The sequence below is a fragment of the Carassius auratus genome, chromosome 36 (assembly GCF_003368295.1).
Source record: "Carassius auratus strain Wakin chromosome 36, ASM336829v1, whole genome shotgun sequence".
Classification (NCBI taxonomy): domain Eukaryota; kingdom Metazoa; phylum Chordata; class Actinopteri; order Cypriniformes; family Cyprinidae; genus Carassius; species Carassius auratus.
In genome coordinates, this window is record NC_039278.1 from 7,494,798 (window position 1) to 7,628,775 (window position 133,978).

The 133,978-nt window shown below is 38.5% G+C and overlaps 6 protein-coding genes, 1 non-coding gene and 1 pseudogene across 16 annotated transcripts; 4 read left to right on the top strand and 4 right to left on the bottom strand.

The window, feature by feature from the left end:
- Nucleotides 1-12,791: 12,791 nt before the first annotated feature.
- On the bottom strand, nucleotides 12,792-27,694 carry LOC113055111 (GATA-binding factor 2-like). Of its 4 annotated transcripts, none has more exons than XM_026221102.1 (6): nucleotides 27,368-27,694; nucleotides 22,017-22,440; nucleotides 20,207-20,779; nucleotides 17,468-17,625; nucleotides 14,708-14,833; nucleotides 12,792-13,889 (listed from the first exon to the last, which is right to left on the bottom strand). In XM_026221102.1, exons 2-6 carry the CDS (start codon nucleotides 22,240-22,242, stop codon nucleotides 13,590-13,592), a joined length of 1,383 nt encoding a protein of 460 aa, XP_026076887.1. In that variant the 5' UTR covers nucleotides 22,243-22,440; nucleotides 27,368-27,694; the 3' UTR covers nucleotides 12,792-13,589. The 4 variants fall into 4 exon arrangements, with proteins under 4 accessions (XP_026076887.1, XP_026076888.1, XP_026076886.1 ...); XM_026221103.1 differs by lacking the exon at nucleotides 27,368-27,694 and adding an exon at nucleotides 22,712-22,925 and having other exon boundaries at nucleotides 17,468-17,613; XM_026221101.1 differs by lacking the exon at nucleotides 27,368-27,694 and adding an exon at nucleotides 22,712-22,925.
- An 11,029-nt stretch (nucleotides 27,695-38,723) lies between these two features.
- LOC113055112 (dolichyl-diphosphooligosaccharide--protein glycosyltransferase subunit 1-like) lies at nucleotides 38,724-45,834 on the bottom strand. The gene is made up of 10 exons (XM_026221106.1): nucleotides 45,460-45,834; nucleotides 44,692-44,756; nucleotides 43,737-44,043; nucleotides 42,002-42,211; nucleotides 41,587-41,779; nucleotides 41,405-41,504; nucleotides 41,173-41,311; nucleotides 40,036-40,155; nucleotides 39,712-39,957; nucleotides 38,724-39,634 (listed from the first exon to the last, which is right to left on the bottom strand). The coding sequence occupies exons 1-10, from the start codon at nucleotides 45,691-45,693 to the stop codon at nucleotides 39,452-39,454; spliced, it is 1,797 nt and encodes a 598-aa protein (XP_026076891.1). The 5' UTR covers nucleotides 45,694-45,834; the 3' UTR covers nucleotides 38,724-39,451.
- A 4,013-nt stretch (nucleotides 45,835-49,847) lies between these two features.
- LOC113055114 (guanine nucleotide-binding protein-like 3) lies at nucleotides 49,848-53,704 on the top strand (annotated as a pseudogene).
- On the top strand, nucleotides 51,187-51,263 carry LOC113055734 (small nucleolar RNA SNORD69). The gene has a single exon (XR_003277573.1). It is a non-coding gene; the product is annotated as a small nucleolar RNA SNORD69 (small nucleolar RNA).
- A 26-nt stretch (nucleotides 53,705-53,730) lies between the features above and the next one.
- Nucleotides 53,731-58,251, bottom strand: LOC113055113 (glycosyltransferase 8 domain-containing protein 1-like). 2 transcript variants are annotated; one of them, XM_026221107.1, is made up of 10 exons: nucleotides 58,161-58,251; nucleotides 57,852-57,899; nucleotides 57,620-57,718; nucleotides 57,322-57,532; nucleotides 57,135-57,243; nucleotides 56,953-57,037; nucleotides 56,111-56,223; nucleotides 55,600-55,766; nucleotides 55,303-55,415; nucleotides 53,731-55,208 (listed from the first exon to the last, which is right to left on the bottom strand). In XM_026221107.1, exons 2-10 carry the CDS (start codon nucleotides 57,865-57,867, stop codon nucleotides 55,024-55,026), a joined length of 1,098 nt encoding a protein of 365 aa, XP_026076892.1. In that variant the 5' UTR covers nucleotides 57,868-57,899; nucleotides 58,161-58,251; the 3' UTR covers nucleotides 53,731-55,023. The 2 variants fall into 2 exon arrangements, with proteins under 2 accessions (XP_026076892.1, XP_026076893.1); XM_026221108.1 differs by having other exon boundaries at nucleotides 58,071-58,184.
- A 725-nt stretch (nucleotides 58,252-58,976) lies between these two features.
- On the top strand, nucleotides 58,977-60,139 carry LOC113055116 (signal peptidase complex subunit 1). Its single transcript, XM_026221112.1, has 4 exons — nucleotides 58,977-59,131; nucleotides 59,565-59,624; nucleotides 59,702-59,788; nucleotides 59,882-60,139. Exons 1-4 carry the CDS (start codon nucleotides 59,096-59,098, stop codon nucleotides 60,005-60,007), a joined length of 309 nt encoding a protein of 102 aa, XP_026076897.1. The 5' UTR covers nucleotides 58,977-59,095; the 3' UTR covers nucleotides 60,008-60,139.
- A 93-nt stretch (nucleotides 60,140-60,232) lies between these two features.
- On the bottom strand, nucleotides 60,233-69,537 carry LOC113055115 (serine/threonine-protein kinase Nek4-like). 3 transcript variants are annotated; one of them, XM_026221110.1, is made up of 16 exons: nucleotides 69,287-69,537; nucleotides 67,660-67,926; nucleotides 67,388-67,585; nucleotides 65,796-65,903; nucleotides 65,516-65,670; nucleotides 65,307-65,430; nucleotides 64,619-65,218; nucleotides 64,187-64,240; nucleotides 63,378-63,527; nucleotides 63,132-63,254; nucleotides 62,885-62,951; nucleotides 61,803-61,891; nucleotides 61,342-61,433; nucleotides 61,019-61,218; nucleotides 60,785-60,918; nucleotides 60,233-60,669 (listed from the first exon to the last, which is right to left on the bottom strand). In XM_026221110.1, exons 1-16 carry the CDS (start codon nucleotides 69,371-69,373, stop codon nucleotides 60,571-60,573), a joined length of 2,547 nt encoding a protein of 848 aa, XP_026076895.1. In that variant the 5' UTR covers nucleotides 69,374-69,537; the 3' UTR covers nucleotides 60,233-60,570. The 3 variants fall into 3 exon arrangements, with proteins under 3 accessions (XP_026076895.1, XP_026076894.1, XP_026076896.1); XM_026221109.1 differs by having other exon boundaries at nucleotides 62,885-62,969; XM_026221111.1 differs by lacking the exon at nucleotides 64,187-64,240 and having other exon boundaries at nucleotides 62,885-62,969.
- Nucleotides 69,538-70,512: 975 nt separating this feature from the next.
- Nucleotides 70,513-120,070, top strand: LOC113055118 (calcium/calmodulin-dependent protein kinase type 1-like). 4 transcript variants are annotated; one of them, XM_026221113.1, is made up of 13 exons: nucleotides 70,568-70,629; nucleotides 73,695-73,707; nucleotides 77,521-77,631; nucleotides 104,342-104,473; nucleotides 109,638-109,712; nucleotides 112,383-112,521; nucleotides 113,738-113,864; nucleotides 116,321-116,396; nucleotides 116,550-116,662; nucleotides 116,967-117,045; nucleotides 117,424-117,511; nucleotides 117,627-117,768; nucleotides 118,806-120,070. In XM_026221113.1, the coding sequence occupies exons 2-13, from the start codon at nucleotides 73,697-73,699 to the stop codon at nucleotides 118,901-118,903; spliced, it is 1,191 nt and encodes a 396-aa protein (XP_026076898.1). In that variant the 5' UTR covers nucleotides 70,568-70,629; nucleotides 73,695-73,696; the 3' UTR covers nucleotides 118,904-120,070. The 4 variants fall into 4 exon arrangements, with proteins under 4 accessions (XP_026076899.1, XP_026076900.1, XP_026076898.1 ...); XM_026221114.1 differs by lacking the exon at nucleotides 73,695-73,707 and having other exon boundaries at nucleotides 70,513-70,629; XM_026221115.1 differs by lacking the exons at nucleotides 73,695-73,707; nucleotides 77,521-77,631 and having other exon boundaries at nucleotides 70,554-70,629.
- The last annotated feature ends 13,908 nt before the right edge of the window (nucleotides 120,071-133,978 follow it).

Genomic DNA, 133,978 nt, shown 5'->3' on the forward strand with positions numbered 1-133,978 from the left:
ACGTAGAAGCTTATAGGCAGTGGTGTTGGAGCAGGTTGAAGCTAAACTTTACAGGAAGATGTCCCTCCATGAGCAAGACTGGACACTCCTGTAGTGCAATGAATGGTTGGTAAGATTGTTTCCAAAATAATCAATAATTAAGTCCAGTGAAGAACTTGAGTTGAGCCCTATGCTTGAGCTCCTCCAAAAAGGGGTTCATTCTAAAAACAGAGAATCTACGGAGAATGAAAAGTTGGTCTACTGCTAAGCATCCCTGTTGTGCCCAACTGTATTAGACAGCATATCACATGAACTTTGCTGTCTCTCATTGGTAGTAGTCACATCACTCTTTTTAAAAGAGTTCCATCAGCAGCGGTCTTTGTTGCTAATGTCACCTCAACAGTCCAACAAAGGAATGACTTCCAGTTGCTCGAATTTCACACTCAAACTCTTTGGCAGCGTGAACATCCCTTAATGCAGACAGCTCTGTGTGCCTTACCAAATATGTCTACCTTACCTTAGAATTACATCAATGTTGAATCATGAAACATGGGCTACTAGTCGGCTTCATTGAACCAGGGAGTTATTGAAGGTCTTCTATAGTGGTCATGGGGTAGGAACAGTTGACTAGTATTGTATGTTCTCTCATTGCGTAAATGAACAGTTTTATACTCCACTTGAAGAAAATCAATCAACAAGAGACCGGTCTTACTCAGCAAGTCCTGTAGCTTTCACTATTCTTCTCTTTCTTTATGTCCCTCTCTTCTCTCGGTCACTTCTTTCTCCCCTCTTGCCTGCATTCCTTACAGTTTTGTTCTCCTGCCAAGGAAACTAATCAAAAGGCCCTCTGCTTTTTTCTTTGTAGTTCTGTCTGTCTGTCCGTCTCTCTCCCTTTCTCTTTCCATAGTGGACCTCTAAGCTGCATATCCACTGTGAAACCCAGGGCATTATGCACGCTCCTCAGCAATCTCTGTAATGCCATGGCTGAAGTAGGTGCAGTCGGGAGTTGACCCCGGGGCAGCTTTGCTCGTGGCTGTGGGAGCTTGTGCAGTGGGAGTAGTAAAATGATCTTGTTTCACCTTGGAGAGCATATCTCCCTCTATTGTTGTGCACAGATTTTTTGCTGTAGAGCAATTTAAAACTGTCGGCGCATCTCTCTTTCTACACTGCCCTTGCTACATGATGACATATTCTAATGGCCTTAATGTGTTACCTTTCAACTTGGCTCTTGGCACTTTGATATGCATGCTCAGGTTGGTCTAATGGTGGTGCATGGGTGACTGTTAACTTCCTGGGCTATAAACTCAAAAACGGCCTGTATATGTTAAGGAGAGTATCATCTAATATGCATGCAATGAATGTGCAGTTTTAGGTATTTTGTGGTTAAGACACCATCACGCTTACAGACACCCATTTCTATCTCCAAATATCACAACCCAAATGCACACTTCGTATCATAACCCCAACCATCTGATTGCTTATCATTTCAGATAGGACTTTGATAGAGTCCCAAGAACACCTTATAACACACTCCCAACCTGCGATAAAGCCTTGTGCTGCTGCTAGAGTGTCGTGCTGTCGAGGACAAACTCTTATCAGTGACGATGTTCATGTTGGAGAAAAAGATGGCATCTAACCGATGCCAATCTTCATGTGTTTTACAAGTCATTTTAATGCACAAACACATGTTTCCAGGGACACACTGCGCATCGACTGACTGTCGGTATTTGCCTTCATTTGTGCACACTCCTTTACTAGGGAAAATGATCTGCTTGGTGTATATTTCTCTCCTGAATCAAAGATTAGATGTTGAATGTGATCAGAACGAGAGAGCGAGAGTGAAAGGATGAGCAAGAAAAGGAAAAAGAGAGGTGATGTTGAGACACACCATTTGACTCATCATGTAGTTTTTTCGGAGACTGTCATTTCCGACCATTTCACAGATGCATATCAAATTCTGCAATCTGCTTTGTGGAGATAAGGCCCACTAGATGCTGGAGTTGCAACATCCCACTGAGCGAATGAGAGAGCAGACAGGTTTTCATAGTGATTTCTCTGTGAGATAGAGCCTTTCCAGCACCCTCAGCATCACTGATTAGTGCTGTAATCTCACAGAGACTGGCGTCTGCCAGCCCAGCAAGCATATGCACATGGCCCTAGAGTATGTAAGAGTCATAACCATGCTCTTGCTCTGGAGGGAGATGAAGCCATGAATGTCGCATCGCTGAAAGCCAAAAGTGAAGACTTCCATCTGGAAACTTTTTGTAAAAGTGCTCCATTATTAAGCGACTGCAGTGTTTACTTGGTGGGGCCATTGCAGGTCAGGCTCATTAAAGGTCTGGGAGTTAGATGAGAAACTTTTAAGAACGGTTTCTATGTTGTTTTGTTTGTTTGTTTTTGGAAGCTGAATGCTTAGACTGAATTCTATAGTGGTACTGCTACTAAACACAAAGGGAGTCTTGAGAACAACACAGATACTAGACACAACAAAAGCAGAAGTGTGGAAAAACAACGTGATGTGTTTTGTCTGGAGAGGTTTTTACCTGTGCTGCCTTGCTCTTCTGCATGGCTGAATAGCCAAAGATGGTTTAAACGAGGGATGGCTAGAAAGCTTCTAAGATCTAAGACAAGCCCATTTTGTCAGTTCTCCGTGAACTTACACAGCAATAATCCAAATCGATGTACCTTGCCAAATTATCCTATTCCAAGAAACAGTTCTTTAAAGGTGCTATAGGGGACTTTTGTAAAAAAATATAAATTTTACATATTTATTAAACCTGTCATTATGTCCTGACAGTAGAATATGAGACAGATAATCTGTGAAAAAATCAAGCTTCTCTGACTCCTCCCAGTGCTCCTATTGCCATTTGCAGAAAGTCATGCGCTCCCGGTAAAAAACAACCAATCAGAGCTGCGGTCCGTAACTTTGTTTGTGTTCAAAATGTAGAAAAATGAACATAATAAGCGAGTACACCATGAATCCATTTTCCAAACTGTGTTTTTAGCTTGTCCTGAATCACTAGGGTATCTATAATAAGTGTTTATATTCTGACTATTTTAGATTGCTTCGGGGGTACCACGGCGGAGTAACCCAGTACCTTTGTGATTCTTCATAGACATAAACAGAGAGAAGTAGTTCCGGCTACGATGTTCTTCCGCAAGACGCAAGCAGTTCTGTTTATTAACCGCTAGAGTGTCAAAAGTTCCCTACTGCAGCTTTAAAGAAAAAAAGCTTTCCTCCCCACCTTCTGAATTTGTGAAAAAATAGGCCTCTGAAAATTGCTTTCCCTTTTCAAGCTGGTCCCACTAAACTCTCTTGGGGACAAACACCAGGTCCTGTACCCCTCTATCCCCTCACTCCTAACTTCGGCAATGTGCCAGGCTGGCCTAGATTCACCCTCTCCAGTTACCTGATGGTGAAAGCACATGGGGTGTGGATGGGGCTGGGCCGTCCAGACTAACATTCCCCTGAGTCGGTTCTGGCATTAGCACTTGCCCCCTTTGCTCTGTCAATTGAAGGCCAGATGAATGTGCCTGTTTGTGCATAGACAGTGGGGATGAATTTGTCTGACTTTGAAAAGAACAGGAAGGCCTGAATGTTGTCTGTCCCACAAGGATGCATTGAATGCAGAAGGGTCTCAAGTGGGTAATGTGAATACTGCTGAAGCTGCTAAATGTTACCTCTCACAGGTGAGAGTGGCCTCAATGCTAGCCTCGATATTGGTTCATTCAGGAGAAATGCAAATGAGTAGTTGCTTTGCTACATAAGGTTGCTTTAAACTCATAGCTTCATTTGTTGAGAATATGTAAACATTTTACTATATGCCTTGTTGACTATATGTAAACATTAATAGCTGCAATGCTAACACTGACAAGACAAGCAGTAATGTTAACACTAAAATAAAGGCTGGAAATAGATGAAATTGTGCCATCCAGAGTTGACAAGCTTCAGTGATTAGCTATATTGCTCCTACATGAATTTGTGTACATATTGATATTTTTAGCTGATTTATCAACATTGGGAATAATCTTACACAATCAATGTATTCTATCCTCTGCGGATCTCTTTACTGACATTTGGAAAATTGCTAAGCTAATGTAATGCTAACATCTGACTTTAACTGAATCACATCATTAACCTTACGATCAGTTTCATGTTCCATACAATTCATTATTTTATAACCAGATTGCACTCTGATGAACAAATGATGTTCTTTAATAGATACATGAGATGTTGAGCATAAACATAATAGAAAATGTTACTAATTTCTTCTTTGTCAGCCTAAGAACACAAATGCTAACTCAATAGCAAAAAAAAAGCTCCAGGAAATCGCCAGTGAAACAGATAGTTGTGTTGACTTTTGTTTGACAGTGAGTTCAACTGATTATGAACACATAAATCAAACATGACAAACAAATCATGTGGTTTTACTGTATCACAATAACATTCAAGAATCCACAAAACAAAATTTTAGATGTGTAATTTGTTGCAAAGCTGTTTATGCAACATCCCAAGACCATCCCAATGTCAAATTTCAGATGCATGCCGTAATTAAAGTCTGAATTTCTTGTTTTTGGAAAATGTTGAGCTACAGGATTATCACAACACAATGATTGACTCAACTGTTAATAGCTGTTTTCCAAAGTTAAAAAAGAAAGAAATGTGATGCTAGCTGTCTCACAGCTTCTGTATGAGCCTCCTCCAAAGAAAGATTCCAGTTCTGGCTTTCTCTGTGTAGAGAAAGGATACAATACTCCTGTCCCAGGTGGGCATGCCGACCCATTTTCTCAAAGAGCACAGTCAGGACCAGGACCACACCTTCTCACTTTAGACTTTTTTATCCAGTCAAGCACAGCCCTCTTCTGTAGGGGGGTTTCACTTAAAACTGGCAGAAACAAAAAAAACGTTTGGATAGTATCTGAGTTTATTAAATTTTAGGGTGTTAAGAGTACTACTCAGAATCTCAACATATTTCACATAATTCACCCCAATATAAAAACCACAGAAGGTAATAAAGGTGGCCCTTAACCACGAGTAATCATGTGAAACCCTTACTCTCTATTCCTTTTTAATCTTTTTCACTTCTCTCTATATGACATGTTTCTCTTTCATCCTTTGTATCTCTGAGTCATACAGATGTGCTGTCTTTGCAAAACAGGCTCACACAACCAATTGTGACAGTCAGTATATATATATATATATATATATATATATATATATATATATATATATATATATATATATACAAACCTGATTCCAAAAAAGTTGGGACACAATTTGTGAGTAAAAGATGTAACAAAGAAGACCTCCTCAGTCCCCAGAGACGTTTAAAGACTGTTATAAAAAGAAGAGGGGATGGCACACAGTGGTAAACATGGCCTTGTCCCCACTTTTTTGAGATGTGTGGATGCCATGAAATTTAAAATCAACTTATTTTACCCTTAAAATGATACATTTTCTCAGTTTAAACATTTGATATGTCATCTATGTTGTAGTCTGTAAAATATTGAAATTCACCAATTGTACAGTGTCCCAACATTTTTGGAATTTGGCTTGTATGTATAAATATACACTCACCTAAAGGATTATTAGGAACACCTGTTTAATTTCTCATTAATGCAATTATCTAATCAACCAATCACTTGGCAGTTTCTTCAATGTATTTAGGGGTGTGGTCTTGGTCAAGACAATCTCCTGAACTCCAAACTGAATGTCAGAATGGGAAAGAAAGGTGATTTAAGCAATTTTGAGCGTGGCATGGTTGTTGGTGCCAGACGGGCCGGTCTGAGTATTTCACAATGTGCTCAGTTACTGGGATTTTCACGCACAACCATTTCTAGGGTTTACAAAGAATGGTGTGAAAAGAGAAAAACATCCAGTATGCGGCAGTCCTGTGGGAGAAAATGCCTTGTTGATGCTAGAGGTCAGAGGAGAATGGGCCGACTGATTCAAGATGATAGAAGAGCAACTTTGACTGAAATAACCCCTTGTTACAACCGAGGTATGCAGCAAAGCATTTGTGAAGCCACAACACACACAACCTTGAGGCGGATGGGCTACAACAGCACAAGACCCCACCGGGTACCACTCATCTCCACTACAAATAGGAAAAAGAGGCTACAATTTGCACGAGCTCACCAAAATTGAACAGTTGAAGACTGGAAGAATGTTGCCTGGTCTGATGAGTCTCGGTTTCTGTTGAGACATTCAGATGGTAGAGTCAGAATTTGGCGTAAACAGAATGAGAACATGGATCCATCATGCCTTGTGACCATTGTGCAGGCTGGTGGTGGTGGTGTAATGGTGTGGGTGATGTTTTCTTGGCACACTTTAGGCCACTTAGTGCCAGTTGGGCATCGTTTAAATGCCACGGGCTTCCTGAGCATTGTTTCTGACCATGTCCATCCCTTTATGACCACCATGTACCCATCCTCTGATGGCTACTTCCAGCAGGATAATGCACCATGTCACAAAGCTTGAATCATTTCAAATTGGTTTCTTGAACATGACAATGAGTTGACACTGTACTAAAATGGCCCCACAGTCACCAGATCTCAACCCTATAGAGCATCTTTGGGATGTGGTGGAACGGGGGCTTCGTGCCTTGGATGTGCATCCCACAAATCTCCATCAACTGCAAGATGATATCCTATCAATATGGGCCAACATTTCTAAAGAACGCTTTCAGCACCTTGTTGAATCAATGCCACGTAGAATTAAGGCAGTTCTGAAGGCGAAAGGGGGTCAAACACAGTATTAGTATGGTGTTCCTAATAATTATTTAGTTGAGTGTGTGTATATATATATATATGTATGTATGTATATATGTGTGTGTGTGTGTGTGTGTGTGTGTGTGTGTGTGTGTGTTTATTTCTCTCTGTATTTTACACCATTTTGACAATTTCTGGGGCTTATTTGGATCTAATAATACAATTCAAGTATTTCCTGCTTAATGTTTTCACTTCCAGTTTTGTGATTTTGTGTGTGCACACGTGTGCGGAGTGTGGAGTGTGCTCTGCGGGGCTGAAGACCAGCAGTATCGAGGTGGGGTTTGTTGGTTGGTATAGTGGTTTGGTTTAAGCATATTGTAAGTACAGTATGAATCAGAGAAAAGAAAGTGAGAAAGAAAGGGTGCGAGAACGGGAGAAGAACGGAAAGAAAGTGACATCCTGATACCTGCATCTGGTTTGTTCCTGAAATACACTTCTTAGAAGCAATCACAGATTATCTGATCTCTACTGGTGGTCTTTGTTTTTGGGAATTTTATTTTTGCATGTAAATGAATCATTTATTGCTGTTTTTAGAGGTGTCTGTTAAGTCAAGCGTCACTGTTGCTCATGAATGGATTTACATAAACCCCTAATCGTACTATGTTTGTTTTACAAGTATGAATACTATCTTTAATCATGCTGAGAAATCTTCTAAATAAGCAATCAGAGTTACAAAGTTTGCTTGGAAGATGATAAAACATGTAGAGAGAAAAATAATAAGAAGAAGAAAACATATGTATACCATCCAGAACACTTTAGCAAACACCCAACATTTCTTAGAAACCACAAACCAATGCCTTGGCAACCATCCACAACAACCTAGCATTGTGTCAGAAACTTCTTATATGAGCCAGCACCCCTCACATATACTTCTAATGCATTATCTCATCAGCCAGTCATCCTAAGTGAAACTAAAAGTGCTTTCCTGTATTCTTCCTGCAGTCAGATTAATAAATACTTTGGTAGATCTAGTTCTGTAACTTTCCCTTTCACCCATTCTGCAAGTTATAAACAATTGCCATACACGTGAGCAGGAAACGAGAGAGGAATAACAGTAAGGGCAATGAGAGAAGAGCTACAGTTATTACTTGGCTTTGTCCTGGCCTTTAGCATGAGTGACCAGCTTCCTCCAGTTTGCTATTCAGCAGGAAAGGTTCGTATATTATTCCAAAAATCCAATGCTAAAAATACCTCTATTTTGCTTTGTTTTAAATTACAGATCATAGTTACCGTTACTCCACCCCTTGCTTGGCATTTCATTACCAAGGGACTGCATTTCTATGAATTTATGTCAGACCTGAAAGAGGAAGTTTAGCTATTAATACCTAACTAATGCAATGTGTGATTTGCATGCCATGTGTGTGTTTGTGAGGCTGTAAGAGTGTGTGATCTGGGATGCCCCGCCATCATCACAAAGAGCCCTGTGACCTCTCCAGTGGTTCCAACAGAGAACCCAAGAGCCAAAAGGTTGTCCTCCCTCTTTCTTTCTCTAGTGTCTGTCTGTGATAAAACACAGTGGAGGCCGGGGTCACTTCAGTATTTGTGTTTCTAAATTTGGTTAGATCTAGTAACATAGTTTCAATCTAAAGCAAATATGCTTGGTGCAATTTATTCTGGAGACAATGAAAATGCCTTTAGGAATGAGCAAAAATCCTTTCTCTCCTCTAAGGATATGACTCTTTATTTTCTTAGCGGGCTGCAGAAATTGTGACCAAAAAAGAAAGACAGAGAAAATGAGAAAGAACAAAAGAGAAAGGGAGGGCTAAACGCGTTTCGTTTGTATGAGGTCAAGCGTCTGACCCCGTGCATTGCTAGAGACCTGCGGTTGAACCGCTCTCCTCGCTGCTTTACGCTTTCATCTTTAGCTCCATAACTCGGGTCTGTGTGCACACGGCCCAGCCACCTTTTGATTCCTTTAATTCAATTTAATACATAAACAAATACATGAAGGGAGTGAGGGAGGGAGGGCAGGAGAGCGAGATGAGAGGATGAAAAGAAGAGGAGACTTTTCTTGATTGTGGCTCATAAAGCTCTCATGACTCGGAGACGAGAGGCCACCATGCTGTTTCTGAAGCCTTAGTCATAAGTCTCCATGCTTTCATTCTGCTGTACTATATAATCGTGCTGTCTTTTTAGTCATAACTTAGGCATCTTAATTTGGAAGTAAAATATTGTTGTTATTGAGGAGCGCTCTTCATGTACATAGATCCAGAGGTGTAAAAAGTACTCAAAATTTGTACTTAAGTGAAAGTAAAAGAACTCCGTGAGAATTTTACTGAATTAAAAGTCAAAGTATCTGGTCAAGATCATACCTGAGTAAAAGTAAAAAAGCACAACTTTAAATTGTACTCAAGTATTAAAAGAGTAGAAGTATTTTTTTCTGACAGACATACAGAAGAATGGTTAAAGGGAGAGAACGAAACAAAAACTAAGAGTTTTAGGAAAAAAAATAAATACATAGCTAATGGATAATCAACTTTTTTGGGTGGGAAAACACAATTTTGCTATCCTCAGATTTGATGGTGAACTTTCGAAGCCAGACATTTACCTGAAGAAAGTCAGAATTGAAGTAGAAATGTGTGTGTTTGATGCATGAAAACAATGATCATTAGTTCTCACATCAGTCACACACGTTTGTGCTTCTGTTTGCCATATTTAATGTGCATAAGATAAAATAAAAGTATAATGTACTTTTCGAGATGAAATAAAATTGTAAGGAGTAAAAAGAACAGTTTTTTTCTCCAGTAAAAGTACAAGAAGTCAGTTTAAATTGTAGTTGAGTAAATTACAAATCCCCCAAAATAATACTTAAGTACAGTAATCAAGTAAAATTACTCAAGTATTTTACACCTCTGCATAGATCTTACCTAGCCTCCATGTGTCACGTTAATCATATTGTCCCATGATGCTTTGCAGCCATTTGTGTTCAAAAACGCTGTCTGCATATTTTTTTAAATCCATACTTCCTCTGTGAGATCATTAAAAAAAGTGTGCACAATGAATATAATTTGCATGTTCTACATCCGTCAAGTTGTCATTGTCATGTGACCCACAGCATGAGTTGTGTCTCTTCGCGATCATTTCCTAAATGAACATTTTAGAATCTTGTTGAGATGCTAACGTTACTAGCTGGCCTCTGTTACATATGCAAACGCAGACAGAGGATATGGTCAGAATAGCATGTTAGCATACTAGCATAACTATTTAAGCTACATATTTTCAGAGCAGACTAGGCAGACTTTCTATACGCCTAGAATACTTGCATGATGTATTATAGTTTTGGTGATGGAATACTGTCCTCGACCTGACCTTGTGTTTCCAGTGTGATGAATAAACTGTAATTACAGCAATGATTTTGAACTTTCAGTGATTGAATCATTTTACAAAACTGGATTGAAAATGCCGGATGATTACTATTAATATTCAAAAACTGTTTGGCCAAAAAAAACAATCTAAGTCATGTGGTGTGACCAATATACACCATATGAAACCAATATCAAAACAGAGAGTTAATTAGCACATTATTTTCGTTATTATGGACTATATTATACTTCATATATGCTGCATATCATATATACTGCATAATTCCTACTTATAGTCTATACTGTGCAGGATTTGTTGAGTAGGAAGCTAGTGCTTTGCTCTGAACATGGCCAAATATGAAAACACACATGTGCTGATGGAGAGGACAAGGACACACGTGGAGCCACGCGAACACGTGACGTAGCCTCAGCCTCTACACTGAATAAAGCTTCTCTTTTTCTTTCTCCCGACTCTCTGACGTGGCCCGATCCCATTATTATTTGGGGGAAGACAGCTAGTTCCCTCAGGAGTGCCCTGTTTGAGTCTGTTGGATGTTTCTTGCTCTGGGAGCCCGGCCAAAGAGAACAACAACAAACACACACACAAATGCCTCCACACACACACACACACACACACACACACAGAGAAAAGCCCAGTGGCATCTACAACTGGTAAACACACTGCAGGAATGCAGCTGCACAGTTACAGTCGTGGACTATTGCTACAGAGCTTAAAACACAGGTTTTTCATCCGTGAGGAGGAATAATGTGGAATTAATGAGAGATTATCTGCTCGCTATTTGAATATATCTTGTCAGGTTTCTAGATGACCAAAATGTGTCATTTTTAATTCGTATTTTATTTTATTTTATTTTTGAAAGCATATTGTGTTATATGCCATCTAAGTATTAACTTTCTGAGAATGCTTCGCATAAATTCCTAATGAGAAGTAAAAACTGAAACAAATTAGGCAGTTGTTGACACAGTAAAATTATGGAGCTATAAAAATAGTGTGTAAATTAAAGAAGTAATAGCTCAGATTTGGTCTTTCAATTATTTGATAATTGATAAGAAATGTTTGAGAAAACGTACATTTCTAAAAGTTACATTTAACGTTTTGAAATCCAGAATGTTTTGTTTAGACACAAAAACATTCTTAAAAATATATTTCTTTTTCTTTTTTTCTTCTTTTTTTTTTTGTATCTCCAAAGAAAGTCTCCAAAGAAAGAATGTCTCGTAGGTTTGGAAGAACATGAAGGTGAATAGATGACAAATTTGTGATATATATAAACCACAAATACATATATTAAAAAGTACTTATGGCTTCACGGTTTCCAGAAAAAGTGTTCAACAGAAGCACAAACGTGTTTGATTGATGCACATAAACCAGTGAGTTTTGTTCTCACGCATCAAGCAAGTCCAGCTGAGCTTCTGTTTACCACGTGTGCTGATCAGTGTTTATATATGAACCAAATACATTATTAAATCTGCTCATATTAAGTGATTGTTTCTCCTCAGGAGACTTGGTTTAATCTCTCAAATACATTGATTTTATGTAGTTTTTTTTTTTTTTTTTGTGTGTGTGTGTGTGTTTTGTCGATGAACAGAAATATTATTTTTGGAATAGAATTAGGGTGAGCAAATGATGACAGCAGTTTTATTTGGGGGTATACTAGACCTTTAAAGAAAACCTTTAGTGATTTCCTTTCAGCAAACACAAAAAGATTAATCAAGTCACTGATAGATGCATAACTCAATGAATGACAGAATAGAATAGAATAGAATAGAATAGAATAGAATAGAGGGGTGTGTGATCATTTGGATGGGGGATGGGCGTGTCTGCACTTGTGCAACAGTTGGTGTTGACCTGAAGTCGGCCCTCTTCAGCGTGGTCTGTGCTGTTGTTGGGTCTCTCTCATTAACTGTTGGCAGGGCTGATGGTTTCCTCGGAGTTAAATAGCTTGGAAATGAGACCGGGTTAAGAGCTGTTTCCTGCAAGCCTCAGCTGCGAGCACATCTGTGGGAGAAGGCTCCAAACTGCCCCCCACGTGTTTGTTCATGGACTGGACTGATTGCCTTTCCTTCCTCTTCTCCCTTTTGCGCTTTCTCTCGCTCTCTCTCTCTTTTTTTTTTTTGGTCTCAATTTCTCTCTCTCCTACCAAAAAACTCGCTGTCCTTTTGCTAGCTTTTCCTTCGGCTCCAGAAAGACATGCCAAAAGCAAAGCGGTTGAGTAAGTCCGATGAATAGGAGGACACGGGGAATACAAATGTGTCTATCTAAATGCATTCTGTACAGTATGGCTCTTCTCATTTGCATGTGATTGGAACCCCCATTCCACCCAGTGTTTGAAAACTGCTGTCTGGGTCAAACCGAAGCACCCCGGGGGCTTATATGCCACAGAGGTCTCCTTCTTCACCAGTTCAAGCACTTAGCGTGTGCATCTGATATCGCTTACCGTCTAGAGCTCAGCGATGCTTCGGTGAAATTCCCTCGGACACTTAGTAAACGGAACAGCAGCGTATCCGAGCACTTGGGTGTGTTTGTGTTGGGCCTCGTGCATGTTACGGCATTTGTGTGCATTTCTCATTTTAAATTACAGTAACTGCTTGGAAATACTGTACGATGCCACAGAATCAGACACATAAATGAGCAAACCCACCTGTAGCCACAGAAAGGTCTTCATTTAAGAAGAAGATTGACTGTACTTTGCTTTCACATGGCAAGGAAATACTCAGGGGAAAGATGAAGTATTAAAACTTTATTTCCTTTATTTGCGTAATGGAAAATGATAAAAACGTACAGCTCCGCAACATCGCCTTGGCTAGGATAGGTCAGTGTTTTTTATTTTATTTTTATTTTTTTATCAATAACAACCAAATAATATTTATAATATGACAATGTGTTCCGAGGAAAGCGAAATAAGAGATAAGGAGTGAAAATAAATTATCATAATAATAATAATAATAATAACGATAACAACAATTCAACTTTATAAACATTTCTTTGCCTGTATGTCGTATCCGTAGAGTCCGCTCAGAGGGAATCATGGTGTATTCCAGCATGTTGGGGGGGATAAACATAGCGGTCTTCTCTCGTTCTGTCTCTCTGTCTTTGACTTATCACGTACGCAGAGAGTCAGAACTAGTCCTTAACAAGAGAGTTTCTGAGAAGAGCGTTCTCGAAGGAACTGCCACAGTGAATCTGCAAACACACATCCTCTCTTTCAGGACAGTACCAAAGTGACTCAGTAAAATGTAACGAAAGCTAAAAGCGAAGAGCTCTCTCTCTCTCTCTCTCTCCCTCTGCTCTGTCTGTGAGGATCCTCAGAAAGGAGAGGTGCTTTTTAAATGCGTGAACCGTCCTCTATACAAGTTTACGTTGTTGTTGATGAGATGAAACCTTCACCGGCAGTGTCCAAGCAGGAACGAGCCCGACACGGACTCCTTGGCGTCCCTCACCTGATCTCTTTACGGGAGGGGGTTGTGTAGGAGCGAACGCAAGGCCCCTGTCGAGGGGATGCGAGCGAGCGTGGGTCTTCAGTGAGGTTCGGCCCAGACGGGAGAGCGGCTGGAATGGTGAGGGTGGCTGAATGTGGGGTGGATGGGAGTCGGTGTGGGCAGCATGTGTCCCGAATGGCTGAACGGTGGCAGGTGGCCCATGTGTGACATGTGGCTTGCCAGAGCACCGGCGCTGCCAAACGGAGAGGTCTTGTCCAGCATGCACTTGGAGAGCTCCTCGAAACCCTCGCCAGATCGCTTACTCCTCTTGGACTTGCTGGACATCTTTCGGTTGCGTGTTTGGATGCCCTCTTTTTTCATGGTCAGCGGCCTGTTGACCTGTAAGAAAACAGATCGCGTAGGTTAACGATGAGCAAAGGGATGCAGGTCTTGAAGTACAGAAAAGATGCCTCTTAAATGCAAAAGTTAATCAAATGGACGTTTGAGAAAATTAACCAGGAAAACAGATCAGCCATTTATGATTGATAGTTCTATTGAACTCTATTGGTAATGACTGAACTTACTACCATAGTTGCTTTTAAGATAAATCTGTACATGACATTACAATAAACACTTTCAGAATCTATAATTTTATTATATATTTTTACAAATATTTTTATAGGCTATGTATAACAAAGTATAACCTATAAATGTTCTCTAAAATTCATTGTATTAAGCATTTAACAGCCTACATGTATAAGTCTTTTATGCTTTCAGAGTTGAATTTCAAACGAAAACTAGATATGAAAAAAAAAGCAATTCAGGAGCTCAGCTGTCAAGCAATTCAGTTCTCTCTCTCTCTCTCTATCTCTCTCTCTCTCTCTCTTCGCTTGTTTCATTAAGGTGAAATGTATTTATTCGTCTGTTAAACAGATCGCAGCCAAGCTTAACATTAAAAAGGCTAGTTTCAGACAACTCCGAATTGATAGCCTATAACTGACGCCGTATCTTGAATAGCAGACCCGCCCTGCCGTCCCTCCTGGGAATAACGCCCTCCTCTGAAACAAAGCTGGATTCATCTGAACCGAAAACGGTCAACGGGTTCCGTCTGACAGGGAAAGCCGGCCTCAGTCGTCTCTCTCCTCAGTCCACACAAGCTGTCCGCCCACTTGAGCACATCGCTGTCACTTTCAGTGTTTGCGGCTCTTAATACTCACGTTGTGGAGTTTGTAGTAGAGCCCGCAGGCGTTGCACACCGGGTCACCGTTCCCGTTGCGCCGCCACAGAGTGGTCGTGGTTGTCTGGCAGTTCGCGCAGCAGGTGCCAGCTCGCCTCGCAGCAGACTGTAGACAAGAAAACCCCAAATATATTCAATGCTTTGCACTACATTAAAAAGGTATACATTATCCAAAACAACATTTTTAAACAATCCCGCGCGCATCTAAAAAAGGCTAAAAAAGTATAATCCCGAGCCTGTTTGCATGCAGTTGCTGGACAACCGTAGAAAAGCCTAAATAGACATATGCATTATATTAACTTGGCGGAAGCTTGTAATGATATGCAACTTTTTAAATCATATTGCTGTTGCTGCTGATTTAATTTTTTTTTATCCAATCGTCGAATTGACTACATAGCCTCATTCCTGGATTTCTGTTTTCCACACTGTAATATCAGTCAGGGGTTACAACTTACATGGCTTTGGGTTGAAGGAGATGCATTCCTGATAACAATCTGATGCGGTGACGAATATTATGACTCACTCGTAGCCTACTATGTATTCTGCACCAGACAGCATTTCAAAACTAGCCCCAAATAACATTAAAGCAAATGCGGCCTGGACATATGAAATCTCTTACCAGGGACTCGCCTCCGTGTTTGGGTTAATTAAATATAGCCCATTCTATGCATTTAAACACGCTAAATACAATTTTCCAATTTGTGCCTTGATTAGAAAAAAACTGTGCCTGGTGAAATTCGTTTGATTTGGACCTGTATCTAATGAAGTCTGCCATATTTGGGTAAATGCATTAGACAGATCATTAATTTATAACGTTTCGATACACTGCTCGGCTTTGATGCCACGAATCAAACGCTTCAGTGGGCGTGGCGACTGCACAGCCGGGTCATCAATCCTCTGTTCGCTTTTTGTCCATTACAGATTCATTTTTCACACATAATGAGAAACATTTAAGGGCATACAACGCAATTCCCCGGCAGTCTGACACATATCGCGTTTGCGGGTTCAAACGATTTACATTATTTCTATTGAGCTTTTGTAAGAAAAAAAAAAAACACACACACACTGTAGGCTAAATAGAATTAAAACGCAGACAACAACAAAAACACACATTCCGAAACTTTACTCAGTGCCAGTCGAGCATGACAAACAAGAGAGCAAAGAGTAGCCTATAAATCCATTTATTTTCCAATCCCTGCCCCAGCCGCTTCACACACAGTCTCTGATAATCGCTTTACAGTAGATGTCACCAGGGCCTGCCGGGCCCGGAGAAAATTCAGCCGGGTTTGTTGAAGACGGAAACACCCGGGAGCCTGGCTTCCTTATCGGGCCCGGGCAGATATCCGGATAGGAAACAACTGGATGGCCTTTGAACAGCGCTCTGAAAACACTTCAGCCCAAAATGCAAACGCATGGGCCAGCTCTCTGACTCCATGGAAAACCATGTGGCCTTTTTTTCACCATGAGAACATATAGAGAGAGATGGAAATAAACTAAAGGGAAATAACCCCCAAATGTTGGAAAATCGATGTTACATCTACCACCACTTATTTATTAAAAATAATAATGATCATCATAATTAGGAACTGAGGAGTGCTAAATTCATATTTTGATTTCTCTTTGAATATCTATTTGTAATTCAGTACAAGGCTCGTGGTTCTCCTGCTGAGTATGTCAGCTAAGTGTGGAAATCAGATTCCCTCTGAGACACTTGTGTTTTCACTCTGATGGTCACTTAGCCAAGTGAAAATTAAATTAGGACGCATGGCTGATAGAAAAAGACGGTCTCACTCAATTAAACTGCTTGTTGTGTCTCCAAAATGAATCTCTATATAACATTACATCATGTTTTGAAAGACTGCAAGAATGATTTAATAACAGAGTAATTAGAGAGGTAGAGATATACAGTTTCACCTGCTAAAGGATAAAATACGATTATGTGAAAAGGAAAATGGAGCTATTTTCTTAAAAAAAAAAAAAGTCATTTATTTCCATAGAATCCTGATGCTGAAAAAACTGCCACCTGTCCCAGGTATTTTATTCCAACAAAATATGATTTACATTTAAATAAATGCACAGGAACCTTTCTTTTAAAGCAGTCCAGGAACCGAAAAACAGGAGACTGATAACCAAAGCATAATCAATGTGTAATCTTAATGATTTCTCAAGAAAACAGCTAAATAATCTTGAAACTTAAGTTTTGTTCTTTATGGGTCATCTCAAATGCAAAAAGCCGTTAAGTTCAAAAATCAAACAAACAAAATCTGCTTTTAAACATCTCATCCAGATTAAACCAGATAATCGTGCTGGCAGCGATTCTGAAATGGAACCAGAATCATAAGAAAAAAAAACTAAACCAATGGCATGTGGCTTTCTAAACACCCCCAGAAAAAGAAGAACTAGATCAAACAGCTGGATCTAAACAGATGCACTCAGACAATAGTGTGGCAACAGGTTTCTCTCAGTGTGGAGTGGTGATAATTGTACAGGCATGGGCATTGGTATCAGTGACAGTATCAGAACTAGAAGCAATAATGATAGCGGGAACAATGGCAATAGTAGCAGTATTGTAACAGGCCAAGTAGGGGATCACCAGGGGGTGAGGGCGACAAACAATACCAGGAAGATTATAGGGAAAATATAACTTTCCTGGAATTGTGCTCAGGCTTTCTGCTCAGCGCTCCTATTTAGCCCTCTTTCTCACGTGTGTGGGGAACTGAAAGGATTCTGGAGGACTCACCAGTCTGCGCTTTGGCTTGATAAGGGGTCGGTTCTGGCCGTTCATCTTGTGGTACAGGCCGCACGCGTTACAGAGGTAGTGGCCCGTTCCGTCCCGCCGCCACAGCGGGGTGGAGGTGGCTCCGCAGTTCACACATTCACGCCCCTCTGTGCAGAATTCAAGTGGAGGAAAAGCAAGGGAAATTTATATAATTAAGAGGTTCGCACTACAATACAGGAACACAGGGTCATGCAAAGGCACAGTCTGGGCAAAGAAAAACAACTCCCAAGTTAATTAGACAACACCTGACATGACATCCACACTGGAATCTCTCATCTGAGAGGGATGGATTACTTAATGGATATCGGAATTTGTGAATGTGTTTGTGGTTGAAATAAAACATTTAACAGTGTGACTAAGTGAAAAATTAACAATACATCTAGGATCTACTCTTAAATTACCTATAAATACTAACTTTTTTACTTTTCCTCTATAGGAAGAACACTAAATATCGGTATTTTTTTATCGGTATATTTTTGTTTTGTTTTTTTGCAGCTACAACATTTTCAAGTCAAGACAGTGTTTATAATGTGAGTTAATTCAGATTAATGCCTGTTTATCAGCCATCTGTCACAGCTTGTTCTATTCTCAGAGGTCATATCACAGTGAACCACCCTAACCTGCTGGAAAGGGCCCTGCTTTAATTCATATGCTCTTCCTCCTCACTCCCCTGAGCACCTGTCTATTATTCACATTATAATGTGAGATAGTCGCTGTCCCACCCTGACCAGGGAAAAGAATCCACCCGGATAATGGATGCTCTTTTGAAGTGTATGTGATGTGTTGTAGCTAATTCAGTCATTTTCATTCCATTTTCTGTTTCAAGTATCACTTGCATTTTAAATGTACTGAAACTTGGTGCTGGAAGTGTGAGGCGAAAATGGGCCTGCGAATGGGTTGAGTATTTAAAGTTATTTTTGATTTATTTATGTTTTTCCTGTCAGCCTTTCAATCATGTTTGTGATACTGATATAATTGTGTGCATTGAATCTCTACAACTAAAGAATGGTCCAAAACAATTTACTATGAAGTTCAGAATGGTCCCATTCCAACAACAACAACATTTTCAGCACTATGCATTTTCCACATTCATAGCTTGGCTAACTAAATACATACATAAAAAGTTAAAACAATGATAAGGACATATTTTGTCATTCTGTGTTATTATGCTAATAATAAAAACAATATTTAAGATTCATTAATTTATGAAGCACCTTGTATTTAGACATTGTTACTTCTATTATCATATGCAATAATAATAATAATAATAGCCTAGTAATAGGAATTACACATAAGTTATATGAGTAATGTAATGCAACTGTAGTGTAATGTGTTATAAAAAATAGTTCAATATAAAGTTGGTTAGCAGTTCGTCAAGCTGAGGTCGTGCGTAAATAATCACACAAACAGCAGGGTCCTGTCGCCTGTGAAGGCCTGACCCGACGGGGTTTTGTCAGTATTGGGGTCGTGGAAGGTGGAGGCGGGAGTATGTCGTGATTTGTCCAGCTGAAGTTATACAGGATATGACTTGAGCCAGCGCGTCGTGACTCCTCAACGTTTAAAGTGCAATAAAGGCTAAATTCAAAGCTAAACATGAGGCAACACGCAGCCCGCCAAATAAAATCATTCATCCAAAGAGGCGTTAACCAGCAGAGAAAATAAAAACATAAATAGTTTAAATAAATAAAAATAAACCTTCTTTCTAGATATGGAGGTACCTGTGTTTTTAATAATTAAAGCCAACATTTCCGCAAAAGCTAATTTTTCCACTTTGTATTTTATTTGACATTTTACGCAAGCCATGTTCATTCCAGCACCTCTGACAGACTTGTATTTGTTCTGTCATTGGTTGACTGGATCCCTTGCGATATTTTATCATAATGTTAAAAATATATTTTATTTTTTTATCTTACTGTAGCTAAATGAAATGTATTCACCAGTTGGCTATTTAAATTTAGCATGGTCGAAAAATCTAATAAACTTATAAAATACATGTTATAATTTTGGTGCCTCTTTGAATTTATTTAATAATTTAATAAATTATATTAGTTTATATATATATATATATATATATTTATATATATATATATATATATATATATATATATATATATATATATATATATATATATATATATATATATTTATATTGGTTTTGTGTATGGAGCACCAGTGTATAGATTGTTTGTTTGTTTACAGTGTTTACATTGGTTAGCATGCTAGTTGATGCATGATAACCACTTTTTATGTCTTTTAAAGGGAATGACAGCTTTGAGTTGTGATGTATTTTGGTGTGGCATTTTGAAGAGCCACTAAAACTTGTCCTGTGTCATAATTTACAAATTGCGGTGTAGAGTTGCCTCGAGGGAGATTCCTAAAATGGCGGGCGAATTCATCTAATTAGACAAAAATAAGTAAACTCCACATAAAACTAAACCGTTGTCTCTGAGGGGAAAATAGGCCTATATGAGAAAAAAAAAATGTAAAGGACAGCAAACTTTTAAGGACGCCTGGTTTTCAGGATGCTTTGATTAAATGTAATTATTTTTAAACAATACACAAAATACACATATATCCTTCAGTTACATTTCGACAACTGATGTAAAAATGCTTTTTATAATGCTCCCTAAGCCAATGTGTCTCTAAATATGCCCATTATTTCTACTCATCGCTTCATGGTCGAGTCAGAACTTAACTCACCTGAACACGACCGTGTCTTGTTTTTACATTTAGGTGTGAAGCTCGAAGGGGATCCACTGAGGAGGGTACCGGGATGAAACAGACCGCCGCCGTACTCGTGTGGCGCGGGAAGAGAGTACGTCGGGTAAGTGGGGATGGGATGATGCGTGGACGCGGTTTGCGCGCTCATAGCCAGGCTTCCCCGAAGAGGACTACATCCTTCCATCTTCATTCCATCAGCGATGGACACTTGGTACTTGATGGACTCCTTTTCATCCATTCTTGCAGAAACGGAGGTCGGAGACGAAGGACCGAGGTCCGGTGAGATGTCTTTCGGTGGGGTTGGGGGGAAGTTGTAGAGGGGATGTGGACTGGAGTGGGCTGCGGATGTGAGGGAGGAGACGGGAGCGGTGCTGGAGCTGCTGCTGCACGGGTAACCGGCGCTGGCGGGGTGCAGGCCGGGCTTGCTGAAGTGACTGACCGCCCAGGCGTTGTGGTGAGCGGCGGAGAGCGCTGCCTTCCCGCTGTCCAGCCAAGGAATCCCGGGACTGTGTATGAGGTGTGGCCGGCAGACCTGACTTCCCGTGAGACGAGCTGAGAAACAGATATAAGACAGAACGAACATAAAGTTCGACTCGAAATGCAAATTACCAGAGAAATGTCTAGCCTATTTAACCGCGGTTTTTGCCAAAACACCAGATTGTTTCAACAAAATGTCTAATGTTCACTCTCACCTGTTGACTCCGTCCTCGAACAATTCAAATCTGACATTGAGATAAAACTAATATACTATTAAATATCAGTTAGCCTAAACAACACAAAACCGCAGCTGACGATTCATCTTTTAGTCCATACCTATATGTTTGTTCAAACTGCACGCTATCACTTAAATATGTATTTTCCTTCGTCTCGACGTGTTTTCTCAAAAACTTACCTAGACTAGGCTACTCCTAATAAACAGACGTAAAATCTCCTTACAAAAGCGACAGACTACTTTTTGAACGATTCCTTCTCACTAAAGCCTGTTGTTCGCACAAATAACACGCTTGAACTAAGAAGTTCATCAGGAATTTTCGTTTTGATTTGGCATCCGGGAAGTGCCTTGATCCCCCTCTCTCTCCCTCCCTGACACGAACTTCCCTTTCCTCATCAAGTCGTTCGCTGGACATTTTATTTTCCTTCTTATTCTTTACATTTCAACACGCATATCTTGGAGATGCCAGTTCAAGAAATCCTATAGGCCTAATTTGTAACTGTCATAGTCCTATAGTTTGTGCATGCAACAGCAAAAACATTTACATGACCATATCTTTATTCACTTTATTATTTTATTCACTACGTTTCACTTCATAAGAGCAAAAGTCACTGAAATCTTTCGGTTACACAAGCACAAAACAGTTGTAGGCTACTAAAAAAAATTATATGAAATGGGCATAAAAGATGTCAACAATGTCAGGTTTATTATAGATTTGTAAGCAAATCCTGGCTATTAAACCAAATAACCACGTAAACAAAATGGATCTTTCGCTATAGGCTTAACATGGAGATTTTACATTAAGATTTTACATTAATGTTACACATTTAAATATGAATAAAAATTAATCATTTCGCAGTAACAGTAACAATGGACTATTTCAAACAGCTTAATAAATAAGGTCACATTTAGCACTTAAATAGCATAATAAATAAACAAGTAGCCTAGGCTATTGTGTAATTTATAAGACATTTTGTTGCTTGATAAATGTTAAGTGTGGTTGAAATATGTCTATGAAATTGCATAATGATAAATATTCTGTCATCAAAATATCGTATGAGTAAAGAAGCATCTTACCGTGCGCTTGTCCGTATGATACTCTCGCCCGAGAATTGGAGTAGTACGGGTTCCCCTGCGAGTCCAAGTGATTCAAGAACACATCCACCTCGTCCGGGGGCAGAAGAGGGGCCATGGGCTCCATGTAATTGTGTGTAAGCCCGTGATGATGGGACTCTGGGTGCTGGCCGTTGAGTACCGCATGATGATGGGCCATCCATCGAGACTGATCGGTCGCGACCTCCATGTCTATACTGTCCGCACTTCGAAACTGTTTCGAAAAGTTTGATGCCTACTGAAAACCTTCTGTACACTAACAGACCAACTATGGTCCTTAAGATTACTAAAATATGTGTCCTGAGCTTAATGCTTCAGTCGGTGATGGCCTCACTTTTTGGATAAATAGAGATCCTGCTTCTTTGCTCTCAATAATGCTCAGGAACTCCTGGAAGAGAATAACAAACAGATGCATCTCATTTTTTAAAATACGTTCCAAGACATAAGATCTAAACATCTTTCTACGACATACTATCGTATTTAGTCATTGTCTTTTATATATATATATATAGCACAAGTCTTAAAATAAAAGTATAACCTATACACACACGTGTATGTATATATAAACCTTTTTGAAATATGGGATGCAACCTGTAAAGTCGCTGCATTACTCAACAGTACGCAGTTTTCAAAGAACTATCGTAAAGTAGGCTACTCACGGCGCAAACTAGCATTTCAGCACTCCAGTCTTGTTTATTTTCCCCGTGTTAATCATGTACAAAGAAGGATAATCCTCAAGATGTCTGCTGACATTCGTAATTTGCCACTGGTTCAAATTGTCCACAGTCCAATGTTAAACTCTTCTTTAAAACACTGCGGCTGTCCGAAGCGGAGAGAAGTCTCATTAATGAATTGCGCCTGTGTACTGTCGGATCTGGCGCCAGTAGATTCCATATCTTCCGAACATGGGCGGGGTCACGGGCTGGCAGTGATCGCGCTGTTAACCAATAGCAGATCGCGCTGACTGCCATTGGCTCGGACATCTGCTCTCCGAACTGCCACGGCGACTCTCGGCCTAGTGCTCCACATCCAGAGACCCATCATTCAGCGGAGCAATTTATTGAGACCTATTTACTTTTCTTAGAGCTTGATGATGGGTGATAATGTTGTCTTTTTACTAAAAGACTAATAGCTCAGATTGACCTGAAATTATGAATGTAAAGTTGGAGTCTTGTATAGTCTGGTTTCGCAGAACCTCAGAAAAAAATAATACTAATTATATATATATATATATATATATATATATATATATATATATATATATATATATATATATATATATATATATATATATATATATATATATATATATATATATATTTAAACGAATTGTGTTTTTTAATCTAATAGATAATAGCATAACAGACACAGGTTAGACTAGGCCTTATTTTATTTTTACAGACAGTGCCAACAAGCAATTATTTTAATTTTCAATTGATAAATAATAATACAAAGAAAATATTGCATTTATAAATGTGATTAGGACCTGTTGCCTGAACATTAACATTTGTTGAAAACAACAAAACCTGTATCAGTGAAGTGTCACATGCGATATATGCCAAATGCAAACAAACACAATTTCTAGCACCTCAGGCATTAATTGGGGAGGAGGATTTTATGGTCTCTAAATTGGGGGCTATTGTTCTTGCGCGTCTAATTGTTATAAATTACTTGTCACCGCATTCTTCTTGTGAAAACACTGTTTTGTATGCTGTTTCAAGCGATCAAACGTCACTTTACATATTAAAGCGGGCTCGTCTCTCGCTGGTGCCGACAGGTCGCATGGGCAGGTCCAAATAGAGCCAATTGGTGGCCATTAGGGCAGCTTCGTTGATTCTTGCTTGCAATTATCTCGTGGCAAAACAAGCAGCAGGCTCTCCCACCGCGGGCAGAAAGACAGAACGTCGCCAATCAGCTTGATAAGCAGTTAGATAAACTGTGGATTCAGGTTAGTCAGCTGAAGACCTTATTTGCATATAGAGTTTAATAAATTGTTTCAGCTTTCACCTCAACATTAAATTGACTTGTCTATCCTGTTATAGAAAAAATGTTATTTTCCTGTTCCACACCTTTTAAATTTTTTTTTCATGCAGTGGAAACTACGATTGAAATTAACATTAACATTAACTGAAAATACAAAATCCTCTCGATGGTTTCTAAAATGGATATGCTTACATGTAATTTAGTGGATTTTACAACGTGCTCTTTTGGATCACTGCTTCTCACCTTTGGTAGCTCTGTGGCCTCTAACTGCTTGTAGCAACACTTTGTGTATATGAATTATTTATTTAGCTTGTCTAGTTGGATCAATCAAAGAGAACACAAGACAGACCTGTCTACCAGGGAGCTCCAGCTCGTGCATCATTATCTTTCGAAAAACATTTGAGTGTCATTTCAGGTCTACATCAAGAACCAGTTTTACAGAAAAGTTGCGTTTTTAACTAATTTTGTACATTTTAATCTATCATTCGAAATAGTTATAGTGTGTCTAGATGATCATATGTACTTTAGTGTTTTTATTATTGCTTAAAGCAGGAGGTTGTGTCACTCCTCTGCAGCAATAATGATTGACAGGCAATAATTGGAGCGCGAGCAGAGCCCCTACCAGCCGCCACTCTGACGCCGTGTCCTGACGTCACAGTATCTAGGTAAAGGTGGAGAAAAATATAGATGGGCTACAAAGACTTTTCCAAAGCTATTTAAAAGTAAATTGTAGGCATTGTGTGTTTTCATTTGCATTAAAAAATAAAAAAATAAGAATAAAATCTGTGAAAGTTTTAGTCCGGCTGAAGAGTAAATAATCTATTTGGGCACCAATGCAACACTGAGCACTTTTTAAACCACAGAACTTCTGTCAGTGTTGATTGTATAAAGATGCTTAAACAGGCTATGTGGCCTTATTGTGACAATACCAGATGCTTAAATCCCTTTTAACACACTGGATTCTGGCCAGGGGCCCTACACAGCCCTTGCAGCCGAAGCCAACAAATTAGAATGTACATGATAATATGACGCTTAGTTTTGCAGTGCAATGATCAATTTTACACACAGTCTTACATCCAAAAGGTGCGATGCCAGATTATGCAGACATAAATGGAACGTGATAAACTTAAGGCGTCTAAAATGGCCTCTCACATTGTACCTTTATCCCAAACTGAAATGCTGTGCTATTGCATAATCACACATACTATCCCAAAAGAGCTTTTACAGAATAGTGACTTGATGCTGCTACAAAGTGCTATGTAGACTAAATACAGGTGTGACCCTACTCAGCCAATGGTATTAAAGTGAAATAAATAAAACATTAAACCTTTGGGAAATACTAAATATTAAAATACTAAAATAGTTGTATTATTTTTATTTTATTATTAATTGATAATAATCTATATATCCGAATATGTCTTCTATTGTAGGCAATATAATTATTATACTGTGCGTGTGTGTGTGTGTGTGTGTGTGTGCGTGCGTGCGTGTGCGTGTGTGTGTGTGTGTGTTTTAGCGTTAATAACGGCTCTTGGTTCAGCTCACCTAGGGCTAAACATTCTTTAGAGAATACTTGAACTAAATACCTATGGTAATCCAGTTGCTCTCAATGTTAACGCAAAAGAGACTGTCCTTTTAGGAACTAAGCATTTAAGGTTTGGGGTGTTACTAAAGCGATTCCCCCGACCGAGGACCCAAAAACCCACTCTTCTTTTAATGTTGTGTCTGCAGATTCAGATTTAGTTTCTTATGTAACACAAGTTGTGTCGTACACCGTGAGTGTGACTGTGACGACGACAATGACATCACGTTTGTGATGTCACATTAAGTCGCTTTCAAATAATTGTATAAAAATAATGGAGAGCGGTGGAAACAAGCTCCGCGAAATTGGAGGCAATCATTCCCTTAATTAACAGGTGCCGTGAAATGGCTTTGCCCGTTCGTTCCCTCGCCGTGCATTTATCATTCTCCGTGGGGTTAGAGAGGGCAGGAGGGGGCAGAGAGCCCCGCAGAAGGGTTTGTGAAGATAAGCAGGCACTGGATACAGGGGGAATGACACAGACCAGCTGAAGCGGTATTGTCCTTTACTCACGGGTAATTAGATTGTGACAGGGCACTCGGGGGCAGACACAAGCACAGGCAAAGTCACAAGCCTCCTGTCCTCTGCTGAAGCATGGATAACAGGGACTGAAAGCAAGCTTCTCAACCTCTCTTCGTTTCATCCAACAATCCGCATTATTTTGAAGCAAAGTCTCATATTTGTGCAGTATTAAACCGTGCATGCCTCTAGCCGCGTTTATTCTAACGTGCCGCTTTTGTCTTGTGCAACGTTTAATGTGTAAAGTTCTTATTCTGAGCGACAGCGTTAGTTTAGTCGGAAAGGATCCTGTGGTAGTCATAAATGTGAAGGGCGATGGCCGCGCGCCAGCCCTCCTCGTGTGATTGACAGCTCTTGGAGTCAATGATTTAAATAAACAGCACAGGTGGGCTAATGCTAGCGTCCAGGGGGCATTCCAGAGAAAGCTAATTCCTCAACTCACTCACATCACATTTGCTTTCACATTTATAATCATTCTGTTGGGGGGGGGGGGGGGGGGAATCGTCGTTACGCTCATTTGAAATATTGGCAGAAAATTACTTCATATGGTTTTCGTAACAGGTTATGCGTTCTTTCCATTGTTGAATATCAAAATCGTGTCCTCACAATCATAATTAATATATAAACCTATACATTCGTTTCACGAATAAAACATTTATTGTGTTATTGGATGCGGCTATATGCGTTGTAAAGTGGAATTTAATTTTGGGTTGTTTATTGGTCTGCATATTTAGGATTTGATGTCAACATGTTTACGAAGATAAATATGTGCTTAGTTCCTTATAATTCCTTATACACGTTCCTTATAATAATACAAAATCGAATACTTAAACAAATGTCACAATATTATATTAATAGCCTATTATTAGGCCTATCACATGTGAAAAATATGAAGACCAAAATCTACACGTAAAACATGTAACAATCTCTGTCGTTTTAGTCTTTTCTGGTATAACCCAAAACGCCTGCAGTCATACGAACGCAAATAACATAATGACCAATAATGATAACAAAATGTATAATTCATTCTATTGTCTTTTTGTTTTATTATAAACAATTATTATAAACAGCAATCCTATTAAAATCATTCTTTAAATGGAATAAAACGTATAGGCCCTAAAACATAATAATTTGCTCATTTAAGACAATTAATAATTTTTATTCCTCTCTAAAACGCGTGAATAATCTCTTCGTATTACTCGACTTCACACTCGCTGCACAAAACGCATCTTACCAGTGTTTACGATTGGGTTCTCTCCTCTTGACATTTCACAGAGATATGTGTCCTGGAGCCAATTCCGTGTGGCACCGTCTCTGAGGGAAGAGCAGCGGTGATTCGGTGTGTGCTTCGCCAAGCGCTGAGGCTCGGGGCACAGCTGGCGATGCCAAACTTTCCAGACAGTCAAGCGGCTTTCAGAATGCTTTTTCTTCAGTGGCTCACGGTGTGGAGTAGTGTCTGACACCTCGTACTCTATCTGGTCTCACTCACGCCCGTGGAAACAGCGAAACTTGAGGCACAAAGTAGGACTGCTGCAACGTAGCCGTGCGTCAGCCAATCTGGTCTTCCGGGGAGTGCTTTGATGGTTAAAAGCTGTTGTGTGCTGTTCTCACTCGTGTAATTATGAAACAAGACCCGGTCGCTGAAGGCTTTGCGCACAGCTCTTAGATTCTGACCTTCACACAGGCACACAATGCGGAGAGGATTTGCACTATTATGAATATTAATATTATTATTTTGTGATATTCGTAAGATATAGTTTAAAGAATACAGGGGAAATTATGAAATCTAAACCCGCCATAGACCGATTTGCACATTCTTTTGCCCTTCTCATTAAATCACTGATGGTGCAGATGTGTTTGCTTGAGTGTTGTGAATATATAAATCTTCACTTTTAATATGAGACGACGCCTTTAGGCTTCCCATCTTAATGGATTCTATTCCTCCTCGCTCTTGTCTGTTGGCACGTTGCGGTCGACCTTGCCTTCCCCCAACCCGGTCAGTTTTAACTCTCTCACACATGACAGCAACTTTTAAAAGATGCAAAGCCTCGGTAAATCTCCGGCACGAGACCGTGGGCTCGCGTGCAGAGGCTCAGGCAGGGCAGGTGCAGCTCCAGCCTCTCGCGCCCGGGTTCCCCCAAGAGTGCACGCGCACAATGAGAGCGCGAGAGGAGTGAACTCTGACAGAATGAATTGCATTATATAGAATGATCAAAATAACAATGTCTAATGCCAGCTATTGTTTTGTATACATTCAAGAGACCACGAGCGGTGAAGGATTCGAGTCAGTCAAATCAGAAACTCCTGCTCCTTTAGTTGCTACCATGGTCAAATAGCGGGCCTAGAATTAGCCTATGATAAAATCAAAATTCTACAAAATCCTTGGCTTTCCTTTTGTCGTGCACTTATCCGTAATAAGGGAAAAACAGATTTAAAAAAAGACAAGTATTTAGCTACTCGTTTTATCTGAGTTTCCGGCGAGTGCAAGGTTGAAAAGAAGAATGTTTATCGGTTGCCATTTAGTGCTTTTATCGGTCTTATCACTTTGGATAATGTCATGACATGAGTTGGCATGTCTTTTCATAGCCAACTTAATCATGTCTTATTAAGCAGCCTATGGCAAAATAATATTTATTTATTATTTCTAGATGTTAGCTATATAACGGAATAAATATCTCTAAATGCTCTGCAATAATCTGTGCTATGCAATGCTAAATGCAACTTTTGTGCAGAGACAAACATTGTCCTATTAGATGCACACTCTTTAATTATTAAAAGTCAAAATAGTAAACGACAAGGAAAGATAAGGAAGGCTGTGACATCGCTTCTTTCTACTTGACAATCTAAATCTCCCGTTCATTTTAAATCGAAAACCAAGAAAAATAATAATATCATTAACACTGGGAACATTATTTTGTCACCATTAACTTAAATAAATTCTAGGAAACCCTGACATTATTATTACAATTATAATAAGTCTATAATAATAATTATTATTACTTTTATAAAATGTAAAACAATTATTTGATTAGAAAGAAATATGGATTTAGCGTGTGCGGATTTATTAAACATCTAATTAATGCATCTATTGTCATGTTAAAACGTTAAGAGCAGTAGCTGCTGGGTTTACAGGAGCTTTGCAATCTGACCAGAAGAAGATGCTCACTCATGATGCGTGCGAGATAAGCGCTTATCAGTCTCGAGCTTGCATCTCCAGCGCATTAAAAAAAAAAAAAAAAACCTTCTGTAGACTAATAAAGGCGACTGTTAAGCTCGGCTGCTCCTTGCAGCAGCATGCTGTGGCAGACACGGTGACATTTCCATTTCACGTTGTCCATCAAAGGCGCAGTAGAGCCGTCTCGGAGTTCTCACTGCGTCAAAGTAAAGTGTGCTACTGAATAGTGAAAGGCAAAGACGTATAGCCTATTCTTATGCAATATATTTATTTTACACTCAGTTTTCTGGTAGACTTGCAAAATATGTTTTAACTTCTTTGATTATCAAATTATTTGTGCTGGTTTGTCTCTATTTTTCATATCATTTTTATATTAGCCTATTCTCTTCATTTTTATTACTTTTTTTTAAAGGGCTCTAAAGTTATTATTTATAAATGCATGCATCAGATGCCAGGGCCCTCTCCTTCCGATTATTACCGGGGGTAATATTTCATCGGCGTGAGGCAATCTTTGTTCTTTGTGAAGATAATAAATGGCCTAATCGTTATCAGTTTACCGCTGGAGGTGTCAGGACCGAGCGAGGCTGGAAACAGGGTCCAAAGTGGCGCTGAATAAATTGGTGTTTCTTATCTCTCTCCCCCAGATTATCACCGCCTTTCAAAGCGCCACAACAAATACATTCAATGCATCTAATGCATCATTTGAGGGGGGAGATCGCAGGGGTGATAGAGACAGATAGGCTACCCGAAGGAGAAATATTTACACATTTAACGTGCACAGGCCAGTTTTGAGCGAGTTTATTGTACACGCGCTTAACATATCAATGCAGCCAGTATCATTCATAATGTAGCGCTACTGTTGATAGGTATCTGCCTGATTATTCTGTCTTGTCATTAGATCTGTTACGTGTTGAATTAGTTGTGAAATTAGCTTGTTTCATCCAAACACTTGTTTTGCTTTCTTTATCCAGCGGATATCAGCAGCATCGTAACTCTCCCTTTCACGTCTTTCTTTTGGGAAATAAAATCAATAGTCCTATAAATTAATTGAAAGGCAGACAGCTGGAAACACTTGGCACTGGCTATATGGCTTTGCAATAGCCTACTGTGTAAATGACTAATAATGAAACCAATAATAGAATTAGATTAAAACCATTTTCATATAATTATAAAGAACATGTCACAAAGTGTAGGCTATGGTATAATTTGTTTGTGATGGTCACTTAAAGAAAATAAAAATATGAAACAAATATTTTTCTAAGCTTTTAGTCATAAATCTCTTTAGTTTCAATGGAAACTGCTCTCATCAGTAGATCTAGAGTTCGTTATCTACAGAAGCTGTCCTGTAACTGAATATCAGCTCGTCCATTAGGCTTTAAAACAGCGGTGATCTCGTTTCCTCACTAATGAACGAACGCCTGAGTTCATTCCATTAAACCGCGCGTCCCGAAAGCGTAGACGTCATAATGGTTGAGAAGAATTTGAAAAATCGCCAGTTCGAATTCATTTTAAAATTTCCCGCGTTGACAGAAAACATAAAAAACGCAACCAACTAAAAACAACGTCTGTCTTCATTTTTTATAGTTAATTGAAAGTGGTGACAAAGTGAATATATTTTCTAATAAAAAAAAAAACAAAAAAAAAAAACAATCTGAAAACAGCCCTACATAAACCAGCATTATAAAAAAAATAGCTAGAAATGAAAGACATCATCACGTTACGTTAAATGGAAACAGAAATATTTTAATTAACAAAACCATTTTTTACAGTGTTTCACGTTTTTATAAGAGATTAGGCTATTGTCGTTGTTTTAGTTGTTGAATTTTGAAATAGCCGTTTTTACAATTCAGAAATACTCTGTTATATTGTTTTATTAAATGAACAAGTGGGCAGTTCATTAACTTGAAGGCTGAACTGGTTATTTCTAGTTTGGAGAAGATGCTGGAGTTCAGCACTGATCTCTGAGAGGCCCATTCTGCACACAAGAATGGATTACTAGCTTAACCGTGCTCGAGGTGAATTTTGTTATTTTAGAGAAAAGAGACAGGTTTCCATTTCCACTCTAAAGGGGGACGCTGTGCACGTGAGTGACACTTGTGTCAAAAAGCGCCTTTTTCCAATATGTACAAACTCCCCTTTTAATAAAGCGGCATCTTCACCGGGCGCGCGCTCTCTGATGGTCTCCACAGCAACTCAGATAACGGAGCAGCCGTTTTCCATATCAGCCCAGAGTCTATTATACCCCAGGATTAGCTCGTTTTCCGAGAAAGGTCAAAGACAAAGTCACGAAACCTTGTATTTTCACCCTTCCTGCATATTCATTCTCATTACATTCGCTCCTCTGTCATTTCATTTAGGTAATTTCATCAGGATTATGCCTTCCTTTATTTGTTGTTGTTGTTGTTGTTGTGTGGGAACTGTCTACATCACCCGTTTTATATTGTAAAAATACAGCTCGCCCTGAACGGAATGAGTGATTATATGCATGAACCGTTTTGCTTTGTGATATAGTGACCTCTAGTGGTCAGAGAGCAATGTTTTCAGCTCCCACAATGCTCTTGGGACCAGAGGGACAGGATGCCAATTATAGGGGGTTGTTAGGGTGGAATGGTCAAAACAAAAGATTGAGAGCGTGTAAAGTATATGCAAAGTTTCAGTAGCTACTACAACAGTTAGAATACAAGTTACAAATCACAAAAGAAAGAAATCTTATTCATGTTTTTCGAGAGTAAAACCTTGTTAGCCGCATGTTAAAAGGGTGACAAATGATGACCTGGGCTGTGCTAAACCAACTTAAACCGCGAAAATTACTGACAGGAATTTACAAACTCATAGAATTATTCGCACACTGCAGAGGGAGTAATATGCAAAAGTAATAATAAATAAGTAGTTATGAATATAGTGGAAACCAGGAGTGAGCCACGCAAAGGGAAGAGTGGAAAATCACAATTAGCTGTAGTCTGCATTTTGTAAATCAAACACGAAATGAAAGAGAGAGAGAGGGAGAGCGTGAGGCACGATTCATGGATGGAATGTCCCAGGTGGGAATCCCGAAAGCTGCAGAGGAAGTGTGCTGAGTTTTGGCAGGAAGAGGGCGCTGGGAGGGGTGGTCCTGACTGTGGGAGGGTGGGGAGTTTCCTGATATTCCTCTTAACTGGCTCCAGCTCGCGGGTTTTCTTCACTTCCCTGACCGTCCACTAACACACGTCCAGCTCACTCTCAGCCCAGCATTCCTGTCAGCACTCATCCTTCCAAAACCCCTACAATCTACGTCCAGCTACGACTCCTTATTTTCTGTTATCATGACCTCTATATAGAACTTTAAGCACTGTATACTGATTGTGTCATGGTGTAACGAAAATAAAAATCATCGGCAATAACTGTTTAGTATTAATAACTGTTTGTAGGTCTTCATAATTTAGCCCTAAAGTTTGTGGTTGTGTGATTCTATGCAAATGTCCACTTTAGGGTTATAATTCGTTTTTTTATATTTTCTAATGAAACTATGTGTTATTTGAACAATTACACCTTATTGAGCCATCAATGTGGCAATATTTGGTTTTAACGAATTATACAGAATCCCAAGCACCACAAAACCGATCGTCCCCACAGCCGCGTACAGCCTGTGTTCTCAGGCTGGTGCAGGTGGAAGTGAACTTCAGATGTTAGAGGACAGCATGACCGGCGGTCTGGTGGAGGGTTAAATAAAGAGTGAGACGGGAAGCAGCCGGCACAGGAGGTCACTTCCTCTCTGTCAAACACTCCAAACCTCAGGCCTGATCACGTGACGGTGGGCAGCACACCTGGCCTCACCTCCACGCTCCGCTCTGACAGGTAGAGGGCAAATAGTTAATGCTGAAGCGCAGGAGAGAAAAAGTAGAGAGGGATAAGGAGAGAGAGAGGATGAAGAGAGGTCATGGAAAGATGTGGTGAAGTGTCTGGGGAGGTGAGAAGGAAAAATCCTTTTGTCTGTACTGAGCTCAGCAGACTATCTAAGTTTCCTATCAGCAGTCGAGTAGCGGAAAAAAGCTGCCCTGGAAAACAGAAGGTTAGACTTGCGGCCAATGGGAAGTGACCTTGCCCTACCAATAATCTGTCCAAGTTTGTGCAACTAGAAGTGTGTGTTATTGCATGCACACAGATGGTTATGGTTGTGAAGACATTCAGAAAGTGTCAAATATGTACCGTCATATATATATGTGTGTGTGTGTGTGCTCTTGTTTTGTGACATATCAGGACACAACTCTGTATAATGACACAGGTGTTACAAGGAGAAGGTGACTTATGAGGACATAACCCATGTCCCCATTTTTCAAAACGCTTATTAATCATACAGAATGAGTTTTTTTTTTTTGAGAAAGTAAAAATGCACAAAGTTTCCTGTTAGGGTTAGGGTTAGGGGTAGTGTTGGTGAAGGCAGATAGAATATAAAGTTTGTACAGAATAAAAACCATTACGCCTGTGGGATGAACACACTTTTCACAAAAACAAATGTGTGTGTGTGTGTGTGTGTGTGTGTCGTTGTGTCCTGATAGGGAGCTGGGTTGAAGCTATTTTTGGAGTCATGCTGAGACAAAGAATAACACTTACACACTCATGATAAAAACCTTAGACAGGGATCCAACACAGCCATACTTCTTCCAGAGATGAAACAGGGGGCTGACTCCTTCTCAGAGCCCAGGGCGGAGGTGCTTTGATGGGATGCCATGTGGCAGAGATCAGGGGGTCTTCGCTGGAGCTCTGGACAACAGTAACACAAATGAAGCGGAGCGCAAAAGGATTAGACTATGATTAACACATGTCTATTATGAAACCATACACACATGAAAGTAAAGAAAGTGTAAAGTAAAAAAAAAAAAACTGGTACTAGTGTCTTGATATTTTTTGAATGCTCTGGTATTCAGACACTTTAAATGTTGTTTTGAAGCCACTGTATAGATTATTCTCAGCTGAACATCTAGAGACACAGGCAGAATTACTCTTTTCTATCTTCCTCTTTCTTCCGCCTGCCCCCAACTTCTTTTGGAAAGAATGTGTCTCTCGTCACCCAGGACCCAGGATCACCGTCAGAGCTCTCCCTCTCTTCCCCTGTGGTGTCTGTCTATCTGTCAGCCGGACTCCTCTCCTCCCGCTGCAGCTGTGAGGAGGAAACAGACCGGTCCTTTGTGTCCCTCTGTTCCTGCCGTCCCTCGTCTTTTCCCGCCGTGATCACACCTGGCACCTGCGCAGCGCACCGCTCACCTTTCATCCTGCTCTCTCGAACTAAAGCTCGGTCAGTGTGCAGTGACCGCTGGACGGGCCAGTGCCTGTGTCTCTCACACAGGAACAAATCATATTATAAAACGTGTTCAAAATAGTAAATAGAAAATCTGGTTACACACTATTTTGAGGCGTCCTGGCTGTAGTGTATTTGCACAAACAAGTACTGAGTGATATTAATAAAAAAAATGTACTTACAGGTTTAGGGTTAGTTGCTTGTAGTTATGCATAAATTACTATTAATACTATAGTAAGAGCATGTATAACAAGGACACCTTAAAAACGAGTGAAACTGAAAATCCCATTTCTTTTCTGTTGATATCAAACACCGTCTTTCCAAACTCTAAGGTGTTTTGCCACAAATTCATATTTCTTTCTCATGACAGAAGCTTTCATCTTCAACAATGTGCAAAGTAAAACTTTGCAAAAGAAAACATGAGCCATTAATAAGAAACAGAATTGCATCGATGATGGTTTGAACCAACTGTTATATGCTTTGTATAGTGAACTATTGGTGCAAATAATAAATAATTTCCATGCTAGATTTGAAGGATTTTATGTAACCTTTTGTGCAATAAGTTGCTGGTTGACGTCAAATGTAAAAATCTGAATCTGGTGATAGGGGAAGAAAAAAAAACAAACAAGTGGTTGGTTTCAGGGGCAAATGATTACAATTTGATGAAAGGTTATGATTCATGTCATAGATGATTCAAGTAAACAGGTGTTTTCTGTTAGTAAATGGAGTGCTGTGTTAACCAATCAGCACCCAGGACCAGGATGCTTCAAATGCATTTAATTACAGAAATAACACATTTGTTCTGAGAAGACATGGTTAGTGAGCAGAATATTCCTGTTTGCCGGCCCAAGCCAGGTGCCACAATGTAACCTTTCAAAAACACTCCTTTCATGTAGTTGCTCAGCTTGAGGTTTTCTGACAGAGTTTGTGTGTGTGTGTGTGTGTGTGTGTGTGTGTGTGTGTGTGTGTGTGTGTGCGCGTGTCATGGAGTGCGGACAGTGAGGGTGGTGTCTCTGTCACCGTGGTGATTTATGAGCGTGCTCAGTTGCAAGCTGCACAGTGCAGGATATTGTTCTCTGACACTGACGGGTCTCTCTGCAGACTGTCAGGACGTGTGTGTGTGTGTGTGTGTGTGTGCAGGGGCTGCAGGTGAGCCCGGGCTGGCACAATCAATCAGCGGCGGGTCAGTACAGTCCTGGGGCCCGGGACCACCTCACACTCGCCTCTGTTGTGGGCACTCTATCACTGATGAACACCAGCCAAGCTGGGACTCTTTGTCTGGTGCAGGAGTCTTCTTGAGCATCTCGAGCTTTCTGCCTGGGCTTTGAGAAACTGTCATTGAACTCTTCAGCTTGGATCGCGTGTGCACCCCTCCTCCACCCTCCACCTCCCCCAACACCTCACATCCACCTCTCTTTCTCTGCATCTCAACTTTCATTGTGCACCACATCAGGATACAGTACTGCTGGTGGATTCCGGTTTCAAACAGAATTTAAGCTCCGGTCTGATCAACAGCTAAACCGCAGCCTTGGCAGGAGCTGTACTGTATGTTCTAGATGAAGCACTGATGGAGGGGCTTCACCTGTAACGACCCTCCAACTGGAAGTCAACGTGTGTGCGTGCACGGGCTTATGATGTCAAATACCTGACATTTGGCTCCAAATCAAGATGTGTGATGAAAAGTTGTTTCTTTGAGCTGTATGGTATGAGAGGCTGCGCTATATCAGTCTGTATGTATAATGCATTATGAAGGAAATCATAATGTACAATGTAACACAATGATAATGAAAGTTTCAAATGCATTATAATATTAGCAGATTCCTTGTAACACCTGAAATTGTTTGTTGTGTCCTTTAATGTATTTTAATACATGCATGTACATTCTAAAGGTGTAACAATTAATAGAAAATTGTTTTAATGTATTATGACTGTGGTTACAGTTATTCTCAAGATCATATGATCTATTGCAAGGCATAATTAATGCATTTAAAATACTTTTATAGTGCATTATTTAGAAAAGCTTCAAGTAAGGTGTTACCGTAATTTATTCCTGTGATGCAAAGCTGAATTTTCAGCATCATCGCTCCAGATTTCAGTGTCACATGATTCTTCAGGAATCATTCTGTGATGTTATACTGCTCATTTCTTATTATCAATGTTACAAATAGTTTGTGAAAACTGTGATCTGTCAAAAAAAAAAGAAAATCTTAAGAAAAAAATAAATAAAATAATAATAATAATAATAATAAATATATATATATACTGACCCCAAACTTTTAAATGTTAAAAAAAATAAATAAATAAATAATTACTAAATCAGGTCATGCACAGTAATGTCATTATTGCCCATGTGCAACAGAATACTCTCACTTCAGTATGACCCAAACTAATGTACTGACAGATGTTATCAAGTTCTGGAACTGTAAACTTAAAATCTATAGCAAGAGTATGTAATGTACATAAAAACACACACATGTATATAGCTATTCTTGAAATGTTTCTGTTTGTGTGCTCTGTTCGGCATTCACACATGCCCTTGACTTTCACAAAAGCCATTTCGACAGCATTTTGTCTGCGAATGTGTGAGAATGAGCGTTTGGCAGGGTTTCCCACCCTCCGCTGTGAAACACTAACCACAAACACAGAGTGCGTGCCATTGTAAGGGTCCGGTCGCTCTAAGCATCAGTGCTAACAGACATTGTCTTGGTTTCCCTCCAGTGTGTATTTTCAGAATGATTATTGTACAGCATGTACAATATGTCTACGTTATCATGGAGACATTGTTATTTCGGCACAGGAAATGGCCCTGCGCTGACCTGTGATGACCTCATGAAGGTGATGACCTCAGGTTGGCCTTTGCCAGCTTCTTGGGTTTGGCTGAGAACTGGATCCTGGACAAGATGGTCTAGTCCTGTATAGAAGCACTTAGTAGGACGCTCATTTTAATGACACAGAGCTATAAAATAGTGTGAAAATGGTCAACTCCAACCCTGTATGCAGTGGTCAAACCCAACGTATTGACATTGGTTTTTTCCCCTTACTTTGTACCTCAGAGGGGTTTTTTTTTTTGTCCACCCGTCTCTTAAGGACTGAGCACAGGTCTGGGGAGTTTTCCGCTGTTTTGTGCCCCGAGTCACTTAGTTATCACTTTTGCCTTATGGCAAGGTGCTCCAGTATGCTACAATAGGCATTGTTCCTTACCAAACTGTCTTTGGATGGTTGGGAAAAGATGTTTTTGTACCATTCTTTATTCATATCTGTGTTCTTAGGCAAAACTGTAAGTGCATCCACTGCCTTGGGTGAGAAGCAACCCATGAATGGTCTCGGCCTGACAGAGTGATCTGAGAGAAACACTGACATGATGTCTGCTGGTCCTTTTGTGGCAAGATGGCGGGGATGTTTTTGGGATTAAGTACATTTTCATGGTGAAGAGGGATCTGACGACTCTTCATAACATTCCGGAGTATATGCAAACTGCCATCATAAAAAACTGAGACGGCAGACTTTGTGAAAATTAATATTTGTGTCATTCTCAAAACTCCTGGCCTCGGCTGGACACGTGCTAATAGTGCCCTCCTGTGGTCATAACATGCAAACGCAGTTTCTGTCACCAGCACACCAAAACATGAGCTACAAACATATCAAAAAGCAAGAATAATAATTGGTTTTGGGAATATGCTAATTCTAAACAGACCTGATTGGTAACTGGGAGTTTTTTTGCTAAAAAGAGATTTATTACACAGTAATTATACAGCTTTATATAGAGAGAGAGAGAGAGAGAGGGATCTTCTGACACTGTGGCAGCAATATTTAACAAGTAATACAAATATTGTGGCTCATCTATTGCATGCATAAACAACCACTACTATAAAAGTACCAGATAAACTGTTATCTGTTGTGTTGCAATGTATTCAAGTGTCAATTTCTCACATCCCAAAACATCATCATGCTTGCAGTTTTGCTTCGGAACAAGACACAGCACAGATATTTTATGTTTAATGGGAAGATTATATTTATGGAAACAATGAGTGATTATAGAAGTTTTTTTTTTTTTTTTAGTTAGATGTAATGTCAGGTGTCTTATGGCCTGAAGTAGAAATGTTTTTTCTTCTTTTGCAAAAAATAAATTCACATCACAGGTCTGGTTTCCCACCTTATTTATTCATGGACTGAAAACGTTTCACCATCAAAATTGGTCACATTTACCCTTGGCGTACAAAAATCAATCTCATTCATGTCATTTTACAGTAGAAATTAAATGCATCATTTACAAAAAAAAGAAAAAAAAAAAAGAAAAAAAAAAAGAAAAATCACAAGAAAACATGAAATAAAACCCCAGTTGAAAATTTACAACCATGAGAACATCAGCGGCAACCATTTCAGCATCTGATGTCCATAATCATGTTTAGGACAGGGCAGATCATTTTCTATTCTCGCACTTTCTTTTTTTTTTTCGGGGGGAAAACAACAAGTGCAGATGTTTTTCAGGTGAGAGCCAATTTCAATTCACACCCAACTCCAAAACTGCAAATGAATATTAAAAGGAACCGGTCTGCTGGATTGTGTGAATGAAGACTGCATTAGACATTCAGAAACTTGAAACTAAAAAAAAAAAAAGATTCTCCATCCGAGTACACACATAAAACCCTCTCCCAGTCACACACATTCAGCAACACAAAACAACATGCACATCCTGCAAAAATCACTCTCACGTCCCACGAAGGCCCAAACATGATGTTCACAGAATGACACACATGGTCTGTGAGTGTACACTATTGGTCTGTCAGTCCAGTCTGAGTGCAGGAGACGGTTTCGGAGGGCAGGGACTGTTTCAAGGCCCCCTGGAGACTGGATTTCTGAGGTTTGATTTACAAGGCATCCAGAAGGCTGTCGATGCGGCTGACAAACTCTTGCCTCTTGCCCGACAGGGCTTTATCCGAGTCGATGTAGGCGTCCTTCTTCACCTTCCCGGCCACCAGGCGCTCGGCCTCCTGAGAGGATCTGCTCACCAGGTCCTTCAGCTGGCCGTCCAGCTTCTGGATCTCTCCAACCTGCAGACGGAGAGAACGGAAAACATTTAGAGCCCGCGGCGGCATTTTGGGAACACGTTATAAAAGCTATGCTTTACTTTTTCGGCCAGATCGGAGCCCTCTGCTTTGAGACGGGCTTGTAATGCACTGATGTCACTGGTGAGGGTGCGGTGCTCCGCCTCCAGGGTCTTGCGGCCGCTGTTCAGTGCTCCGGTATCGCGGGACTGCTTGTAGCGGTTCACAACCTCGTCCATGTGGCGGTACAGACCGAGACGCTTGTTCACCAGAGTCAGGACCTGCTCGGTGATGGAGGCCACCTTCATGCGCACCTCTGCTGCTGGATCCTGACGGAGAAACAGACAGCTCCGTTCACAACGGGACACCTTCGGTCACTTCAACAATACTGTGTGCTCCAGACGCACCTTTGTGATGGAGAAGTCGAGGCGCACGTAGATGATGACGGTGAAAAAGAGGATGTAGAACACTCCCACCACTAACAAAGGCTCCTGCAGCATCAGGATCTTGTTGAAGTTGTAGTGAACCTAACGAGAAAGACAGTTAATGCTCACTTTTGGGAACACTCAGTTGGTTCCCTTTTTGAACAAGCACACTTTCGCTGACTTTGCATGCACTTCAGATCCACTGGAAGAATCTGAGCTACTGAGCAAACGCACCAGTACTTCATGAAAACAGCATAGAGCGCCCTCTGGCGGCTGTAGACGGTAATGTTTTCTCTTGGTTCACGTCAAATACATTTTGATAAGTCGCAGGACCAGCCAAACTATGAAAAAAAGTGTGATTATAGTCTGGAAAATATGGTATTTTAAATAATGTACAGCCAACTACGTGCAAATGGTGTGTAAACATTGTTTTTGACAAACTAAGGCACTGCATTTTAATGCACATCCATAATAATATTTCATAAGTTCAACTTTGGATAAAATGCAGTGCTCATCACTTATTCCTTATTCATATTAATATTCAGTAATGCTCTTCAAAATGAGATGCTAGTAATACATAACTGCTGTGAATATTACAAATCATAGCAAAAAAAAAAAAAAAAAAAGCTTCTCGTCTGGAAAAACCCTGTGCCACCAACACATTCTCAAGTGCCACCAACTTGCAATTTTCAGAAGTGCATCTGGCACTTTTTCAGCTGGCTAAAAATGCATTAAAAGACAACCTCTAACTTTTTTATTTTTGCAATATACCGGAGCCAAACCGGAGAAGGGATTCCAGAAGCTTCCACAGCATTCCTGGACACATAACTTCAGTATTAAGTCACACTAATTGTGAGTTTGCACATGCTTCCGATTTAGGAAATTCTGTAATTCATTAACTATGAAATCTGGTGTTTTCCGAAGCATTTGTGATTCCGGAGAACAGTTTTCGGGAAGGAAAACTTCCTTGAACTTTTGCCATCTGGCCGGCGCTTCAGAGCCGCAAATACCAGGACAGTCAGGCACAAGAACAGCTTCTTCCCCCAGGCAATCTACCTCATGAACAGTTAAATGTTCCCCGCTTTCAGGTGCGAGGTTTCTGTTCAAGTCTTATCTTACCACTACATCCTGAATGTGCTGCTCCACCAGATTGTTCTTGGTGGCCACCAGCACAGGCCTGCCGAAGGTGTCCAGGTACGTGTAATGCAGCTCGTCCTGACTGCGGCTGATGGGGTAGGGAGTGTCCACCTGGATATTTCTGGGGAGAACAAGAGTCCCGTTAAATCATCACTTCAAACCTGATGAATCTGATTGTGAGATATGCTCATGCTGAAGCATAACAGATGCTGACCTGGCTCCTTCAGGAAGGATCAGTTTCACAGTCAGCTGGTCAATAACCTGGTCATCATAGATATGATCCACCAGACGCATTTTCAGGGCATACTGATCCCCTAAAGGACAAAAAGGATGCATGCCATTATTTAATTTAATAGGGAATGTTTTGAATCTGTTAACCTGATACCAGACACCCACCGAGATTGTAGAGATATTCATAGCTGGGAAGATTATAACCAATGATGTAATGCGTTTTCCAGCCGCCGAACAGCGGGAAACGGGGACGGATTTCAACCTCTACGGAATCGTCTAGAACTTGGAGGTGAGAGGTGGAGATGTTCCCGATCTCATCGCGGTAATACACATCCTGAGCAGAGGCCGGGAGGATGGTCTGCAGGAAGACACGATGAGAGCTTCTTCTACTTAATCTGCTTTAAAGCGTCATTTAAGCTTCATGTGATGGAAAAGAAATTAATAATAATAATAGCTCTGACCAAAATGGATTTAATTAGAGTCGGCTACTGGGACGCCATCTTCAGAGGAGCGAGTATGTTTGATCAGCTGTCATTTAGCATTTTAGAGAATGAATACAATTAACAGAGAGTTACGACACCTTGAAAGATTTGACTGATGAGATGCCGCTGTCAGACTGTCTCTGGTAGTCGTAGCGGGAGAAAGGCCCCTTCAGGTGAGCACCGGTGTGTCTCAGGTCGATGGTTTCCTCCACAGCGATGTTGCCCCAGTGCGAGACCTCGATGGTGCGCGTGATGCTGCTGATGGTGAGGAACGGCGTGTTGTTCTCATAGTGGATCTTCATCTCATCCTGCAAACCAGCGGTTTTCAAAATGTTACACACTGCCATTTAAAAATAAGGTCAGTAAGATTTTTTTTTCTTTTGAAAAAGTTAATTTAGAATAGAAAATGAAAGCATTAAATTGGTCAAAAGTAGTAATCGACCGATGTTGTTTTTTGACAGCTGATACCGATATCATGGAAAGCAGGGGGGGACAATAACCGATATAATTCTTTTTATTTTTAATTTATTAAGAAATTAAACAAAAAATAAGTGTAAAATAAACATACCTTAGATGACAAAGTATTTTTCACAAATAAACATTTAATTTAACTATAATTAAAAAGTACCGTATTTTTCGGACTATAAGTCGCACCTGAGTATAAATCGCATCAGTCCAAAAAACAAGTCGCACTGGACTATAAGTCGCATTTATTTAGAACAAAGAACAATAGAAAACATTACCGTCTACAGCAGCGAGAGGGTCCACTAATGTATACTACAGGAGCACTGAGCAGCATAGAGCGCCCTCTCGTGGCTGTAAACGGTAATGTTTTCTCTTGGTTAATTTCTCTTGGTTCATGTCAAATTAATTTTGATAAGTCACACCTGACTATAAGTCGCAGGACCAGCCAAACTATGAAAAAAGTGCAACTTATAGTCCGGAAAATACGGTAAACACTAACTAACAGGGCACTCAGTATTCTGGGAAGTTTGTGTGCATTGGGAATCATATTTTCCAAATAAAGCCAGAGTAAGAATAAGCGATCATGCTGGATAAAAGTGCCGACTTCACAAGATCTCACAGCTGGATTCAACCACGTTTGTAAGGTTTATGAAATTAAATGTTCATTAGCAATTCAAAGGTTTGTTTAAATGATATAAATGCGTATTTGCTTAATGCTGACAGCAAACGAGAAAGTTTTATAATGTTTGCCTTTCTATTACAAATATTATATAAGCAATCGTTATAATACTTTTTGCATACATTAATTCCTTTGTTCAACCGTTCTGATTATTAGACAGACTTCTATCCGTATTAGAACGGTTAACAACGATAGTAAAAAAAGAGAGAGTGTGTGAGCACTGTTCACTCAGGGGCTGCCTTTCTCAGCGGCATCAAAATAAAAGTCCTGCCTGGAACACATCGGCACAATATTGTGAAACAGAAAAACTTATCAGCTAATGCCGATATTTGAAAAATGCTAAATATCGGCCGATATATCGGTCAACCACTAGCCAAAAGTGACAGTAAAAGATATTAATGTTAAAAAAATTATTTAAAATAAATTTCAATTAAAGAAAAAAGAACTTCTGAAGGATCATGCGACACTGAAGACTGAAATAATGATGCTGAAATTCTTTAAAATATATATATATATAATAATAATAATAATAATAATAATAAATCAAATAAATGAGCTTTGTTGAGCAGAAGAGAAAACTATGACTGTCCCGGAACATTCTGTAAATGATTTCCATAATTACCTGGTAATGACAATATTATCATCATGTAAACATACAGTACAACTCCGTGGTTATTATGGTCATTCACCTGGCTGAAGGGAGGAACGTCTTTGAACGGTCCATATTCGATCGAATCTTCGCTCTTGGTGGGGTTGCCCAGCTTGGTGTAGCTCTCCACGGTTTTGGAGGCCAGGCGGACGCGGGTGGTCTGGGAGCGGGTGGGGTACGGGGAGTACAGGTAGTGGTTCCCCTGGAAGACCACCAGCTGTTGCTCGGCCTGCGTGATGTGAGAGGGGAAGGGCTTCAGCACGTGACTGAACACGGTCTCAACCTTCACCCGCAGCTTAGCACCCGGAGCGAGAGACGACGGTAACTGTGCCTCGAAGAATTTACCGCTGCAGAAAGGGACCACAAAAACGTTTGAGCTGTAAATAATATACGCGCACACACAAACACCTCCAACCAAAAGAAAACAACAACACACAATGCTTTATCTGATGCCTACAGATCACTGCATGATTAATCACTTTTTAATTGTTATAGTGATCTCAAAGGGGTTATATCCCCCAATCAGAGAGGCTCTCTTAAATACATGCATTTGATGCACAGTGTTTTACTTAATCTTGTAAAATCTGGCAACCACATGCACTTGCTCTCTCTGCACTTGAGGGGGAAAAGAAGAAAAGAAAAACATGCATGTTGAAAACATTTGAAAGTTTAGTGGTCGCCATTGCAATATTCTGCTCAAATTAAAGCTAAACAGCAGTTTGTGCTTATTCTAGAAGCCACTTGTGCTATTTGAAAAAATAAAAATAGTGTGCAGTGGAAATCACTTTTTCCTCAGATAAAGACCAGGCAATGTAAAGTTTACATATAGTGTGTACAGTGAACATGATAAAGACAAAAAAACTAGAAACTGGTGCATAGTTTGAAGTTGATCGCTCATTTGTTTTTCAGAGACAGCACTTATTCGTTTTATATATATATATATATATATATATATAGTTTTTTTTTTTTTGTCACACTAACACTACTAGTTTTACCTTTGGCCGTGGAGAGTTGTCTCTTTCAGCTCCAGGCTTTCGTCCTCATCTTCCTCCCCCTTTACCTGGTGAAGATAAAAACTTGCCTTGAAACCAGAACAACTTAACATGCATCATAAAGAAAAACAGGGCAAATCCATCCATAACCCTAAAATAAGTTAAGGTTTAAATCCAAGCCCTTTGTCTACAGGTGAATGTCGGCTGCCTGCAAATGAGCTCTTGACGTGTTGATTCAGTGCCGGTCAAAAACTGATTATGCACACTTAAATCAAGAAAGCCAAATGACTCTGGACAGTACTGCAGTAGAGAGAGAGAGCACGGAAGTGAGCTGTGCATCCAGAGCTTACGTGTCACGCTGGCCCTGACAGAGCAGAGCGGAAGTGCACTCAACACTCACTGCTAATGCCAACTACTAGATTAAACACCCCAAAAACGCTAAGTGCATCATATTAGAATTCATTTAAAGTATTGATTTGAACCAGCATTACATCTTAACTACGCTAATTAAGTGTTCGTCCATAATCTGTGCAAATTTAGCAGAATTATTTGGCTAGGTCAGGTTACCGGTTGCACTAACCATTGTGTCTGTGCTAAAAAAATACTGTTCAAAAATAATGCATCATGAATAAATGAGCACTAACTAATAAGAGTTAATAGTGCACGGGAAATGTTACAGCACGATGTAAAACAGAGTCCATCAGTCGTGATAGCTAGCTAGCCTTGTCTACAGGTCAAAGTCGCAATGGATTTCATATTTAATTGACTCACAGATGCACCGATGAAAGCGAGGTGCGGCGCGAGCTCGGCCTCCAGCGCGAGCGTCAAGGTGCTGACGCGCGCGGTTCCGTGGTTTGCGAGCTGGATCTCCGCCGTGATCTTCGCGAGGTGCGAGCTCAGGTCCAGCGTGCGCTTCACGTCCTCGTTCACCAGCCCGTCCGCGCACACCGACGCGCAGAAAACACACGACACCAGCACGAAACCCACCGCACCGCCGCTCCACATGGTCTTGTCTGTATATGTTGTGTTTTGGAGGTCACTGAATATAATTAGGTCTGTTTAACGAACGTGTTTGCGCGTGAAGTGAGGCCTCGCGCTGCAGAAGCTGCTCCTGAAGGATGACGCTTCATTCATTCCCTCCGGAGTGACGTCACCAACAGGGCGGAACGACTGAACCATAGATGTTTATAGATAGATGCCTCATTAGCGACTGTTTCTATAGGCTTTATACACATGAAGACTCTACCTATAGAAATATCTATGGATTGAGCCTACATTTCAAAGGAATAAGGACATGGATGCTTTATCCTGCTATGATAAAACTCAAAAGTTTGTGGAGTAAACGGGGATAAAATGTATAATTACACCCAGCAAGGATGCAAACTGATAAAAAGTTACACATCTTGTTACAAAATATTTATATTTCAAATAAATGTTGTCGTTTTGATCTTTAATCACCCAAAAAAGCAAGTTTCCATAAACAATTAAATATATATATATATATATATATATATATATATATATATATATATATATATATATATATATATATATATATATTCAATTCAATATATATGCAATTCAATTCAATTCAAATGAGCTTTATTAGCATGACTGTGGAAAACAATGTTGCCAAAGCATCAACATATTATATGTAAATAATAAAACAAACAAACAAAACATATATTTACAAATCATGTCATATGTAGCATAGTAAATATAAATAAATAGATAAATAAACACAATTTATCCTAATAAATGAATAAATACAGTCGGTCTCTCTAGAAAATTAGCTGACTCTGGCGTTGTGAATAGCTAACACATATTTAGCCGCTAGTGCAGCTGTACTATCATCTTCTCCCAGTAAGAAGAACATTTTCTCAGTGTCGCTCAGTTCAGAGAATGATGGAATTAAAATTTCTAATCTGGGCAGAAAGGTTTCTCTTATACTGGTGTGTGTATATATATATATATATATATATATATATATATATATATATATATATATATATATATGTGTGTGTGTGTTTGTTTTTGTGTGTGTGTGTGTGTGTGTGTGTGTGTGTGTGTGTGTATATATTTATATATATAATTGTCAACATTTACTGTGTGATACAACTTAAAATAACTATCTCCTATGTTAAATTAACTTTATTCCTGTGATGCAAAGCTGAATTCTTCAGCATCATTTATACTCTTCAGTTTGTCATATGATGCAGAAATCATTTTTTATGATTATTTGCTCACAAAACATTTCTTATTGTAGTAAATGTTGATATTATCATTGTCACTACAATGATGAAAACACATTATATTGGGAAGGTTGACGTGATGCTGAAGACTGGAGTAATAATTCTGAAAATTCAGCTTTTCATAACAGGAATAATTTACAATGATTAGAAAATATATTCAAATGTAAAAAAAAATAATTTAAAACTGTACAGATAAAAATGAAATGCTACTGTTGCAAATAAATCCATATAAGCATAATATTACAATGGTGTATATATATATATATATATATATATATATATATATATATATATATATATATATATATATATAATGAATTATAAAATATTATAAAATATATAATATAAAATATATATTTAATTTGAATCTATATTTCAGGAATGTTTAGATGATGTATGCTCTGTCAAGACCCATCCTCCACAGAGTAGGTCACCCTAAAGACGGTCTCAGTCCAACAAAACATCACACCAGACACTTTGACAGTGGAGGATCAAAGGTCAGAAGGGTTTCTTCCAGATGCAGGTAAATAAATAATTCATACAGGCACTTATGTGTGTAAACTGTCTGTCTCATATGTGCACATGACACCAAGATAAATATTTCAATAAAGTAATCCTGTTCATCTTCTGTAGAACACCACACCATCGGTCATAACTGCGTCCCTCGTTCAGCTCACACTGGACCCCTCAGAACGGCTGGTCCTTGTGTTGGACCATAGATGGACAGATCTGTTGAGAATTGCCCGTGAACATCTCTTGGCAACGCACCATAGGAGCAAGGATCTTCTTAAACAGGTCGAAAGCTTGTTTTTTTTTTCTGTGTTTTCCACAACTTTAAATTGTATTATTATTATTAATATTATTGTAGCTGTTGTTGTTTAATCTACAATTGTAAATTATTTAATTGATTTCCATTTGTTGAGTAAAACATCAGAAGTATTGGCCTTGTTTACACTGTACTTTAGTGTGTTAATTAATTGTATTGACTCTATTGTTATTTTATCTTGCTCAGTTTTGTAAACACTAAATGTTAGGAATGGCTATTATTAAACTCTGTAAATAAATATTTTATTTAAAATACTCTACCAGTCAAATGTTTTTCAGCAGTAAGACTTTTAATGTTTTTTGAGAAGTCTCTACTGCTCACCAACCATGAATTTATTTGATCAAAAGTACAGCAAAAACAGTAGCATTTTAAACATTCTATATATATATATATATATATATATATATATATATATATATTAGGGGTGTCCATGGTTAACCGGTTAACCGATTAACCGTTAAAAATTGCGTAACCGAGTGAAACATTTTGCTCGGTTAAGTGACGTCAATGGCGTGCATTGAATTTAGTTGTAATACATTTTTGCACCACCAGAGACCGCCAGAGCGCTCCCAGACATTTGTAATGTCCACAAGAAGAAGTCATTTTTCTAATATGAAGCGGGCAAAAAAAAGTACAGCGTTGGAGCACTTTAAAATTGAGAGTGACGGGGCAAAATGCAAGTATTGCAATACAGTGCTTAGATATACTTCAAGTACAACTTCGTTGTTGTAATCTCAACAGCCAACACCCGGGCATCATTAGGCCGGTCAGGACTCACTGGATGCGTGGCGATGAGCGAAAGCATCTCAGCTGCGTGGCGTGTCTGTTTTTAATTCGGCTCCCATGTTAACAGGTTAGAGCTTGCCGACTGCCTGCGTGAGACGCGCGGCTCAGGCGCGGCTCGACGCGTGCATGCTAGAAATAGAACTGACGCCTTGTTGGAAGCGTTTCCAGGCAAAATATAATAGGAAAATATGTTTATATGTCATTTTGTACACAAATACATATTAATTCATGACATTTTGATATTTGAAAGTCTATAGGTTGACATAAATTCAGATATAAATGTAATAAAAGAAAATAATTATCGATTTTCAAATATTGTACCTGTCAAACATATCATAGTCATAGCCTTAGCGAGGCGGCCGCGGAGCCTGCTTGTTACCTTCGCCTAAACACGGAAAGTTACATAACCATTACTAGAGCCTGTTCCTTTATAACATAGCCAAAGGTGGGTGTATATTTGCTTTATACATTTTAGGCTTATTCTCAAATACAGATTGTGTTAGTGGGCGGGATTATTAGGTAGTTTTAATAGGACAATTTGACCGGAGAGATTAAATTTTGTCGGACATTTCTTTTTTTAATTTTTTTTGGCCAATGTCTGGAAATTACCGGACAACGGAAACCCTGGCGCACACTATGGTTAACCGATTATTAACCGCTAAGGGCCTCGGTTAACGGTTAATGAAAAACTTGAAAATGTGCAGCCCTAATATATATATATATATATATATATATATATATATATATATATAGAATGTTTAAAATGCTACTGTTTTTGCTGTTTTTTTTTTTTTTTACATTTTCATCATCAACATTTTTCATCTTTATCATCACTTTTAATCAATTTAAATCATCCTTGCTAAGGAAAAGGCATTAATTTCTGTCATTTCTTTCCCCCCAAAAGAATGGTATAATCTATATTGTTAAGAAAGCTTTTTATTTCAAATGAATGCAGATCTTTGGATCTTTCTATTTAAAGAATCCCTGGGGGGGTTAAAATATTGATGGTGTTGTTTAATAATCTATGATTATTTTATGTATATTTATTTAATTATTATATATTTTGGTAAATTTTTCTTTTCATTTTTAAGTATATTACTCTTTTTATATATTTTATATATTTTTCTATATTAAAAATAACTATTCCCTATTATAATGTACGTTTATCAAGATTGTTGCACATTTTGTACATCCTACAATAGAACAGTTATTACAATATTTATTTTATATGTTCACAAAGTTCGTTTATTATATGTTAATCATACTTAAAGTGTATCTAGATGAAAAAACGAATACAAACTCATTTTATAGTATTTGTGGCCGAGACGGGATTCGATTTTACTCGTCCCGCCTCCCTGGAATTTCCTTCGTTCCTATTGGTTAGTCAGCGCTCTACACCTATCCGCGACTGGCCCCGGGGAGTGGGGGGAATAAATTAACCCTTAACAGTGCGGAAGTGGAAGTGAGGAATAGAGACACGTGTTGCGCTGTGTGAGAGAGGAACGCGTGCTTGAGCGTCGACGGACATGAAGAGACCGAGTGAGTATATAATCTCAAATAAATTAAAATATATAAATAACACGCGTTAATTACAAACCCAACGGAAATCATTATGTCAAACAGTTACATAAGGATGTAATAAACCTTCGGCAGTAGTAAAACACACTGACAAACTCACGTGTCTGTTTTGTAGAGTTGAAGAAGGCGAGCAAACGTCTGTCATGTGCCAAACCCTTCAAAATACAAAAGAAGGTAAGCGGTTTTTACTCTCAATGCACAATATATAAGTGAGCAGAGGCCTCGGATGCGACCTTGCTCTTGTCAGCAAACTAAAACTTAAAATCGCTTGCAAAAAGTACCATGCTTTTACCATGGTGTTCATAGGAGGGTTAGTGAATGTGTGTAAAACAATGTGATACTTTTACATACTGTTTGATACATATATATGACATCACATTATATATTACCTGTATTTTTTAACGTTCCGCTAAAAGTTTGGGGTCAGTAAGCTTTTTTGTGTGTATGTGTTAGTGAAAGAAAACTCTTATGCTCACTTTAGAAATCCTTTGAAACAATATAAATGTCTTTAATGATACTTGATCAGCTGAATGTCTCCTTGCTAAAGAAACATTAATTTTATGAGATTTTTTTTTAATGATCCCCTATACTATACTATATTTCTATACTATTGGCGTGAGTTTAGCAAAAAAACAACAAAGAGATGGATTTCAAAGTTCGGCAGATATTAACATCTCAAGGTCTCCGTTTTACATCAACAGAGGAAGCAGAGAGGTATCAATGCAGTTCTGGATCACAGCAGAGCAGCTTCTGGTTTTGGAAGAGCCTGTCTCCTGCAGACGCTTGGCTGATGCTGACGAGAAGGATGCTGAGACCATGCTTCAAGTTGGGATCGTCGGTAAGATTTCTTGTCATTTCTACGGACCACAATAACCTAATGAGGCACTGCTGACAAATAATCCAAGTCATTTTTCTTTTTTATCTTGACTTCAGGTTTCCCTTATGTTGGAGAGATCAGCATCATCAATAGTCTGAACGAGATCAGAGTATGTCACGATGGTGTACAGAGAGGATTGACCAGGTACAGCTTCACTATTGGGTGTCCTTGCAGCAGTGAATTTGAAGCATGATGAACTGTATTGGACTGACCAAAGCATGAAGTCTTCAATCAATCCAACACTGAGCTTCAAATCCCACAATGCATTTCTTCTGGCACTGCAAGGCACTGATGTACCGTCTCAATAACATTCTCTCCCCCCACCTCCATGTAGACGCAAGCAGGAAGTGCATATTACTAAGAGGGTGAAGATGATTGATAGTCCGGGTGTGGTGGTGTCCTCAGGAGCCTGCAGGTGGAGGAGAAGGAGGAGAGTCCACTGGAAGCGGTCAGAGCTCTGCTCAAATGTAAGGAACCACTGCTCATCACATCGAAACTGGAGATTTGTGGCTTAAGTTAATGTCTGTAAGCTTTGAAAATATATTTCTCCCAAAAAAGGACTAAGGACTTACTCGTCCTTATGTTGGTCTAATTCTGTATGAGGTTCTTCTATTTAACACAGAAGAAGAAATTTTGAGGAGTAACAGTGACCAAACAGTTGATAGACCATAATGACTTCCACAGTATGGAAGAAAACACTATTGAAGTGTATACTGTGAAGTGATTTGGTCCCAGCTAACGTCTCTGTTAACGCTCAGACATCATACTCTCCTGATTTGGTTCTGAAGGAAGTGGCTGGAATTTTTTCATTTTGAAAGCATCCACATCACTTCTGACCACAGTATGAGCCAGTTTGAGACAAACTACAGGGTAATTGATCGGGCAGATTCTAAAATCAAGGGACATTCATATAAAAACTTCAACGGGGGTCAGTTTACTGTGTTTGGAGGGGGTTAAGTTTCTTTTTAAGCTCATACTATAAGACAATCTTTTCTCATGTGTCTCTTTCAGATAATGTTACAGTATAATGTCCCAGACTACAGAAACTCCTAGGGTTTTAACCGCTTTTTTTTTTTTTTTTTCAAAAAACGAGGCTTCTTGCAGAAAGGAGGTGTTCCTCACACAGAGCTGGCAGCCATGACGTTCCTCTGTGACTGGACGGGGTGAGTTTCAGATGATGTGATGCTGTAATAACACTGTTAAACCTGAATCAGCAGTTCTGGCCTGTTGTCTCTGTCTTCCTAAGCTTCGTGTGATGTTGTTTTAGGCCAAAACTGAGTTACCACAGCAGAGCTCCAGAGCACCAGGGCCTCCCCCCATACCTCGCTGATGCCATCGTGACTGAACTGAGGTCAAATCTGGGTTTGGACGTAGTGAGGAAGGGAAACGAGAATGTTATGAAAGGTGTGTCTGAGATTGGAATGATTTGAGCCTCTAATGATAAATCCGATTAGTTTTGATATGTCGTGGTGTGGAAATTAAACAAAGTGTACTCGTCTTCAGGTGTGCGATTCCCCAATTTAGTGAGCAGTATAAGTTTTAACTCAAGGGGGCCCACCACTGCTGTGCTCAATGTCAGTGTGTTACCTAAAGAGACCATAACAACCACAGCAGATGAGAAGGAGATGGATGTGACCTTCAGCACAGGTACTTCCTATGAGAGACTACAGATCAATCAGTAATGATGTTTCTCAATTATTTTATCAGAGACGATGAGAAATGATGAGTTTGTTGTTCACATAAGTCTTTGATGACCTTCTAGTCCAACTCTGATCTCAGAAACACTAGTAGATTTAATATTCACAAGCCATATCTGATAAATGTGATTGTTTCTCAGAATGCACATTTAACGAATCTTTGGGGTTCAAATGCAACTTAACATCTCTCGTACTGTCATTTACTTAAGTAAACTTATGTTTACAGTATGCATTTACAATACCACAAAGCATTGCATTGGGAGACACAATTTTAAGTGTAACCAAAATGCATTTAACATGATGCCATTAGATTAGTTTGATGTGCTAAATCATATCCAGTATTTCCTAACTCGTCATTTCAGTTTGATGATACTTTGATATATTTGATATTTTGATTAAACATAAAAAAAAAAATTAAAATAAAAACTTTTGTGGATGAATCGTTCACAATAAGACCAATAACATGCATTCGCAAAATAGGGTGAAGTTTCATTTTTATGCCAACTGTAAATGCTAATTTTTTCAACAATTTGAGTGTCAAGTCAACAGTGTTTTGCCGTCCATCCATAATTCTTATTTTGACTGATTTCAGGAGTCTGGAAACTCCAGTTTCAGTGATTGTGACAGAGATTCAGGAATCAACAAAAAAGAGAAAAGGTATGTTCTCTGATTTGCATTTATGGACTTCATCTTTGTTTTTGATGTAACTGTCTTCCGAAAGTCTCAGTTGTTGTTTTTTTTTTTTTTTTTTCTGTAGACAAACCAACTAAAAAAGCAAAGTTTGTCTCCGTCAACATTGACCTTACTTCAGTACAGCACAACAATGAGGATGCATATGATTTCTACACAGATTTTGTGTAAGATTTCACCAGCATGTACAGATACCTGTGGACTGAGAGAAATCAGCTTATGAAACGGGACTCGGCTGGAGTGCATAATATGTGATCTCTATGACTGTTTGTATTAATACATAATAAAATGTATTGTTTAACTGACTAAATCAAAGGTTAAAAGTCTTACATTGCATACAAAACATACTGAGTTTTATTCATACTTGTACAAACTGGCATATTTTCCCCTTCAGGTTGAGGACAAGTAGTTGGCTTGCTCAGTAACAGCTAATACATGGAGAAGAGAGAAAAACAAACAAAACATGAATCCACAGAAATGTGTCAAATACAGAAATTCTGAAATGTCAGCTGTCACAGGTTTGTGTCTAAAAGGGTTACTCTACGCCAAAATGAAAATTGTCAATCACTTATTCCAATGTCATTCCAAACTCATTAAAATTCTGTTCGTCTTCGGAATACAATTTAATATATTTTGGATGAAAACCAGGAGGCTTGTGACTGTCCCCTTGACTGCCAAGAAAGTTACACTGACAAGGTCCAGAAAGTATGAAAAAAAAAAAGTCAGATTAGTCCATCTGCCATCAGTTGTTCAACTGTAACATTACGAAGCGACGAGACTACTTTTTGTACGCAAAGAAAACAACACAATGAATGTTTCAACAATTTGTCTCTCCATATCACCATAATACCTTTAGGAAAATATGAGTTGAACGCAAGCAGCTTACGCTCTTATGTGTCAGCCGCGCCACAAGGACACCTTGCATTCAGTTCAAAATAAGCGATACGGTGACGTGGAGAGACACGCCTTTTTTTTTTTTTTGTAAAAAGGAATATTCTCGTCACTCGATAACATTTACGGTTGAACCACTGATGGTGGATGGACTAATCTAATAATGCTTTCATACTTTTCTGGAGCTTGACAGTCTAACTTGGCAGTCAATGGGACAGTCACAAGCCTCTCAGTTTTCCATCCGAAATATCTTTGTGTTCCGAAGACGAACAAAGCTTTTAAAGGTTTAGATCAACATGGGGGTAAGTGATTAATGACAACATTTTCATTCTGGGGTGGAGTATCCCTTTAAGCCCTAAAGCAGTCTATAATATTTAATAATGGAATGGAAATTTTAATTTAGAATGAAGTGGGTCCACAGTTTCACCCAATTAAAAAAAAAAAAAAAAAAGACTTGGGTGTAGCATACAAAATGTTGATTTTAAAAGTACCATAAATGGTTTAGTGTTATTACTCTGTCATTTGACAGTGAACGCTGAGGTAGTCCATTGGTGTTGAATGTCCCCTCATGGCGGTTGTTCTGTTCCAATGTTGCTCCCAGTATCTTAGGTACTCGTAGGTTTCATGAAGGTCCCGTATTTTGGCATCCTTTAAACATCCACGAACAAAGTCAAATATCTGCGACAGAGCCCATCCATCAAAGTGATTACTTTTCCTTCATGTAGCCCAAACCAGAGTTTATTTTTCCTCAGCATGTCTTCGGATTGGGTGGAATTTGCCAGTGGGATCTGGAATGTACCATTTGTCCCAAATGTCAGAATAAGTCGAGGATCTTCCCCAAGGTTTATAATGTCCGTTCCAGTGGAGAAGTTTGGCAGCCTTAACAAACTGAGGTGAATACCGATTACCAGCTCCTGTCGCCCCTAGAAACATAAATATCCACAACAAAACAATTGGTTACTTAGAGATTTACATAGGCCCTTTACGTTTATGAACTAGTCTTGATAAATTTCTCACCGAGGTGTCGGACGTTCCACAGTGGATCGATGTTTGAGTGGGTCTTGTAGAATACAATGAGCATAGGTGGCGTTGTGATGCTGTCTGCTAAAGTCTTACTGTAAAGGTCCTCCCTAAAACAAAACAACCCCACAAAACCATTAACAGCCCTCAAAGGGGACTAGACCTGGACTAAAGAGATTTAGAATGGGCAACAGATTTGTTGAAGATCTTAAAGACTCAACAGAAATGTTAAAGACATTTTTTTGAACGGTTGTTGTAGTTTCCAATAACATAAAACACAGAACACAAACTAACTTGGCATTGCGCTCCATCCAGATCTCAAGCTGCCTGCTGATATTCTGCTGCTTCCACTCAGTTAAATTGGCCACAAAGACTCCAGGATTAAACGAGCAAGTGTTCGCTTTCATTCCAAGCTTCTTGATCGCCTCTTTTTTGAAGTCCAGAAAACCAATATAGCTGTTCTGCAGCATGTAAAATAAATATGCAAATCCAAGTGAATATAGAAAATAGTTATGGAATATGTGCTTTGGTATTCAAAGCTGTATGACCAAATTTGAATGTTTGACTTATGAACAATTTCATACCAGAGTCACTGTATATAATCACTTTATAGAAAACAAATGGGTTTATATGTTTAAAATCCATATGGCAATATTTGGAAATGAACTGCATAAGTCTAAATAAGAAAACAAAAACATCCTGTTCTGTATTTGAATTTTTCTCCATGCATCTTCATCAGTAAAGTAATAATATTCTGATGAAGTTCTGTGTACAGTGTGTATTCTGGAGTACTGTAGGATCGGACCTGATTTCCTGCTCCTCTGACGATGCCTTTAGAGAACGCGGAGTCACAGTCCTCTGAGAAAGCTGCAGCGTGTCCCAGCTTAATACTGGTGTCGAAAAGCTCCTGAATGTCCCCTGAACCACAGGATAAAAATGCAATCAATCAATGCTTATAACTGTTACTTACTGTATTTGAATGGAACCTGCACAGTATCACACTATTTCTGCAGCATGCATAGATTCGGTATGCGTTCATTACACAGATGGCCTACATGTAACAAAACATTTTCAATTCTGACCTTTTTATAGCCACCTTAGGATTGTAAAATTAATTGCACGAGTTAGTGAGTTAACGTTGACAGCCCTCATGTAAATATAAAACTTGATGCCATGCCAAAAAAAAAAAAATATATATATATATAATACATCTTATGATAAATCACTTGTATTCCTCAACTATAAGTAGCTTTGGATAAAAGCGTCTGCCAAATTAATGAATATAAATGTAATGATGTACGGTTTTAAAATAATGCACCACAAATAACTATTATGTTTAATATAGTAAGCATTTTTTTCTATAATCTACATATTTATTATTATAATCCAGCCCTAAACTTCTTGCAATCTTTCATTAATTTAATTTAAATTATATAGTTTTCTTTTTTTTCCCCATTTATGAGCACTCCTTATTCATGTAGACTTGACAGTGATAGTGCCTTGCTGTGAACATCGTAGAGCAAAGTTACATATTCAGAAATACATTCAAAAATATTGAGGCGAGGACAGGTGTTTTTCTTATTCTAGAGACTATTAGACTGGACAAAACCCTATAACCAATACAAATAATAACATTACACACTTCACCTTGTACAATAACATCATCATCCAGATAAATAGCTTTCTCTGCATCCGGCAAGAAAACCGGCAGGAAGAATCTAGCAAAGGTCAACTGGAAAAATAAGATGCATACATAATTATGATACATAATTTCAGTTTCCACAACACCAAACACTCTTATTTAAATAGAAGCACTTGCAATTGATTACCGGCTTCACTGCCTCCAGCTTCTGAGGATCGCTAGAAATCTTTCCTGCGAGGATCTTCAGATCAAATATGATAATTTTGTGCTTCAAGTCAGTCTTACTCAACCATGTTCTGGAATGAGAAATAATCATGTTAATCATGAAACATTATATTGTTTAATATACGGCGGTAATGCAGTACAAGGTGCACCTGAGATGGACCACCGACTCATTTAGTGTCACTATATTGAACACTACATTGGCTTTGCTGTTGCGGTGGATGCTGTTCATGGCAGTGACGGCAGCTCCCAGTCTCTCCTCTGGAGCGGTGATGACCACAGGAATCTCATCTCCTGACCTGATGACCTCATGATCCGACAGGAAGTCCGTCTCGAAGGGCAGCACCATCCCAGGAGCGGTGTCTGCAAACACACAGGAACATCAGTGAGCTGGAGCACTTCATGCTGCTTAAAAACTTTTACACTTCACTAACATTAATATATTCATACCTTGATTCTCTTGCTTCAGGAAATCATTGAGATTCAGCAGATTTCGATGCAAAATAATTAAAAAGGCGACGAGAAGCAGAACAAGAATGGCCACATTCACTGGGAACGACAAGATATCAAATAGAAGTTGTCAAATATTTAAGTAAAATAATTTTTTTATATATATGTGTGTGCATAGACTGCACATATTAATATCAGATAACAATATATACACATATATTGTTTAACTCACCTCTTCGTACAGTCATGGCACTCGATCAACAGCACTTGATTTGAAATTCTGGATCAAAACAAACACTAACATTACTAAACAGCAAAGAAAACAACAGAAATATGTATTTAGCTGAGGGCTTAGTGGAGCATAAAACAAGCAGGTTACATTTTAAATCATACAAGGAAAAAAAATGCATTTTGGCAAAGAAGAAACTTTTAAACAGATAAAACGCAAAACCATGAAAACTGCTGGTGCTTTGCTATAATGAATGGACTCTATTCGGCTCTTCATCCAAAACGCCAACTCAACATCAACAAGTCCAGTTACCCTTGAGTCCTGCAGAGAACACGCCACAGCCGAAGACAAGACCTCTCACTGAAACGTGCTACATTGATAGAGCAAGCAGCTTTTGTCCTTCCAAAGACCGACAGCAGCAAGAGCCAATAGAATTCGAGAGTGTTCTGTGACGGAGAACTTCATTGGCTTGGCCAACTAAACGAACCGCCCCCTTCACAGGACGAGTCAATTCTTTCGAGACTTCAATCTGACTAGGAGTGGTTTTGTTGTTTTATTAAACCTATTTTTTATTTTATATATATATATATATATATATATATATATACTGTGCAAATGAGTATGTGTGCAATGTTTGGCAATGTACATACTTTTTACTATGAATATAAGAAAATAGAATGAAAATAGAATAACAAGACTCGTTTCGGTCATGATTCGTGGTAATGTTACTTGAAGAAAAGAAAGAGTGAATGATTCTTTGACTCGAAACTCAAACATTTCGCTTGCCCTATTTTCGTAACGTTTGAACCATCAAAATGGGCCACTAAACGAATCAAAGAAAAAACTAGTGAAATTATACAAAAGACTCGAATCCTTCCGGCTCATGTCTGAAGGATTTGTTCCCTATGAATTACAGATCTGATCGTTTCAGCGGCCGATGACCATATATGGTCTGAAAGTGGATCTAGATCACTGCCTGGTTAAAAAACATACATTTATTTTAATTTATAATCGCACGATTGTTATCTTATAATTAAAAATACAATTGCACTGCGATATGTAATATTCCTTAACGAGATAAATTTTAAGCGTAGATTGGACGCATTTCTTCTTTTACTGTCTATGATTTTAGCCCGCTGATGTTTTCGGAATGGGTCCTGCGGATCTCTACGTACACACATTCAAACAGGAAACCATCACTCTCCGCTCAATAATATTATCTAGCGGGTTTATTTTGTTATTTCAAAATGTTTTCAGCGTTTAAATCCATTCCGACGGATATGGTAAGCCCACGTTTGCGAAAGGTTACTAACTTACTGCATGCATGTTTGAATATTGTGAGGTTTGTGGTGTTTAGAGCTTCAACATACTGACATATGTTAGCAGCTAAAGTATCAGTAACACCAAACAGTTATTGTGTTACTGCTATCTCAACCAAAGCGAATTACCTAAGTGTGCACACAGCAGTAAGTGTGAATGTAACGGTTGTGATAAAACATTTAGAAAGTGATGCAACTTTTCAAAGGGGAATATGACCTTTTATAGTATTTGTTGCAAAACCTACACCAAGAGAAATTGTATATCATATGCATGGTCTCCACAGCTTCATAGAAAACAAACTGAGGATAGATTTATCATCTTAGATCGACTTATTTAATTTACTGCATGACCTAAAGCAACAAGAATATGCATATATTTTACAATGTCTGTTTGCAGGACTATAAAGGACAGAAACTTGCAGAGCAGATTTTCCAAGGAGTCATTCTGGTGTCAGCGGTAAGTAACATTGACAGCACTTTTACTCTCAAAGCCATCACAGCACTGTGTCATCATCATGTCTGTTTTCCCTGCAGGTGATCGGCTTCATCTATGGCTTATTTGTTCAACAGTTTGGATGGACGGTTTATATAATGCTGGCTGGATTCACAGTATCATGTTTCGTATGTCATAAGACTTCTGTTTGCTTAAAGTCAATAGTGAAAATAAGAATAACCTTGCACTTCATGTGTAACCCTGGCTCTCCTGTTCTTCAGCTCACCCTGCCTCCCTGGCCGATGTACAGAAGAAATCCTCTGAAGTGGCAGCCGGCGGTGCCCGAGGCATCTGGAGAAAACCGTGACAAACCTCAAGAGAGCCAGAAGAAGAAGAAGCACAAGTGATCTGCGCCGATATTCCAGTTTAGATTTGACACAGTAAAAAGCCATTTCGATAAACAGCAGAGACTAACCTATGAAATCCTATCCGGAGCATTCAATATGTAATAAAGAACTGTGTTTGGTACATCTATGTGGCACATTGGTTTTGTTTTTTGAGTTTGAGCAAAAGAAAGCACAAGGTTCCTAAATATATCATTTATTATAAATCATTCCTTATTGATTTACAACATACGTAATATAAATATACATTTCATAAAGATAGAAAAACAGTTGAGATTCAAGATCGCTATCATAGGTCCATATTTCCAATAGAAAGACAATATCCTAAAATAATGCTTTTATGTATTTTAAAGGTGCATGATAACAGCATTTTTGTTTTGTTTTTTTGCAAATCTGGTGTTTAACTCCCTTTCTATCTACACATTTACGAAAGCATTAAAAGTAACAGTGATTGTTGAAAGGAGGCTTCAACGAAGTGCTACATCTTTTAAGAGCATGAGGTCTGCTGGTCTTCAGCAGTAATGGCATATCAGTGTTTGACGAGAGATCCCTCGTGTGCAGGAGGCTCAGTCTTTGAATGCAACGTCCTCAAAGAACTTCAGCTGTTGGACTTTCATCGCGTACTGCTTATATTTTTCCTCCCCCATTTGCTCTTGCAGTAAGTTCTGGATAGAAAAGCAGAGCACAAATCTCTTATGTGGTATTTTTTTTGTCAATGGCCTAAGTATAGACTCTTGTTTATTTCTAATGCACTGTACAACGAGACTTTAGCCAACATGCCTCTCTCTTGTCTTGATCCTCTTCCTGCATGATGTCCAGGACTCTTTCCAATAGCTTCACCCCGAGTCCTTTAACCACATCTGTACGCAAGTGCTCCATCACTCTCCTGACCTTTGCTGGACCCGTGCTGTCGTCTGAAAACACAACATCAGAAACATGATGATAGCTTCTGTCCCCAGGCTAAAAATGCTGAATTACTTAAAATAATACAACGGTAAATCCCAGAATTATGACCTGGGAAGCCTCCCTGTCCCTCTCTGGATTTCCCATGAAGCATCAGAGTGTCCCTGTACTTCCTGTTTAGTTTGAACTCCGGCAGCGGAGTAGAGTGGCATCGTGTCTCATCAGGCTCTAATGATGCATCTCTGGCATCCATGTGTAATGTCTGTGTCATCATTTGGACCAAGTCTTGCATTTCACTGGTCTCACGCTTTCTGTGAGAAAGAAGAAAGTGGCCTTCTGTCACTTCTACTTAGGGAAAGTAGAGAGATGGCAGGAAATGATGTGAAGAACAAATATTGACTCTAGAAATGTTACAAATCAGTTGGAGGTCTTACCTCTCTCTGTAGTCTCCCTCTGAAGGTTCAGTGGAGCTGGTGGAGGAGCTACACTCATCTTCGTCAGACTGCCTCCATGAGCACATCCTCTCCTGATACACAGAGAACCAAAACAGTCCACATAAGAGCCCCTTTGACCGAGAAGCCAAGAACTGACATTCTTAGGTTAGTGTCATCATCTATAGAAAGTCCTGTTTATTTCTCAAAATATAAAAAACGTCACATGTAGAAGGCCATCTGTGTTATGAACGCATGCAGAATGTTTGCATGCCCCAGAAATAGTGTGATACTGTGCAGGTTCCATTCAATTACAGTAAGTACATAAAATATGTTTTAAGTTCTGAAGAAGAAGAAAATGTCATGAATAAATGATAACAGAGTTTTCTTTTAAAAATGTTCATACTCTTAAGTTGTTAGTGTTGGACAGTCCATCCAGAGTCAGCGAGAAGGATCAGATGTACCTTTTTCGTTTCAGCAGTTGTGCTTTCAGGTCTTGTGCAGTCTACATGGTCTGTCTGCTCGCCGTCTAACGAGGGGACAGCGGACGCAGCTTCAAAGAAAAGAAACGACGGAATCACATTCGGTGAATCTGTCCAAAATCACCTTCCAGCTGAGTTCATGTATGCAGCACCTGTAGGCAGCTCTGCGGTCTCTCATGCATTCACATGCACACATGCAGCAAAGTCTCGCTTCGATCCACCAAAAGGGTGTTATTGCTCTTGTGGTAACTTTTTTTTTTTTTTACAGAATTAAAGTCAGATTCCCTTCAATTGAACTAAATGTGAACAGTTTGAAATATAGCATACATATTGACTGTATTTGTGTCAAAAGAATAGTCCTATATTAAATCACAATATGGTCTTATTCATCTTCAGTATTTCCAGAAAATAATTTAAGAGAAGAAAAAAAAATATTACGTTTTAAAGCATTCAATTACAAGAAGATGCATAAGAACTGCAAGTACTCTGAATTGAGTTCTCTTTCATGTCTTCTTGCACTTGAGCAAACAATTAAACCTTGAAAACTTAAACATTCAAGCTCAAAAAGATGCAAAATAACTTGATTCAGCACCCGCACAGAGAGCCGTGTCTCACAGTCCATGCACAATGAATCGAGTTTTGTGTCTTCTTGCACTTGAACAAACAAATACAATCAAATTTTGTCGAAGTACCCATCTTGGATATTATCCTTAAAAACCTCTCTGTCTTAAGTCTTAACTGAACGTAAACAATTTGGGGACGTGTATCATTATTTCGGATCCATGCATTGTGTCTTAAAGTGCCTAGTTTACTAGCTGCTGTCAGTGTCCTTAAAGTAAATCCAAGAAAGAAAAAAAATCAGAACGAGAGAGAGAGAAAATCACTAACTTCTCTGGACAGAATAACTTTTGTAGTTTTAACAAAAAAAATGTTTTTAATGATATTAGTTAATGATAATGAATCTACATGTGATCATTCTTCCTTATCCTTAAAGTGTGTTTACATCTGGTTCTGGTCGGTTTGTGCCGGTACACTGTTTCATTTGAAACATTTGAACCACAAACCTTGTTGTCTGGAGTTCTCCTGTAATTGCTTCAGTCTTCTCCTTTCCCTGGCTGACAGTAGACGATTCTGTAAGTAAACTGAGTTCTGTTAACAGCAGCAGCAGAGAAAACAACTCAGTTGAAGCCTTACAGACACACAGCTTCAAACACACTGTTTAAAAGAAATAATGCATGTAATCTCACATGCAATTTTACAGGGATATACTGTATGCAGCAGTTTAACATAGTACAGTCTGTAATGATTCACCTGCTGCTCTGGAACATTCCTGGTAGACGATGAGAGCCTGGAAGGGCTGTTTTTCTCCGAGTGGCTGTTTACTGACAGGACATCTTCCAGAAGAGGCGGCAGAGGTCTTGGCACTGCTTTGACCTAAACATAAACCACAGTAATGATATCAAAAGTAACTGAATTACGTCTGGTTCATGTTAGTTATTTGATGAAAAACATATTTTTTTATATTGGAGCTATCATCGAGTTCTAGATCCGACTCACTGGCTGACTGTTCTGGTCATCGAGGGACTTGACTTTCTTCCTCTGCCTGCGCTGACGTGACACGGATGGATCAGAAGAAGAGGAAGTGGGCAGAAGAACTGCTCTGCTTTGATCTGAGAGCGCTGAAGAGCTCTCTGAACTGGACGGCTCCTAAAATGTGTTCAGGAATCATGTTTAAAATGGTTTAATTAATAGAGTTGGGTTAATATACCACAACAACAACAATAAAATAATGATTGATTTGTATCACCAGTTTAAAAAACACCTGGGTTTTACTATCAGGTGTTAAAGGATTTAATAAAAATAATAATAATAATAATAATATTAACAAAAAAGTTCATATTTTATAATAATTTTTGAATAATATAAAACGAGTTATTTAAACAAAAACGCAAATAAGCAAGCAAGCAAGCAAATAAATAAATACATACACGCATACCGTAATTTCCGGACTATAAGTCGCACTTTTTTTCCTGCAACTTATAGTCAGGTGCGACTTATTTATCAAAATTAATTTGACATGAACCAAGAGAAATGAACCAAGAGAAAACATTACTGTCTCCAGCCGCCAGAGGGCGCTCTATGCTGCTCAGTTCTCCTGTAGTCAACAATGAAGATATAGAGCGCCCCCTCGCGGCTGGAGACGGTAATGTTTTCTCTTGGTTCTAAATAAATGCGACTAATAGTCCAGTGCGAGTTATATATGTTTTTTTCCTCGTCATGACGTATTTTTGGACTGATGTGACTTATACTCAGGTGCGACTTATAGTCCGAAAAATACGGTAAATAAATGTACCCCAGTATTTTACCATTAAAATGACAGGAACGGGCTTGAGTAGTTTCTCCGTGGAGTCTAAACTTCCCTGGAATATGACGAATATTAGAGTAAAGACAAGCATAATAATTCAATAACTCGTGATTTACCCACCCCCGTCGTTCCTGCATGACTTTCTTATGCAGAACGTAAAAGGAGTTATTTAAATGAATAATGGCAACCAAACTGTTTTAATCCCATCTGACTTCCATCGTTTGGGTAAAAAACACACAAAGACATTTCTCAAAATATCTTATTTTATGCTCCAAAGTAAGTCATACAGGTTTAGAACACAATAATTAAGTTTTTAGATAAACTACCCCTTTAAATCTTTCTTTTAGCCCAGATCATAACATATATTGATGTCCATCAGCGTAAGAGGGACTTTAATAGAGAAGCTTTGACGGGCTCCGTCACAGTAACGTACCTCACTCTCCTCAGCTGAACTTCCAGTGGGAACATCATTTAGGACACAAGCGCCGCCACGATTATCATCAGTATCTGATGAAGTTCTTCGGCTCTCCGGCTTTGTCTCAGCATTGTGATGTTGTTCAATTTGCTCACGCGGGACGTCCTCCATCCCTGCCTCCTGCAGAAGCTTCATAGTATCGTCTTTAAGGTCCATACTTACATCAAGAGCCTTTTCCTCGCTTAGATTCTTGGTGAGTTTGGCTGTAGATGAGTTTTGAGATCTCAGTCCGTCCGCTGACATCTTATCCTCCGTTCTGCCGTCACCTAATATGTGTTTCAGAGGGTGCGTCTGAGGAGGACCCAGATCTCCTTTCTCCTCTTTCTCTCTCCTCTTGCTCACAGACGGCAGCTTGTGTTTCTGATGGCTGCTGGGTTTGGCTTTTCTCTGTTTCTGGGTTTGGATTTCAATGTGTATATTGCTAATGGTTGCTGTAAATCGACCGGTTGAGTTACTAACGTCCCGACTTGGAGATTTAGATGGCAGGTGTGGGTTAGGAACCACTTTTTCCACTGCAACATTCCAGGGTTCTTGTCGGTTTGAGTGGTTTTCTTCAACCTATGAAATGTGGGAAACCAGATGAACTGAGATCATGACATTAATACCACACACAGAGGCACTGAAGACTTCTCAGCAGACGTCTTACCGTTCCTCCTCGGGACTTTGAGATCTCTGAGTTTAGACTGTCATGATTTGGTTCGTTTGAGGCATCTGATTGGGCAGTTTTCGGTTTGCTGTTTGCTGTATCGTTCCGTGATCTGGCAGTTTTCCTGTTAGATCGGTAACAGGACAGTTCATTGTAATCTATTTCAAGATTTTTCTTTTGGTTTTAAAATCAGGAGAAAGTGCACATACTCTTTGGTGGCCTCCAAGAACATGGAGATCTGCTGTTTGATGTACGGCTGTCGGAGGATGTGTTTGACGTCAGGCCTGTCCTCTGGTTTCTTACACAACATCCGCTTGATCAGTTCTCCCAGCTGGGGGTCGAACTTACTCGGCATCTGGGGCAGCTGAACATTAAACACTGATTAATAATGTTCGGAGGATGAAATTAGTGCTGTTATGAATGGACAGCTCTTTAAATCTGATGCATGAAGATATTTCAGTGAAACAGATGACAAATATATTCATGTACCTTCCCTTCTACGATCCGATACACAAGAGAGTTCATGTCTTTTGCATTGAAAGCATGCTTTAGAGTTGCCAATTCATACACGCAGCATCCCAGAGCCCACACGTCCGACTGCAAACGCATACAAACAAAACTAATGATTTAATATCGAAAGCACAAAATATCTGGGTAAAAAAATACAAAATAATATCTAGGCCACCCCAAAAGGAAAAGAAAAGAAGGTAATGTTTCATAGAAGAAAAAAAAAAAAGATTTTGTTGTTAAAACTTTGAGAGTTTTTTTTCTAAATCCAGTAATTCTCATTAATAAATGACTATAAAATAGCACATTTTACAGTATTAAAGCAGCATTAAAATACCAGCATTATGTAACCGTTTACAGTTAAAATAAAAATTAGTGCCGTCAAACGATTAATCGCGATTAATCGCATCCAAAATAAAAGTATTTATTTACATAATATATATGTGTGTGTACTGTGTATATTTATTAAGTATATTTAAATATACACACATGCATCTATATATTTAAGAAAAATATGTTATGTTCCTATATTAACTGGATTTATATATAATATAAATTATATTAATATAAATATACTCATAAAAACATGTAAATATTTTCAAAGTATATACTGTATGCGTGTATATTTATAAATACATATGCGTGTATATTTATAAATACATTATAAATATACACGCATACAGTATATACTTTGAAAATATTTACATGTTTTTATGAGTATATTTATATTAATATAATTTATATTATATATAAATATACTCATAAAAACATGTAAATATTTTCAAAGTATATACTGTATGCGTGTATATTTATAAATACATTATAAATATACACAGTACACACATATATTATGTAAATAAAAACTCTTATTTTTGGATGTGATTAATCGCGATTAATCGTTTGACAGCACTCATAAAAATATAATACATAAGTACACCACTGTTCAAAAGTTTGCAGTCGGGAGGATTTTTTAAAAGATTTTAGCAAATGTCTCTTATGCGCACCGAGACTGCATTTATTTGAGCAAAAATACATAACAAACTGTAACGTTGAGTAATATTTTTATGATCATTCTATATTTTCAAACGTCATTAATTAGGGCGATGCAAAGCTGAACTTTCAGCATCATTACTCCAGTTTTTTTCAGATCCTTCAGAAATCATTTTAATATGCTGATTTGATGCACCAGAAATATTTCTTATTATTTGAAAACAGTCGTGCGGCTTAACAATTTTTTGTTGTTGTTGTTGTTTTTTTTAAGAAGAAATGGTTATACATTTTAAGGATTCTTTGATGAAAAGGAAGACCAAAAGAACTTGTTACAAAACATTTCTTATTTAAACAAACTTGCATTGATATGTTTAGAATTAGTACAGAGAATGTGCTTAATTGTCAAATAAAAACAACAACAACATAACATAAATTCCGAAAATTGCTTCTTTTAATTTTGGGGTGAAAAACATAGCCTCAATATGTGACATAGCAAAAGCAGTAGAAGAGATAGAGTGCAGATTGATCCAGACACTAGTACTGACACAGACTGATGGTCATTGTGAGTTGTGTCCATGCAGTACCTTGTAGTTGTACGGTTTGTTGGAGAACAGCTCTGGACTCATGTAGTAAGGTGTGCCGATCAGAGTGCTGGCCATGTCGTTCTGACTCTCCAGGACACGTGCGATGCCCAGGTCACCCACTTTGATTATATCCGTCTTGGTCAAGAAGATATTCTGCGTTTTCAGATCTCGATGGAGGATGTGCTTCTCGTGTAAATACTACAGTCAACAGAAATGCAAGGGCTTTATCATTCAGCTAAAGACTCAGACAGAACAGAAGGCCAGTGACTTACCTGAAGGGCCATAGCAATCTGAACAAACCACTCCACAACCTGTCTCTCAGGCAGCAGTTCTCCCTTCTGCTGTTTGAGTCTGTGGTAGAGATCTCCCCCCTCACAGAAGCCCATCACGATGTACAGCTGACAGTCCTCGCCTTCCCATGATTCCCGGTAGGTGACGATGTTGGGATGCTTGAGCTGTGAGAGGAGCTGGGCTTCCTGCTCCGCGGCTCGCCGCTCACGTCTGGAGGACGTTCTCAGGTTCAGCTTCTTGATCACATACTGCCGATACGAAATACTGTGTTAGAACTTTGCACATTAAGAAAAGACAGGAATTTTGATTTTAAGAAAATGCGGTAAAGTTTGTCATAAAACGAAGGAATGGATCGTATCAGCAATCATATGTACCAAACCTCAAGTCCATCATTTACATTTTATTTACAATATCAAGTTTGACTGAAATTAAATAAGAAGAAACCCCGGCACACTACCAAATCAGGTTACATAGATCTGTAAAAACTTACTTTTTTTTTGTTTTTTTGTTAAGTAGAATCAAAAAGGTCCACACTCCCTTTTTTCCTATTTATTTATTTTTGTATGCAACACAGCACACACAAAACAATATCTAGTTAAAAATTAAGTATGAAAGAAAGAGTTTTAGTGCTGGAGACCTTTTCTTTTAATATTTTTCTTAATAATCACTTCTACAGTACAACTTCCTTCTTTGTGATGAAAAAAATGGCAAAAAAGTCAAATACATAATAAATAATTAATATTTAATGTAATATCTTCATTAATATGGTCATAAAAACTGTATGTAAGATTATTACATTTTAATTTATTTAAAGAACTTTAAAGAAAAAAAAAAGTTGTTCAGAATAGTTATAGAAATAATTTTACAGCAACTCACAAACCAGGATGTCAGCTACCTTTATAATAATTAATCAAACAAGTTAATATTAATAACATTAAAAACATACTTTATTTCTAACAGGTTGAGCTTATTCAAGCGATTAATCGCATCCAAAATAAAAGATTTTGCTTACATAATGTATGAGTGTGTGCTGTGAATATGTATTATGTATATATAGATATAAACATATGCATGTATACATTTCAGAAAACTACTTTGTTATATTTGTTATACTTTTTTATATACATATTTTTTTTTTTTGCAAAATACATACTGTATGTGTGTGTATTTATATATACAGAATAAATAAACAGTGCACAATAAACAGACATATATTATGTAAACGAAAACTTTTTTGGATTCGATTAATAGTTTGACAGCATGAATATTTTTTCATAATATCTGTATTTGAACGTCTATGATCATTCTGATTCTGAAGTTATAAATGTGTTATGTACAAGCAATATTAAACACATTTTAAAGTAATTAAAAATCCCAAGGCTTTTCCCAAAATATGCATAATGAAACTCTCTCACTCACACAACACACACTTAGATAGAAGAGGCTAACTTCCATCAGTAAAAACAACTACAGACTGTATGTTATTAACTAATGCTTAAAAAAAGTCATTAGTTCAGCTTGGTAATTAGTTAAAGAAATGAACCAGTGTCACTGATTAGCAGCGGTCTGCACAGGTCTCAGAGGCGTGCGTCATTAACGTTAACACACCTGTTTCCGGTCTGACCTGTGTCTGACCAGAGTCACCTCCCCATAGCTGCCCTTCCCCACAACCCTCACGAACGAGTAACTGTCCATGATCCTCCGTCCAAAGGTGCTCTATTACATAGTGAGGGGTTTTAAACCCTTCCGCAGATGTTGGATGACAAGCAAGCGCGCTGTTCTTAAAAGCACAGACGGCGATTTGTCCGTTTCAAACTTGTTTTGGGTGATACAGGACACCGGAAACAGCCGAGCATCGCTTTAGCGTCACCAGGCAACTGAGCGCATTAACGAAACACACTCAGGGTTAACGAATGTGCCGTTTGAGAACAGCGCCCTCTACAGGCTCAGCGTCACACGACAGTTCACTCGTGATTTAGTTCAAAGATATGTTTGTTGACAGTGCTGTTTTATGTCCTAACCATTAACATCTACTTACATTTGTAATACTACCTTTAAATTACAAATAGTATAACAGTTAAACCTATATGTTAATATCAATCATGTGTTAAGGTGTTAACCAGCAGGCCTGTAAATTAAGTAAAAAATGATTATCACCAGAAGGTGGCGGAATGTCTTTATTCTTTTATTAACCGTTGTTTTGGGCACAGGTACAAACTAGTAAAACCATCTCTGCCATAGCTGAACAAACAGCAAAGCTTAAATTTTATTAATTTTAAAATCTAAAAATACTGTCTGATTAAATATAAAACTAACCTTGCAACTTTAAATGTCTAAATCTAAATCCCATATATATATATATATATATATATATATATATATATATATGCCTACTACAAAAGAATAATAATAATAATAAATAAATCAGCATTGATAATAAATGTTTCTCTTTAGAAGTTAATCAGCATGTTATAATTTCTGAAGGATCATGTGACACTGAAGACTGGAGTTATGATGCTGAAAATTCAGTTTTGCATCACGGGAATAAATTGCACATTAAAATATATTCAAATGCATTATTAGAATATTTCACAGTATTACTGATTTTACTGCATTTGCTTTTTTATTGGGGAAAGAGGGATTTTCTTAAACAAATTTCCTCATCCGCAAGCCCTGAGCTCTGAGGAATAAAGATATCAGATAAATACGGCTATAAATTCGAATTCTAGGAACACGGATTCGAACAGATTTAACCCCGCCCCATTACCTGAGAGTCAGCGATCTCTCTCATCTGATTGGCGCAGGGCAGCAGAGGCGCTGTGACGTCAGGGGCGCTCTGAGACTGGGTCAGCCGGAGGAACGAGCCGTCACAGATCTCAGCGAGACTAGCGCGAGCGCAGCCCGTTCACAGTACAGCACGAGACGCGCCTCTGCACCTCTCCGATTCACAGGTACCGAGAGCCACGGCATTTTAACCTTGTGTTTAACACGAAATGTTTGAGATCCTGATCGGCAACTTGCTTTCCGCAAGCTGTCAGACATTTAAATGCTTTTGGTAGCCTTTAATGCTGGTTTTACATATTGATATCGTGTAATGTAAAGTATGTAGGCTATGTATGTGTGTATGCATGCACAATGCTGCAGAAGACTTGTATAAATAATAACTATGCACTTGCAACTATGCAAATGCAGGCTAGTCCCACAGATTAAGAGCTTACAGTCTGTTTTAGTTTGTATGAGCTGGTTGTCTCTGTGCCGCCTGTGTTTATGACTGGTTAGTTATCTCACTTAGTCAGAGGGTGGATGTGGTCAACCACTTTAGGTTTTTGAATGCATTGAAACTTTGACAGCTCATGGTTTGATAGAAAGGCTATCTTTTTTAATGTTGCCATGCGAGGCATCAGCTTCTCTTCTTTTAAGATACATTTTTTTACTGTTGTATTGAAAACTCTGCAAGTATAAACCATCACCGCAGTATTTAATGAATCGAAACTGAAAAAACAAAACGACTCTTTTGAGCTCCTGCAACATTCTGAAGTCAGACAAGTGAACGTTTCTGTAAATTAACAACTGTGTTTATCAGTCAGTATTTGTCAGTGGGATCAAAACTGATTTGATGTCAATCCATGCCATTGGATGTGGACATCTCAAGTGTAATGGTGTTCATAACTCTTATTATTACTTGTCAAAATGTGTAATTTGGCCAATTCATGCACATTTTTGACTGTCATCAAACTTGACAGCAAAACCAAGGTCAGAGAGATGCTAAAAAATATAAGACTGACTGCATTCATATTTTGGCTGATAACCAACATATCAAAATGTTGACATAATACATTTTTGTAAGCCTTATTATAAAATCACAAGGCTCAGCACTTCAAACTATATCAAACCCACCTGCTGCTTTTATTTAAAACCTTAACTGTAGAAAATAAAGAATTGTAGCCTACTTAGAGCCAATTAAAATGACTGACCTTTAAATCTCTTTGGATATATCATATATAATTGTCATATCTGACAAATAACGCTAACGTTAAAAATTTACATTTATTGGCTAATAATAAGACATCTAACATACCGTTCATCCCAATAAAAATGGTCAATAAATGATGGCTTTTAAAGAAAACAATAAATAAATGCATTTTTTTACAACACCTTTAAACCACACTGCACTGTATCTAGCCATTAAAGGACAAATTCTTACTTCTAATAGACTGAAAATGCTTAATGTTTTAGTTTTAATCACTGTTTTCTTATCGCAATATAGCATCTATTTTGTTTTTTTACCAGTCAATCAAGTGGTTGGTTCCACATGCGTGCTCTTTCTCTTTCAGCCTATTAGCATTTTTTTTCTGCATTTTTTTGGTGCCGTTTCCTCCTCTGTCCCACAGCCAGCGTTGGCATTATTTAAAGCACTTTGGCTGTTTGATTTCCTCATTTGAACAGTCTTAGGGATCAGACAGCCTGCCGGTTTTAGCAATTAATGATCTCAGATGTAATTAGTGACAGTCTATTGTTTGACCCGTTGGTGTTCTGGAATAGATGAAGCCTTTATCAGTCATTGTGGGTTGCTCTGTGACTGTAGTCAGAGTCAGACTGTGATGTGCCGATAGATGCAATAATGTTAGGGCTGCTTACAAGCAGCATGTCTTCCTCTTTGCACAGCCTCCGTTTGTGCAATCATTTGTGCAGTTCTGTATTAGCCTGTAGAAGGAAATAAAGTCACAATGTAGCGGCTGAACTTCCCTGTGTTTTTCTGCGGCATTCACTTCCCTTTAGAGTCATGTTGAGCATGCCATGATTTGACAGAAGCTATAGGGATGTAAAAAATGAACAAAATACAACACTTTGTTAAGTAAGTCACGATGGTGCTGTAATCAAAGCTGAACTTTGAACCTGTCTGCAAATAGCATGTGGATCATACACTTGATGGGTTGATTGTGGCAAGCAGCCATATGGCATTTGTGTATCTGTAAGCATCCCGTCCATACTTAAAGGGACAGTGCACACAAAATAAAAATTCTGTCATAATTTTTTCACCAATTAATATGTCATTTTAAACTTGAATGACTTTCTTTCTTCTGTGGAAAACAAAAGAAGATCTTTTGATCTAAGGTTTTTATTGCCCACGCACTGAAAGTTATTTTATGATCAGTTCACGTACACTCTGCACTGACGCTTGACGTGAGGCGCAACGGTCATCTGTCACGTCTCCAGAAAGAGCGTCAAAATATCATCTGCCGTTTGGATTTCATGCTGAAATTGGCAGAATTTGAAAGCTGAGACTTTGCACCATATCAAAGGTAAACAAGCACAAAGAGAATTGTGTTTCTCGGTTAGCATAACGAATACAAATAATGTTTAGTGAAGTTTTGAAGCAGCGTCAACTAAAAACATCATATATTAACAGACTGAGCTTGGGATTTAAGAATTGTGTATAGTCGGACAATCAAAACGAAGATAGCATTAAACTGATTGATGGGTATTGTAAGCAAAATCCAGAAATGATGAAAAAAAAAGCAAATAAAGCACCTTAATTTTCATTATGTTCCAAGTCTTTTGAAGCCCCTTGAAACACTGTGTGTGAAGAACAGACAAACACATGAGTTATTATTCACAGATGATCTTCCCCAATTTGGGGCTATGCTGATTAGTTCGATTATGATATATCTGTAATGGTCAGTGAACAGTGTTGGTTTTGGAACCTTATAAACACAAAAAGCAAGTCATTAGTAGCTTGTTTTTTTCACATCCTGTGGTGGAGGCCTTTTTGGGGTGAGAGAAAACTCCGAAAGGTTACTGCTATGTGTATACAAGCTCGATACTTCCTGAATTTGAATGATGTTGTGGTTCGGTAGCTCACCTTGAAAGGGGAAGTGCAGCTGGGTGGTCATAAATGCCCACGAGAGACTCTGTTAGCGTGAATCATGAATGGCTCTGAGTGTGGTGTGACATTGCTCCGACCTGCTGAAGGTTTAGGTGTCACTCTGTATCTCTTCTGTCCTCTTCCGAGCAGCCATGGGAAACCAGTGAGTATCTCCATCGTCTGTCTGATGAATCCAACAATTTTGAATGCTGCATGATGATCTAGATGGTAGAGTTGTGTATGGATGTGTCTGTTTTCAATCCTTCAAGCTTGCCTTTTGATTCTCCTTTCTATGTGGGTTAGTTTATAGCTCGTCTTCAATCTGTTTCTTGACCTCTCCATGGTTCGACACTAACAAGCGATGAACTGAAACCTTTTCTATCACTGGACCTGCATGCACAGTGATCCAAGTACGTTTGTTATGATAATGGTGCATATGTATACGACTCTTAAAACTTCTTGCCTGAGATTTGGGATGCCTTTACATTTTTTGGTGTATGTTCATATTTTGCTTGCCTGGGGAGCCTTGGATGAAGTTTAGACATATTCTGTCTGGATGCTCCGGTTATTCTTAATTAGAAAATGGGGTTTTCAATAGAGAGGCTTTATTGTCTCCCATCTTCTTTGCATGCGCCCATGTTAGATGTTATTCCAGGCATCACATTTATTCCCATTTAAACTCTTTCTCTGATGTCTTTAGCTGTTTTGAGCTCGTCAGGTGTCTGGAATGCAGAGGTTTTAAGGAAGTATACCAGTTTTAAGAGAGATTCCCAGCATTCAACGAAATATTCTCTGTGAAATTCTTTGTGAAATGCTTTCTTCGGATTACTTCAGACGTAGCAATCACAGTGATATTTGCATGTGGCTAGTTTTTGGCTTCAATTAGACTTACAAAGTCTTCCACTATAAAATAATACATTTGTATAAAGTTTAAGCAAAAGTGTGATGTGCACAACTGTTCACCAGTTTCAGTTATCCAATTATTAGCAGCATTGCACTTTAAGAAGTCAATATTTGCTGAGTCAATTTAGTAATTCTTTCACTTCAAGTATGCCCTAATTATACACCACATCCTGTGGTCTAGTGAGAAGTCTGATGTTACCCATAAATTTTTTTATAATTGAGTCTTTTTACAGCCAAGTAGTGAATCCATATTAGCCCAATGAATTAAAGCATAGCCTTCAGTGTAAGTATGTGGAATAACATGAAATATCCCATGATATTTGTAGATACTTGTAAGGAAATGTCTTTCTTTCTTTCTTTATTCATACAAGATAAAGACAATTTGGCATTCATGTTGGTTTGTGGTTTTGAATTTAATAATATATTTTTTTAACTTTGATGCTCACACCACATTTTGCAGCACATGATTTAGGAGATAAAAAGTTATAAATCATAAATAAATGATAATAGAAGATTAGTCTATTCTAAACATTTTCTTTTCGGAAATGTCATTCTTTTAATGCAGCTTTTTTTCTTCATTATCCAAGGATAAGACCGCTCTGACATATTTGACCTTATGCCCATCAGAATTTGTTTTCAGAATAAAAAACATGTATCTTAGAAGAGGTGTAATCGTTGTACGAATTGTATTTTTAATGAATTTTTGAATAAAATTAGAGATCGAGATACAATTGAGCTTTGTGACATGTAGAATGAAAATACATTTAATTCTATATATCAAAAAATCGAATTAAATGAAATCTATATTAAAACAAATTTAATATATTAATATACTGATAAATTTGATTTTTATAGTAATTTACTGTAAATAGTACAGTTTGCTACTGTAAATCTTAATTACAGTAACTTAAGTAAAAACCCTTTGAAATCTCTAACAGTGCCTTTATATAAATGTCTGATCTATTTTCTGATAAATTACAGCTTGCCACAGTTGCCGTTAATAGAGTTTAACTAACTAAACCTGGAACCATCTTTAAAGTGTGCCAGATTCAGCTTGAAAAATGTTGATTCTAGCAAACTTTAAATGCTCAGATGTCTGAACATTGTAACATGGACGGGACATTACCCAATATCGCTACCTTGTTTTGCACAACTTCTGCTTTAGGAAAGAGGAAATGTACTGTCTCAAATTAAGCAACAATTAACAGAGGTTTACCGGAGAGCCAGCTCTCTCTAAATACAAATATTAAAACAGTTTAGAGTGTATACCCAAACTGTACGCCTAAACCAACCAAGATCCCACTGCTGCTGCTCTGTTAGCTTACCATTTGGATCTAGTTGTCCAGTGGATCAAATGGTTCCCATTGAAACATGTCATCAGAAAAAAAAAAAGAATACAGTAGACCACCAGTTCTGTGAATGTAGTTAGAATGGATGTAGCCAAAAACTGCACAGTATACTGTTATGATTGACATTATGTGACAAGGTTTGGCAGGATCTCCATATGGAGTTGATGGTGACAACTTTAAGCATGAAGAATATAGACAAAATAGACGCAACAAACAAGTTGTGAGTCTATCATGAAAGAGAGACTGCTGAAGATTGCAGACCTGCTGGGCAGCCGAATGTGCAAAGCTGCATAAATGTTATTTTACTATTGATCTTAGGATATCCCTACGGCTGTGGAGCGAAATAAACATTCACCGTTTCAAAGCTGTTTGGTGACTTCAATATAAAGAGTTTTGTTATGTTATGTGTTGTAACGAAAGCCATGGGGTATTTCTACTTGTACTATTCCAGAGCTTTTACAATGTATCTTTTAAGTGTAATACTGTAAATTTGAGGTGGAAAATTAGGATTAGGGATTAAATTCTGTAAATTCTAAATTCAGTATAAAATTCTGGCCAGTGCAATAAGCCACTAATCATATACATGTAGCGGTGACAATAAATTATATTTTCTGTACTATTTTATCTAAATAAACTTAAAAAATATCAGATTATAAAACACTAGTAAAAACATTTTTTTTAAATTCTACAACATTTACAATCACAACAATAATGTTCATCATAAAAAATTGCATATATATTTAGAGATTTACTAAAGATTATATTTAAGAAAGAGTGGTATTAAATTGTTTTTAAATGTCTAATGTGATAAGTTTTTAATAAATTTGCTATTTAATGGTGAATGGCACGTTTAGAAATTTCATATTTTGCTTTCTTAAATGTATAGTAGCATTATTTATATCCACATCACAGAACGTTTTATTTCTCTCTCTTTAAACATGCACGAGGTGGACGTATTTGCCCGTCGCATCTTTTGCAGTGTTGCTTGTTGAGTACTTGAGAAAGTACCACGCTCAAGTTAAGCACAACAGCTTTATTGTGCGTGAATGGCCCCTAACTTTGACCTTTAGTAATTTTTGATCAGCTGTAGAACAGGTAAGTTGCAGGTAAATTTTTCATAATGTCTTGAATTAAGACATATGGTGAAAATTGGTTCATCACTACCATGCTTAACCAGCAAAGCATGAAACTTTTATCTTTGTCTGTGCAGTACTAACTAACAACCCCATGTGGACACACAAGTGTTTCAAGATTCTTTAAATAACTGCTGTTTACCCTCTCGTGTCTCATGGAAGACTTGAGCTAAATAAAACAGGCCCGAATGACAGAAATGTGTAGTTGTCAGAACCCTTGTTTTGAAATACTCAAGGAAAAACAGATGGGGAGCACTTGTTCTGACATGATGCCTTAATAGTAATCAGTTTACACACAGTAAAAGGTCTTACTGCTTTAAAGACACATCATGTGTCTTCTGGTGACACTTGTAGATTATACCGCAGTCAAGTAAACCTGAAGATTCCTACATGGCGAGGTCAAAATCCAAGTGGAAAGACCAAAGTCTTTCCCAAAAAAAGGTCAAAGTTTTTTGAAATCCAGCTAAAGCTGACTTAGTTTCCAGGTAATTTCATGTCATCAAACATAAGACTTGGCCCAAAATATCTAAAGGAGCATTTTGCATAGCCTTTATTCTATAGTAATTAAGTGATTTCCTCTTCCTCTCTCAGTCTCTCCATCATTGACAGTAGCAAAATGCCACTGGGAGAGGACGGACACTCTTGGAAAAAGAAAACGTCCAACATCAAGGACATCTATGACTTCAAAGAGGTTTTGGGAACGTAAGTATAAGAACGTTTTGATTTTACTTCCATTTCAGCAGCTAGAAAGCTACCACTGATGGTGGTTGTTTCTTCTTGATATGAATCATACTTGTCTGTATTGAATTATTGTATACTTATTGTAAAATAGGTTTTGTGCTAAGGATGTTTTGGTTGCACTTTATTTTACAGTACGTGTACTAACATGTACTTATAGTGTACTTACAGTGTATTTATCTAAGAAAGTTCTTGTAATACAAGGTAACTACATGGGGTAGGGTTAGGTTTAGGGGTAGGTTCAGGGTTAGTACCTAGTTATTACATAGTTATTCTAATTACTATAATAAGTACATAGTATGTACATGAGGAACAGGACTGTAAAATAAAGTGCTACCGATGTTTTTGTGTTGGCGTGACATGGAACTTCTCTTTCATTCCAAGTGCCAAAGAAATCAAGCTTTTAATGGACTTTTAATAGGGAACATTCAGTATTTAGTTCTCAGCCCACTCAGTCGAATCAGATCACAATAGGAAATTATCCAATCGTAACAGAGCTCATTTACAAAACGAGGTCCTAAAGTTATAGTCTGTGTAATTCAAAGTATTTTTGGTGCAAGAAACCTTGTCTAACATTACTTCAAAAAAAAAAAAAAAATGCCATACGTGTTTATAATATGGCTTAAACAAACCAGAGATTCTCAACTGGACAAGCAGTGACAAAATTCCCGTAGCTGCTCTTATGTTGCTGTCATTCCGATATGAAACTGTCCAGGGCATTTTACACAAAGTGCTTATTAATACAAAGATGTTTTTTCAGTTTTCTGGTTGTGATCCCACTTACTGTTTTGTTTTTTCTGTAGCTATTTTATAAGTGCTTTATTTAGCAGTGTAGATTCAGTAGCGGTGCAACACTTCTCCAACAAAACACTGTCTTTAAGTAAAATGTACCATCAGCATTAACAAAAAATACAGAAGTTTAAGAACCATTATATGTTATTTTTGTTTTGTTTGTTTGCTGGAACCAGTTCTACACATGAATCAATTCCAAATGCTAGTCATCCGTTAAACACTTCCACATGCTTTACTCAGAGCCAGTTTAAAGACTGGGGGCCATTTTAAGGACTGATTTTTTTTGGGCTTGTTTAGTTTTCTGGCATGCAGGGTGACCCTTGACCTCTTCTCATACAGTGACAGGAGTGGGAATGTTCAGGGCCCATGTTCTAGGCCTGGATTCAGTGCGCACATGTTAATGAAATCCTCTGTGAAATCATGTCTGCAGTGAGAGTAACAGAAAGAAGGGGAAATTATTCTTTCATTTATTCAACTAGAGTTGGTCTAGTTTTTCTCTGCTGCAAATACTCTAGGTTTAATGAGAAAACAGAACGACATGTTATGTTTTAAACATTGTCAGAATCAAATGGTACAGTCTTAATCTCAAAGCTTAAAGATTTCAATATTAGCCAAACTCTGTTCTTAAGGTCAGTTTTGTATGTTGTCCAGGCTTGTTTGAGGATAGATCAACAGCTCTGCGTCGTTCAACTGCGAGTTCACCGTGGGTTGGGTGTCTTGGCAACAGGAGGAGACACTTTCCATATGGACCAACTGTTGCTATGGAAACAAAGTTTTTATTTTCTATTAATAATCTGGCGGGAAACTGTGCAGGCATTGAGAGGCTCAATGTTCAGTGTAGTGGAAAAGATTTTAGGGGTGTTTTGTCCAGTCATGATGGTCTGCTGAATGTCTTCAGGCTTCCTCTATGTGAGTTTGTTTTGTAGTGGACGCGCGGCTTTTTGAGGGACAGTATGCAGCTCCTCATCAAATCCAGGACTAAACAAACTCTTTAAACAGTCAGTCTCATAAGTCTCCGTCTCACTGGGGAAGATGTCAATATATTGTCAAAATGTTAATGTGCTTCACCAAAACCGCAGTTTATTGACTAAGTGCGAGGCTCAGGAAATGCAAATTGATGCATCTTTGAAAAACCAAAGCCATTCCCTTTGGCGGGAAGCCTGCTGTAAAAGCCAACTTAGGACCATCTGGAACAAACCTGTAGACCATTTTGGACCAACAATAAACCAAAGTGGTGGTTAAGCTGGTTTTATGAACACTGGCCATCTAGAAACCCGCTAATATGCTCTAAAACAAAGCTAGCGTCATCTTAAAGATGGATTTTCCAGCAGGCAATTGAGTTCATAGATACATGATCAGGATTAGTAAGCTGTTCTGTTCTTCATTCATATTTTTCATTTAGATATTTTCCAGGTTCTGCAGTAGCACAGTGGTGCACAGAAATTTTTGCAGTAATTTCCGTGCATTTCAAATGTTTTTTTTTTTTTTTTTTTTTTTTATAACGTTGAAGCAGTTTTTCCGTAGGTTCTCCATTTTCGTATGGCAGACCACAAAAGAAACAGAAAATCCTATAGACCTCAGGCCTGTGTCCATCAAGACGATAACGATAAGGATAACTATAATTATACTAACATCCACACCAATGGACGATAACGCTTTGTTTACTCCAAGCACGCGCTACAATTATGCCGTCATTTGCTTTAAATGGTTTGAATCACTAATTCCCTGGAAAAATCGTTCTTAAGATTATTCCAACAATATCGTTACTCTGTGTGGCTATCGTTGTAGTTGTCGTGTGGTGTAGAACGACTGTAAAAATTTTATAGGTATAGTTATCGTTATAGTTTTCTTCATTGGTGTCAGCGACCCCTTGGAACTGAAGGAGGAACCAAAACTCGTAGATACTAGTTGATCAGTTAGCTTTCACCCGAAACACTTTAACAGCTCATTAGCAACATGCTAGAAAGAACTAAGATCTAGTCCTGATATCTTTGTGGTGGTTCCTCCACGTCTCTTTTATTTGAGGACTTGATTCCAAACTCTTCTATGGCCCTACGCCTTGGATGTTTGCCTGTAAAGCATATGATTTCACATTACGCTATCATACAGGACTTTACAGATATATTACAGTATTCCTGGTGTATTTGGATTCTCGTGAAAGCGCTGTTTGCTCTATTTGCATCCGAGAGCAACAGATTGTGTATTTAGCTTTTGGGAGGACGCTGTTTGCTCCATTCTGTTTTACCAGTTGTTGATATGCTCAGCCCTAAAAACTGTCATGCTTCTTCACCTCCACCCAATCCCACGTGCCCTTGCGCTCATGTAGTTATTCTACAAACTTAGTTTATCAACAGCATAATGACTTCCTTGAGTAAATGTTTGACTAAGTGACTCCTGTGGACACTCTTTCAGATTAAACAGACTTTTTTTTAACAATGTTGTTAAGAGGGTTGTGTAATCTTTGGTAAGTACACATAATTGATATGCTTAGCAAATGTACATTAGACTTAAATTATTACATTTATGTGTGTTTTACAAAGTTTCTGCAACTGTAACAATGGACGTTCTTGTCTTTTTGTGCTTGATGTCTTATAGTGTGCGAATTGAGCGAGGTCAACTTATAACCTATACATTTTTCAACAGCATTTACAACTGCCAGCTGTAATAAAGTGAGAAATAACAACAGTACTTATGTGTTGTCTTATACAGAACATATCGAAAGACACCAGCGTGCTCTAGTTTCTATGGTTGCTTCCTTAGGTCAACATGACTTTAGTTTGCAAGCATCTATGTTGAAGGTTTGTTTTAAAGTGCACTTTATCTAATATGTAGGCCTAAATCAATATGAAACGGCATTTACAACCATTTTTGTTTCTGTAGTGCACCATATTTTCAAGTTAAACACAACAAAAATGTGGAGAAACAACTGTTTTGTCCATTGGAAATATATTATAAATATATTATAGGTGGTTGGAGGGGAGGTCTTGGTGATGTCATCTGAAAAGGAATGGTTGGAATACATTTTGGCCAAAGCTTTATAATATGCATGATTTGTTCCGGGTTTCATGGACAGAAGTAAGCGTCAAGGAAAGTAAATGAGGTCAGTTTTTACCGGACTCATAGTAAAGGATTTAGTGTCCCTCTTTTTGTATATTTTGGTCTTTCTTCTGTTTGGTTTTTGGTCATTTCCTACTCCAGGCACGTAGTGAACATGCTGTAACACACACTTATGGGACAAGTGTAACAAAAGAGCTTGCATTGATTCGATTGCCTGCTGTTTACAGAATGTTTTTGTGTCATTGTTAGCCTGAAAGCCTTCCAATAATCTGAAAGGCCTAAAAATAAATTGACCATAAATGTTCCAGAATAGAAGGTGGAAATAGAGGGAAAAAAACAGTGAGAGAAGCAGTTTTCCGTTAACTAAGAGACTGCCGCTGGCCAGTAGCCAGAGCTATTTTTAGTTAATAGGGTAGAATAGGGTTGGCCGTTCTTGTACGACTAATCAAAATATTTATGTACACAGCTTTTTTATGCAAGTATGATTTGCATGATGGATATTTATATAGTGCTGTAAAATATAATCGGTGGTGGGAGCACATAAGTAATAACTAGGTTGTTCCAGGTAGGTACCAAGGCTTTGTTACCCACTCCCATATGATATTCTGTTCCCTAAAATCTATTTTGTATGGTGTCCTAGAGAGCTCAACGCACTGCAACACCACATTGAAAATGTTTTAAGGAACCACAACAAGTGATGAACCTGGCTGGGACATGTCTGACATCTTGATCATATGATTCCTTAACATTTTTGGATATTATTAGCCTAAATAAGATGACAAAATACACAATTAATGTAACTGTGAAACATTATGTAAGCAAGCCAATCAGACGGAACAAGTTTTTCAGGTTTGAAAACGCGATGTGCACCACACTGCAGTATGCTGTGTTTTTTTATGTTGCTAGGCAAACACTGAATCAGCTGTCCTCTCAGTCTAATCATAGATTATAGCGCATCTTTGGTTTGCTGTTAAGTACATTTCCATATTATCAGAAAAAAAATAAAAATAAATACAGCTCTGGGTAACCTTTGACAGCCACAACGAATTTCCTCCTCCATCATTGCAGTCTCCGGACGTGCCAAGCAGCTGTAAACTTCCATCAGCACAACGGAAGGGCTGCCTCTCCTTTTGTCAAATTGAACAAAAGAAACAAAAACACAAATGACGTTGGGCCTTTTTCTGCTTAGTTTTTTTTTTTTTTTTTTTTTTTACAACTTCAGGCACATGCTCCTATGAAAACACCCGGCACCCAGGGCGCAGAAAAACAACGCAGAAACAACGCAGAAAAACAATGCAGAAAACGCTTAACGCCAATAGATAACAGTTCAATAAAGGCGCCTCTCACTGCAAAAAACAAACAAAAAAATAAACCATAATATACAACTGCCCTTATGAAACTAAACTAAACACTAAACTAACCATAGTTTGACCATGGTAGTTGTACAACTGTGGTTATACCAATATGCCAAAAACCAAGGTTACTACACTTTTACTATAATAAAACCATGGTTAATTTTTGTAAGGGTTGTTTTGGGTCTCCTTGAAATATTTACATTGTGTTCTATGCTACTTGCATCACTTTTCTTTATTTGGTTGTGTTGTGATTATGTGCAGCACGTTTCTGTATTTTGAGTATATGCAGCACGTGTTGTCAAAATGATGACAATGTTTTCTTAATTTTTCTATTTGCGTTTTGTGTTTTCTTAAATTGCATCACGTTGAGCTCACTCAGCCACCATACAGTAAAACATGTACTGTTTTAAAGTTTGGGGTCTGTAAGATTTGATGAGATGATTTTGAACTCTCATCAAGGCTGCATTTATGATACAGTAAAATTTTATATTGTGAAATAATATTATAATTTAACATAGCTGTTTTCTATTTGAATACATTTAACAATCTAATTTATTTCTGTGACGGCAAAGCTGTATTTTCACCGTCGTTACCCCAGTCTTCAGTCTTGCACGATCCTTCCCAAATCATTCTGATATGCTGATTTGCTGCTCAAGAAAAATGTCTTATGATTATCACAATTAAAAAAAGGGTTGTGTTGCTTAATATTTTTTTTTTTTTTGTGAAAATCAGGATTCTTTGTTCAAAGGAACAGCATACATCTTTTATAACAATGTGATTTTTTTTCCTGACACCTTAAAAAGTTCTGTATAGGATTTTGTCACCAACTTGTCAAATAGATTTTGTTAAGTCTCATCATGCTGTATGTTAGCCTAATGTATAGTGTGTGTTTCACAACAGATCACATGCCCAACCTGATTTAGTGGCACTGCGAGAACTATGCCACTTCCCAGGATGCTTTGCGGGGCTGGCGGTGTGTGGGTGGTCTGGAAGCACTGGAATAATCTAAAATCAATGTGGAGTATGGATCGCCTCTGCCTGCTGCTGCTGTGCTCTCATACTTTCATTTCAGTGACTGATAGACAGCGAGAGCACAGGACAGCCAGCAGTTTGATGAATTTCTGTCAGGTCAGCATAGTTGGGTCAGACCTGCTTAGCTGTATGTGGCTTTAGACAAGAAAATCTGCATTTGTGGGTTTCTCAGGAAGACATGTAGCCCTGTTTCCAATAACATGACTTATATTTCTCAAGTCAGTTTTTTTAGTATTATTTATATACTGTTATTTAGTGTTTTAATATGAATTAATGCTTTGAATTAGATTGTTTATTTTAATTTTAGTTAGGATTTATTTTAATTAGATTTTAGTTTTTTATTTTAATTTTAGATAAATTAAACGTAATGTTTCTTTTATTGTTATGGGTCTGCATGGAGTACGCCAGGCATGAGCAGTAGTAAAATGATGCTTGCCTTGGCTTTGTTTTGCCGTGTAACATTATCCTGTTTAACAGAAGAATGTTTTGGTACTTGAATATGCAGTTTTGATGCACCGTTTCCTCCAGGTACTTGATTTGATTATGAAGAACCCATAATCCTTCAGAATAGACACTGAGTTGAACCAAATCACTGCTGAGTTGCCATAGCGATTTAATGGTTTCTGTTTCATTGATGTGAAGCACACTAGCGCTTGTTGAATTTCCATTTACTGCTTATAAGCGGATGCAGTCACGGGCTCTTGTGGGTGTTGGTTTAACCCACAGCTAGAGGAGCATGGTGTGTCAAACCAAAGTGTTGTCAGAGCAGTATGAGTGGCAGTGCACATATTTTATACATGTATAGGCACTTCTGAAGTGTATAAATTAAAACATGGGTGATATTTAAAAAAAAAATATATACATAAATAATACATTTTAGTGTGCAGTAGTAATATATTTCTGTCATAATTTCTGTAGTTAAGCCAAACTTTTATTTTGCCAGTTGGTTGTGAATATCTTTGAGTTTCAGTGTAAATTTGAAGTGAACAGTGAAGTGACTCTAAGAACAGCTCTGGAGATGAAGTTCGGATGTTCAAGTCCTCATATATTGAGATGGCAGACACTGAAAACATTGTGAGTGTCACCTGTGTTTCAGTTTGATTTATAGATGAAACCATGCTGTTCACACACACATGTTGGCTGGATATTGTTAAAAATCTTTCGATCCGGTGCAAATTTCGATACCTCAGTTTCGATACCGGTTCCTAGCGATACTTTTTTCAATACCATATGTTTTTAAATCCATTTCAACATCAACAAATTCTGGTAACACTTCACACTCAGGATAACATTATTAATACAACTGGTTGTTCTTTTTGGATAGGGGTGCGCCATTCAGGGGCGGACTGGGACCAAAAAGTTGCCCTGGACTTTCTTGTCCACAGCAGCCCACCACATCATAACGCGAACGCCCCTGTTTTGATGTCATTTATTAATTTAATATTTAAGTAAACAGTTTGGGGATTTTAACCAATAGGGCAACTGATCCTCCGTTGAAAAAAAATAAATAAAAAATAAAAATAAAACCAGCAGCTGACAGCTGTTTATTTAGCGACTCCTAGTGAGTGATACATGCTCATCAAGACACAAACATTCTTCTAGAACTCACACTTTGCGAATCATGCATGAAATAGAAGTTTATAAACTCAAACGATAGCTTTATGTGCTTTACAGATGAACTTGAAGTCTTTATTCATTCGAGATGTTCAATAATAGATCATCTTTGGCTCGGTAATACAAGTTCATGATCCAATTAGTGAACCCATGATTCCTTTGAGTCAATCTAAAATAATAATTTATTTTGTTTAACGAAACCAGTGTGAAAACCAGTGTTTCACAAACTGGATAGATCTGAGCTGCAGGGCTCGTAAAATCGTTAGCCCCACGTCCCGGGTGTTTTCGAGTCCGATGGGCTATCGTGAATAGTGATGTAAAATTCCTAACTTGATTCGGGTTGTTCACTCGCTTGAAGAAGTGAAACAGACCGTAGCTGATCGTTTGCACTTGTTTCTAAATATTGCTGATTCAAGCGTTTTAAACAATTCGCGCGCGATCGGAGCTTGAGCTCACTCATTCAAAGCACGCGCAGCATTTCAGACAATGCGCGTAAAGAGAATGAATTCATCTTTCGCGTATCGTAACTTCTGCATGAACACATACACTCACATACACAAACACTCATCCAAACAAATGCTTCATTAAACTGGTGGTATTGCCTGCTTTGGTTGTAATACTCTTATCGCATATGTTGGACTTTGCTGACTCTGCAAATAAAGTGTTTTATAAAGTGTAGCCACACTTTAGACCTCTTTGGCATTGTAAAACGGAAACGTTTTGAGAAAAGATATTATTAATTTTTTACAATCTCAATGTGATATCATTTATCACCCAGCCCTACTTAATTAGGGGCCAAGCACCGAAGGTGCGAAGGCACCTATTGTGTTTGTTGGCGTTATTAGGGGCCAAGCACCGAAGGTGCGTAGGCACCTATTGTAATCGTTGGCGTTATTATTATTCTGCTTCTTCTTCTTCTTCTTCTTCTTCTTCTTCTTCCGCCGCAAGTCTATGGCAGCCCATAGAACCGATTGCGGGAAAGTTGTATAATTAGGCACACTGATAGAGGACAGTCCCAACATTCACTATAGCAAATTTGAAGTCTCTATCTCCTACTCTCTAGCGCCACCACTCGTCCAAACTTTCAATGTTTGTATGCTAATAACTTTTGAACCGTAAGCCAGAAAATGGAAATTCTTTTTTCCTCTGAATCCTTGGCTCATGCCAAGTCGAATGAACCCCAAAATTCAAAAATCGCAAGGTTTAGTTTTTTCGCTATTTTCAATTATTCGAAAAACCTACTTTTTCGAACTCGTCCTAGACGGTTAGTCCGATTGCCACGAAAATTGGCTCAGATCATCTTCAGACCATGCTGGCAAAAAGTTATGGAATTCAAGTTGATTCGTCCAACTGTTGTCGAATGACACGTAAACAAATTTGACGAAAAGCACGCAAACATGCACGTGAGGCTATATCCCGGCAACGGTTTGTCATATTGAGACCAAACTTGGCGTGTGTTATAACAAGCATGAACTGAGACTACCTGCAGTGTTTCGACACAGCACCACCTAGTGGTCAGGAGATATGAAAAATGCATATTTTGGCTTATAACTACTGAATGGTTTGGCCAAAAATCACACAACTGGTCTCTTTAGATTCAGTGAGTCATGTCGAGTCAAATGATATCCAATTTTCCTGTGTCGGCCATTTTAGGCGTCGGCCATTTTGAATTATGAATTAAAATGCTGTATTTTTTGAACGCAGCATCGTATCGTTTCGCAAAAAATTACAAAAATATTCGGCTCCATGCCCTGAAGGTACTCAAAAAGTTTGGTGGCAGCGCCACCTTGTGGCCAATAGTTATAATGAAATTTCACATAAATGCTAATAACTTTTGAATAAATTAGTCTATTAAAATTAAAATGGTCTCGCTATATTCTGTGGGTCATGCCGAGAGTATTGATATCAATAATGTGAAAATTGGCCTTACTTCCTGTCCGCCATTTTGCTTAATGTTGAAAACCTACTTTTTCGAACTCCTCCTAGACCGTTAGCCCAATTTTCACCAAATTTGACGTGAATCATCTTCAGACCATGCTGGCAAAAAGTTATGGATTTTGTGTCGATATACGTAACGGTTCTCATTTAGCGCATCAACGAATTTGCTGGAAGGGTGCCAAAATGCATTTGAGGCTGTATCTCTGCAACACTTTGACATATTTGCACCAAACTTTGTATGTGTCATCGCCACCTCACACTGACCATGCCACATAAATTTGGTAACAGCGCCACCTATTGGTCAAGAGTAATAAACCATTCATTAACCATGAGTAATTACACTTTTTAAAATGCTAATAACTTTTTAATGCATTAGCCTATTTGAAGGAAACTGGGCTCAAAATATTCCCTTGCTTATGCCGATAACATAGATACCAAATATACCACGGTAAGCTGAACTTCCGGTCCGCCATTTTGGTTTATGTTGAAAACATACTTTTTCGAACTCCTGATCAACCGTATGTCCGATTTTCACCAAATTCGAATCAAATGATCTTCAGGCTATACTGATTCAAAGTTATGGATTTTGAGTCGATAGACAAAACCGTTTTCGCATACCACATCGACGAATTTGAGGCACAATGAGAAAATGACACTTGAGGCTGTATCCCTGGAATGCTTTGGCATATTGACACCAAACTTTGTGTGTGTCATTGAAAAGTCACACAGAGTACACCAAATTGATTTTATAACAGTGTCACCTATTGGTCAAGCTTGATAAACCAAGTAATCATGCTACTAGAGGTGGTATTGGTGTTTTTTTTTTTTGCCATTTCAAATACAATAATTCCAAAATTGCTGTTATTGCTCATTAATGTATTTGGTGTGATGCTTTATGCGATGCTTAGCTACTACATTTGCCGTTGGAGTGCTTGGCCCCGTAATTGCTGCTTGCAGCTATATTTAGGGGCCAAGCACCGAAGGTGCGTAGGCACCTATTGTTTTCGTTGGCGTTATTATTATTCTTCTTCTTCTTCTTCTTCCGCCGCAAGTCTATGGCAGCCCATAGAACCGATTGCGGGAAAGTTGTATAATTTGGCACACTGATAGAGGACAGTCCCACCATTAACTATAGCTAATTTGAAGTCTCTAACTCCTACTCTCTAGCGCCACCACTTGTCCAAACTTTCAATGTTTGTATGCTAATAACTTTTGAACCGTAAGCCAGAAAATGGAAATTCTTTTTTCCTCTGAATCCATTGCTCATGCTAAGTCGAATGAACCCCAAAATTCAAAAATCGCAAGGTTTAGTTTTTTCGCTATTTTCAATTTTTCGAAAAACCTGCTTTTTCGAACTCGTCCTAGACGGTTAGTCCGATTGCCACGAAAATTGGCTCAGATCATCTTCAGACCATGCTGGCAAAAAGTTATGGAATTCAAGTTGATTCGTCCAACCGTTGTCGAATGACACGTAAACAAATTTGATGAAAAGCACGCAAAAATGCACTTGAGGCTATATCTCAGCAACGGTTTGGCATATTGAGACCAAACTTGGTGTGTGTTATAATAAGCATGACCTGAGACTACCTGCTGTGTTTCGACACAGCGCCACCTAGTGGTCAGGAGATATGAAAAATGCATATTTTGGCTTATATCTTCTGAATGGTTTGGCCAAAAATCACACAACTGGTCTCTTTAGATTCAGTGAGTCATGTCGAGTCGTATGATATGCAAATTTCCCGTGTCAGCCATTTTAGGCGTCGGCCATTTTGAATTATGTTTTAAAATGCTGTATTTTTTCAACGCAGCATCGTATCGTTTCGCAAATAATTACAAAAATCTTCGGGCCCATGCCCTGAAGGTACTCAAAAAACTTGGAGGCAGCGCCACCTTGTGGTCAAGAGTTATAATGAAATATCACAAAAATGCTAATAACTTTTGAATACATTAAACTATTAAAATTAAAATGGTCTCACTACATTCTGTGTGTCATGCCGAGAGCATTGATACCAATTAAGTGAAAATTGGCCATACTTCCTGTCCGCCATTTTGATTAATTTTGAAAACCTTCTTTTTCGAACTCCTCCTAGACCGTTAGTCCGATTTTCACCAAATTTGACGTGAATCATCTTCAGACCATGCTGGCAAAAAGTTATGGATTTCGTGTCGATATACGAAACGGTTCTCATTTAGCGCATCAACGAATTTGCTGGAAGGGTGCCAAAATGCATTTGAGGCTGTATCTCTGCATCGCTTTGATATATTTGCACCAAACTTTGTATGTGTCATCGCCACCTCACACTGACCATGCCACATAAATTTGGTAACAGCGCCACCTATTGGTCAAGAGTAATAAACCATTCATTAACCATGTATAATTACACTTTTTAAAATGCTAATAACTTTTTATTGCATTAGCCCATTTGAATGAAAATGGGCTCAAAATATTCCCTGGCTTATGCCGATAACATGGATACCAAATATGCCAGAGTAAGCTGAACTTCCGGTCAGCCATTTTGATTTATGTTGAAAACATACTTTTTTGAACTCCTCATCAACCGTATGTCCGATTTTCACCAAATTCGAATCAGATGATCTTCAGACTATGCTGACACAAAGTTATGGATTTTGTGATGATAGACGAAACCGTTTTCGCATACCACAGCGATGAATTTGAGGCACAATGAGAAAATGACACTTGAGGCTGTATCTCTGGAATGCTTTGGCATATTAACACCAAACTTTCTGTGTGTCATTGAAAAGTAACACAGAGTACACCAAATTGATTTGATAACAGCACCACCTATTGGTCAATTTTGATAAGCAAGTAAATCATGCTACTAGAGGTTGTATTTATGATTTTTTTAGCCTTTTCAGTTACAATAATCCAAAAATTCCTGTTATTGCTCATTAATGCATTTGGTGTGATGCTCCATGCCATGCTTAGCTCCTACATTTGCCGTTGGAGTGCTTGGCCCCGTAATTGCTGCTTGCAGCTATATTTATTATTCTTCCTCTTCTTCTTCCACCCCAAGTCTATGGTAGCCCATAGAACCGATTGCGGGAAAGTTGTATAATTTGGCACACTAATAGAGGACTGTCTGAACATTAACCGTAGCAAATTTGAAGTCTCTAACTCAAACTCTCTAGCGCCACCAATTGTCTAAACTTTCAAAAACTTGATGCTAATAACTCTTGAACCGTAAGCCACAAAATGAAAATTCTTTTTTCCTGTGATTCCTTGGCTCATGCCGAGTCGAATGGACACTGAAATTCAAAAATCGCAAGGTTTAGTTTTTTCGCTATCGTCAATTGTTCGTAAAACCTACTTTTTCGAACTCGTCCTAGGCCGTTGCACCGATTGTCACGAAAATTGAATCAGATAATCTTCAGACCATGCTGGCAAAAAGTTATGGAATTCAAGTTGATTTCTCAAACCGTTTCCGAATAGCTCATGAACGAATTCTTCGAAAAGCACGCAAACGTGAACGTGAGGCTATATCTCCGCAACGGTTTGGCCTATTGAGACCAATCTTGGTGGGTCTTATAACAACCATTCCCTGGGACTACCTGCAGTGTTTCGGCGCTGTGCCCCCTAGTGGTCAGGAGATATGAAAAATGCATGTTTTTGCTCATAACTTCTGAACGGTTTTGCCAAAAATCACAAAAGTGGTGTCTTTAGATTCAGTGCATCATTCCGAGTCGAATGATACCGAATTTTCCCAATTCGGCCATTTTGGGCGTCAGCCATTTTGGATTTAGTTGTAAATTGCTGTATCTTAAGAATGAAGTTCCGTATCGTTTCGCAAATAATTACAAAAATGTCCGGCTCCATGCCCTGAATGTACACAAAAAAATTGGGGGCAGCGCCACCTTGTGGTCAATAGTTATAACGATTTTTTCGAAAAATGCTAATAACTTTTGCATACATTAGCCTATTGTAACAAAGCTGATGTTGATAGATTCCTTGGGTCATGCCGAGAACACCGATACCCCATTTGTCAATTTTGGCAAAATTTCCTGTCCGCCATTTTGATTCATGTTGAAAACCTACTTTTTCGAACTCCTCCTAGACCGTTGCTCAGATTTTCACCAAATTTGATTTGGATCATCTTCAGACCATGCTGGCAAAAAGTTATGGAATTTGTGTCGATACACGTAACCGTTTTCAATTAGCGTACCAACGAATTTGCTGGAAAGATGCCAAACTGCATCTGAGGCTGTATCTCTGCAAAGGTTGGAGATATTTACACAAAACTTAATATGTGACATTGTCACATCACATTGACCACGCCACATCATTTTGGTCACAGCGCCACCTATTGGTCAAGAGTAATAAACCAATCAATAACAGCTAATTATTACATTTCCAATAATGCTAATAACTTTTGATTGCATTAGCCTATTATCATGAAACATGTCTCAAAATGTTCCTTGGGACATGCCGACAACATGCATACCAATTATGTCATATTAAGCAAAACTTCCTGTCCGCCATTTTGATTCATGTTGAAAACCTTTTTTTTTAAACTCATCCTCAACCGTTTGTCTGATTTTCACCAAAATTGAATCAGATCATCTTCAGACCGTGCTGACAAAAAGTTATGGATTTCGTGTCAATAGACGAAACCGTTTTTGTACAGCGCTGCTTCAGATGTCAGGCATCTTCACAAAATGAGTCTGAGGCTATATCTCTGCAAAGCCCATTAGTGGTCTTCCAGTGACATCTAGTGGTCGTAAATGCAATTTATCATACAACACTGTCTCTTTAACCTTTATAACTGTTATATGTTGTCTTAATTTCATTCCAAAGAAGCATACGCAATTTATGTATAATTTCACAGTCTAGATAATAGTACTGCACTGATTTTAAATAACCTAGATATGGCTGACAGTAAAAGAATAGAACAGAATTACAGACACACACAAACATGAATGTTTAAACTACTATATTAATACTCAATAAGCATGCTTAAACCCACACACAGATGCACACATTTTGTTATATATATAGATAATTAAAATAAATGATGGGTGATAAAACCTATTGCAAGTCTTCTGTTTTTATGGGCTTCTGTGTCATTTTTCAGGTTTCATTGCAATCATAATCTGCCATAATTATAAACATTAGATATATCTGTATGAATAAATTGGTAAACTTTGACTCAATGTGATCTGAAATGCTTGAACAGTAATATTAAATAATAGTAATATACATTTTTTCTAGATGAATCCCTCAACAAGCCCATAAACTGTAATGTTTTAGTCTTTAGTGAGCTCATTAGTGGTCTTCCGGTGACATCTAGTGGTTATAATTGCAATTTTTTATTCAACACTGGGTTTTGAAGCTTTATAAATATTACAGTGTTCTTTTTTACCTAATCTCTGTTAAATTTTGCATGATTGTTTAGAAAAAATACAGATCTAATGCATGTGTGATTATATTACCCCCTTTTTTTTTTGCAGTTTAATGCCATTCACAACAGAAATCTTTTGTTTTTTAGGCCATTTTTACCGGTTATAGCACTAGCTATTTTCTGATCTTAATGAAACTTTGCATGCTTGGTGGGTCATCTTTCACATGTTATAACCAAGTTTCATAAAGTTTTGAGTTTTTGTTTCAGTTTCATAGGCTTTAGGTTACATGTGGCCACGGCCCTTTCCTAAATGACCTCTTATAGCTAACCAAAGGACAAAATGCAACATATTTTTGAAAATTATTGATCTAGAGAGTCCAGAGAATATTATTGCAGTGGTTTGATCAAGACTGAACAAAAAACCAGGTGACCCAAAACATTCAAATTCGCGGACCAATTTTACGAAAAAGGCTATAACTCGGGAACAAAATGAGATATCTTCACCAAACTCAGAACTCATATGCATGAACAAAAACTTAAGTCAAATTATTATTTTTTTTCCATATCTGCCACTTGGTGGCACTACAGGATGAAAAAAAATCAAATGGCTATAACTAAGCAACCGTTGATCCAATCAACTTGAAAATTGATATGGCCCAATGTGGCACAAGTGCTCTATGAGGAATTTCACTTATCTTATAAAAACATGGCCGCCATTGGCCAAACAACTTTAAGCACCTATTTGACAAGGTTAATGGAAGTCGATCAGAACGAAACTCGGTGGGCATGTTCGACTCATTGCCCTAAAGGTCTGTAAGTATTTTGAAAGAAATTGCCCACAACATTGTCACCTCCCACAGAACACAACAAAGCGATTTGATTACAGCGCCACCTATTTTCCAAAAATGTTAATGCATCATTTTACTGGAGTTTTACTGGCTGTTTCAATTACACTCTTCCAATAATTGCTTTTCTCACTCGTTAAATTTGGTCTGATGCTCCATGCCATGCTTAGCTCCTCGCTGTGGAACTTTTATTAACAATTTTCAGCCATTTCAATTACAATCATGCAATTATTAATTTCATTATTCATTGTTGCATTTGGTCTGATGCTACATATGCTTAGCTCCTGATGTTGCCGCTGGAATGCTTGGCCCCGTGATTGCTGCTTGCAGCTATATTTTAACTTTTTATTTTATTTTATTTTAAACAGGTAGTACTGCTTAGTTTGAATTATTTGCTATGTGCTAGTAGAATTGTGAGTGGTAAATAAAAGTGTGTGTGTGTGTGTGAGAGAGAGAGAGCGAGAGAGAGCAGGTGTCTCTACCAGGCTGGTAAACACCACAAGGTGTCCCTGTGCATTTATTATTGAATCACCAATCCTTGTGCACACACACATTTGCACGCATATACACCCCAAAACACACAAATACACTCTCAGTGGCATTGCCACAGTTTTCCATCCATTCACACACACACACATATTTAGTGGAATCGAGGGGAGTGTCTTTGGCAGCGATTATGCCAGGAATGAAAGGTTAATCTCCTGATTCCTGTCGCTCATATCTCCACATCCCCCAGGCACATTAATCTGCTCCACCAGTCATTGCATCACCATCCATTCCCTCTATCAGGTGTGCCCATCTTGGACAAACAGATCCATTCATGAAGGTGAGGAGCTCTTAATCAAGTTAGACTTTCACAGGAAAAATGTTTCAGCTCTTCTGTGCCCTTTCCCCCCACAAGTGATGATTGGCAGAGACTACAGTGCATTCTTCATTATCTGCCATTCCCACCCCACCCACTACTCTTATCTTTAGGGGCTCTATTTTAAGAACAGTACGTCTTAAATGCATTATGTGATATGTCATACACTCAAAATTATTATTATTATTATTTTACTCAGACACCAATAGCAAAATTAAAGTTTTCATTTAGCTGAAAACGGAAAATAACGTTTATTTAATAATCAGTCAATAAATACATTTATTTAATGAATAACGTTCAAATATTTAAAAATAACACTTTATGTAAAAATATAATGAATATGTAATATGCTGTAGATATCAAGCAAAATGCTTTTTTCCCTCTGGATATTGAATGACTTTCCTGAGGTAAATGAAACTTTCTGTGATTGTACATCGTAATGAAATGTAACAATCACAGTATGCACATCGTCAGCTGATGCCATACATAAATGATGTTGAAATCGCGGCAGATATTCAGGTTCATCTGCACGACGCCATTAGAGAGGAAAGGCAGGACAGACTCATTACCGCTGATGATTATGCTTGTCTGTTTATGTTTCATTACACAGAGAGAAAAGGCGCTCAGAATAAATTACTCAGCGAGAGAACACCGTTTTGGTTTGGAATCTCTTTTATTGCATTTGGGGAAAAAAAAATAGAAAAGCAGAAGACCAACCGTTTCATATTCAGTACCATTATTCCCTGATAGCACACATATATCACAGAAACATCTATTTGATGGCTGCATTTACATCTGCAAGATGTTTGAACATCTGCAGTATGTCTATAAGATGTCTCCTATTAGATGTTATATAGACATCTAGAAAATGTCTTTAAGATGTTTATGATTTAGAATGTGTGTGTGTAAAACTGGCATCTTAAAGATGTTTGTACACAGAAGATGCTTTCCAGATGAAGCGATCTTTAATGAATATATCTTGCAGACGTACGCGTGCTATCCCTGTTGAAAAGAAACTGCATATGCTGCTGTTTAGATGCTGGTTTATGCTGGCCCTTTTCTGGTTTAAGCTGGTCCTTTGCTGGTTTAAGATGGTCCTTTGTTTGTTTATGCTGGTCCTTTGCTGGTTTAAGATGGTCCTTTGCTGGTTTATGCTGGTCCTTTGTTGGTTTAAGATGGTCCTTTGCTGGTTTATGCTGGTCCTTTGCTGGTTAAGCTGGTCCTTTGCTGGTTTAAGATGGTCCTTTGCTGGTTTAAGCTGGTCCTTTGCTGGTTTATGCTGTTCCTTTCTTGGTTTAAGATGGTCCTTTGTTTGTTTAAGCTGGTCCTTTACTGGTTTAAGATGGTCCTTTGCTGGTTTATGCTGGTCCTTTGTTGGTTTAAGCTGGTCCTTTGTTGGTTTAAGCTGGTCCTTTGCTGGTTTAAGCTGGTCCTTTGCTGGTTTATGCTGGTCCTTTGCTGGTTTAAGATGGTCCTTTGTTGGTTTAAGCTGGTCCTTTGCTGGTTTATGCTGGTCCTTTGCTGGTTTAAGCTGGTCCTTTGCTGGTTTATGCTGGTCCTTTGCTGGTTTAAGCTGGTCCTTTGCTGGTTTATGCTGGTCCTTTGCTGGTTTATGCTGGTCCTTTGCTGGTTTAAGCTGGTCCTTTGCTGGTTTATGCTGGTCCTTTGCTGGTTTATGCTGGTCCTTTGCTGGTTTAAGATGGTCCTTTGTTGGTTTAAGCTTGTCCTTTGCTGGTTTAAGCTGGCCCTTTGCTGGTTTAAGATGGTCCTTTGTTGGTTTATGCTGGTCCTTTGCTGGTTTATGCTGGTCCTTTGCTGGTTTATACTGGTCTTTTCCTGGCAAAGGACCAGCATAAACCAGCATCCCAGCATCAAAACATACCTTACTTATCATATGCTGTTTTTTTCAGCAGGGATCTGGGATTAATGTATTAATAATAGTACTGTATTCATGTATTAATATCAAGTATTAATGGAAAAAAAGTTTTATCTAACTAAAATTTACTATAACTCAATATGTGTGTAAATACAGTTATGCTTCTTATCGTGCTTCTAGCTTAGCAACATGCTAACGTCAAAATCAGTAGTGATTTGGGTGTTTTATGCAGAACACGTTTGTGTGGCATTTGAAGATGCTGCATAGAGTTCATCAGATCAATTTGGGGATGTTCACACAGAATGTGTTTGTGCGTTAAAAAAAATGCAGGGTAGTTAACCTTTTTACTTTAGCACCACATTTTTAGACAATATCTCACGCCTGAGGTGCTGTAAAAGACACAAAATGCTAGTGCAGCGCTCAAATGTGTCCATCTAGCACCTTTATACAGAAAAACAATAGAAAAGCAGCATAGTGCAATGCAAAAGTGCTTAAAAGGCAGCTGCTGATGTAGACAGCTAGCAAGGCAGTTTGCTAGTTTGTGGAACAGAGCTAATACATTATCCTATTGTTATGCATAGGTCATTTGTGTTAAATATAGTCCAAGTCTTTTTTCTATTCTAAAACTTGATCATGTGAAAAACTTGCTAATGTGATCTCAACAATGAAACAACTTCCTTTCATCTGAACGTCATATATACACTTCATAAAAGGCCCCTACAAATAGTGTTCTCCTTCTACATTGTACAAATAACATCTGGAACTCACTTTTATCGTCTCCCCTCTTCTTTGCTGTTCGTCCAGTCTAATCATAACAGATATTGTCTGTTCATGTTTAATGGTAGTGTCTGCAGGCTAACCTCCGGGCTCGGCTGACGGCCAGGTGTGAGGTCCCATCTCCTGTTTTGGAAACAAAAATATCCCGAGGATCAATCAGTGCTGCTGTTTGTGAATGTATGTGTGACCCTGATCAACCAAATTATAGTGCTCATCCACTATATGACTTCTGTGAATCACATGCCTAGTAAAACTGTTGACATCATATGTATGCCAGAAGTACTGTATGTGTACAGCAACACTATAGCAATGACCTAAGGGAATAGGTAAGGCATAGGCCCATATAGTGAATAGCATTTTATAACCCTAAAGAGAACTGCTTTTATTGTGCTTCTGGATTTTTCAGACCACTGTTCTTTAGTTTTGTATTTTCGAAGAGTGCAGGGTTGAGACAAATACACTAACTCAACAGTCTGCTTTTATGTTTTCATAGCAGCTCTATTCCTAATGGATTGCTGCATTGTGTATTTGTGCATATAAAGTGAACAGTAGACTGCTCAGTGATAGGATGAATAAAAAATAAAGTTGATTCAAAATATTAATAAATATCAAAATAGTATATAAATAGTACTAAAATATTTTAGTGAAAAACATAATTAAAAATATATATTTTTTGATTTGGGCATTTAAATGGTTGGTTGTTTACCGGTTAACATTTTTAGGAATTAATGCATCATGTTTATCCAGGAAGTCCCTACTTCATTGCACTGTAAATAACTGGTTCATCCAAAAACACAGTGAAGAACCAAATCACCAATATGGAATGCTTTGGATCAGCCTGCCTTATGTCCCAATCCAGATCATGCTGTAAAAATGTAAAATGCACAATGCTGTTCTCAGATCAGCTGATTTCACACAGACTCTTAAGCAGCTATTAAGGTTAACCTGAACTAAACCGAGATATATGGCATCTGTCCAGAAACAGTGGGCCATCTGACTTGATTCACACAATTCAGTCTGGCCTCCAGCACAAAAGCTGCACCTGCTTTTTGTTTATTTTGGGGAACGTTACATAATGCAATCAGCACAAGTGTCGGTTCTGTGTCGAGTCTGTGGGACCTGCACTCAACTGAACGGAATTTAGGCTGAGCACTGCCTCAGGAAGCGAGATGTCATGTGGTGAGAGATGAATTATTAATTTGTTTATAGTATCTAATTAGATTGGATTAATAGTTTTCTAAAGAATGTCACACCCCCGTGAAATTTGTTTGCCTCAGTGCTCTAATTTAACTTGAAGAAATCTTTAATAATATACCGGACAACCTTTTCCATGTACTTAGACTCCCCCCTCCCCCCTCCCCCCAAAAAATGAGTATTTTTACATTTTGTAATGAAACGGACCAATCTATTCAAGAATTAATTGATCTGGTTCACAAAAGAGGTCTTAATGATCTGGTTGCAGTGATGCACAGCTCACTACTGTGGAATATACAACTATTCATTGAACTGTTCCTTTAAATTTCTTCCCAAAAAGTATTTTCCTTCTACAGTGAGATGTAAGAGTCATGTAACACAGGCTGGAAGTTGCTCCCCCCCCTGCGCTTCTCCTGACCTCTTGTTTCCTCTCAGGGAAACCACAATTTCTCCAGCAGCCAAATCCAGGAAGAGATATGATAAAATACTAACAAACTTTTGTTGATGGAACATGAGAAAGAAAGAGAGAGAAATAGACAGTATATTAATGGGAAAGAGTGCTTATAATGAAAGGAAAGAGAAGAGAAGGGAGAGAGAATGTGTCAGTATTATAGAGTTCTCCCAAAGATGTCAGTGACTGTTCCGGATAGTAGGCAGAAACATAATTCACTTCAATTCGGTTTTTCCAATACTGAAAAATATTTTTTAAATGCTCAGTCAAATCAAAAGTTAAAAGCATGACTGACATTGGCAACATGAATTATGTGTAGCATTGATCAAGATTACAGTCTGTCAGGCATAACAGATCATATAATTCAAGATCATGTTTTGGAGTCCATCTGTGCCCCCAGAGAGCCTTTCTCTGTCCTCTGCGTCATTCAGAAACTATAATCAGGAAGCCACAATAGACTGGCCTGTGTCATAATCTAGTCCACATTCCCTGCTTCCACCAGACGGCCGTACTCTTGTCTCTCTGACCGGAGAAGAATGTGCCGCTTTGCAAACATCCCACAATTCCCAGCTCTGAACTGTTGCTCTTACTGAAGGGAAGGATCACTATTACTATTAATCATTCTTATGGGCTCTGAAGACTTGGACCAGTAAGCAATCCACTAGCAACCCTGTAGAACACCCTACAACCAAACAATACCCTAGCATAGACACACTCACAAAATGTCAAAATCCCTGGGGTAGACCTTCAGACAGGCACTCTTCAGATTTTGCTATCCCGGAATAAATTTAACTAGCCCCAAAAAAGCAGGGGCTCTCTCTCGTACGTGCCCTGTCAGGCGCAGTAGTCATTCTATTCTACATCACTCGCCGATCAAATAAGGCTTTGACAGCCGCCAAAAAAAAAGATCAATGCAGAAAAACCCCTGGATTGGTTTTATAACGTTGGACAGAATGTTGATCCGGCCATCGCGTATATTCAGCGCAAATAAGGTAAACGTTTTGCAAATGTTTTTTAGAGAAATAAAAACAGGTCGACGAATCGATGCGCATATTTTGCATCAACGTATTTTTTGCGTCGACGTCATCGATGACCTCGAGACGTTGTCCCAGCCCTAATCCTTTTTAATTAAAATGAACACTGTATGAGCGTGGTATGGCGATGTCTAAGGAAACATATTAATCTGTAAACTAACATGATTTACAGAAACTGTATAAAAGTCTTATAAAATTATACGCATTACTTTTCAGCCTTTAAAAAATATTTAAGAAAAGGTATAAGTCAAATGGATAAATTGACTCATAAAATAAAATAAAACAGCAGAAAGGCTTATTGAAAATGCAAATTAATTCTTTACCACTAGGTCGGCTTTTGGAACAGCAAAAATATAGTAGTTTCCTCAGTAAGCGCAGTACTCAAAGCAGCGCTGCACTACTTAATCAGGCATTATGGGAAGGATGAAATGAAAATGCAACTTTGCTGAAGACAGTCTGTTCCCTTCAGAGACTGACTGAGATTGACTTTGAAACGTTCCGCACTCATCGGCCATTTATTAAGTGAAATTTTAGCCTTATGGGGTTTAATCCAGCCATATCAGAAATTTTTATCTTTGCCTCTTGAAATCATAATTAAGACTTTTCTTATACCATTTAAGGTATTTAAGACTATTTCTGGCCTTAAACTAATTTATTAAAATGTTAAGAGACGTTCTGATAGCCTGACTGGAAGACACAACAGCTCCGGGACGTCGGTTGGCGATTTTGTGAGCCGTTGCACTCAAGGAATATTAAATAGGGATAATACAATTTTGTATTACACTTTATTTTAAGGTGTCCGTGTTACTGTATAATTACACGTAAGTAATTATGTGTAATTATACAGTAAATATTAGTAAGTTGGCTTTCTCAAGCCAACTTAATGCATTTAGCAGACGCTTTTATCAAAAGCGACTTACAGTGCATTCAGGCTATCAATTATTAGCTATCATGTGTTCCCGGGAAATCGAACCCCCAACCTTGCGCTAGCTTGCTTGCTAACACAATGCTCTACCAGTTGAGCTACAGGAACAATAATTAATTAAGTAATATCAAATATTTTCTAATAAGGTTAAGGTTCATGTTTGTTTCAGGGTTAGTTGCTTGCATCATTTCTTTTATGACTTTTCTGTAATTGTATTTAAATATTATAGTTTTCTGTTTCCTGTCATATGAAATTATTTTAGCCATGTTTACTACGCTTTTAATACTAGTCGTTTTACTAGTCGTCATACTAGTAAAAAAAAAAATATGTGACATCTGCAAATATTTTTAGATGTCACATTTTTTCTCACTTTACTGAAACTTCCTGTTACAATTCTACATTTGCAATCCGACACGTGTTAGATTAGTTTGTATGTGTTAGTGTCTAATTTCTTTGCAACAGAGCAACTGATAGCAGATGTTGAACCATATTGAGTTTGATGAGGCCACAGCGCTGCACATCACATGATGTCTGCTGTTTCACACTCGTCGTATGAATATCTGTGCACCATCATGTTCAGTTGTGTGTCAGCACTAGTGTGGCATTGCTATATATGAGCAAGTGCATGGGCTGATGGGATATGTCCTGTTATGTCCTCATAGGCTCAGCGTGGACCGTTTAGCCCGCAGTTTTCTCCTGTCCTGTCATGTGCTGAGGACACACATACGCATGCAGGCTTAACTGTGTATCATATCACTGTTTGTCCTCCATGTCTGTGCTGAGCTCTCTGGGATAAGTTGGCCTGGCCGGATCTGTGCTTGCTGAGGAGCTGTAATCACATCCTGTTTAATAACGAGTTTACTCTTAATCTTCATTCCTTTCTCAAATATTGAACAGGCTGGGTGGTTTACTGATGATATCAGAGCTTTTAGGCCTGATCACGGATCTTCTGTTCAAATCGTGTCTTGTGACTGCATGAACCTTTGCATGTAATTGTATAAAGACAACTGAAACAACTGCAGATGAATTGTAATAAGATTCATGTTTTAAATATAACATTCTAAATATAGAAATATGAAATTATACTTTTAAATTTAAAACAAGCCACTGGATTGATAAGTGAGCCGTTAAGTCATTCATTCAACCGATTTGCTCAGATGGCTGAATCATTCAGGATCTATTCAAATGACTTTGAATGGTTCATCGAATCATTGACTAATGATTCATTCAAAACACATATTCCATGACTTATGGTCTTACCATCAGAAGATTAAACGTTCTGAAATTCTGAGTTAAAATATATCCAGCCAATGCAGAGTTACATATAATGTGTCTCTGACCACCACATGCTAATGTAGTTTTTTTCCTGAATGAATCAGTGTTTTTGTCTGAATCAGAGAGAAGCATTTAGGGTGACCAGACGTCCCCGTTTTCTGTCCACAACTGTCCCCGTATATGTCCCCAAACACACTGTAAAAGCCCCACCAATCTAGCCAGCTGGCAAAAGTACAGTATGTTTGTGATTATTTACATCTGATTATTTGTGCCGCGTTTCCACCGAAATTCCCCCAAACAATTGTACCAGGAACTTTTTTCCCAAGGAACTATTTTTCCCCCAGACCTGTTGCTTTCTGGGTTTCCACCGCGGTCTAAAGTACCGGGAAGAGTAGGCAAATAGTCTGGTGACGTAGGTCTGTGTGCATTTCTCAATACTAAGTACGCTGATTTTGGACGTGCATCCTTGGTAGTTCGGACTTTGCGCATTCGACTTGGGAGTGTGATGTTCGCGATGACACGAATCCGGTAAAACTGCAAACAGCACCGTACTTGATAACATCAGTCAGCTCGTCTTGAATACTGCAATTGTCCTCTCTGTATATTTACAGTAAAACTAAAAAGGATATAAAATACCACTGCCTCCTTTCGTTTCGAGTTCAGGGAAATGTGTATACAGCCATTACAATGAAACGAAATATTCTATCAAATATTATATCAACTGACTCCATTTTAACATATAGATAAGTTGAATACAGACCAAAGATTACCTGTTAGATTTACCCAAAATGAATGATATTTTTTGTTTAACCACTAAAGAGACATCAGAAGGTCTAGCCGAGTAGAGACTGAAATCGGTGAAACACATTCTTAAATAGGCGCCGTTATAAATAAACAGCAGATTTGAGTTCTAAACAGCTTCATTCTCACCTAAATGGTGGTTGAAATCACAATACTGCGTGAACTAAACCAATAAGGATGTTTAGCGCCCAGGCCCCGCCCCCAAAAGTTCCGGAACTTTGAAGAAGTACCACCTCTTAATTATGTTTTTAATATATGGACCCCCCCCCCCCCCCCCAAAAAAAAAAATGAAAATAAAATCATACAAAAGTAAATTTACCCTGTTTTTGATTTGTAGTCAATCACAAGTGAGATATTTTAGCGATATTTTGACCACTGAACTAGGTAATGTCCCCGGTTTTCATTTCAGAAATCTGGTCACCTTAATTTACATACTTCAACTGGATCCTTAAACTCTTCTTGAGAAACTGCTGCCTGTGTTGTTATCACTTCAGTGGAATACTGTTAACATCTGCTTCCTGGTTTCCTTCGCTTTCACTGATCCAATAGCTATAATGGTTAAATGTTCAGTGATATGGAGACCCTAAGAGCCAATGGATTTTCTTTGTGTACAGGGCCACAGAAATAGAAGCTAAATATTATTGTCTCATTCACAGCTGATTTAGATAAGAATGCAAATGTTCATGGGAACAGTTTTATTGCTTACCATTGTACCATGCATTATCTTGTTAGGTCTTGTTGTGACAAGTATATCTGTGTCAAGATTAAACCATCTGTGACTTTCACTGGAAAGATATGGCATTCCCATTAAAAGTTAAATGGCTAGAGAGCTTTCCCAGCAGCATGGAATTTTAGGAATTTTGCCATAGGTATTTGCCTTAATGTTTTGGGGATTTCCAACTTTTCTGACCCAGGAATCAGTGTTATTTGGTATAATTTATATGCCAGTTATGGTATTTATTATTGTTTTAAATTAAGGTCTATATTTTAATTTTAGCTGAAGGTTTACTAACTTCGCTATGTGCTTTTTTTAGATTTTCATAGATTTCCATCTATGTAGCTTTATTTCATTTCAGATTTAATTTTAATAATTTTGGTACTTATTGATTTCAGTTATGATTTCAATTTTCATTTATTAATGTTATACAAATGCTAAATAGTTTAGTAATGTATTATTTACCTTTTATTTCATTTGTTTTTCAAGTATCGAAAAATGACTCTTAGCCAGTGACCCCAAGATTAAAAAAACTAGATTTTCTCAACACTAACTTAAATAAAAAATTAAATTAATGACAGCTTTCATATTATTACGTTAATTACATATTTAATTTCTTAATCTCTAGTTAATGTTTATTCAAACAGTCAGAAAATGTTATTAAAAGTATATGATATTTATTGTCTAAATGGTACGTATATCTGTCCCTGTAGGACCTTCATGGATCCCTGGTTTTATGTAATTCTAATTGATTATTTGCATCATGTCTTACAGAGGGGCTTTTTCTGAGGTGATGCTTGCAGAAGAGAAGAGGACGAGAAAACTAGTGGCGATAAAATGCATCGTGAAAAAAGCTCTGGAGGGGAAGGGGAGCAGCATTGAAAATGAGATTGCCGTGCTCCACAAGTAAGTCATTAAAACAGCTGTTTCAGTTCACTTATGGATGTATATGACACACACACTCACATTAAATATCACCACCAACTAGCTGTAGGTGAGGCCCACAGTTGTAAAGTCCATGACATTCTTCATCTATGTGTAACAGCCGTGCTATCTCAGGGTGAGAGGACAGTAAGTGATTTGTGCGTGTCTTAAGAATCTTGTGTTTAAAAACCTCTGGAATCATAAAGCTCTGTGAAAATGACTGAAGCCGGAGCAGCTGACGCTATTTTTAGTGTCTGGGTTGCCCGGGTTACCACAGGCAGAGAGGCACAGCGTTCACAGAGAGAATGAGGAAGCACTCACAGTCTGCTGCAAAGTCACATTTCTAAACAATATCTGCTGGCACCAGTGAAAGGGCCTTAAACTAGGGTTTTAAAAACGTGACTCTTTCCTCATTCATTTATTTAACTCTGTTGAAAAACCTAATGAGCTGACCTTCTTAGAAAGAAATCTAAGGCATCATTGGTTTCAACGTGAGGGCTGTTCTTAAAGTATTTGTGTGTGATGTGCGTTTTTATGCTTATTACGGTTGCAAATAAATGGAAGTAGTGACAGATCTTTTCATCCGTACTGTGACAGATGTAGGGCAGTAACTTGGTTCTGTCCATTAGATGTTGATTGGATGGAGGCAAATTTCAATGTGAGCTTGCAGTCGATTGTAAGAAAGGGGCTGGCTTTATACAGACAAAATGACTGGTGAAAACTCTAAAGAGAAGTCCGGAAATAAAATAAATCCTTGCAATCCATGCAATGTCATGAAATATTATGACTTTTATTAGCATTCAACACAAAAAGTATGTACCATATTTTCCGGACTATAAGTCGCACTTTTTTTCATAGTTTGGCTGGTCCTGCGGCTTATAGTCAGGTTCGACTTATTTATCAAAATTTATTTGACATGAACCAAGAGAAATGAACCAAGAGAAAACATTACCGTCTCCAGCCGCCAGAGGGCGCTCTATGCTACTCATTGCTCCTGTAGTCTACACTAAAAACATAGAGCGCCCTCTCGCGGCTGTAGACGGTAATGTTTTCTCTTGGTTCTTGGTTCTAAATAAATGCGACTTATAGTCCGGTGTGTCTTATATATATTTTTTTCCTCATCATGACGTATTTTTGGACTGATGGGACTTATACTTAGGTGCGACTTATAGTCCGAAAAATACGGTAGTTTTATTGTAAATAGCAAAACAAATATTAATTACATTACTTTCAGCAAATTTACTATCAATACATACAATCAATACACTTCCATTGCATCCTGAGTGATTATTTTTTTTTCGTTGACACTCTCACGTTTGTGGTGGCGTTCATGTGCGTTTAACTCGAACATCTTGTAGATCTTTCCAGCATGTCTCTTGAATGCAGCTGTGTATCCAAGTGAAATGAATATCTAAAAATAATAAATATATAAGGTTGTTGTTGATGGAATCAGTAGTAAAAATGATGCAGGGTTTAAGTATAATGGATGATTTGAGACGTTTGGCATACATCAAAAGAATGTAATTTCACTGGAAGACTGGATTTTGATTAGAAAAAAATAAATTAATCTTTCACAATAAGATCAATAAAAGAAGTGGATTGGATTCATTTGGATTTTCCACATGTCATTAGCTCAGCAACATGTCAACACCAACTCTACAGGAATAGAGTCGAATGAGCCAAGTCTTCCAGATGCTTCTTGTGAGTGTGTTATTTGTACGATTTGTAAAGTTGCTGCTTACGTTGATCATTTTAAATACTCCTGTATGAGATTCTGTTTTAGTCAGCACGATGTCTAAGAAGGCAGCTGCCCATGAAGTGCATATAGACAGCAAGGCAGCTCTAGTAGTTCAGCTCAACTAAACAGATTAGCTGTCCTTCGTCCCCCAGTCTGTCACCCACAGAGATGGAGCTGCAGGATTGTGAAGTCAGCATTGTGTAGGACATCCAGATTATGTCACTGAATCCGACAGGGTGTCCTCAAGGAAAGACATGCTTACTGACCTTACTGCTCACACATGAGCTCAGGACATTCTGGGCCATGCTTATATCTGCTGTCAGCAAGTGCAAGATCTGTGCATTAATGTGCATTAAAACAGGGAACATTTTTAATAGTCTTCTTTTTATTTTATTTTGTAATTTGGTTTTCAATTTCAGTTGGTTTTAACTATTCATAGATCATTTTTTATTTTGTTTGTATTGGGGCGTCGCAGTGTACCAATGCTGATGGTATGATATTTAAATAAATGAAATATTATCAAGTTAATACTACACATTATTTTTAATTATCTGGTTGTCACTCCAGCATAGTGGATGTGTTGGTTTTCAAGTGCAATTAATTGGCCCTAAAAGGACAGAAACAAAATAAACAAATTAATTATAGATACATTTTATAGCTTTATTTATGTATTAATTAATTTTAATTGATATTCCTTTAAATATTGCTATAATGTCATGTGATATCATTATAATATCATATTATTATGAATCCTTTTGGCCACTATAATAATATAGTAAAATCAGATATTATGATAGCCTCTAGTTTTTTATGTTTCAAAAACATATCACCTCAAATGGTTCCATTTGTCTTTGGTCACATGTACTGTACCAAAAAAGCACCATGCTAAATCATTACCATTACAATTTAAGTTCAAAGTGTAAACCGTGCTTGTGAGTAATGAAATGAGGTCAGAATGTATAATGGCTTCTACATTCATAAGTGAACTGTGATACCATCATTCTGGCATCTCTGGGGGATTTATGATTCATCGGCTTAAATCTTAAAACTAGTCTGGATCTGTCAAAGTCTGCTAAGTTCATGGCACTGAATCTATACAATTTATTTTGGGTTTAATTAAACAATTCTAAGTAAAAGTTTATTTTACGGTGTCCTTGTTACACGTTACTTTTACTTACTATAGTAATGGTAAATGATGCTTTATTACAAGCAACTAACCCTAAAACAAACCTTAACACCTTAACTTATAGAAAGTATGTTTGATGTTTATTAAAGAAATACTTCACCCCAAAAAATACAACATTGCTTAAAATGTCAATCAATCAATCAATCAATCACTTTCTTCATCTGGACCGATTTGGAAAACATCACTTACTCACCAGTGGATCCTCTGGGGTTTTTTGACACCTGAAGATAGAGTGTAAATCAATACTCAAATTCATTAAGAATAATAACCTTGCTTTGGGATCGTAGCATCTCTTGACTGCCCACGGCTGTGTGGGTCTGAGTGGTGTGTAGTTTAGAAGAAGGCAAAAACGAGGCCACCACTTTGTCTGAACGGAGAGGCGAGAAGGGCAGTGGGGGAGTGTATGTGCTGCTGACAGGAGAGAAAGAATGAGAACGAGTGGAAGAGAGACTCGGTGACTCATTCAGGTGCTTCTGTCGTGTCGTATGGTGAGTGGGGAGGTGTGTGGGATTCCACTGTTTGGCTCAATTAGAGCCCACACATGTCACACAGCACTCATCCAGTCAATGAAAATCAGCTGGGCTGTTGACTGTTGTTGGGGCAGTGAAGAACGAGACTCAGGGGTCCTGACATTATTTTATACATTATCCTTTTACTCTTATTTACTATGCACTAGATTAATACAGAATCAAGCCTCTCGTAGACTAGTGAGAACAGACAGCATATTTCATTTGAATGAACACAAGGCTGTGTGGGAGGGACGTACAGTCTGTACAATATGTCACACGCTGCATTCTGGTTCTCAGGGTTCCTACGCAGTGTTCACTGCTTCCTGCACTGATGAGGCCATTTCTTAAAGAGTTTACTACGCATTAAAGCTGCAGTCGGTAACTTTTGACGCTCTAACGGTTAATGAACAGAACTGCTTGCGTCTTGCGGAAGAACATCGTAGCCGGAACTACTTCTCTCTGTTTATGTCTATGAAGAATCACAAAGGTACTAGATTACTCCACCGCGGCACCCCCGAAGCAATCTAAAATAGTCCGAATATAAACACTTATTATAGGTGCACTCTAGTGATTCAGGACAAGCTAAAAACACGGTTTGGAAAATGTGTGTGTACTCGCTTATTATATGTATTTGTAAATTTTTAAAACAAAAAGTTACGGACCGCAGCTCTGATTGGTTGTTTCTTACCGGGAAACATTACATTAAAAAAGTTTTGTACTTTGTCTTATCTAATTTTCAAATACTATTTTGCTTAAAATACATTTAAAAAAAGGGATTCAGCACTGTTGTGGTCAATGGATCTGAACTTTTTATTTGAAGAATGTTTTGAGATCCCCAAGGAGAAGAACATGGGCAGGGAAAATATTCCGATTAAATGAAAGATGAAACTCTTTTGTGAGATATGTTTGCCCATTGCCTTCTCTCTACAAGTGCCACGCTGTGCCAGCTGCTCTGGAAATGTAACATTATGTTGTTGTTAGTAACATGTCTTGCACTGTGTTTGTAATAGGCATGAGGAATGCGATGGGAACAGATGAGAGCTCTCTCCCTCCCCCTCGCTCTGGTTTTCCTCTCGTTGTTTTTCTCAGTAGTCAATGCACTCAGACCTAGTTTCATATTTACACTGCATCTCAGGCTATAGGCAACAGGAAATCTGAATCCAGATCCCCTTGGTAAATATTTATGAGGCATCCCTGGGTCAGTTTAACAGTCTAGAACATCATGGCAGAGATTCGTCTGGATGAGTAGAGATCTGGTATCAAATCAGCACTTGTGGAGACAGACTGATTAAAGCTGTCAGTATGAGCTGTGAAGCTGCAGTAACACTAATTAATTATAACACTCTATGACACTTTTGGCTCCACAAATATAAATTTGCATGTTGTGGATCAGTTACGTGCCTTAAAGGAATATTTCAGATTCTATACATTTTATGCTCAGTTCTTGAGGCATGTCGTTTTACCACAAAAACGGCTTACAGTTTCAAACGTGTAGCAACAAGTGGGAAACAACATGCATTCCAATACGACATTAAGTACAATGAAGTTTTTTTGCAAGGGATGAAAAATTATTTTTGTATGGTATTTAAACTTATGCCACAGTTGCTTTCATATTGTTTATTTCTGAAGCACCAGTAAATATGCATTAAGCCGTAAGCCTAGATATTTGCCTTATTCCTGGGTTAACATATCTTTTTTGTCTTTCTCTCCTAGGATTAAACATGCCAACATAGTTTCCCTGGAGGACATCTTTGAGAGTAAATCACACCTCTACCTGGTCATGCAACTGTGAGTGGTTGATTATTAATTTTAACTTTACTATCATCCCATATTTTCATGCTTTCCACACAAAGTATGTGAGCGACCTCCAAACAATTCAGTTATATAGTGCAGCTGCCTTGTGCTGGTTGCCGTTTTTAGCTTCTTATCTCAAACTCATTCATTTCTCAATGCAGGCCAAAAGCCAAATCTTAGAACAAATAAAATTGCAAAGGCATTACAACTTGCATTGTATTCTAAAATATTTCAGAATTCATCCATAACTCAGTGCAAGAATGTGTTGCATTCTCAGCGTAAAGGGTGTGCTATAGTGGCATTTGTCATGTTTTAACAAAGTACACTTACATTAATACGTTGACTAACATACTTAAACTAAAAAACTTGACTAAAACAACTTATTACTCTATTGCAGTATATTTTACTGCATATATGTACTAAGTCAAAGTATCATCTTTACAAAATGTGTAAGTACAAATATATATTCAAATACAGGACATTAAAGGATATTTTAGTTTACATAACTGCTTATCAGTACATTCACAGTACATTTTAACCATATTTCAAAGACAACAGAAGTAAATATGTAATTCTGCTACACTTTATTCCTAGTTAAAAGGGTAAAAGACTCTTAAGTTTTTCCCCTTAAGCACTCTTATTACACTTAATATACATTTAAAGTACAATGCATTATTCATTTAATCATCTATAATATGCGATTAAGTGTTGAACACATTTACATTTATTTCAGACATAATTATAGTATGTTAAAGAATGCTATTTCTGTAATAAGTACTGTTTTTAAAAGTATATAAAATTGTACTTCTTTTTCACAAGGGTTACAGTAGGTTTCTTCAATTATTGTGTCCAAAGCAGCATGCCAAGAGTAAGCCGGAGTAACAGAGGTGTTCTTGTCATTTTCTCTAAACTCATGATCTACTGATAGAGAAAGAGCAAGATGACCTTATATGGGTAAATACTAGCAGAGGGGCGGTCCGTTGAAATAATATGGAGGTAAATCAGTAGCTAAACCCAAGAGGTTGAAAATCTGAATGTGAGAACTTGTCATATTAATATTTGTATTTGTAAGTTGAAATTTACACTCACAGCTCTGATTCGAAAAGCTTAAAACTTTCGATTTGCACACACAGACAATGATTAAAACACCCGTGTATTGAATTGGAAGTTGGCCCTTGGCCCCTCATAGTGTCAGCTCTTTTAATTACTTATGTGCCAGAGAGCTGCACTGTTGTCTTTTCCACTGAGAAATCAAGGAAAATGCTAAACAACCACACACACATACACACGCGTGCATAAGCCCACTGAACGGAGCTGGGAAAATATGCTCACACCTGTGTCTTCACACCTGCCATCTGAAATGTCAGTAGAGAGAGAGAGTTAGTTATGTTTATAGAGAATGGAGACAGAATATATCATGGGTGACGCGTGATGGAGAGAGAAACAGCAAAGGGGTCAGTTTCCACAACAGCTGTGTTAGCAAAGAGATCAAGGGTGACAGAATGACAGAAAAGGAAGCGAGAGAGATGTTCATTGTCCTGTTTTCCGGGAGATGGCAGCTCTGCTTGCAGACAGCAGGACTCCAAGTTTGCCAGGGCTTTCAACTCGGTGCAGGATTAACTCTGCTTGCATGTACGTTTATGTGTGTGTGTGTGTGTGTGTGTGTGTTAGCACCCACGGTCTTGATGCTTCAAATACCACTGACTGAAATCCCACCTTCAACATTCCCTTCATCCTACACACATGAACAGACAAAACACATTCACTGCTGAGTGAAGTTTCACTGTAACCCCACGGTTTGTGTTGAGAGGTTAGGAGGAAGTGCACATAGACTGCATTGGCTTTTCTATCCAAGAAATGGACGAATCTCACAGAGAAATGCGCAGATCATGTCTCATCCCAATACTTCTATTTATTAATTTATTTTGCATTACAAAAATGATAATTGGAAGAGAAAATAGAAAAAAAGTAAAAGTTTCTGCATGCAAAATACAACTTTTATTATTATTATTGTATGTGAAATATGACGTTGACATTTCCATGAAATCCACTCATATAGAAGAAGCTGGAGTGTTTTAGGAATGTTGGAAAAGCTCTTCCTTCCTTATATTTGTTTTCATTTTTGTTAGGCTTATCCCAGATCACCTTTACTAAAAAAGCACCACTACAATAGTGACACCATTTCATAGTGATGGTATCACATGGTATTGCTACTTTGATATATACCAGTAATTTTCATATTCATATCCCATTGAACTGTCATGGTATTCCAAAGTACTTCAAACAGCACCATAACATTACTATACTACATGTCTAAACCCCTGGATATTACCATGGTATTCATTTCTTTATTGCAGGAGAATAATTATCAATCTGTTAGTACAGATACGGTTACCACTTCTAAGGAATGAAATCAACCTCTTACTACAGAACTTAAATTAGTCATCTCTGAAGTTTACTTAACTAAATGTGTGGAAAAGAGTGAGGGACTACCCAGTCTTTCAACATAAAAAGAGTAAAACAGCTTCCTCTGGTGGTTGGGATGCAGTACAGCATCACCATATGGTTCTGCTGTGATCCTGCTGTGTGCCAGTCTGTCTAGAGAAAAAAAAAAATACCCAAGAGGGAATGAGCATGTGCATTGGTGTGTTTTTCCATTTGCAGAGTGTCCGGTGGCGAACTCTTCGACAGGATCGTGGAAAAAGGATTTTACACTGAGAAGGATGCCAGTAAGCTCATCCAGCAGATCCTGGACGCTGTGAAGTACCTGCACGACATGGGCATCGTGCACAGAGACCTGAAGGTGAGACGGCAGGCGGTCTGGAGCAAAACAGATCTAATGAAGCAGGAGTTTACAGGAGTTATTTTCAACCAAAGAGTGTCAGAAACCTGTTCTGCAAGTTTTAAATCTAATTCTTCCCATCCACAGAGCGTAATCATTTCATTCAGGAGTCCTTATTGGGTCTCTTGATTTTAATTAATTGGGCCTTTGCCTTCAGAGACCAGGAAAGTAGTTTGAGGTAAATGGATTAAATCAATGGCTCCAGTCCCGTTTTCAACTTTAGAATAAAGTCAAGATGAGGAGTTGTAATTCACTTTATTTTAATAATTGTCGTTTGGGACAGTCATGACCTAGGGGTTCGCTAAATCACATTGAGCCCTGTTTCTCATCTGGGAGCTGTGAGTTTGAGACACCTAGTAAAAAATGTAAAATTATTTGAGTATTTTAATTTTATTAAACCGCTTATTACATAGTGCTTGATATCTGCCACACACACACACACACACACACACACACACACACACACACACATGTAGGCTATGTGTATATATGCATGTATATTCTGCATTTATTTGATCAAAATACTGAATAAAAGTGATATTGTGAAAATGAAGGTGAGTGTTTTCTATTGGATTATATTTTAAAATGTAATTTATTCCTGAGATGATAAAGCAGTTTTCAGTTTCAAACGTTGCTTCAGAAATCATTGTAACATGCTGCTTGGCTGCTCATGTGAAATTTCTTCTTACAAGTATTGATGTTGCAAACTTCATATTGTCATTTTTTTAATTCATGATAATTAGAAAGTTCAAAAGGACAGCATTTATTTGAAACTGAAATCTTTCGTAACATTATAAACCTTTTAACTGTCACTTTTGACGGTAAATGACACAATTTAATCTCTAAAAAAAAGATAGTTGAGGCTAAATTCTTGCTCCAGTCACTTATCATCATACGTTGACATACTTTCCAGCCAGTTACTTCCCTTCATGGTTTCTGGGGTTACAGTCTGTATGCAAAGTTGGTTTGTTTATAGTAGTTCAGTGAAGTTGTTCAGTGTGATTCGTGCTCTGGTTAATAACATATCTCTGCTGACACATGAATACAGAGAGATGTCCGCATATGTTTGGTCACCTAACCAAGTGTGACAGTAAAAGTCCATATTTTCTTTTCTCAGTGTGTGTGTGTGTGTGTTTGTGTGTTTCATCGCCTATTTGTGTCTCTGTTTCTAACACAGCCAGAGAACCTGCTGTATTACAGTATGGATGAAGACTCTAAAATCATGATCAGTGATTTTGGCCTGTCGAAGATTGAGGGTTCAGGTAGTGTGATGAGCACAGCATGTGGCACTCCTGGATATGTAGGTAAGACACACCTCCATATGCAGAAGTATATATATGGTATATATCTGGATGAAACCTCAGCCTTTAGGACTTGAACTCTACTGAACTGAATTGAAGAGAGTAATATACATAAACCAACTTGGACATGTCTGGACATGTGGTTCAAATCTAGGTGTAAACTCAATCTACTGTAACATCAGTCTTTACTTATTTTATAACATTCTTCAGGCTTACCTATTTCTCCCCCTTATCTCTTTTTCTTATCTCTTGGTAGTTTTCAAGTGTCGTACTAGCCATAGCTTTAGAAATGACTGGTTGAAACTGGATCTATGGGCACTCAGTTCTAAAGAATACTCTGTGTATATGTCAGGGAGATTAGATGTGGGTTATTTAAACAGAAAAAGAGAGAACAACCGAAACTTGGTAGAAGTATCTATGCCAGTTATACATGCATTATTGAATACAGAAGAGCAAGCAGCAACATATCCAAAAAATGCATCTGCAACCAGTATTCTCATCTCTTTTTTTACAACATTAACATTTACATAATAGTAAGGGATAACCCACGAATAGGTTATTTATTTTTATCACACCATTGAGGCCTATGGAATTTTGTTCCATGTGTAACCGGTGGCTCACGACACCAGTTTTAAAATCACTTTTATCTGCGTTGTGAAAGCAGACACGGGACAACAGGCGGCGGTTTCGCTGGGTTTTACTCTGAGATCTGATGTAAAACAAAATAAAAACAGCCTCTGAGTACAATCACCCTTATCTTGCTCTCTTCCATGCAATTACAATGCCAAGAGGAAAGAGAATACAGAGAAAACATACCTGATGTAAAACAAAATAAAAACAGCCTCTGAGTACAATCACCCTTATCTTGCTCTATAAAACAAATGTGACGTAGATTTAATTACCATGTGCTTTTCATCTCCACATTAGGCCAAAGACACAAATATAACTTAAATTGGGCAAAATGACAAAAATAACCACACAGGTAAGTAAAATAACATAATACACATAATTTGCAATGAAGATATAGAAATAAAAGCAACAATTAAAATAAAGATTAATAAGGATTAGCAGGAGCCAAAAATAACCCACCTCTTCCATGCAATTACAATGCCAAGAGGAAGAGGAGGGGACATAACAGGAAATTATGTAGGCTCATGATGACATCACCACAATAAAGGGGAAGCATACTCAACACACTTAGGCAATCATATCAGGTTCATGTGTAAAACAATTTTGTGAGAATTATAACGATCAATACATATGTTTTAACAAAACACTTTCTGTACCGGTTACACATGAATTAAATTATTTGATGATGATGATGATGATGGTCCTTTCTTGGGTTTGAGTTAGTCTTTGGGTTTCTGGAGGGCTAGAGTGCGCACTACCAAAACCATAACTATCGTGTGGTTTGATGACACTAAGAAGGAGCGTGGAATGATGGGATTTGTTGTTTTCTAACACAATAATTGGGCATATATAGCAAACGCGAGTTCAACGATTTGCGAGTGTAGTTTACATAGAAAGTCAATTCAAAGACGCGATCAGACTATGGATCAGACGCGTCCTCGCGTGGGTCTAGAGACACAATGCCCCGTGTCTGGCGTGTATGCCCCATAATACTAATCTTGTTGATCGTTATAATACCATACGTTTTCTGTAAAGATACGCATCAAAACAACTCACCTGTCGAGTAAAACACAAGCGAGATCAGCATCTCTTTCTAGTTGAAGTTTGTCGCGAAGCTCTCTCCATCTAGAAAATGCAACACCGATATTGATCCTCGCTCTTTCTCTCCTCTTGTCCCAAACTTTTCTTGGGTCGTTTGTTTGGCCCGTACGCTTACGTTTACGGGAGCTGTCATTGTCGACAGAACCAGCGGCAGACGGTAACAGTAATTATGTTCCATAAATAAGTAACACAATCCACCATAAAACGTGAAAGAAGAAGTAAATAAGGAACTGCTTGAAGCAAGCTAGTGGTTTGCTGGACGCTAAACACTACTTCCACATTTGTCCACGACACTGTTGACATGTGGTTTCTACGTCAGTAAAGGCGGAAACAAAGGGTAACTAATGTCATTGACAGGCGACTGCACTGCCCCGTGTCACTGTTTAGAATGGGGATCTTCTCATGATTTACAAGTAGTTGAAAACATTAGAGATATTGTTAGTAATCACCTGGACAAAATATATAACACTAGCCTAGTGGTTTTTGGATATTTTACTGCAAATATCTTACAAATTGTACCTTTAAGTGTGTATAATATAAAAGAAAATTAATTATATGATATAACAATTAATAAATTGGTTTGAAAGGTGATAGCTCATTTGCTCCAATGGTAGGAAAATCCCTACTTACATGTGGGAATTTACATATGGGTCAAGTGGAATGATTACTAGAAAGGGCTGAAGTGATAAATTGAATTGATGTCTGATCCTGTTTGTTCGGATCTTCAGCTCCTGAGGTTCTGGCACAGAAGCCGTACAGTAAAGCAGTGGACTGCTGGTCCATCGGGGTCATCGCTTACATTCTGTGAGTGGGACTGTTACTGCTGCTTATACATGTGCATACTTGCATCTTTCTCTTCTCTTCTCTCTACTTCATTTAAATTCCCTAACGTTTTACCTGAACTGATTTCATTCCCGAGAATTGAATGGTGCTCACCATCTGTTTGTCTTTTCTCAGTTTGTGTGGCTATCCACCATTTTACGACGAGAACGATGCCAAGCTCTTTGAGCAGATCCTGAAGGCAGAGTACGAGTTTGATTCACCGTACTGGGACGATATCTCTGACTCAGGTATAACAAATCGTCTGTAATATTTCCTTGAATATTCATACGTTTATTGAGGTTTATTGTTGAAGAAACTTGAGTTTTAGTATTTTTTTACCAAACAGTAATGGTTGTTAAATATATTTGAAGAGTCAGTGAAAATATGACTTTTATGTCTGGCAAATCTCACAGGAGAATCTCTCAGGAAACTGAGACCAAGTTATTTTCTCTGTTTCATTATACATTTCTCTGACTGTTCCTTTGTTTCCCAATGAGATTATGGAAACAGTTAAGTCATGTTCTGACATTTCACACTGTGCTCTCTTCTCAGCTAAAGATTTTATTGTGCATTTAATGGAAAAAGATCCCAGCCAGCGTTACACGTGTGAACAGGCTCTTCAGCACCCATGGTATGAGTTCATATGCCACACTGAGACCAATCGTCAATAATACTGTAAATCTCAATTATAGCACTATACTACTTTGAGTTTCACAGTCTGTCATGTCATATGAAGTTTGATTATGCAGAAGGGATATTTGAGAGCTGTGACTGAGGGGAAGATTTCCAGTGAATGAAATTTTGGTAGTTCTGTTCATATGACTGGGAGAAATGTAGGGAGAAAGTAAGCCATACTGCCAAGATGTGAGAATAGATGGTGAAAGAGCTTTGTGTTCTGGATGAAATGTGGCTTTAAAACATCAGATTGGCTCCTCAAAAATATATTTTGGTTTTATACAACCAGATGAGACAGTGGAAATGTAACTTGAATGTCTGTTTTGTACTTCAGGATCGCTGGAGACACAGCGTTGGATAAGAATATCCATGAATCTGTCAGTGCCCAAATTAAGAAGAACTTTGCCAAAAGCAAGTGGAAGGTAAATCCGTGAATATATGAGAGTGAAAGAACTGAGAGAGTTAATGAAGTGTTGCAGGTGAAAAGCATGGTTTTCTGATTTTTAATGGATATCTTTTTCCTACTGTTATATACAGCAAGCATTTAATGCCACAGCAGTAGTGCGTCACATGCGCAGGCTGCAGTTGGGAACCAGTCAGGAGGGCCAAATGCAGTCCACCTTGCCCAGCCCCTGCCACGGACACCTGCTGCTGCCCGAGGGTCAAGAGGAAGAGAGCTGTCAGTATCTAAACGTGCCACATTTACATTTCCCACTGTGTTTTTGCATACCCTTTCATCCAGACAGACACTACCGTTAACTGCCAGTCATACCGGAGCAAACCAAATCAGTCTTAAATCTGTCTCCACGTACAGTACTGTATATTTACAGTTGTTAGATCAACTTTTAGTCAAGCAAGATCATTTTTAATCTGCATATTATAAGCTATATTTATTTATTTAATATACCTTTGGCATTTTTTTAAACATTGTATTAAAGGAAGAATATTTTCCCAGACACATTCATTACTTAAAAAAAAATAATTATATATATATATATATATATATATATATATATATATATATATATATATATATATATATATATATATATATTTATTTATTTATTCTATATCTAATTATCAATGTGGACATTAGTCTCATGGACTTTTTCATTTAAGTCAGCATAAGTTAAATGCAATACAACACATACTACCATAATGTGTACATTTTTACAATTTAAATAATATTAATAATTAGATTTGTGTGTGTGTGTGTGTGCGTGCGCTCTTGTTTTTGGACATATCAGGACACAACTCTGTATAATGACATGGGTATGACACAGGTATTACAAGGAGAGGGTGACTTATGAGGACATAACCTATGACCCCATTTTTCAAAATGCTTATAAATCATACAGAATGAGTTTTTTTGAGAAAGTAAAAATGCACAAAGTTTCCTGTGAGGGTTAGGGTTAGGTGTAGGGTTGGTGAAGGCAGATAGAATATACAGTTTGTACAGTATAAAAACCATTACGCCTATGGGATGAACACACTTTTCACAATTACAAACGTGTGTGTGTGTGTGTGTGTGTGTGTGTGTGTGTGTGAAAATGTGCTTAATTTTAACAAAAAAGTAGTCTTCATTTATATTTTCCCATTCATCCATCCATTCTCCAAATTGCATATCTTCTCTAGGGTAACAGAGATGCTGGTTACTCAAGGGAGACTATTTCTCAATAGTTACTCAAGGAGGACTAATCTCTCTTTCTTTTTTAGCCCTTCGGAGGGAAAGTAGTGGCTGTTCCGAGGGTGTCAGTGATGGGAATGACATCCAGAACTGCACCTACCATGTCCATCCCACTAGTCAGGTCTGAGTGTCAATCATCCTGCAGTAACCAATGACTGACTGTCCTGTTTTTCCACTGGAGTCCTGCCACACCCCCAGTCTGGCCAGGAATACTGAGTAGCTCCAGCATCCTGCCACTCGGAGGCGCTGCACTGTAAAGAACCCAGGTGGGAATGGGGTCACTACTATTCCAACGGAGTGGTTCTGTTTAATGAGAGTTCAAAAGGTTACAAGACTGCCACAGGCGCTTTGTGGGTAATATATGATATTGCGGGAGCTGGATAGAGATTGGACAGTGGTTTAACAAATTAAAACAACACCATCTACTTTCGTTTTTCTTTTCCTGAACTAAAGGTACTCAGGTCTGTTTCTCTTTCAATTCGAAAAACAGTTGCTGTTGGCATGTGGACTGGTTTAATATACCTAAATTTTAGATTTGGTGACATTTTATGAGATTATGGATTTTGGCATTAGGTTATGCTGAGATCGTCCAATTTAAATGCTTTTCAACTAAGGTACGAACAGATTTCACTTTCATGAGATTCTACATATTAGCTGTGTTGCCACATCTCAGTTGCTTTATACTTCCATAAGAAGCACTGATTAAGTGTAAGTTACATTTTAGTGAATTTTTTTAACATTTAACATCTTTTTGTACACTAAGTCTGCACAACAAATCATTCAGTCAGTATGTTTAAGAGCGTCTTTCTTGCTTCAGATATTTTAGGTGGTGCCTTCATGGATTCAGTATCAATGTTTCACTCTTTTATTTGTTTCAGCATGTTTTGATCCTTTCATATGGGAATGTTTGAAGCTGTACATGTTCAAATGTTGCTGTTTACCCTCAAAGTCACCTACATGACGTATAAGGCTATTCTAAGCTATGCACTGTCGGTGGACGCTTTGTAAATGTCTAATGTTTAATGCTGCCATCCTGTAAATATTGCAAAGCTTTTGTTTTTTGTAAACCCCTTTCTATTACGACTTTAAAAGTACTCAGGGGAGAAATTAAAATCAGAGAATTTTTATATATAAAATAGTAATTTTACAAGAAAAAAAAACTATAAGATACTGAATACACATCACTACAAGGCTGTGGTCCAAATTATTTAAATATATTTGGCAATTTTGATTATTTTCTGTTGGAACCTGTATGAAAGTAACCTCCATTAAACGACATGAATGTGTGACTTGACTCCAATTTTATTGTTTTGTTTGTTTCCATTCACTGCCATCAAAAAAATAAAAAATAAAGTTTTGAAAAAAGTCACATAATAGGAATCAACAGATGTTTGCGGAGAAAGTTTTCCATGAGTTTGTTGGAAGATGGTGGTTTTCCGTGATGCATTGCAAGACATCTAGGCTTTTGTTTTGTTTTTAGTGAATATGGTTATACTGAAAACAACATGTGTTTATGCTGTTAATATGTAGTGCTAAAGTCTCAAACAATACCAAAAACTTTTGGTCCCACTTTATATTAGGTGGCCTTAACTACTATGTACTTACATAAAAAAATAAGTACAATGTACTTATTGTGTTCATATTGTATTGTAAAACACTTTTGCTGCTATTGAGGTGGGATGGGGTAAGGTTAGGGAGAGGGTTGGAGGTATGAGTAAGTTTAAGGGTGGGTTAAGGTGTAAAGTATGGGTCAACAGTGTAATTATAAATGTAATTACAGAAATTAAGTACAGATGTAATTACATGTCATTTATTTTTAAATATAAGTACAATATAAAAACATGTATGTACACAATAAGTACATTGTACTAAATTATTAATTACAATGTAAGTACATAGTAGTTAAGGCCACTTAATATAAAGTGGGTCCAAACTTTTAATTAAGTTATATTGTGAAAGTACATACAAATATAATGTCAGTCTTAGTCCTACTAATTTATAATTTATGACAGCTGTCTCTTAGTGTCACTTATCCATAACATTTGGAATGGTTTCTGGAAGGTTCTCATCACAACGTATGTAGAACCATTGGTTAAACTCTTTATTCTGGTGCTGACTGACTTTCAAATGTCTACAAAGATCTGTTTACCAACACATAAGGAATTTTTTAAAAGTTTTTTTTAGTTAGCAACTATGATTTTGGGAAACGTTCCCCAGGTCAGTTGTTTTTGTGGTAGCCCTTACATGTTTTACCTTTTCAAAAATAAATGTCTAATTGCACAGTAATGTACAGGTGACATTGTGTAATCAAATGTGATCATGGTTGAAACAGTGAAAACAATATGTTGTTATGATTGATATTGACAGTCAGTATAAAAAGAACCAAAGTGTGTGTGTGTGTGTGTGTGTGTGTGTATATATATATATATATATATATATATATATATATATATATATATATATATAGAAAAAAATATTGTCCATTTGAGCATCAAGTTCCTTAAAGACGTAAATTATGCTTGAAGTTTGGATGTGTAAGTATTGATGCATGTGTTGTTGTGTGTATTTTACCATAGTGTGGTGATTTATGTTTATAAAAAGAATATTGTAAATACACAGATAAATATAATTACTCACAATTATATGCTATTGTTAAAACGTGAAGTGCAAAACATAAATCTTCATTATTTAACTTTAAGATCAGTGCACTTCTTAATCACAGTAACATAAAAAAAATTGTTGTTTTTTCTCTTCTTGGCTGAATGGCAACTTGGAACCAACTATACAGACAGGGACATGCATGCTATGTACTTCATACTGCACATATAACTGCATATAATGTACCACCTGTCAAATAAAGATATGTGATTGGTATATTAATTTTGCATTTCTAATTGAATTTTATGTAAACAATTCACATTTAAAAATTTGTCAAAATTAGATGTATTAGAAGTCTTTTATACATATTACATTTAGTATACATACTGCAGACTGTGCAAATAGTAAGAACCGTGTATGAGAGTTTGCCATTCCAAACATTTGGATTTTCCCTGCTCTTTCAGACACAGGAATAAACAGTTGATGCCTACCTCTCTGGATTCTGAATGATTTCTGTAGAAGGCGTGGTTTGCATTTGTTTATTTATTTTGGACAGAGCGTGTTTTTGACAGTATCTTGGAAGAGAACACCACATGAAAATGTACCAACTGAAAACAACTCGGGATTGCAACAACACATTTACATTCTACATTCTTCTATATTCTCTATATAAACACATACTGTATACATACTTTTAAGCCTTTTTGGAAGACATGTATACACTGTTTTTAGCCATTACTTGTATGGATGCAGTGCATCATAGGTATTCACTGTATTCGTAATGGAGTACTGTTCAGTATTGATGCCAATGATTTGTATATTTAAAACATTTAACTGTAAACTGTAAAAGTTAACTGTAAAGTGGATTAAACTTCCCTTGTCTATGCACTGTTTCTGTGTGCTATCTGGTGTGTTGAAATAGTGAGAATGAGATGGAGATTAGATACAGAATATCTTAATATTGTGTTATAAACATCACTGGTATGCTGTTTTCAACTTATCTTGAAGGATTGCATTGCTTACCCTAAATGATAGCTCTGTTGTCATTACCTGTGAGTTAGAGAAAGATTTTTATCTTACATAGATGAGAAAGATTTTTTTTTCTTTTAGAATTTCTGGTGTAGCTATATACAAACCCGATTCCAAAAAAGTTGGTACACTATTCCATTTTTTTTTTTTACCCACAATTTGTACAATTTACAAATCTCAGAAACTTATATTTTATTCCCAATAGAATATAAATAACATATCAAATGTTGAAAGTGAGACATTTTGAAATGTCATGCCAAATATTGGCTCATTTTGGATTTCATGAGAGCTACACATTCCAAAAAAGTTGGGACAGGTAGCAATAAGAGGCCGGAAAAATTAAATGTACATATAAGGAACAGCTGGAGGACTAATTTGCAACCTATTAGGTCAATTGGGAACATGATTGGGTATAAAAAGAGCCTCTCAGAGTGGCAGTGTCTCTCAGAAGTCAAGATGGGCAGAGGATCACCAATTCCCCCAATGCTATGGCGAAAAATTGTGGAGCAATATCTTTCGCTGCGAACGCCCCTTCTCGTCAGCCATCAGGTGGAACTAATTATCACTCACCTGTGTGCACTTGAGTAGAAAAAGACGCACGCATTTCTTATCAATGTGTCAGCTAGAACCGGCAACAACGACAGTACATTTAAGGAAATCGTAAATGTTGTTACATCTGTGTATGACTGTATATAAAGGGCCATTTATAGTCAAGTCAACTTTATTTATATAGATTTGATAAAATACTGATTGTGTCAAAGCAGCTTTATGGTGTCAAACAGGAAATTAGTTTTTCGATAATGCAAGAGGACAATATCAAACTGTATTTTTTCCCAGTTAAAATCAGTTAAAAAAGTGCAATCAAGCTGCCGATATTGCCAGAAATTAAGTGTCCCCAACTAACGAAGCCAAAGGCAATGTAACCACATGGCCCGACTTGCCTACACCCTTAAAGGCCGGGCAGCATTATCAATGCACAGAAACGTGTATATGTGCCTAACTGCACACATTTATCAATATCAAACATTTGAACTAACATTGTGATATGCTTGAAGTGTTTTATATATATGGATTTTATTGTAGGCAAGTCAAGTGTTGATTTGAGAAGGCTAAATTGATCAAACGTGGTTAACTATCCACTTGGTCATCACTTTAAATAACAAAACTTGAATTTAACAAACAAAAAATGCTCCAAACATTTAAGTTAACATTTATATTTAAATTGAAGCATTTAGCAGACACTTTTATCCAAAGCGACTTACAAATGAGAACAATAGATGCAATCAGACCAACAAGAGAACAACAACAGCATACAAGTGCCTTGACTCAGTCTCAGTTAGTCTATTACAGAACACATAGCAAGGTTTGTTTTTGTTTTATTTGTATTTTTTTTATTAAGAATATGATAGACAAGAAAAGAAAAGGTAAGTGCTAGTATCAGTTGGTTAAGTGCTGGCGAAAATAAAGATGAGTCTTTAGATGTTTTTTGAAAATGAGTAAAGACTCAGCTGTTGGAATTGAGATTGGGAGGTCATTCCCCCAGCTGGGCACAGTCCAGGAAAAGGTCTGTGAGAGTGATTTTGAACTTTGAACTCAACCATTCTTCTCCCCTGAGTTGATGCCTGCATATCTGTCTCAATCTGTCTGTCTGGGTCCAGTTGAGAACTTTTTTGTGTCCTATATGTGTCATGTGTGTGACAGTAATATAATGATCAAAACCAGAAAATGTCAGGTTAAAGCTCAAGTTACTGTAGCTGACGAGTGTCTTATATTTTATATTTCAAACTAACAAAAGCTAATAACAGCTCATCTTAGAACAGAGAAGCCACTATGGACAGGTAGGCCTGTCATGATGATTACTATGTTGTCTTATCACTGGCACCCATTTACCTAAATGTATTACTTCAGACTTATGTGCCATCTAGAAGCTTGCAATCTGCAATTGAACGTTGCTTGATTGTACCATCCCAAAGAAGCACAAAGTCACTTTTACGGACTTTAAAATTAAATGTTCCCTCCTGGTGGAATGACCTGCCCAACTCAATCTGAGCAGCTGAGTCCTCAGCCATTTTCAAGAATCTGTTTAAAACCTATGTCTTCCAGCCTAATTTTACCCTCATAACTTTAGCACTTTTTTTAATAAATTTAACTACCTTTCTAATGTTTTTGTATTCTATTTTCTTTTAATTTATTATACAATTATAAAAAACTCTTAACACTAGCTTGCTCTATTCTTTTTCTATTCTATCTGTTTTATTTTCATTTATTATATTATTTAAAAGCCCTTGCTATGTGTACTGCGTTTAAGCTAACTGAGACTTGTTATAGCACTTATATATCATTGCTGTTTTGTTGTTTTTGATTGCTTCTATTGTCCTCATTTGTAAGTCGCTTTGGATAAAAGCGTCTGCTAAATAATTAAATGTAAATGTGAAAGAGGAAGCTGTGGCCGCAGCTGAAGGCTGAAACTGAAGGGAATTTGAGGCAAACCTTATACTTTGTGTTGTCTATGATTGCTTTGACACTTCATTGGGATATAGCAGAGGCAAAGTAATTTGGTGAGAACATATAAGCAGATTTTGGAATTGCACTTTTGAATTTCTTCACAAGAAACTGATGCCGACATTGAATAGGGCTTGTCTGAGAGTGTTGACTGACGAGTGGGATGGAAGGTCTTGAAGCTGAAGAAGATGTTGAAAAATGATGAGATGCATCGCGGCTAGTAACTGGGGAGCTCTGAGTTTATATATCCTGCGTAGGAGTTCCTGGAAGGTTTGAGAGTTTGTCGTCAGAGGGGTACAATTCCATTTCCTGGAAATCGGTTATCTTACAGGACTGGCCGGGCCAAGTGCCAAATGCCAAAAGTACTAACAACAGGAGTGGTAAGAGGCTGTTTCATACTTATTATTTGGAAGATTAGATGGGTGTACTCCTCCCAAAATTATATGAATAACTGGCAGGTAATAACTGGTTAACAAGGTGGTAACCAGCAAACATTTAAACATAAAACTTAAATAAATAAACACAAAGTAAAAGAGCCAACCCCTCATGAACGACTGCTGCAAAAAAACAACAACATAAATATCCAGGCCTGGTCCTCTCTCTTCCTTCACTGTTGTTACTTGAGCTCCTCCATGGGATTACAGACTGGTGAGTGGCATGGGTGTCGCTCATTATCTTTCATTCCTCTGACCTCGTTCTGCTCCCACGGCTCTCAGCTGGGGGGTACCCTCAAGACTGCGTTTTTTTCTCCCCCACTGAGGCCCCGTCAAAGTGACCACAGCACCTGGGGGTAAGGACAGACGAGGCGAGAGAAAAGGAGATGGAAGAATGAGGAAAGACAGAGATGAGAGAGGGAAGAGAGGAGAAAAAAAATCCTGTTCAGGTCCCTGGACACACTGCCACTCGGCCCTCCACCAGCTGGGTGAACTCTTCCGTGTTGCCTGGCGGCAGTGTGGGATAGCCTTCGGTGGGTAGTTCGACACTCCTCCCCCCTGGTGGACAGCGATGGCTCCTCTGGGTTCGGAGTCCCACATTACCTGCTCCTCCCCGTCATGGTGGATAGCAGCAAACCCAGGGCTCAGGTGAAATGGCGGCAACTACTCTGCTCCCTCACAGATGGCAGCCATCCCTCCACATCCCAGGTGGCCAGCAGCGAGTTCGTCCATCCTCTCAGTAACTCACTCAAACCCATAGCCTTGAGCACTCATGGTGGCAGACTACTCTGCCATGCTCAAAGGCACCGGGGATTCCCCACCATGGCATGGGATATGTGACAGCCTGTCCCTCCCTCTTCCGGGGGTTACAGCACCAATGTAACAAATAAGTAGATCTGCGAAGAAGCTTGGAGACGCCCACAAACTAATCAGTGCAGACGCGAAACACACAGACTTCACCACAAAGTGCAAAACCCAGAGATCACGGTTTACCAACCGTGACAGTACCCCCCCTCTAAGAACTCCTCTTGGAGTTCCCAGAAGGGCCTACCTGCTGATTGCAGTCATCAATAAGGGAGTGACCCTAGCAGGTACCCAACTCTTCTCCTCCGGACCGTAACCTCCCCAGTCCACCAGGTACCGGAATCCTCGTGCCCTCCTTCTAGAGTCCAGAGTCCAGAATACAATTTACCGAAGTCGGTTCCCCATCTGCGAGAAGTGGCGGCGGGGGAACCGGAGTAGGCGGATTAATACATGCATAAAACACGGGTTTAGTCTTGGACACATGAAAGGCGGGGTGTATTCTCCTGTACGCTGGAGGTAGTTTGAGTCGGACTGTCACCGGACTAATGATCTTGGTGATAGTAAACGGGCCAATAAATTTGGGAGCTAATTTATTAAGAAACGGAACGCAGAGGAATGTTTCTGGTAGAAAGCCACACCTTTTGAACCACGACGTAAACGGGAGGCTTTGACCAGTGGCGATCGGCCTTAGCCTTAGTGCGCTCCCTCATCCGGAGCAGAGTCTCGCGGGATCTGGTCCAGGTGCGGTGGCACTTCTGGACAAATGCGTGAGCGGAGGGGACCGCGACTTCAGATTCCAGACTGGGAAAAACTGGTGGCTGGTAACCTAAACTACTCTGAAATGGAGAAAGACCCGTAGCTGACACTGGCAACGAATTGTGGGCGTACTCCACCATAGAGAGTTGTTGACTCCATGAAGAAGGATTCTTGGAGACCAAACATCACAACGTCCTCTCTAAATCTTGGTTGACTCGCTCAGATTGTCCGTTACTTTGGGGATGATAGCCGGAAGACAGGCTAACTGACGCTCCTAGCAATTTACAAAACTCTTTCCAAACTTTGGATATAAATTGAGATCCCCTGTCAGAAACCACGTCTACCGGCCGAAAGACGTGATCTAGGACAGTGACCGCTGTCTCCTTGGTTGTTGGTAATTTGGGCAAGGGAATGAAATGTGCCGCCTTCGAGAACCGGTCCACAACGGTCAAAACGACCGTCATGCCATTAGGAGTCGGGAGGGCGGTAACAAATTCTAGTGCGATGTGGGACCAGGGTCTCGAAGGGACAGACAGCGGTTGAAGAAGCCCATCAGGAGGCAGGTTAGATGACTTACCACTGGCGCAAACCGCGCAAGTCAAAACAAAATTGTGGACATCACGAGCCATACGTGGCCACCAGAATTGCTAACCAACCCATTAGTTCGACTTATCCCTGGGTGACAAGCAGTGTTGGGTAAGTTACCCAAAAAAAGTAATCCACTACAAATTACTAATTACTGCTCTAAAATTGTTATTTGATTACATTACTGATTACTGCAAGTAAAAAGTAATCAGATTACTAATTACTTTACTTTCAAGTTACTTTGAAAACCTATTAAACCTAGAAGGAAAAAAACTACAAACAAAGTGAAACTCAGTTCTTTCCATAATTTAATATTGACTGAAAAATATTACAGAAATATGAAAACAGCAACTTGAATTAAAGATCCAATGCATTTCTATAACTTAACATTCTTAACATAAACTTGCCTAACAATGAAAACTGTAGTCTTTTTAAATGTATATACAGTATGTCTTAACTACATATGGGCTGTCGTTCCATGGAAGCTTCTATTCCAGATGTCTGCGGTTGTGGAGACATATTCCAAACGCTCAAATGTTTTTTTTTTTTTAGTTCATACTCCATATCCGCATAGGGCTGTCACTTTTTGTTCGAAAATCGATTGCACAATCGATCGGACCAACCAAAAAAAGTTTCGAAAATGAAAATAGGGAATCGATTTTGACCAAACTATTAATTTTAAAATAATTAAACAATTACACAAATATAGATGTAAAAAACTCGTGTTGGGGCTTAATTTATATCATCTAAACGCGGGTTCGGGCTTGCGCTCCGGTTTGTGAGGTAAATTAATATTAATTGATAGGTAAATCGATTAGCGCGAGAAAGATGTGAAATGGATGCTGAGTGGGTGTAACGGAGGCTTGCCTCTGGCGAAAATACGTTTTGGTTGCACCACCAACTAAAGCAAAGTTCTGAGGTGTGGAAAAGTTTTGACCATGTTTATAATGAGAATAATGAGTGAATAATCACCATCAGTGAGCGCAGGAACACACTGAAGACATCTACAGTGGATTCATTCATTTTCCTCCACAAAAACATGTTGACCTAGCCTACTCTCTGTGAGTAAAGGTTTTTCAAATGATAGGCTAACTATATACTCATTAAGGCTTAAATGCATAATGTGGACAGAGTATTTACGCTAATGTTGGCATTATTCTTTTATTAAATGTCATCTGATATGAGAAGCAAACCCGGCGGAGCCTTTATCTTAATTTCGTTATTGCCAAATACCATATCTTAATTTAATCTGTTAAAAAAGATCGTTTTTATTGGTGCGTTGGTTTATTTATAGGCTAAATGAGTTTATGTCTATTTAGAGTGCTGAGACACGATGTTACAGAGGACTTATTTTATTTCTTTATTCCAACTTCCAAGTGGCCTAGTCTACGTTAGTTATGAATAAATTATGTTAAAACATGTATAAATGACTCATTGTTGACAAAAGGCAAAAGAGCTGTGCGTGTATGCGCACATCTGAATGTCGGGCTGCGCTGCACACTGGTTCGGGGTTTAAAAGGCTGTCAATCAAAATGTACTTCGGGCTCGGGCCGAAACCTGTCGAGCTCCGGTCCTGTCGGGCCTAACTTTTAAGGCCCGATTACAGCTCTAATTCCAATAAATAAGAACTATTGCTGACTTGTGCGTTTGCGCTCTCGTTCGTCCGATTTGTGGCGTTGAAAAAGGAAACGTCTTTTTTTTAGACATGGAAAATCTATTTTACAATCGATTCAATGAACACGTATGTCTTAAAAATCGAAAATGCTTTTTACACAAAAGTGACAGCCCTCTATCCGCATAGCATTTATCTAGATACCTTGCAAATGTCTTTCGGTCCTGCAAGGGAACAGAGCTGTCCGTCACGAGTAGGCTAGGCTATCATCGAAAGCAAGTCTCTAAATGACTGCGATTCCACAGTCGACAAGGGCAGCATTTCCTCCACCACACACGCTGCTACAGCTCTCTTCACCTGTCCAGAAGTTACCTTCCCTCCCGATCTTAAACAAAAATCTCCGTCCATTTTAACAGCACGATTTCTCCAGTAATTCATTAAAGCGCATGCTCAATAAATGACGCTGCCGCCCCAAAACGTGATTAGAAATGCATTTTAATTTATTTACTTTAATATTTTTTCGTACTAATACATTTGTAACGCAAGTAACTTAATTTTATCGACATCAGTAACTGTAATCAAATTACATTTATTTTAAATGTAATGAGTTACATTACTGCGTTACCAAGAAAAGTAATTAGAATACAGTAACGTTACTTTGTAACGCGTTATACCCAACTCTGGTGACAAGCCACGTTAAAACAATGACCCCACTGGACGACCTCGGACCTTAACTCCTCCTGCACAAATAAATGGTTCGGTGGACAACCGGACGGAAACGTTACCCCTTGTAAGGCCATCTTGACCTTCGACTCGACCTCCCATACGAGTGCTGAGACCACTAATTTCTCAGGTAAAATACACTCGAGAGTCACCGGGCGGGCGGAGGGATCCAAAAGACATGATAAAGAATCGGGTTTGACATTTTTGGAACCCGGGCCGGTACGATAAAGTAAACTCAAAGCGACCGAAAAAAAGTGCCCATCGAGCCTGCCCGGAATTGAGTTTTTTGGCATTTCTAATGTACTCTAAATTCTTATGATCGGTCCAAACAATGAAAGGTACCCCTGAGCCTTCCAGCCAGTGACACCACTCCTCTAACCACACCCTAACCCTAATTTGACGGCCAACAACTCTGTTACCAATGTCATAATTACGTTCAGCAGGAGATAATCGAATGGAAAAAACGCGCAAGGATGTACCTTATCGTCCGAAACAGCACGTTGGGACAACACTGCTCCTACCCCCACCTCTGACGCATCGACCTCCACCACGAACTGCTGTGTGGGATCAGGGGCCACAAGGATGAGAGCCGAAATGAAGCGACTTTTGAGGTTAGTGAACGCAGACTCAGCTGCGTCCGACCACCTGAACGGAGTACTGGGAGAGGTCAAGGCTGTCAGAGGTGAGGCTAGTTGGCTGAAATTGTGAATTAAACGCAGATAGAAATTGGTGAACCCCAGAAACCACTGTAGGGCCTTACGGGAATCTGGAGATAGCCAATCTATCACAGCCTTAATCTTGTCAGGGTCCATACGTATTCCCTCGGACAAGATGATATACCCTAGGAAGGGAACAGACTGTGCATGGAATACCCATTTCTCCGCCTTGACAAAAAGCCCATTCTCAAGTTACCTCTGGAGCACTCGTCTGACGTGTTGAACGTGTTCCTGGAGAGATAAAGAAAAAATCAGTATATTATCCAGGTAAACATATATAAACTGATCTACCATATCTCTCAACACGTCATTAACGAGTGTTTGGAAAACCCCGGGCGAGTTGGAGAGCCCGAACGACATCACCAAGTATTCAAAGTGCCCTATGGTGGTATTAAAGGCAGTTTTCCATTCATCCCCCTTCCTGATGCGGACCAAATGATAAGCATTATGTAAATCCAATTTTGTGAATACAGATGCTCCCTGCAACCTCTCGAAAACTGAAGACATGAGTGGTAATGGATAGGTGTTCTTTATCGTGATGTTGTTCAGCTCTCAGTAATCAATGCAAGGTCGCAGAGAACCATCCTTCTTACCCACAAAAAAGAATCCCGCCCCCGCTGGAGAAGAGGAAGGACGGATGAACCCAGATGCTAAGGAATCAGAAATGTATTTCTCCATTGTCTCCCTCTCAGGAATAGAAAGACAGTATAGCTTGCCCTTAGGTGGAGACTTACCTGGCACTAAATCTATGGCACAGTCGTAGGGACGATGCAGAGGAGGAGAAGCAGCACGGGACTTACTGAACACTTCCTTCAGGTCCAGATACTCTGCAGGCACATTTGGCAATATTATGTTCTCCTTCTGAAAGACAGAAACAGGGACAACAGGACATGCAGAAACCAGACAAGACTCATGACAACTTTCACTCCACAATGTGACTGTGTTGGAACCCCCTCTCCACTCGTGGATTATGTTTAGTTAACCAGGGGTGACCTAACACAATGTGAGCAACAGGGGAGTCCATGAGAAAAAAGGATATGGTTTCACGATGATTGCCAGAAATGAGTAGTGTGATGGGTTCTGTGTGGTGTGTGATGTGGGGCAGGTCCTGGCTGTTGAGTGCGGTGACATGGATGGGGAGAGAGGCAGGACAGGAATGTTCAGGTGATGTGCAAGGAATTAATCGATGAAATTTCCTTAGGCTCCGGAGTCCAGAAGGGCGTGACAGTCGTCAGAGTGATTCTTCCAACACAGTTTCACCGGAAGGAGGGTCGATGATGTAGTTGAGGACTTCCCAGCGGAGATCCCACCCGATAGTAGCCTCAAGTTTACTACCAGGCTGGCTCTTTTACCAGGCATGAGTAGATGTTGTGTTCCGAGCTTCCACAGTATAAACATAGTCCTTGGGACCTTCGCCGTTCCCTCTCCCTCCGGGACAGTCAAGCTCTACCCACCTGCATGGGCTCGTGGTTGTCGATGGAACCGACCGCGTTCTCTCGACTTGAGTGCCCCCTAACTGGAGAGATGGTATGGTGCGTTGGACTAGGCTGGTGACCCAGGCCATTAATCCGTGCATCAACTCGTAAGGCCAAGTTGATTTGTCCATTAAGTGTGGGGGGCAGCTCGAGGAGGTAGATCTCCTTTTGAACATGGTCGGATAACCCATGCAGAAATCGATCCCACTGCGCTGCCTCGTTTCACTGGCACGTGGCCGCCAGGGTACGGAATTCGATGGAGTAGTCCTTGACTGAAAATGTGCCTCGACAAAGGTCTGAGAGCTGGTGAGCTGCCTCCCTGCCAGCCGCGGCTCGATCAAATACCTTCCTCATCTCCTCCATGAGGGCGTGGAACGAGGCGCAAAACTGATGTTGATTTTCCCACACTGCCATCCCCCATAGGGCGTTTACACAATTTAATAAAAGTAAATAAACAAACAGGAGTACAAAGACGATGCTGGGAAGACGACACTCCAAGATGGCGGTGAGGTGGTGAGGAATCCGGGTGATGACGGTGAGAAGGCAGCAGGAGAGGATGGCACAGGGACTGCGGGGAATAGAGCTGAAAGTAAGTGTTTGTGGATGGGTGAAAGTGCGGAGAGTGGATGAGGTTCCGGGAAAACACGAACATCCAAACGCATACAACACTGAAGCCAACAGTCAGAGGAAGCGACATTAAACAACGTTCTCACAAACAAAAGACATGAAAGAAGCCAATATATAGGGAGTGTGTAATGAGTGACAGCTGCTGCTGATGACCATTAACGGAGACGCCCACAAACTAATCAGTGCAGATGCGAAACACAGACTTCACCACAAGGTGCAAAACCCAGAGATCACGGTTTTCCAACCGTGACAGCTGATCCCTGGAATGTGCTATTCAGTACAAATGTTACTTTTTGAGCTTTGCTGTTGTTGTACCACTCTGCTTCAACCTCAGGTTTTATTTATTTATTTATTTATTTATTATTATTATTATTATTATTGTTGTTGTTGTTATTTTAGTATTACAAATAATCTACTTGGCTTTTAATATTTTGATCCTGAATCTGCGAATTTAGCTTTTTCTTTTTTTTGCCTGTGTGCTAGGATTGTGCCCCTTGCTTAGCGCAGCAAGCATTCTACCATTCTACCACCTAATTCTCCTGGCCACAGGAGTTGTACTGGCATGACTGGAAATATCTGCCTGTGGGCAATACTTGCTTTATCTTTCACTTCTGAAATCAGCTTCCTACTTTCATTAGGACTTTGCTGACTATCCTAAACACCCTTCAGGTAAGGTTAGCAGAGCCATGGCAGAAACACATTTCTCAGAAATCAACATACATTAGCACTTTTTTGCCATAGGTGCAGATTTTATGATGCTTGCATTTAAAGCCATTTTAATTGTAATGCTCATGGCTAGGCAGTGGATGAAGGGCAGTGAAGGGGAATTATTCTTTTTTTTTTGAGTGCGAATCCCGTGTTCAAACTCTGGATGAGCCCATGGTAAGGCTTGACAAACAACACTTATTAAGACTGACTCACAAATTAAGACTGACACACACAGAGAGCGCTTGAAGAATGACCAAAGGTTAATGTCGGCTTTGCCACATGTGCTTTTAAGCTTCCTGCTCTCTAAAGGGAGATGCCTATGATGCCTTGCCCATCCATTGGACTGGTTACACACGTTATTCAGAGCTGGTCACGCTGGAGGTGTTCCTAAAGCATTCTCCAACGCAGCTCGACTTCCTGAAGAGGAACTGCATTTACAAGGGAAAAGTCATTGAACCCGATGGCATCGCTGGGTGGAACAAGGTCCAGGATCTGGCTGATTACCTCAGCTGCAACTGACACATGGGCGCTTTAAGACACCGAAGTGGTCACACAAGGTGTGGAGAGTGTGGAACGGTGTCTGATTGGACATCCTGGGGGTCCAGCACAGTGGTCCAGAGCCAACCGCTTGTT

Coding starts and splice junctions, on each gene's coding strand:
- LOC113055111 (XM_026221102.1), bottom strand. CDS start 22,242: ATGGAGGTCGCGACCGATCAGTCTCGATGGATGGCCCATCATCATGCG. Junction 20,780..22,016: donor ATCATACGGACAAGCGCACG/GTAAGATGCTTC, acceptor TCTGTTTCTCAG/CTCGTCTCACGGGAAGTCAG. Junction 13,890..14,707: donor TCTACTACAAACTCCACAAC/GTGAGTATTAAG, acceptor GTTTTCTTACAG/GTCAACAGGCCGCTGACCAT.
- LOC113055112 (XM_026221106.1), bottom strand. CDS start 45,693: ATGTGGAGCGGCGGTGCGGTGGGTTTCGTGCTGGTGTCGTGTGTTTTC. Junction 44,757..45,459: donor TCGCTTTCATCGGTGCATCT/GTGAGTCAATTA, acceptor TATCTTCACCAG/GTAAAGGGGGAGGAAGATGA. Junction 39,958..40,035: donor TCGACTTCTCCATCACAAAG/GTGCGTCTGGAG, acceptor TTTCTCCGTCAG/GATCCAGCAGCAGAGGTGCG.
- LOC113055113 (XM_026221107.1), bottom strand. Junction 57,244..57,321: donor GAGTCGGTGGTCCATCTCAG/GTGCACCTTGTA, acceptor TTCTCATTCCAG/AACATGGTTGAGTAAGACTG. Junction 56,224..56,952: donor TGATGATGTTATTGTACAAG/GTGAAGTGTGTA, acceptor CCTGTGGTTCAG/GGGACATTCAGGAGCTTTTC.
- LOC113055116 (XM_026221112.1), top strand. CDS start 59,096: ATGTTTTCAGCGTTTAAATCCATTCCGACGGATATG. Junction 59,625..59,701: donor GAGTCATTCTGGTGTCAGCG/GTAAGTAACATT, acceptor TTTTCCCTGCAG/GTGATCGGCTTCATCTATGG. Junction 59,789..59,881: donor GATTCACAGTATCATGTTTC/GTATGTCATAAG, acceptor CCTGTTCTTCAG/CTCACCCTGCCTCCCTGGCC.
- LOC113055115 (XM_026221109.1), bottom strand. CDS start 69,373: ATGGACAGTTACTCGTTCGTGAGGGTTGTGGGGAAGGGCAGCTATGGG. Junction 62,970..63,131: donor GGAATGTTCCAGAGCAGCAG/GTGAATCATTAC, acceptor TGCTGTTAACAG/AACTCAGTTTACTTACAGAA. Junction 61,434..61,802: donor CAACTGCTGAAACGAAAAAG/GTACATCTGATC, acceptor TCTGTGTATCAG/GAGAGGATGTGCTCATGGAG.
- LOC113055118 (XM_026221113.1), top strand. Junction 109,713..112,382: donor CTCTACCTGGTCATGCAACT/GTGAGTGGTTGA, acceptor TTCCATTTGCAG/AGTGTCCGGTGGCGAACTCT. Junction 116,397..116,549: donor GGGGTCATCGCTTACATTCT/GTGAGTGGGACT, acceptor GTCTTTTCTCAG/TTTGTGTGGCTATCCACCAT.